This window comes from Lonchura striata, chromosome 5 (genome assembly GCF_046129695.1).
Source record: "Lonchura striata isolate bLonStr1 chromosome 5, bLonStr1.mat, whole genome shotgun sequence".
NCBI classification, from domain to species: domain Eukaryota; kingdom Metazoa; phylum Chordata; class Aves; order Passeriformes; family Estrildidae; genus Lonchura; species Lonchura striata.
The window spans coordinates 69,396,632-69,540,810 of NC_134607.1; the positions used below are offsets into that span (position 1 = coordinate 69,396,632).

General features: G+C 44.3%; 1 protein-coding gene across 2 annotated transcripts; it reads left to right on the top strand.

The window, feature by feature from the left end:
• The first annotated feature begins 16,480 nt into the window (after positions 1 to 16,480).
• PRKCQ (protein kinase C theta) lies at positions 16,481 to 69,933 on the top strand. Of its 2 annotated transcripts, XM_021530938.2 has the most exons (19): positions 16,481 to 16,593; positions 33,138 to 33,527; positions 34,694 to 34,819; positions 39,097 to 39,296; positions 40,508 to 40,568; positions 42,136 to 42,298; positions 43,199 to 43,230; positions 43,328 to 43,413; positions 44,574 to 44,703; positions 46,047 to 46,156; positions 46,312 to 46,429; positions 47,441 to 47,616; positions 50,620 to 50,793; positions 60,094 to 60,185; positions 61,676 to 61,738; positions 65,192 to 65,330; positions 68,087 to 68,275; positions 68,822 to 68,950; positions 69,573 to 69,933. In XM_021530938.2, exons 3-19 carry the CDS (start codon positions 34,702 to 34,704, stop codon positions 69,726 to 69,728), a joined length of 2,136 nt encoding a protein of 711 aa, XP_021386613.2. In that variant the 5' UTR covers positions 16,481 to 16,593; positions 33,138 to 33,527; positions 34,694 to 34,701; the 3' UTR covers positions 69,729 to 69,933. The 2 variants fall into 2 exon arrangements, with proteins under 2 accessions (XP_021386613.2, XP_021386611.2); XM_021530936.3 differs by lacking the exons at positions 16,481 to 16,593; positions 33,138 to 33,527 and having other exon boundaries at positions 34,164 to 34,819.
• The last annotated feature ends 74,246 nt before the right edge of the window (positions 69,934 to 144,179 follow it).

Below are 144,179 nucleotides of genomic sequence, written 5' to 3' on the forward strand. Positions count from 1 at the left end.
TGTTCATGATGCAGTTTATCCCATTCTGAAGTAAATGTCCACATTCAGTCAATTAAATTGCACTTTAAATTCCACTGACTATTGACTGGGTCTTCAGTGACAACCATGAAGCTCCAGAAACCTTACCTACAGAAAGATAACTAAAGTTAGAGGAGAAAAAATACCACTCTTTTGAGTCTACTCATGCAAAGCAAGACTGACAAACTTTCATCTTTAGCAATGCTAAACTGTAGAATAATTGGAAGCTACAAAAATGCCATGACAATGACTTGAGTCATTGCTACAGAGACCAGCTTTTCCTGTGTGTTCTTTGATGCCAGGCTCACAGCACCAGGTCAACTCCCATATATTTTGACTTTGCAAATTGTGCAGGGCTGAGCTCTGCTGGGTCATGGGGTGGAAGTGAAGCCCAGAAACTGAACTGTGGCAGGAAAAGATGGAATCCCTTGAGTTCCTTGCTCTCAGCCAAGCCTGTAACAGGTATTTTTCCCATTGAGAGCCCACTGCTGTGGCTCTGTCACCTTCCTTTCCCAAATCTCCAGACCTCAGGGGTCAACAGCTGACCTTCCCTCACAAGGGCAGGCATTGATTTTGGGTGGGCTTAGCTCACCCAAAATTATTTCCATGGTGGAAATGACTAAAAGATGACCTTGGCTTTGACAGGCACTGCCATCTCAGCCGTGCCACAGCCATGGAGATCAGCACCAAGGACTGATCTGGACTCCACAGCCCACATCCACACGAGTATTCAGGTGCCTAAATCAGGGCTACATTCACAGCAGCACAAAGGTAAATCCTCAGCAGTTCCATGTCCAAGGTCCTTCATGGAGCTGATTCCTCAGCCAGTGCCATCACAGTGGCTAATTCCATGCCAGCTGGTTAATTCAGCACCTTTCCACTCATTCCACATACATTTCATTACCCCTATGTCTAATTAGCCAGATCTAAAGAAATGCTAATGTTTTAATCTTTTTTTTTCTTTTTTTTTGGTGAATAATGGCCACTCTTAAATCTATGTACCATAATAATGCAAGTAATATGAGCAGCATTTAACAGCCATTGAGCTCAGCACAAGCCCAATTGACATGCAGGAGCCTTTTATATCCAGGTACTCTCTGCACTATCATCAATTATCTCCTAATTAAACAACAAAATTCCCTTGAAATGCCCTGGTTAGACATCATTACTAAACATTTTGCCATCACTTAGTGGATTAATGTGTCTAATTAAATAACTTGCAGTGTGGAGGCAGGATCATGGCATGATACTTGAAATGAGGTGTGCAAACCTCTATAAATTGTTTGAAGTCAAAACCTTCTTGGTTTGTATTGACAGAAAGGATTAGTTTAAAAATCAATAACTTTCTTCTGGTTTGTTTTTTGTTTTTTTTTTCCCATCTGGGTGAATAAAAACAAAGAAACTGCACACAAACTCCAATGACAAATTGCCACTGGAAAGGTTGGCTTTTCCATGCTCAGAGGAGAGACAGCTCATCTGCTCAATGTTTTCAGGGGTGGGACTCTGAGGATTTTACAGCAAGGATTTAATAAAATTTTCCAGATAATTTTCCATCAGTGATGAAATCTGAATCCTTTATACACCTTCTGGGATGTCACTCCATACTGGAGCCTAATTTCATCTGTAATAGGGAATTCTTGCATATAATCCTATGTACACCAGAAAGAATTTGATGATCATCTGGGAGTGACCAAACCCAGGCTACTACTGCTGTGATCCCAGGAATATTTCTTGATCCAATCTATTTCCAGGAAACTTGTGGGTTTGCAGGTCCAGCTTCAGCAGCTGCCAGCTTCCCAGTTAGTGATGCAGACTGTAAAAAAGCTCTTTTAGGATGAGATTCCTCTTTGGAGCTGGGGGCTATTCACATGTCACAGTGACCCTGATAACAGTGTTGACTCTCAGATCCATGACAGCAAAGGGCAAACCCAAATCACTCTTCCTCCATCCTAGGAAGCAATAAACCAACAGACTGTCAGTGAAAAAAAAAAAAATCTGAGAAAAACATGATTAGGTGGTAAGACATTCTCATGTCCTGAAGATGTACAGAGGGTTCAGATTTGTATTCAGATAAAGTGATCACAGTGAAACTGAAACTCCCTGCATGGTAACTACCTCTGAATAATGTCAAGGATGTTGCCTGAATTGTTATAATCTCTGAGGCACCTACCAGAAGCAAGTGTGTCCCAGATGCTGGTTGGTTCAATGGGGTCCTGAGCCCCCTGCTCTTGTGGAAGGTGTCCCTGCCCAAAGCAGAAAGCTGGAACCAGATGATCTTTAAGGTCCCTTCAAACCCAAAGCATTTTGTGACTGTGACAATGTTGTTGGCTGGCACTCCAAAAATACTGATGTCATGGCTGACACACTCTCCACCAGGAGACAGACATTAAGCTCCTTTATTTTGCAGTTGATGATCTTGAATTTTCACTTCATCTGCCCCGCTGGGTTGAGCAGAGGCTTTTCTGTTCTTCTCTTTGTGCCAAATTGAGAGCAGAAGGATTCAAAGTGAAAGTCACACACACACACACACTCACATACACATATGTAAATGATCCCTTTGGCTTTCCTGTGGTCTGCAGTTTGATCTCTGAGCTGCTTTGGAAGATTGGTTGGCACACCAATGCACGTCTGGCAGGTTGGACAGAGATATCCTGGTCATCCCTTGCTGTTCTGCTGTGGGTTTCAGTGTGCTCACTGCCCTAGGATGCTGCTGCCTGCCTGTCAGAATCTGTGCTATTGATGATTCCCAGATTGTAGAAAGTCTCTGTCTGTCAGCCCCGCTGCCAAAGCAGAAGCCATAATTGGTCTGTGCTGGTTCCAAGGTTGTTTATTCTGTTGATCTCTCACATGTTCTGCTGCCCTGCCCAGCTCTGTCCTGCACGGCAGCGTGTGGGGCTCTGCCCTCAGTGGGATGTGACAAACATTAAATACCAGAAACTCCCTGGGCTGGATTTACAAGAACGTGCCAATATCTGTCACCTACGTTGGACAGTGTGTCCCCAGCCTGAACCAACAGAAAAATGCCAACACCACAGTGACACATGGAGGGCATGAAGAAGGAGAAAAAGGACAAGGCACACCCAATTTCCTCCATCTTGTCCCCTTTGGACCCCTCATCTAGAATCCTAAAATTTTACTTTTGCACCCGTGCCACACTTAATTATGACTTCTATCAAACACTCAGAGCTGGTAATTCATCCTGTAAGATTGAAAACTCTTTTCCATGGCCAGAGATCACAGACAGTGTCTCTGGGGGCTCTGTCTAGGGGGGTTCCTGACCCCTGCCAGGGTCCCAGACCTGCCAGGGCAGCCTGAGGGAAGCCCTGGACTCCCAAACCTGCCCTCAGGCCAACGTGGTCATAGGTCACATGAGTTAGAATCAAACCCACTCATCTCCAAACAAGCACTTCCTGCCTTCCCTTCAGCCTCACATGTGTCATCATCTTCTGCTTATTATCCTGCCCAGTGCCCATCACAAGTCATCAGTTCCCCTTTCTGCCCTTGCACTGCAGATACCACACAAAGAGAAAACCAGAGCCCTGCCCAGAGGGGACAAACTGCTCACAGGGAGCTTGCATTTGATTTGGGCAAGCGGTAAAAGCTCTTGCTAGTGGGTTTAGTACAGCAGCCTGAGGAAAAGCAGGCAAACAAACCTGTGCAATAATCAAAGTGATGCCTCAAGGTTTGGGCTGGAGGAGGAAGGTCACATCCAGGCTGTGGCTGCTGAAAGGTGTGGCAGTGTAAGTCAGTGGCACAAATGTGCAGGTGACAGCCTTCTCTTCAGTCAGCTGGAGAGACAGTGCCACCTCAGCTGCAAGGAATGCAGAGAACAGGAGAGGGACTTTTGACAAGGACTTGCAGTGATAGAACAAGGCACAACTGAAAGCTTCAAACTGAAAAATTACAGGCTTAGACCTGATATTAGGAAGAAATTATTTACTTTGAGGTTGGTGAGGCTGTGGCACAGGTTTCCCAGAGAAGCTGTGGCTTCCCCATCCAGGCTGGACAGAGCTTGGAGCAATCTGGGATAGTAAAAGTTGTCCCTGCCCATGGCAGGGGGTTGGAACAGAATGGTGTTTAAGGTCCCTTCCAACCCAAACCACTCTCTGTCTGGGACACTTGGGCTGGTGAGACAAGAGCAGCCACCTCCTCCACAGCCTCACAGACCGCTGCAGGAACAGCAAAAGCAAAATTACATCAGCCCAGTTCAAGTGGGAAGAAAATAGCTCTGCGACTCCAACCTGAATTAAAGCTATAGCTGTTGGTCCTCTTCACCTCCTGCTCCACATCTTCTAGATTATCTCCTCAAAAGCAGACTCTCACCTTCTGAAATGTCTCCTGCATCATCTCTAGCAGCACATGGCTGTGCCCATCTCTGCATTTTTCCTCATTTTCCTTTGTGTCCACCAGATTCCTCAGCTGAGGGACTGGAGCTGACTCAGACACTGTGCTGAGACACTAGAGCAAGGACTACAGGTTTAAGCATGAAAAAGTCAGTCCATCACTTCCACAATTCTTTCACATTATAGAGGGGGGAAATGTCTGCACAGGAATAACAGCCTGGAACAGCTCCCCTGGCTCTGTGTCACTGCCATGGCACAGCACATCCCCCCTGGCTTTCAAAATCTGGGCAAATGCATTGAGAACTGTGGCAAGCACATTTCTCTCCCTCTCAGGGTTTTTCATAGAGATGCACAGAGAGAAATGAAAGAGAAAACAATTTCTATTTCTGCTCCTTGTTTTTCCCATGTGGAATGTGTTTGGAGAATTGTTTCCCTGGGGTGATTGCTTGGTTGGATTCTGGTGAGGATTGTTTGAGCTGATGGCCAATCCAACCCACCTGGGGCTGGACCCTCAGAGAGGGTCACGACTTGAGTTAAAGAAAGTACTATGTAGTTTTAGTATCCCCCTTTTATATAGTATATTGATGTATTTTTGCATAGTTATAATAAAGAAATAATTCAGCCTTCTGAATTGAGTCAGACAACATCATTTCTTCCCATTGGGTTCACCTGCATTTACAACAAGAACATTTGCAAAATTAACAGTGAGAGCAGTGGAGAATGCAAATAAACACATGCATGGGCAGATGGGGCACAAGACTGTTCTGTTCCTGCAATTCTCTTTTATCATCTGGACATCTCTAACTTGCTGTCACCTCCTGCTTGCCCTGCTGCTGCAGGTGACAAGGCTCTCTCCTTGGTTTTAGATGCAGACACCTGTGATCCTACCCTGAGTTGTCTAGGGGTGGACATCTGTAGGATCTTCTGATACCCTACATTGATTATGCCCTTGCTACATCCCTGCATTTAAACATTTCTGCAGAGTGCAGGGGGATGTGGTTTGGTAGTGTTAGGGTTACTGGACTTGATGATTTAAAAAGTGTTTCTCCAACCTAAGTGACTCTGTATATGAATATGGATTTGCATGTATAAATACCTTGGGGTTTGTTACTTGTATGCCTCTAGATTAATGCACAATGGTTTCAGTATTCAGTTTTCTGGCTGTTAAAAAGCATGGTTTTTACTCTTAAATTAAACTCTTGACCTAAACTCTTAAATTAAGATCTCATGCTTAAATTAAGCTCTTAACTTACTCTTCCAGCAAACCTCAAACACAAACCAGTCCATGTAACTTTTTGTTCCAGCACATTCTTTATGTCCCCAGTCTCAAACAAAATAAACCCTTCCAGTGGCACTGGAAAGTAAGCTCATACAAGTATTCCTCTTGATCCAGATTCTAAAATGACTGGAGATGTTCATGCTGTGGTTTAAATGAGCACAAACCTCCTCAAGTCAATGAATTTTCTCTGATTTACAAGCAGCTGCCTCTTTGACTTCACCTTCCTGACAAGATGGATCTGAATCTGACTGGCAGTTCTTCATGGAAGTGGAATTCTACATGAATTTCAGAAGGAAAAGATGTAACTCCTAAAGGCAATACATACTGCCTTAGGATCACAGTTATTATTTAGCATTCATATTTCACCAGCACCTTGGTTAAAATCCCTCATGCTAGGATGTGTCCAGCCCTGTAGAAGTGAAAATTGCTGCCCCAAAGAGCTCAGAGATCCAAATCAAAAGAACTGAGGGAAGAAAGGCACATCACTGGAATGAAATTACAAAAACAGATGCATAGTCTTCATACCCAGTGCTAAGTGTAGTGACATTACAAAAAGTCAAGGCCCTGTGCACCTCATGACCTTCCAATTGCAATACAGAGCTGATTCCCCATTACAGAACGTGCAAGGGCATAAGAAATAAAAGGAATTAGGAGTTTGTGCATTGACATTTTTAAACATTCACTGACTTTTAGGCAAAACCCACAATGAATATTAAACAAGACCCTGCCTTTCCTAGGGCTGGTGGATACGACCTGACTTTCTGAGTTATGTGAGGTGACCTTTCAAAATCATTTTTTGTGGCTGCACTGTTCCCCTGTTCCCCTGGCTCTGCAGCCTTATACACTCTGGGACATCAAGAGAATTAAGTCTCTTTCACTGTTAATAACTGGAGCCCTGCATTCCCTCACCTGGAAAAGGACTTTTGACAAATGCTACTGTGCACAGAAGAGTGCTCACAAATTATAAGAGCATTTGAGTGCAAAGCAGAGACAGCAATGTAAAGAATTGCTGGTTTCAATTGTTACATTTAGTGCTACAGCACCTTGATGCCTTACACAACACCCAGATTAAGTCCAAATCTGCAAGGCTGTACTGGAAGATAAAATACAAAGCCTTCTTATCACCAAAGTCCCACTCGAGCCTTCAAAATAGATTTCAGGTACAACTGGAGTGCTGCACTCAACTTCTGTGTGGGGAACCCTCTATAATCCAGTCATTTAATTTCAGGACATGTTTGAGCTTTTTCTTATGCCTCCTGAAGGAAATCATAGGATCAACCACTTGGGATCAGAAAGCAAGAAAACAGATTGTAGTTTTGTTTTTCCTCTCCATCTTTTGTTTCTCCTCTCATTAGCAGGCACTGCCAAGCAGGCTTTCAGCCACCTAATCCTCTCCGTGAGCTCTCTCGAAGAATCAGACAAAGCTGGAGGTTAAAAAATGATTCATACAAAGATGTGTCTGTCATTGTCTGGAAAGCAAAATGTTCACATCCACCAAGACAAAACAGCCTGAGCTGACACTGTCATGACCTACTTTTAATAATAAATGAAAGCTTCGGGACTGTGTGCTTGGGGTAAATGTGTGAGGCCCCTAGAGCACAGCTAGGAGATCTCCTATAGGAAGGATGCTCTGGGATATTTTCACCCTTCAGGTCCTGACCTTCTCCAGAAAGAGAAGATAATGCAGCAGTACCATGGTTTTCATTTGTTACCAACATACAACAGGAGCACTGAGGGACAGAGAATCATTAAGGCTGGAAATACCTCCAAGCCCATCAAGTCCAGCTTTCACTGAAGCAGCCCAGGATGTTTTTCATGCCAGGGGTCCAGAGTACTTGATAACCTAACTAGTTAGGTTATCCCAAAGCTGCATTTTCGTTGCTGTAGTGTCAAGGATGATACACAAAGATGGTGATGCAATGCACAGATACCAATGATCACCCAGCCCTTCCTCCAGATCTGTAGTGTCCCAGAGCAGCTCCCTGAGCTCCTTTCAGCTGAGCTCAGGTATTTCTGCACTGAACTGAGGGCAGCAGCACCAGCATCCCCGAAACCACCCTGAGTGAGGTGACATCCTCTGTGTTCACAGCTGCCCACGGCAGTGACCCCACTGTGTGCTGCCCCAAACCCTCACCTCCTGACAGGAGCTCTTTCTGTGCCTCCCTCACAGCCCTCTGCTCTTCCCATGGCTTACACGGGGTACTGGAGGCCACCTACAGCAATAATCTGTCCTTAATTCATTTCCCTTTTTTCCCCTGGTCTCCTAACGGGAATGTGGAGGTTCCAATGCTTCTGCCCATACTGCAATGTCCCTTGGCCAGAGTGGACATGAGTGTCACACCAAGCTATGTTTCAAAGGGGTTGATGGAATGGCCTCCAGCCATTTGTAGGAAAATAGAAACAGTGAGCACCACAGCCATGAAATGCCTGGAGACCTCCCATTTATTTTTACCTTTGCCAAAATCCCATTTCTACTGCAGCTAGCAATGCTGCAGACACTTGGGCACCTAGGTGGGTTACTAGTTGGCTGTGGACAGTGACAGAGTGAGAAGATCATTGCTTATTTTAACTTCAGGTATACCCTCCTAAAGCTGGAACTGCTCAGGACATTGCCCCAAGTGTCTCCTCCTGAGCCTGAGAATTCTGGAGCATCTACCTCTGAGGGCCCAGAGCTGGTTTGAGGGCACTTGGTTTTCAGAGGGAAGGTGACACATTTAACACATTTAACATCTGATTTTGTTCATTTCCATACTGCTGAAAATTGAGTCCGTTTCGTCTCTTTCTGTGTGTCCCAAAGCTGAGATCATTGATGGGAAAAGTCTCCTGGACACCCAGTGTCTTCCAGGGAACTGAGGTTACAGTGGCAAGTCATCATTTGGAGAATTTTACGGACATAATAGAAAGGATCACAGAACAACAGAACCACTTAGGTTGTAAAAGACCTCTGAGATAATCAAGTCCATCTTATGACCACCAATCACCACCTTGTCAACACAGAATCACAGAATCAATTAATGCAGGGTCACAGGATCGATTAAAATGTGTGGCAGTGATGTGACAATGGTTCCTTTAACCAGACCCTGATGTGTTTCCACCAGCCAGCCCTGATGGTAAATGCTCTCACATCAGACATTTTCATAGCACCGAGACAACATTCTGACCTTTCACCTTAACCACTAAGAAAAAGCAAGCCAGCAAACCCACTCCTCACCCAAAATATTCACCACAGAGGTCAGGTCTGAAAAGTTACCGTCAGCAGCCTCTGCTCACCCTGACTTACATTAACCCTGCAGCGGAGGGGGATGATTTCTGGGAAACCTCGGAGCGTGCAGACAACAGTACCCAACCAAATAAGCCATGATTAGCACAATTTCACTGGGAAACAAGACTGGCAATGCCTTCACTTCTTGTGAACAGGGCACTTCACAAGAATTAATGAGCTCATGTGAGAAACGCAGAGAGAATTCAGAGAAATAAAACCAGCACCCTCACCGATCATCTCTGGTGCTCAGCTGCCCGTGGTGGGTTACAGAGGAGAGGCAAAACTCGCAGGAAGGGCTGGGGTTGGCGTGGCTGGTCCTAGCTGGGGGGTGGCACTGGCAAAGCAGCAGAGGGGCCAGATCAAAGCTCATTTTGCAGCACACAGAGGGGGAGAGGGATGGGAGTGGGGCAAGGGGCTGCTCAGCACCCTGGGTTGGGGGGAGGCAGAATGGGCTGAGTCAGGGTTAGCACCTTTCAAACTCTGTCTCTGTTTCACAGACCCATTTCCTAAATTACTGATGACTTGTCTTAAAGCCTTTCTTGGAAAAAGCACTACTGAGAGTGCAAAAGCCTCTAAAGCACCTGATCCCATTTTGGTGAAGGGGCTGGTTTGGTGCTCACATCTTCATCAGTGCTGTGTGTACAGCTACCAGCTCCTACATCTCCCCAAGCTTTCCCCTTGCTGAATCAGCTCTTCATTTGCCCAAATCTTCACCATCTGCAGCAGTTTCCCTCATTCTTTAAGCAGAGGGTGTTGAGGCCCTGGCACAAGTTCCTAGAGAAGCTGCCCCATCCCTGAAAGTGTTCAAGGCCAGGCTTGATGGGGCTTGGAGCAACCTGGGATAGTGGAAGGTGTTCCTGCCCATGGCAGAGGGGTTTGGAAGATCTTTAAGGTCCTTTCCAACCCAACCCAAACCATTCTGGGATTCTGTCATTTACTTATGCAATAATCTGAGGAAAGACTCTCCAGTGGGACAAGTCTCCACATTTGTCCCATCAGGCCTGACCTGTCAGGTCTCACCACACATCTCACAGATGTGTCCAAATGCAAAAGGTACCTGGAAATAAAATGTCCTGGGACTTATAAGGTATGCCTGATTACCCAAGAGCCAGACACTGCCCTTCTGTGTCCCAGGCCTTTGATCCCTTGTCTATAAAAGAGGGAAGGGTGATCCTTTTCAGTAAAGAAAAATGCATTAAAAACTAGGAGATATTAATATAGTGGATGTGAAAACCTTTGGTCCTGCCTTAAACATCTTGTTGTCTCTGACTTTCCCCATCGAGACTTTTTGCTGTTAGAAGCAAACATCAATAGCAAAAAAAGGTCCCTTTTAGGACCCAGCACAAGAGGTTTCTGTATTGGACATTCAGCACTTCCCAGTTATGAGTGATAAACTGCTTTGATTTTCTATAGTGTATAGCCCAAAATCAAAGTTATCAGGCAAAACCTCCCACCTCCTCACATTACTTGAGATGTGCAGGCATCTAAGATCCAAATTTGGTGTCTTACTGCTCTTTCTGGAAAACTCTTTCAACTGTGTGTCAGCTGAAATTGTACAGATTAAACAAAAAAAAAAAAAAAAAAAAGTTGGATTCCTGGGAAGAGTTTTTAAACCTCTTGTGAGTGCACACTCACTACATCAAATGCAAGAGCCCTTAGCAGCTTTTAGTTTGAAGCAGGTGACTCCAAGAACCTCTGTCCCACCTCTGCAAGCATCAGCAGCATCTTCCAGCCATGATGTTCATTTCGGATTCCAGATTTATTTCAGATTTAGATGCTGCAGATTCAATCTGGGCACTTTGGTCATGAGAGAACCCCATGGCATGAGCTGTCAGCAGAAAGGAACAAATTTCAGACATCCAAATATAAAACTGAAAATTAAAAAAAAAAAAAAAATCAGCCTCACAGTCATTTTGCTTTTAGAGTACCCTCTAGAGTGGTAAAAAGGATAACAGAGATAAATGTAAGCATACTGGAAACCTTGCTGATCTCTTAACCTCTGTGACCTCCCTGGGCAATGCCTTCTACTGATTCCAAATGAAACCAACCAAAAGGTCTTTTAATTGACAAAACAGAGGATGTATAAACACATAACAAAAAGATCCCAATGTCATTCAGATGGATTCTCCATCCTTGGAAGCATTCAGAAGCTGCCTGGACATGGTGCTGGGCAATCAGATCTCTGTGGCCCTGCTTGAGCAAAGAGGTTGGACAAGGTCCCTTCCAGAGGTGCCTTCCCAGCTCAGACATTCTGTGTCTCTGTGATTTCTAAGCTGATTTTTATCTGTTGATTTTGCTTCAGATTTCCCTGTGTTATTAGTTAATGTCACCAAGAGAGACAGAAATGGTCCTGCAGCCCTCCAGGACCAGGCACTTTGTCTCCAGCTGTGGTCAGGAATAATGCTTGGAGTGGCTTTCCATGGTCCCCATTTCAGGGAGAATTTTTAGGGGTTGTGTCTCTGCAGGAATCAGAGCAGAGATGTTTTCACACCAACAGTGGGAGACTGTTCTCTGGGACAGGAGAGGAGCTTTCAATCACAAGTGACTTTGCATTTTTCCAGCAGTTCCAAAGCAGCTCACCCCTCATGCCATGTCACCTGGAGTGCTCACACACCCTGAACCTTTTAGAAATGGGGAAGTTTTCACCCACTCCCACCCCTCCAGCTTTTTCCCCCCATCACTCTGATCACTCAGCCCTTCATGTGGCCATTTCCTGTGAAAATGATGCCTCTTACAGGCAAAGGGCAACCCCATTTTTTTTTTGTTTTGTTTTCTTTTCATGGGGTGTTTTTTATTTTCTTTTTCAGTTTTGCTTTGCTTGTGTTTCTTACATTCAGGCTGTTGTGCTGCCGTGGCTGAGAGCATTGAGGTGATGGGTTGAGTCAGCAGAGTGAGGAGCCATAGCCTGAAGTGGGGAGGGAGGAGACAGGCAGAGTGTGGAAACCAGCAGGTGAAGGCAGGCAGAGGCTTTGCCTCCCTCAACCTGCGCCCTAAAATGCGTTTTATACACCTCCTTAAACCAATTAGTTTGAGTGCTGCTGACAAACCAGAGTACTGAGCCCAAAATGACAGATAAAAAGCTTCAAAACTTTCTAAAATCAGAGATGAGCAAACTTTTTAGCACCATTTGCTCAGCTGATCCTTGGCATGAGAATAACAACCTGAAGGATTTTTTTTAACACCAGCACCACAGTTGATTTATTTCTTTTTATAGCTTGAAAGGGACAACACATATCTCCAGTCAAGGACTTCCAAGGAAGTCAAGCCAGGCTGGACCCCGTAGGAAGATTTAGTCAACATTTTCTGGTGAAACCTGGCAGATGGGCATGGTCACACAGCATTTTGCAAGCAGATTGATTTGCTCACTTCATTTCCTGTCCTCTTCTGGGCAGGCCAGGGAACCCCCGAGCTGGAGTTGTGTAACCTCCAGCTGGGCAGACATCTCATGGGAACAGGGGGTTTGGGAAGTGCTGGATGACAAAAGGGATGAAGTGACCTCTCCGCTCCTTTCTAAGCAGTTTTTTTTAGTCACTGCTAGAAGAGACTGAAATGTGAATTAAACCTCATGGTAACATGCAGTGCACTCTTGTGGAAGAAGTAGAAACCTTTGAGGGTGAAAAGAAAAAAAAAAAATACAAAAATACAAAAACTCTGAAAATGACCTGCTATATTTTTTTCTTTATTTTTCAAACACATTAATTTATTCACTTCAATGAATTCAAAGTACACACCAAGAAGAATAATATATCTGCTTTCACAGCAGTTATTAACTATGTTCCCTTGTTCCACCTCCTTCTCTAAATTAACAATGAATTACAAACAACTACCCTTAAAAAAACAAACAACGGAGACCAAATATTTTGAGAATTAAACTCTTCAGAAAGGCCCACTGTCCAGGCGAAATGCTCTATCAGTTTTGGATTTTTTTTTTCTTTATCTTACTGAAAATGTGGGTGGTTTTCAAATACAGGAAAGAAAACACGATGGCTTGTGGTGATATTTTCCACCAGAAAGATGCAGCTTTAAGGGCTTTTGGTTTCCAGATACCTCCACCCACAGGAGTGGCCTCGTCTGTTGTAGAAGGTGGCACCTGATTTGTTGTGGAGTCAAGTTAAATGACAATAACAGTGCTCAGCAGTCGTTGTGTGCTTCCGTGGAAGCTCTGTGTCAGCTAGGTAATTATCCTGAGTCTGGGTAATTAATATGGCAGCTGCCTCCCAGACCACAGAGCTTTTAATTATGATAAAAAGCTGATGTGGAAAAAAAAAAAAAATAAAAAAGAAGTGGAAAGAAGTGAAGAATGTATTCTCTGAAACCCTTGTAGACAGGATGGAGTTGAAGACATCCCTGCTCATTGCAGGGGGTGTGGACTTGACAGCCTTAAAAAATCCTTTCCAGTCCAAACCATGCTCTGGTTCTGTGATCCCATAACAAGAAATGGGCTTCAATCCCAGCAAGGAAGGTTTAGGTTACACATCAATGTTGGAACCCAGGGCTTCCCTCTGGCTGCCCTGGAAGGTCTGGGACCCTGGCAGGGGTCAGGAACCCCCCTGGACAGAGCCCCCAGAGACACTGTCTGTGATCTCTGGCCATGGAAAAGAGTTTTCAATCTTACAGCATGAATTACAAGCTCTGAGTGTTTATCATAAGTAATAATTAAGTGTGGCACGGGTGCAAAAGGAAAATTTTAGGATTCTAGATGAGGGGTCCAAAGGGGACAAGATGGAGGAAATTGGGTGTGTCTTGTCCTTTTTCTCCTTCTCCATGCCCTCCATGTGTCACTGTGGTGTTGGCATTTTTCTGTTGGTTCAGGCTGGGGACACACTGTCCAACGTAGGTGACAGATATTGGCACGTTCTTGTAAATCCAGCCCAGGGAGTTTCTGGTATTGAATGTTTGTAACATCCCACTGAGGGCAGAGCCCCACACGCTGCCCTGCAGGACAGAGCTGGGCAGGGCAGCAGAACATGTGAGAGAGAAACAGAATAAACAACCTTGGAACCAGCACAGACCAATTATGGCTTCTGCTTTGGCAGCGGGGCTGAAAGACAGAGACTTTCTACAATCTGGGAATCATCAATAGCACAGATTCCAACACATGAAGGGCAGTGAAGGACAAGTTGGGGACAGGTTGTGGCAGGCAGGTTATGGACCTCACCAGAGGTCTGGAGTGACAAGATGGGTGAATGCTCCTTCAGAAAGGGCTCGTGCTGATTTATTTTCCCTTGCAGCAGATGTTGGAATCCTTGGCTTGACACACCAACAGTTTTCCCTGATCTGAGATCTTGCTGTTGCACAGTCAAATGTTTTGCTGGGGGAGGATGCAGGCTCAAACCTTCTGCCAGACTGGAGGAACGTGGCCTGGTGCACTGCTTTGTGTGTGATACATGGACAGTAACCCTGAGCCTAAATATTTGCACATCTGCCAAGTTCCTATAGGCAAAGTGATCCTCATGTGTGTCCTCCAAAGTGATCCACCTCCTGTGTCATGCTCTGACCCCCAGATCACAGAATCACAGAATTCTAGGATGGTTTGGGCTGGAAAGGCCCTTAAAAATCACCTCATTCCAACCCCCTGCCATGGTCAGGGACACCTTCTACTAGACCAGCTTACTCAGAGCCCCATCCAACCTTGTCTTCAGCATTTCCAGGGATGGGATCTGACCTGTGTGAGTGAAGCAATGGGGTCAGGGAATGGGGGGCAGACCATGGGGCTGCATCCCAGATGGGGATATGCCAGCACCCACCCAAAACTTGCACCTAGCCTAAGTGCAGGTAGATATGGTCCTCTAAACATCATGTTCCTGTGCAAATTTCAACAACAACATCAGCAAGCAGAAGAGTTGAAAACTGAAGCTTGGGATGGGAATACATGGAGTTTTAATTATCTACAGCTCGCCTTCAGCTGGGGTGAAAGAACCTATTCTTTTTATATACTTTTGGTATCAACAGCCTGGTATAATGGACTCTGATGCAGACAGGAAGGATGATGTGTAAGTTAATGGGGTGTGAGCAATTAAAATGCAAAGTCATCTGCCTCATTAAATGTCTTCTTGTCTCCTGACAGTGACAGGAATAGGTATTACACTCAGCCCTAATTGTCTCAGAAAATAGGAAAGAACCACTTTTTTAAAGCAATTCATTTCTCCCCATTTCCAAGATCCCAGCAGCCTTTCCCTTTCCCTTGCCTCCTTTTATTTTAATGCATAATTTGCATTTTAGAGATTAGCATCAAGGACAAAATAATCACAATAATATTCAAAGGGCCATCCCAGCCTGCTCAAAGTGAACACTTACTGGCCCTAAAATTTCTTAATACCTCATTTGGATGATCTCAAACAAAACATCTTTCACAGAACTGGCAGGTACCTGTTCTGTACATTGGCCTTTTAGAGAAATACTATTTGAGATTTTTCACTGGAGCTTTTGGAGCTACAGAAGGTGGCTGAACATGGCCTCATATTTTCTGTAGGTACACCAGGAAGCTGAAGGGCACCTTTAGGTCTCCTTGCTATAGCTGTGATCATATTGGTTTGTCTGTCAGCAAGGCCCACGAGCCTCACAGAGGTGATGTGGCCCTGGAAGATAGGGGAATTTCCCACTGTCTTCTCCAGCATCCCTTGCCACCACATTTCTGGGGTGACTTTTCCTTCTTGTGGCTCCTCTCCCATGTTCCTGGACCAGTTTCCTGCTCCAGATCCACCCATCCATGGCCTCCAGCATCACCCCTTTTCTGACAGCACAGGAGGAAACCATGATTCCTGTGGAGCTGAGAAGGTCTCCTGGGGAATATCCTGAGCAAAACTCACTTTTGACACCCTCATCCCCTGAAAGGGGTGCACCAAACAGGTACTGCCCATCCTTCTTCCACACAACAACCTAGATTGATGTTCCTAACACCTATGTCCAAGAACAAAACACAGTGAGGGGTGAATGAGGAAAGGACTTTGCAGACATCCCCCCTGCACCCCTCAGCATCCCCCCCTGCCAGCCACGACAACAAATCTTTGCAGCCTGGGCCGGGCTGTCCTATTTGAATGAAACAGGACGACAAAAACCAGGCTGTCCTGTTTCATTATTTTGGGAGAGTTTCACCGGAGCCAGCTTCCCTGTCGGCAGCGGGACCCAGCGCTGGGGCAGCTCCTGTGCAGGACGGGCACCGCAGCCCCCGGGCTCGGATGGGCGAGCGGAGAGGGCACCGGGGGCGGGGAGGGGGTGGTGCCGAGGAGGAGGAGGAGGAGGAGGAGGAGGAGGAGGAAGGGCGGCGAGGGCAGCCCCGGTGGTGGCTGCGGACGGCCCGGAGAGCGCTGCTTCCTTGCGGGGGCGGCGGGAGCGCTGAGCCGGGCTGGGCTGGGCTGGGCTGGGCTGGGCTGGGCTGGGCTGGGCTGGGCTGGGCTGTGCCGAGCCGGGCTGTGCCGGGCGGAGCTCAGCAGAGCCGGGCTGGGCTGGGCTGGGCTGTGCCGTGCCGAGCCGGGCTGTGCCGGGCGGAGCTCAGCAGAGCCGGGCTGGGCTGGGCTGTGCCGAGCCGGGCTGTGCCGAGCCGGGCTGAACCGAGCCAGGCAGAGCCGAGCCGAGCTGCGCCGGGCGGGACCGGGCTCAAGCCAAGCCGAGCTGAACTGAGCCGAACCGGACTGAGCCGAGCCGAGCTGAGCCGAAAGGGGCTGATCCGAGCCGAGCCGCCCTGCGCTGAGGTACCAGGATGCGCGGGGGATGCTCGGGGGATGCTCGGGGGATGCTCGGGGGATGCTCGGGATTGCTCGGGGATGCGCGGGCAGGGCTGGTCAGGGTGTCCCGCTGCAGGGAGATGTGTCAGGGGAGGGTGGCACCTCCGCTGGGAGAACCTGGGCAGCAGCACCGGGAAAGTTGGAGGCACTGTTTGGTGCATTTCAGTGTCGCTGGAGGCTCCGCTGCAGCCATCGGCGCTGCTGCGACGGGATTTTAAAGGTGGCAACTTTTGGCATTTGTCCGGAGAGTTTTGTTTGATTTATTTTATCTTTCTACCCTTAAATAAGAGGCTAAATTGTTTTCAGCTTCTCCACCTGATGTGTCTGGAGAGTGTTTGTGATCTCGCCATCACATTTTCCTGCCATTAAAAAAGAGCGTTGTTTTCTCCCGTGCATCTGCATGTAACAGGGAAAAGGGGAAAGTGAGAAACACAATGAAAACCGACTACAAACAGTTTTAGTCAACAGAGTGAGCAAACTGGGGAAGATATAGTGGGAAAACCCTTTATGCTGCTGGGCTCAGTGATGATTTGTAGGTTTTTCATGGTTACAGCCAGACAGAAGAGTCGTTTTAGATGCGATGCTGCGTCTATAACTTTGGGGTCGAGTTTGTAATGTTCTAGAAACAGGAGCTGCGATAAGTTTGAGGGCAGATTTGGGCAGTTAAAGGGGAATGAACGGCCTCCATCCCTCCTCCGCCCCGCACTGTTCGAGCTGCATTTCCTTTCGGAGGAGGGGACTCGAAGCCCCAGCCCGGCTGAGCTCTCTGCTACGCGTTGAACTCGAGCGCAGTTAAACCCTGGGGTGTAATCAGATCCTGTCTACAAGTAACCAACTTCTCGGCTGTTCTTTAATCTCCAGGAGTGTGATACTTTTCAGAAAGGAAAGCTTTTTACAAGTCTTTTTTTTTTTTTTTTTTTTTTTTTTTGCACCGATGAAAGAACAGTAGCAAAAAAAAAAAAAAAAAACTTCAGCTGCTGAAAGCCACTCAATTGAGTCATGCTAACAGCAGATTATTTAGTAGGGTCACTAGGGCAGGAAGAGATAAAGTTTCACTGAACTTGTTATTAAAAAAAAAAAAAAAGGCAGGGGGAGCAGCAGAACTTTTTGCAGTGAAAAGGGCAATGTTCGAACTTTTGTATTCTTGAACAGCCAAGTCCTTGTGGCCCTGCATGCGTGTTTGGATTTTTTTATTTCTCCTTTTATCCTTCTTTTTAATTGAAGAAAGGACTTCAGATGCCTGTTGAGGCCACCAGGCATTGTGAGTTTTTGGGGAATGAGCTTTTGGAGCAGAGTTTAGGGACCAGTGAGGAGCACCTGCTCCAAGGAGGTTCTTGTCCCACCTGGTTGAGGTGGAGCAGGGCTGCATTCAGCTGGAAGTACCAGGTGGCCTCCTAAGATGCTGCTTCCCTGGAGTTCCCCATGGAGCTGCCCTTGCTTGAGCACCTGACATCAGAGTTTGAATCCCAGTGTTGTTGCCTCTGTCTCTTTTTTGCTGTCTCAGCTGGACACCAGACTTTGGTGCCTGCCAGCCTTTACTTGCCAAGGCTCCCTGAGCCCTGCTGGACCCCTCGTTTTCCTCACATGACTCTTTACCCAAACCCTGGGTGGACATGAGGTGAATTAAGCAAGTGATGCTCAGCTTGTGGGGAGGTTTTGGCCTGGGAAGAATCCCTGCCTTAAAATGATGCCACAGTTGCACTGGCACAGGCAATGCAGAGTTTAGTTAGACTTTCCCCTCACTCTTACATAATCTAAACATCATCAACCAGTAGAGTCTTACATATTCTAAACTCCAGCAGCCATAAAGTCATATTTTATTATTTGTTTTTTAAAGCCCTATTGAAGATTCAGATCTTCCTCCTGAACCTCCACCCTGCAGCTCAACAGCCCCCTGTGCCCAGGCTGGTTTTGTACTCATGCTGCTGCACTGGGGAAACCTTTCCATTTTTTTCTTTTCCACCCCAAGGAGAGCTGTGAGGATTATTACACTGCCAGGGTGGAGCTAACTAAGCTTTTTTTTTCCTGCCTCAAATGTGTTTCCTCTCAAAAAATGTTACTTGGTTGACTCTCAGAGCTTTTCACAGAAGCAGCATGTGGCTCAGTATCCCATCAGAGGTGGAGAGCTCAAAGGAAAGAGGGAGACACAAGGAAGGAGGGATGGAGGGAACAAAAGAAGCAGTTTAGCTTTCCCAGCATGACAAGTTTTTATTTTTCTCTTGGCATCTTTTCCAGGTTAGTCTCTGTTTATCCTTCCACGTTGTTCTGAAGGAAGTGATATGGTGAATATAACTTTTGGTTTCTTCTCTTATTAACTGAATTTAATTGCAAAGAGCTCTGCAACAGCCTGGGAGGGAGGTGAAGTATGCAGCACCTTCCAGGGCTTTGCCAGGAGAGCTGTTCTGCTCTTGGCTTTTTTAATGCATATGTTTGTGGATCCAAGTTAAAACACTTGGCTGCAAGTTCTGCTGCTGCTTCTCATTTTGCTGAAGCCAGGATTTGTGTAAACAGAGTGTTGTTCTTTGCCCAAGCTTCGAGAAAGTGACTCTTAAAACAGAAAAGGAAGAGAAAGTCAACACAGGAGTATGAGCATCCAAAAGCTGTGTGTGTGAAACCATGGAAAGGATTAATCAGAGCCTTGAGCCTGTGCTCACAGGTACCAGGAGCTTTGCACAGCTCTCTCCCAGGGTTGCTCACGTGCCAGTTTTCACACAGAAACCTTCCCCAGATCATGCTGGTGACTGACATTGGAAGCAGCCTGCAAACACTCACTGGCACTTTGTTTCCATCCCGTGCTGTTGTTCTGTTTGCTTCCTTGCCTGGCATCCAGCTCCTGGTTGGGAGGAAAACATTGGCAAAGGCAGCCCAAACTGCAAACCCTTCTTTGTAGCCAATTGCACAGTGTTTTTATTGTATCATGGCTTGTTTGTATCCATTTTGTGATTTATCTGCATCGTTGCTTCCTTGTGTTAATATTGTTATTTATCAGGCCTGTTGGAGATTTTTCATCTCTCACCACCAGCCTGATCACATCCAGCAGCAGAGATAACATTTATTAACTGTGATGGTGAGAGTGGAAGGGACTCAAATTACTTTTCAAATCACACCCAGCTGCCTTAGCAGTGGATAATTCCTCTGGTTTGTATCGTACCTTTTAGTTACACCATCACTTCTGAGTGGTTTTCTGGGGCAGAGTGATGACACCCCTTTTGGGGGTATTTTTATTTCTACCTGTGTATAAGAACATGTGCTGTGTTTGCTCCTTTGGGGCAGAAATGCTGGGTGGAGTAAATGTACAGTTTTAAAGGATATACCCAGGCTGAGATGAAAAGAAGCTGGTGCAGCTTTCACTAAACTGTGCCCCATCTCTGTCACCACAGTGCCACGTGTAGTGAGAATGTAGGGCTCAATTATCTCCCAAGTGAATTCCCTGATATTTATCTGAGCTGTAAAAACCCATGAGATGCCCAGGGGATAAGCTCAACATAACATCTGTTTTCTTTCTTTTTTAAATGGACATTTCCACCTCACATTTGAGCCATTTTGGGCTGGATTGCTTCTCAGAAATCAACTGTCTCAATTGCTATGGCATTTCATTTGCTTGGCATTCATTGTCAAGCAGTGTATCCTCTTTTCCTGATCATCCCAATTATCCACAGGAAATAAAAATGGTCAGAGCATTGCGCAGGAAATACCAATGCTAAAAGACAAAAAAAGTTTCTGATTGATAAACAAGTGAGCAGAGGGAGGTGATGAATCTTGGGGCCATCCATGTACCATATTCAGCCTGATTCTGTTAGAATCAGAGATCACACAATGATTTGGGTCAGAAGGGATTTTAAGATTATCCAGTTCCACCCCCTGCCATGGGCAGGGACACCTTCCAGTAGACTAGGTTGTTCCAAGCCCTGTCCAACCTGGCCTCTGACATTTCCAGGGGTTCTTAGTGAGAAATCTTCATTCATTTACCAAAATATCACCTCCTGACATAGACAGGGAACCCAAAGTGATGAAAAAGATCAGTTTTCATCCAAGGTTACCAGACCATGGCCAGTTAAAGGAAAGTATTTGGCATAATGTCTAGAGGAGAAAGATAGAACATCCTCTATGTTACTTAAAGAAATACTAAAATTACATTAAAAAACTTTTTTACTTACCACATGATAATTATCAGCAAATATGTCAGTGGGAGGACTGTCTCCATAATTAAAACTTCCCTGACAGGAGAGGGGGATGAGACCACACATGAATCCATAAAAATAAGTTAATTCTACATACACATATGCATTCTTACCTACCATGTGTATGAGTGAAAGCAAACTTAGCAAAGGTAATGGTGCATATGGGAGTAGAAAAGGTGAAAGAAGGGAATGAAAAGAAGGGGAAGGTGTGTAGCAAGATTCCACCTGTTCCTGGGCACACTGACCTGCTCCCTGGTAAGGGGCAACAACAGCAGGATCTAAGCTGGAAGCAGCAGGGTTTACAGACTCAGATGGCTTTAGAGGACAAGAGAAATGAAGGTTTTCCTTCCCAAAACATGGAAGATGGTCAGGGTTTTTTTAAGTTCTTTAGTGGAAAATATTTTGATCCACAACAAAGATGTTTTGATTCTGAACTGTTATGGTGTCTTGTAGGAATTTAGTTAAAGATGATCTGTGCATTGCCATTCTGTTGTTTCCTGGGGCTTCCAAAGTGAAACATGACATCTTCATGTGGTGCAGAAAGGTGTTGGCTCCCTCTCCACTATCCATGGCAATACTGATAAGAGAAGATGTGGACCTGTGGATAAATCTGGCTGGCAGAAAGAATGAGGATATGTAGGAACCTTATGGACGAGTCATTATGATTAGTTTGCTTTATCAAAATACTTCAGACCCTATAGCAAAACCCATCACTTTGCTTCAGAATATATCCATATTTTTTAGTTGAAAGAAAGTGATTCTTTATGCTTGCTAGAATTTTCTATGGCAACAAAAAGCACTTCTCACCACCTGCTGCCTGTGGGTTTCATTATTTAGAAAGGCAGGAAAATGATGTTTGAAAATGATGTTTGATCCCAGACATAGGTAGCAACATCAGGGAGGGTGTGAGTGTGCCTGCAGAAGTGGACCCCTGAGCTGAGGAGGTGGTCTAGACATCAGATTCATCAGGACTGCAATCTGAGGCAGGAAAACACCTGAGTGAAAAAAAAAAAAAAACTAAGAGAAATATGGTAAGGAGATGGGTATAAGATAAGTCTATGGCGAGACGAGTGAGTGGGGCTGGAGCAGCTCATACAGACCTCCCTCCTGCAGAAGGATGAAGGTTTCAGGTACAGATTCGGCTGTGTTTAGGTCTGGCACGTGTTACTGAAGGGCTTTGGTGGTAAAGGCATGGCTGGTGGAGCAGTGGGGGATCAGTGCAATGTACAGGAGCAGCCTGGTCTCGTGGAAAGTGTCCCTGCCCATGGCAAGTGATCTTTTAGATCTTTCCCAACCCAAACCATTCTATGATTCTGTGACGTATGAGGCATTTGGAAGATCCAGGAAGAATACAGCAGACAGCTAAAACCCTGAAGAACAGCTCTAAGTCAAGCTCAGATTCCTCCTCTGTCATGGGAGGGTTTGTGATTTATCTTCAATAAAATACCCCAGTGGTATTTTATTAAATAAAATACCGCCCACCCAGGCCAGGAGTGCAATTCCTGCCTCAGATGTCATTGTACCACTGGATGAGCAAATAATCCCAACAAGCAGAAGGGCTGGCACACCACTGTAGGTGCACCCATTTGCTGAGAGTGTGGGTTTAGTGTAGCTCATCTCAGGGATGCAGGGATTGAGCGTGAAAGAGGATTCTCAAAGCAGACTGCTCGTAGGGCTTGGGCTGAGTTGTTTTGTGAAGTTATTCTGGGTTTTTTTTTTGTGAGTAAGGAACCCTTCTGACAAATGTACTCTTAGATCTGGGCTGACAGCAAGGTTTTTCTTGGGTTTAGTAGGGGAATATTTTATCTCTGTCTGTCCTCACTGATGCAGTAACTCATAACTTTGTACCCAGTTCTTTCCTTGGGATCAAACACACAATATCAGTTGCCTCATGTGGGCTAAATGACTGTTGGAGAGATCCGAATCTATACAAACTGCCCAGATATGTGGCCTTAATTTTATTTTTTAACAAAAAAAAAAAAAAAAAAAAAAAAAAAGAAAAAAAAAAAGAAGCCAGAGAGAATTGTTAGAGGGTGGAGGTAGAATTATCATGGAATCATTCATGGAATCATTGAATCACAGAATGGTTTGGGTTGGAAGGCTTCTTCAAGATTGTTCCAACCCCCCTGCCATGGTCAAGGACACCTTCCACTAAACCAGGTTGCTCAGATCCCGGCCTGGAGCCCTTCCAGGGTTGGGGAAGGAGATCACACACTCTCACATAAAACTGGAGTGACTTTCCTGAACCATGCAGGTGTGTCCCAGCTTTGCCTGGCTACAAGTGAAGCCCTGATTCAGCTTGGTCTTGAAATGACCCTGTGATTTTGTAAATAGCAGGTGACAATCCCCAGGGATACTCAGGGACAGGATGGCTGTCAGATTCCCATAGGGGCTAAAATTTGGGATCACCTGGTGCCATAAATCCACCGGAACCTGACTCCAGATTGTGCTGGGAGCAGAAACTTCTATTTTCTTTCAAATCTAGACTTACACATGATTAATTTTTCACTCGGATCCCAGCGTTTTCTTCCGAGGAGGTTTTGGTTTTGGTCATTTGACTTTGCTGTGCAGTTTCTGTGTGCTGGCGAGGCTGCTCCCCTTTCTCACCTAAATCAGCAGCAAAATCAGGGGCAGCTGAAGGGGGAGGAGAACCTGAGTGAGAGGGGAGGCATTTTGGGGCTGATATGTTGAGAAGAGAAAGAACAGCTGAGGCTTATGGAGATCTGCTCTGACTTGTGAATGGGATTTGAAAACGCTTATTCCCAAAAAACAAAGAGACAAGTGCAGTTGTGGGGGTCACTGGTGCTTGTCTTGAAGGACTATGCATGTGTTGAGGGCTGAATTTACCCAGGTTTTCCCCTCCCACCCTTACAGTAACACTTGCTATTTGTGTTTTGATTTACAGCACGGGTGAAATAGTAAAAAATGTGCATCCTCCAGCTTCCTTTTTCAGCTCCCCTGTTCCTCCTCCCCCCTCATGGCAGGGGAGGGTGTCAGGATAGCTACAGACATTGTTATTAGAACAATTAAAACACTGGTTATGTAAATAAAAACTCCTGTGAACAGCCCTTTTTCTCCCTGTCCCCCCCTCAATCGAAAAAAGGTGATTCTCTGCAAAGTATTTTGTAGTGAAATTGGAAAGGATGGCGTTTTTACCAAATCTCCTCATGAGAAAATTCAATTATAGAGCTCCTGTCAGTTTTCCCAGTTCCTAGTCATTAGCATTGTCCTTCTGCCTTATCTGTAGACCAGAATCACACCCATGGAAAGTAAATAAAGGTTTCAGTGCATTTTGATTCAGCCTGTTGTGCTTAGGAAGAGTTGTAAACCATCCTGTCCTCAGCTTTTATTTTTGTTTTTTTTATGTCTCTGCAATACCCGTGTTAGCTCCTGGGGGTCTCAATGCAGAACACACATCCATGAGCTGATCTCTGAATTTACTCAACTTCTGGCAGGTGAGAGCCATCCCCTCTTGTGTCAGCAGCTGGCATACCAAACACACACACCTCCACATGAACCAGGCTTCCCCCAGCCCTGGGGGAAGGAGGCATTTGGGGTCAGCAGCGTTATGTGCAGTAAATATAATTTGCGCCATTCCTTGTATGAAATATGTAATATTGGATACTTGTTAGATTATGCCTGTTTGTATTAGTTCCCCCCCCCCCCCCCCCCCCCCCCGCCACCTTGCAGGTGAGACTGGGTGTATATGGAAAACTGATTTACAAGTAAAAGGATGTGGCTCTGCCAGGAGATGGACCATGGCTGGACTCCAGGTGTTGATCATCAGTGCTGATCGTCGCATGAATGGCCCGAGGTGGATCTCATGGAAATCCTCAGACAGATCCATGTGAATGCAGCCTTCCCGTAAAATCTCATCAGGGATTCACCTACTCCAGACACTGAATTATTCCTCCTCATCACCAAAAAAGAGAAAATCTTATTAACCTGTAGACTCTGAATAGAAGAAAGGACTGATTGCTGAAATCTTGGCCTCAGGTGGAATTTTCCCTATAAAACCCGCTTGTGCCAGGATGTAGGTGTGTGGGCATAGGGGGAAACCTCTCCTGAGGCTGACTCCTTGTGGCACACCCAGGGCCGACCCCGGGCTCAGCACTGTCTTTTTCTGTGGCTGGCTAGATAGAATTTGACCGCTAATAAAATTATTTTTTTATTTTTAATCTGGCTGAATAAATCCTCATTTATAACAGCAGGAATTGGAGCCATTTCAGTCAGCCACATGGAGATAATGGAAGTTGAAAACCCAGCAGATCTCTTTCTTTCTGCTGCTTGTGAAGGGGCCTGGGGTGAACAGTCCACATGCAAATGTGTGTGGAGGAGGTAGGAGAGTGGATGAGAGTGGATGTCTAAAGCTGGGTGTCAGGAATTGGGTTTTTTGGGCGAAGAGGAGAGGGAAGGGGCCTTCAGTGTGTCCCAGTTTGGGATTTTGTGAGTGTACCTGGGCATCTGGGTGTGTGACTGAGCTTTTTTCTGGCCACAGTGGTCTGTGAGGAGGAGCAGCACATTCCCTGGGCTCTGAGCTGGGACAGTGATGCTGAGGTGAAGCAGATTTTGGCTGCATGCTCATGATTTAGCTTTTCTCACACTGTGTAGACGAACTCATGAAGGTTTGCTTAAGCATCCATATAGTGACATTAAAACAAAACAAAAAAAAAACCCAGAAACTAAATTAGAAACTAAAACAACAACAAAACATCCCAAAAACCTGATTCTTACCACATCGGTCTAAAATTAATTTTCTCTATGTTTTCTATTTCATTCTTCATACCACTGGTTGTGCTGTATCCCTCCCAGTCAGGGAGATAAGTAAGGGCAAAAGCACAGAAAGAAACTGGTGGATAAATGATGAAGTTGATGTGAGTTAAATGGCGAGTGGAGTGGGAAGATATGGAGAGCTGGAAAGTCTCCCAGGAACTGATCTGGAGCTCTGACACAGAACAGGACACCAGACTATAAATGGGAAGAGGACTTTCAGCATAACTGGAGCCAGAGCTGCTTTATTTAAGCAGAAGAGCAGTTTTAAATTGAGTATGACTGAAGGAGAGGAAATGCTATATCAGAGTTTATTTAAAGAGGTTGCTGGAGTCCAGAGGTGTTGGGAGTGGGAAAGAAACAGAAGGTGGAGTTGGGATGGTGCTGACAAAAGATGGAACAGATGTGGCACCTGAAATTGGTGGAAGCAACAACATCAACAACAAACTGGGGGTGATTGTGGGGAAGCCATGGCAGCAAAAATTGATGGAGCAGAGAATGAAGGCAGAAACTGTAGGTCTGCCAACATCTGCTGTGCAAAACAAAGATTGACTCCAATATATATTTATGTAATTATATTTAGCAGAATAAACACGAAGCTGCAAAGGTGTGGAAAAAGCTGAATTACCTGAGGTACCCCTGGTGCTGTTTGTTGTAAAACGGGAGCTGGGCCAGGTGCTCACAGGAGCAGAGATTACTGAAGACTTCTGGGAGGATTTTGGGCAAGGAGGAGGCAGCTGAGGGCTGTGGGCCAAAGCTGGGCTCATGGTGTTGGGGTGCCTAAAATGTATGTTCAGACATCTTTTTGCAGTTCCTGTCTGCTGAGCTTGTTAAAAAACCATCCAGTGCTGCAAAGGAGTGAGGAGGAAACAGTAATTCTCTTTAAATAATGGTGCAAGATCTGGAGAAACATGGGACAATCCAAGATCAAAATTATTTTAGGTCAAAATACACAGAATTATAGAATGGCTTGTGTTGGGAGGGACCTTAGGGATCATCTGATTCCAACCCCCTGCCATGGGCAGGGACACCTTCCACTGTCCCAGGTTGCTCCAAGCCCCATCCAGCCTGGCCAATATCTCCAAGGCCCATTTTGTCACACAGAAATCAGGTGTGCATGTCTGGTGTGGACTCCAGTTACCATCTGAGTCTCCTGTGACAAATTTTCCCATTTTTTGAGGAGTGTGTGATAACACCAAGCACAGAAGAAGCTTCACTGCTGACAGATGGCCAGACAGATACCTCAAGGATGAGGTAGACACAGTCTTCTGGGTGGCAGAAGGGTGAAATGCTCTTTTCCAGCCCAATATTTCTGTAATCCAGGGTCCAAATAACCTGAGGAGATTTCTGGATTAAGCAAAGAACTTAAATACCTCCTCTGCTGAATTAGGTTCATCACAGCATGAAACTGTGCCTGCACAAGGAAGGATGTTCATAACTCTCTACCCCTCTTCGGGATTTTTTTTCTTTCTTTTTAAGAGAAAGAAAATAGAAAATAGGTGCAGATGCTGGCACTGTCAGGAAGTCAGTGCATTAAAAAACATCCTGGTACACGATGGTGAAGTATTTAAGGAACACACCACCTGTGTCATTAAAAAAAGCACTAAAAAATACCAAAAAGGCCAGAGCAAGAAATCTGTGAACCAGTGCTAAAACCATGCAGAAATAGAGAAATTGCTGTGCTAATGAACAAGAGGCAAAAGGAAAGGACATCTTGTAGCTACATCTCAGCTTGGGATATTTGTATTTCCCACATTACATTGAAAAGCTCTTGAAAGAATTTTGTGTTCAGTGTTTTTTAAACAGTGCTCTGCCACTTCTGGTTTGGTCAGTGTTTGTTAGCAGACAATTAAAACCTGAAAATACAGTATTAAAAATTATAGGTAAGTACAATAGGGATAATAGATTTGAAAACTTTTCTTCTGAGCTTGTGTGGTCCAGGTAAAAATATTTTTTTACAGAAAAAATATTTTTTTTTTACAGAAATGAAGTGATATAGGAAAATAAATTAACCATAAGTTTTCCAAGAAAATAAGGAAACAAAATTGACAAGTTGCTCTTATTACACTGGACCCCAAAAATGCACAAAAAAAGAGAAAAGTTTCACAAAGGAGAGTAAACTAAATGGTTGGGCATTTTTCCAACAGTACAAGGGAGAAAGATTGCTTTGTTTCAGCACCACACGTGACAAAAATTCATTAAATGTAAGGAAAAAAAAAGGGATCTGACCTGGCTTCAGGGACAGGACCTAGAGGGGTTTAATCCAAATAAAGATTTGGTGGGTCTGCTCTGCTTCTATTTCCAGTTTGCACAAATAACAAGGGTTTCAGCTTTAAACACCCTGCCAAGGTAGATAAATTTCCATCGTCTGCTGGAAAACAAAAGGCGTGTCTGAGAGAGAGTCTTCTGGTGTAAGAATTTATATCCTATGTGAGCAAATTAAAAAGTGCTCAGGGCTGTTTCTGTGCACTGGACCCTTTTTCCATTTCTAAGCACATTCCAGAGTGGATGGTTTTGGTGTGGGGTCCTCACCCAGATGTTTTTCACTGTCATCTCTGTTAGACATGAACACATCAGCTCCTGGATCAATCCCTAAAATCTGTGTCCTTTTCACTGCACAGCTGAACATCAGTGCTGGGAGTGCCCTTGGCCATCTTTGTGTGATCATGGGGCAGAAACAGCAATTCCAGGATGGGTTTGGCTTTATTTGAAACACTCTCTTTGGGATGGGAAGATGCACCCCTACAAATGTTTGTATCTCTGTGCTGGGTGTTCTGGGAGCTGGGCTGGCAGCCCATATGTGCAGTGCAGTTGTCTCTGTACATTCCTCTGAATCCACCCTTAACCTCTTCACAGGCAGCCAGGCGACCATTTCCCAGCCTCTTTAGCCCAACCTAAAGGCAGTTGCTGCACACCACCCCCACACATCACCACCATCATCATCACCATCATCATCACCATCATCATCACTCCTCCTTAGGACAGGCTCCCACATCCCTGAAGGGTCAGTCAGAACAGGGGGTGGATGCAGCTGTAAAATCGCTGGTCAAGCAGAGAAAAGAGAGGTTGCTCTCAGAGAAATCTGCTCTAAAGAGACACCAGGCTGTGCTGGAGGAGATTGGGAAGCTGCAGCGTGACAGGGGGGAAAAAGCTGAACGAAATCCTTGGGCACAGCCTGTGTTTAGGTCAGGTTGAAGGAATTGTTGCATGGAGACCCAAGGGAATAGCACAGCACAAATTCCCTGGTTTTAAGGCCCAGCTATACGTGTGTCCCTAGAAATGTTGAGGATTCCATCCTAGAGTCCATGGATGGATGTAGTGACCATTGGCATTCCCAGCAACTCTTCCTGCAATTCCCCAGTGGGATGGACACCAACCTTTCTACAGCTGTAAATCTGTTCACCTGTGTTAACTGCACTGTGGCTTAATCATGCTTAAGGTCTGAAAATAGACCTGAGGCTCTGTTCTTGCCTTGTGCACCACAAATGCAACAAAGGAAAACTCCTGAGCTCATCAGAGTCCAGAGTTTGTAGGGTACATATGGGAGATAGGTCCTGTTAGCAATACACACCACTCACTCCAAACTCAGCTTCACAAGACAACCCAGAGGGTTTTAAAGAGAAATATCCATCCCTGTGCCTGACACTGGTCCTAGGAAAGCCTGCAAGCCTCATTTCCAGAGGGGAAAGAAATGCTTTGCCCGGGTCTTCTGCATCTGCAAGTGATGGGAAAGGGTTTGTGTGGGGAGCATCGCCTCTGTTTTGAAATCAAGTGGTTCCAGGAAGTTTTGGGAGGCTCTTCAGTTGCATGGAGTCTGGTGTTGTACCAGTCCCATCAGAGACAGCTCGTCCTGGCTTGTCTCACTCTCTCTCTCCAACACCTTTGTGAGATGTTGAAGATGGGGTGGCTGACTACAGAGAGAGGGAAAATCAAAGGGCTCTGCAACTTCCCCTCCTTTCCCTCCTCTGATTCACATCCTTGTCAAAAGATGTGTGAGAAATGTTGGATGGCATCCAGAGGGGTTCTGAACTTCCTCCTTCATGGGGTTTGATCTCCTTTGAAATAACAGCTGATGGGGGACCCAAAATGGGTCACTTGGGGGAGTTATTTAGATCCCCGTTCCCTCCTGTTTGGTCTGTGGGATATGAGCAGTCAGGAGATGGAGAAAGGGACTTCAGCCATCCCTACTGATGTTCAGTGTTGCTCTTGAAATCTTCAGGAAGGCTTTGAGGTGTGTAATGCTCATGTGCAGGTCTCCACCAACCTTACAAACAGATCTCTGCAGGGTCAGGACCTGCCTTTTTTGCTGGGAGATACCTTGGAAAAGAGGTGAAAGAATGTTCATACCCTCCAGCTATAACTCCTGGATCCTTTCCCTCTTAGTGATGCTGATCTGGAGATTATGAACTCGTTTTGAAAGCAGTTTTGCCTCAAAAAAAGGAGAGAGAGCTGGAAATGTTCCCTCTGACCTTGAGAAAATGACAGTTTGATGACATGAAAAAGTAGCATCTCAAATCCAGAAATACTTCCCTTTTCAGTTGGCCCTTGTTCAGTAAATTGCCATCTTTACTGTGTCACACATGCCTCCATTTTCAGTCAGTGAAAGGCAAAAGCAAAAATCCCATCACAGGCAGCTGTCCTCCAGCCAGATCTTCTGCTGACTGGGAGCGGGAACTCATTTCTTCCTCTCTACTTAATCACAATTGATTAGGGATGTTAAGGAGTTTTTTACTTCCTAATATCATCTGGGAATAATTTCCATATGTTGCATTATTCCCCAGAGTGGGCAGAGCTCCCTAAAGTGGGGAGCAAAGTGGGGTGCAGCATTGCTGAACCCCAATTATGCCGTGTTTAATGTTTCTCTGTAGGAGAGGTTGCAGGTGGCCTCTTACAGAAAGCTGCATTTCATCCTTGGTTCCCAGATATCTCACAGGATCCTTTCCACTGGGAAATTAAGCAGATACTCTCCATATCCAGTGCAGCTGTTTCTGGTGTTAAATTAAACTGCTGCTATTACAGCGAGCCGTGCTGGAGCTGAATTGTGTTGTTGCTTAATTGTTTATGGCCATGGATGCCAGCCAAGTAGCAGTCCTGTAGTGGCAAACGCTGGAAATCTGACCTGGAAAACAGATGTTTGGGCCAAAGCCAAGGTGGTTTCAGGAAACAGAGTGTGGGAGAGAAGAGAGAAAAGCAAGAAACTAGTTATCTGTCTGATTTATTGGGCAGGGTAAAGAAATCCACCCCAGAGCAGAGCACTCACACGAAGCTGGTGCAGCAGTAAACTCTGGTTTTAGCAAGCTTGAGCCAGCCTTTGCAAGGCTTAGAATAAGGGCAGCTGTTGGTTTATCAGTGCTGACTCTTCCTGTGCCAAACCCATGTGCTTTGCAGCTGGTGGAAAGTTTTCACCTGTTTGCTGGAGGCTGCAGAGCATCTCCTGCAGTAAACTGGTTTATGTGAAGTTCCAGCACAAGTCTCTCAGATTTGATACATTGAAGGCATCCATTGCAATTTTAATGGTTTGAGGAATCTGATCAAAACCAGATCTTGCGGTGAAAGTGCTTCCCAGGTATTCCCATTGACTCTCAAAGGAGGGAAATCTCACATTGGTGGTTCCAGATCTGAGGGCACCAACTTCCCTCTGTTCCTCTCTCAGGAGCTCAGGTGACTGCCTGACCTGGGGTTGCAGATGCTGCAGACATCTGGGTCTTGGTGAGATCTGTCCCACTGTGTCTTCACAGAACCACAGGCTGCTTGAGCTTTGAAGTGACCTCTTCTTGTCCCCCTCTCCTGCCCAAACAGGGACACCAGGAGCTGCCCTGGATCATGCCCAGATGGCTTTTGAATATGTCAAGAGTGAAGATTCCATGACATCTCTGGGATACCTGATCAGGAAGTGCTTGATTGCAGAGAGCCAAAATCTGGTGTTGCACTGGAGGGGAGGGAGGGAACATCCAGCATTTAAGATGAAGGAAAGTTTTAAATACCACTGCTCACGGAGCTGATCCAGACCTGAACTGGTGTCTCGTAGCACATCTAAGCTATGATTTTTGGAGCAGTGATAAGAGTATTTATCAGCACAAGATGCTTTCACAGTTCTACCTATGTTGTGAATACATTGATTTAATTGAAGTGTGATGAATTGCACCTCAAATATTTAGTCCTAATTTTATTTCTTTAGTACCTGAGGCAGTAGTGCCACCACATTTTATTGCTGATGAGCCATCAAAAGATCTTTGCAACACTCATGTTCTTAGATGCCCAACACACTGACTAATAATTTTAAGTGGCACTCTGAGCTTTTAAAGGTGAATTTGGAAAGTCCTGGTAAGGGAATGCTTAACCCCTTGCACTTCCCCTGTTTGGGGTACAACAGGTTCCTAAAGCCAGAGGTGTAGGAATTAGGGATTTGGAAGAAGATCATAATTTCCTCTTGCCCAGCAGTGACCAGAATTGGTGGAGTATGGTAGAGAGGACATTTCTGTTCACACACAGAAGTTCAATGAAGGTGTTTTGGCTGTTGGTTTTAGTATCTGCCAATCTTTAGCTTTCCACACTGATGCTACAGAATATACAGCTCCTTGAAATTCCCCTCTGCTTCCAGAAACCCTTTGATTTGTTTTTCCTTTTGTCTTTAGACTTCATGGGCTCTTGTTTTTTGAAACAAAGGAAATGTTTAATGTCTAATAATAAATATCTGCATTGCACAGAGAGGGAAAATATATATACATATATATACATATTTTTTTCCACTGAAGAGATTGTTCCCTTCTTAATTTGATCAGGTTTCTCTGCTTCTAAAAGTTGAGGTAGAACTTTTAGCCTTTTCTTGCCATGGAGCACTCAAAACCCACTCGCTGTACTTCTCTGCAGTGCCACAGGTCTAGCTGTGCTTGAGGATCTATCTAAATATAAGTGGCTCTCCAAAGCAGCTTCATCAGGCACTTGGCTAATGTGAAACATCCTTCAGAGATGATGCCCTCATCCAGAGGAGAACAGGATTGTTCTGATTGCCTGTATCCAGCCCCACCTGGTGCTTTGCCTTTCCCACCAGCTTTTGTGACTTTGCAGAAGCTCTGATGTTTTCCTGGTCGAGGGCAATGCCACATGCAGAGATCCATTACCTCTGCATTCCTAGAGATACACAACAGACATGAGTCACAGGACATTTTTTTTTTTCTCTGCCCCACGTTCCCTTTCCCAGAAACCTGGTGGTTTTCTTCTCTTTTGAGTGCAGTATCCAAGAGAGTTTGTGAGTTTTTTGCTGTTTTCCTGAAAACGCAGCCTGGTTGTTGGCTAACACACCCAGGAGCTCAAATGGGAACGAGAGTCTTCAGATGCTGTTTATTGTATAAATTGGCCTGATGTAGAGTAGATAATTTAGGGAAACCTTCTGGGAAGGCAAATTCTTTGTCAGAGAACACGGACAGTTGGCTTCATGAGCCATCTGTGTCGGAAAATGTTGGAATGTGAGTGCTCAGTGCTTATGAATACTCAGCCAGAAGATTTGGTTTTCCAGTCCCAGCAATAACTGCAGCAGTTTGTCTTTGTTTTATAAAACAGGAGGAAAGAGAAGATCTCATCAGACCCAGGATACAAGTGGAGCAGCAAGCTGCTGCAACCTGGCCATGCACTGAGGAAAAGTTGTTCTGGGTTTTGTAGCAGCCCCAGACTTTTCTACGAGGGGCTGATGGAAACTCATCACTCCACACTGCTGGGGAAGAGAGAAGACACTCAGGCAAAGGGTTACATCTTGGTTCCTCAAGTTTTTCTCTCTTGATGGTCTTGCCTCCTGTGTCCTTGAACAGAGAGGCAGGTTTTGAAGTCAGCCTGGCCAGAGGAGCAGTTATTCCTTCAGCTGAGAAAAGCCTTTCCATGTTGTCCACAACAGTGATGAAAAGAGAAGCCCCTCTCAGAGACTGAACTTATCTGTCAGGAAAATACCATTTGCAGGTAAGAAGATGTTATTCCCAACAAAAAACATGGAACTTCTTCCAAGTGAGGCTAGAGAAGCTTCCCTTCAGAAAGATCATTTTTATGTGTAAAATGCAGAAGAGACTTGGCTGCATCCCACACCACGAGTCATTCATCCTTTTGCTGTTGTGCTTGAACAATGTGTCGTTGTCAATATATTTGACAGATAGCAGCTGGTGATAGCACTGATGGCTTTTAACTCTGGTGGTCCAAGACAGACATCTGCAGCTGAGTTCAAAGTGCCTCTTGCTCCCCATTGACTGGAGAAGAAGCCAGGAATGACAAGCTCAGATGATGAGACAAAAGTTGGGTGGTAAATCCCAGTTTTGGGCCCAGATGGTGAAATGATGGGCATTAGCTACAACAGTTAATAATTTTTGGTTTCACTAAATCTTCTCTCTGAAGGCTTTGAAAGACCTTGTAGAGAAAGTCTTGTAGTGTTTCAACCCAAAGGCTTCGTAGTGTTTCCTGGCACCTTGATTGTATTTGTTTCTGTTTTCAGCTGCTCAAAATAAATCCTGAGGTGCCGTTTTTTCTGGTGGGGTATTTTGTTTCACTGTCTATACAGTGTGGTTCATATGAGCTGAGCTTTCTCTTTATAGCTTCACTTGTGAATATGGTTCAGCACCCAGGAATGCCTGAGCTCCTTTCCATGCCGTATATAAATAGTGCACAGCTATTTCACAGTTTCACGTTCAGCTTGCAGGCTTCCAACAGTATACCCAAACCCCTCTCTACTCCCTTAGCACTCAGCTTCTTGATGTGACTCAACATCAATTACAGCAGAGGTTTGTCCCAGGCCAAGAAAGCTTTGATTTGTGACTCCTGTGCATTGTCGCCCTCGTTCCCGACGGTCGGCGTGAAGTCAACAGCGCCCAGGGCTGCTCCTGTGGGTTTTCCCAGCCCTGTGATGAGTTCAGCTCCGTGGTTAAGCCGACAGCTGAGTTTCAGTACCTTGGGCACGTCCAGCAGCGCTGGCTCAGTCCGTGGAAGGAAGTCAGAGAGGCTCCAGCTGGATGGATAACTAGCAGAGTTGGTTTTTACGCTAACTCCGTCCCGCTGCCCGACGGAGATAAGGGGCTGGTCAAAACCAGGGCAATTTTTAGACTCTCTCCCAAGTGCTGCCTGTCTTTTGTTTGGCACAGGACTTGTCATGTCTCCCTTCCTGCGTATTGGTTTGTCCAACTATGACAGCGGCCCTTACCTGCCGTCCCAGGGGGAGGTGATTAACCCCTACTGCGCCGTGATGGTTAAAGAAGCCATGGAGTCAGGTAAGTGTGGGTGGGGGCTTCTGTAAGTCGTGTCTGTGCTTTTCTGTGTCATTTCCTGTCTGCAGGTAACTTGAATGAACCATAAAATTGGCTTGGAAGATACCTCAAAGATCATCCATTTCCAACCCCACTTCATAGAGATTTATGAAGCCCTTTGTCTGTCCCAGCACAGTGCAAGTTTGGGTTTGGCGTGGTCTGCAAGGCAATCTGATTTTAAGATGATGCCAAACAAATCTGTATCTTCAATTTGAGGATATTATCAGCTGCATTACAAGCCCCAGCATGTGACAGAGCAGATTAGCCGAGCTGTATTTGGTTTCACCCTTCCACGACCAGTTGTTGGTTCGTCAGTGGGATTCCAGACAGGTGAAATCTGAGTGAGCTAAAATATTCTGTCAGGGCCATCTTTGTTAATCACTTTTTGGGGGGAAACTGACAGACCCAGCCACTTCCATAATTAAAAATAAAAAAAAAAAAGACACTCAAACAGCCCAGTCTCTGCACAAATAGTTAATTTATCTGTGTAATTGCTGTGTTGTGTAAAAGATTTGAAAATGAAAACTCCTGAGAAGCTGTTTGCTGTGTCTGAATCTATGGATTGTTGCACATTTATCCTGATTGAACAATACTGATGAGTCCTTCTTCGAAAAACATTTATTATATGTCTTATGCATTAAAATAATTCCAGTGAAAGGATGAAAAGTTCTCCAGTTATGCTTTTGAAGAATCATGAAGAGCAAGACCTTCAGTGTTAGGAAGTTAGTCATATTGGCTGATATTTTTGATACATTTCTAATTTGACTGCTGTGATTCTTTGAAAAATAAAATCCACTCAGAAATCCCTACTTATTGAGAATCCCCATGACTGTAATCCCCAGAGGATGTTAAAATAGTTTTAAAAAATTAGAATTTTAAAATAGTTCATTATTTCACTGGGGTTCCTTTTTTTTTAAGAGTCAGCATTTATCACATTGAACTTTGTCTTGCTTTAAATGATACTTCAAATAATAATGGAAGATTTGGTGAATGGTAAATTCAATAGGAAAGAAAATACTGTATGACAAGATATCCCTAAGATCTCACTTTTATCAGAAAATACCTTCTATTTTAGCTCTGTGCAGAGCTTGGCTGTTTGCTTTAATGAGGCTTTTGAAAGCCATAACTCAAATTGAAATTTGTGTCAGTTCAAAAGTGAATAAAACCAACTTGGTCAGAACAGACCTGTGTTTATTTGTCTAACACAGAGCTGAAAGTGTTTTCTGGTATCCAACAAACACAAAAGTATTTTCTAACCTTTGTGCTCCTTGGAGTCAATAATCATTATAATAATTATATTTATTTTCATTATCACTGTAATAATTATAATTTAATTATTATAAAAAATACTCTACCAACAAGAAAAAAAAAATTGTCTTTGAGGGAACTTTTCTCCATTAGTGAGGGCTGAGCATAGGAAAGTGACTTTCTGCTATTAGGAGATTTCTGTTTGCTGGGATGTAATTTCATCTGGTGATGCCTCAGAGTGTGGTGGGACAGCCAGAGGGACTCATCTCGTCAGTGAACCTCCTGGGGCTGATTCACCTCAGACTCCCCTCCTGGGGTGGGCTGAAGCACCCGTGGGAGGTGTTGACATGATGGAAGGTGTTTAAATGTGTGGATGGACAACTTGACCTTAGGGGGACTGAGAAAAGAGAGGCCACCATGGAATTCATCGGCCCTGTAATTCCCAGATACTGATGTGTGAGCAATTCCAGCCTGAGGAGCACATCCATGCTGAGTGTGATGAATCACACCCTGGAAAAGCCCCATGCTCCCCTCGGACCAGACAGACCACTCAGACCACTGACGTGCAGGGAGATGAGCCCGACTCCAAATTCCAGGAATGCTCTCCATGACCATCCCAAGGAGCTGTCATGTTCTAACAGGCTTCAAGAAGGCTAAAGGTCTCCAGACACATTAACTAAATATATTTGAGGTAGAATCATGGAATCACTAAGATTGGGAAAGACCTCCAATAGTGACAAGTCCAGCTGTTAATCCAACACTGACAGTTCTACCCCTAAATTGTGTCTCATTCCTGCTTCATGATTATTTTTCTTTTGGTCATAATTTATTCTCCAGCTCCCTGGTTTGACAAAGCAATTGCTACTCAGTTATAATTGGATAAAAAAAAATTAAAAATTAAAAAGAACCAAACATATATATATATATCCTTGATATTCAAATTTTGGCTAAAATTTTGACATGACCAAGTAGGAGTGGACCAGCTGCACAGCTGGTGAGAGATGCAAATCATCCTGGCCTTCTGCTGTGACACTTGGCCATGGAGAAGTTCTGCAGGGCAGAAATGATTGTTGAGCAGGGCAGGACATACCTAAGTGGTCAAGGCAAAGGAGCAACCTGGTCTAGTAGAAGTTGTCCTGCCCATGTCAGGGGGATGGAACTGGATGGTGTTTGAGGTCCCTTCCAACCTAAACCATTCTGTGATCTATGTTTAGCACTGGCAAAGTGTGGGTTTTTTTGGTTTTGGTTTTGTTTGTTTGGTTGGCTGGGTTTTTGCAAACAGAACAGTGGTAGATGATAAATGTGTTTCCAAACACAGGGAGTTTGATTTTGGGTTCATGCCAAAGGCTGTCCCTTGTCCACCAGCATAACGAAAAGGTCACTGGTCCCCAGGGATCCGGGAGTGATGAGCATCCTCTGTGGGCACAGGGATGTCACAGCAAGACCACAGTGAAGAATTTCCAAAGTTCTGAATAGACCTTGGGCAGCCTTTTACATTTTTCTACTTGCTTATTTTGTAAAAGAGACTTTGTCACATTATAATAAAAAAAAAACCAAACCAAACCAAACCAAACCAAACCAAACAAAACAAAACAAAACAAAAGAAACAAAAAAAAACCAACAACAAAAAAAAACCCACCCTGAAAACCAAACCACGCCTTCATACATCTGGAGGTATTGCAGTAATTTATAACTGATGACAAAATATTGCAGAAATTCTATGTGTCTCTGAGATATAAAAAGAGTCTGCCCTTTAAAAGTGGTTTCTGCCTTCACAAGCCACCTGGCCGGGTGCCATTTTGCCACCTGCCTTGGTGACATTTCCTTCATGAAGGCTTCTGCTCTGTGTTTGAGCTCAGCAAAGCCTCCAGGAAAAGCTCCCCCAGCCACAGTGTAAGCTGCTCCCCGGGAAAGACAGTTGCAATTTTATTTTTCAGGAACCTGGGGTTAGATTAATCCCTGGCAGAATTCCACTGCTGTCAGCGGGGACGCACCAGGGGTGACTGGCTGCTCCCATATATCGGGCAGTTCATTCACATTCCAGGGTTTGTTTATTTAAGCCTGCTGTCCTGGAGTGCAACACAAATGAAAGCACTTGTTTTGCAAGTGCCTGTGTTTCACATCTGTGGCTTTTCCCCTGTTGCAGCAAAGAAATGATAGTACTTTACTGAGACTTCTGGTTTCCAGGATGCTGGAAAGTTTATGTTTTGTTGTTGTCTCGGATTTTTTTGTGTATTAGTCCTCTCATTTAGGGAAAAATTGTCTTCAGCGCATGTTACCTTCCAGCTGCACATTCTTTTCCATCTGGGATTATTGGAAATAGCACCAGGGTCTTTAGACAGGGGTCACAGGTCTGCTGCTTTTTTTCTCTTATTCCTTCAGCTTCAGCATTTGATGGGTTGAACATTTTCAGAGGCAAACTGTGGTATAAAATTTACCTTGTGTAAGCATCCAAGACTTTTACAGGGCTGTGTGAAGTAAAAGTGGCTCTGTGAGATAAATAAATCTGGCTGAGACTCTTTTCAGAGAGACCCGGTTAGAGAGAGCCCTCTGCAAACCTCAGATTTTTTTACCCATCACTGTATTAAGATGCTGTGAAGAAAGAGGAATTGAAGCATTAGGGAAAGTTTGCTTCTTTCAAAACTCTACATGCCTGTGGGATGGTTACAGGTCTGCAAGACAGTTCATGTTTTAATATCCCTTAGTTGTCTACTGGGCTGGACATTAATCCCAAAGTGCACCCAGCTTTTTTGGGGTTTGAAACAAGCCTGTCTCATTTTGCAGTGCCTTGGGACAGGTGATAAACAAGGTTATTGTCTGTGATGGGATTCACCTGATTAGAAGTGGGTGTTTATGATGTTGGAGTCAGCATTAGAGATCTCAACAGAACTGGTGGAGTCAAGTGTGGAAATTGCCTTTTTTTAGGGTAGAAGTCTGTATTTGGTCTCATGAACTGCCCTCACTGCATGGATTTGTGTTCTCCCTCTCGACAGAGAATGGCCAAGTGTATGTGCAGAAGAAGCCCACCATGTACCCACCCTGGAACAGCACTTTTGATGCCCACATCAACAATGGCCGGGTCATGCACATCGTGGTCAAGGACAAAAGTGCTGAAATGGTCTCAGAGACCACAGTGGAGCTCAAGGTGCTGGCAGAGAGGTGCAAAAAGAGCAATGGGAAGACAGAGATATGGGTGAGCATCACTCTCTCCTCCTGCAGGATGTGTTTGGGAGCTGCTGCAGGGTAAAGGGATGTGTCCTTGTGTCTGTGCCAGGCTGTGGCTCTCACCAGCAGCACGATGGGTGCTGGCTGGAATAATGTTTTGAGACTACTTGGGTGTGACTTGAGGGAGAGACTTGTCAGAAGAGAAGAGCTTGGCACTTTTATTTTAATTGAAACCTGCCCTGTGCTAGTGAGGATCCTGCTTCAGGTGAGCTGTGCCCACGTATTAATCTTTGCTGAGGAAACCCACTGGGAACAAATGTTATTATGATTGGCTGAATGTGAATTATTTTATGTTCTCTGGGAAACAGCTTTAAAAATTTTATCTAATATCAAGTAGCTGATTCACAGCTGCCCGAGTTCAGAGTTATGTCAGAGCAACTCCTTAAAAATCACTGAAGTTATGGTGAGGTAAATTTGTACAGTCTTCACAAGAATGCTAAATGTAAGGTTGTGTTCCCTGCCAGTCCAGGGAAGAAAAATCTTGTCAGAAATCTTAAAAATGCAGTATCCAACTTATACATTAGTCCAGTGGATTCAGATTTCCAAAGGCACTTATGGATGATGGGTCAGGTAGGTGGGAATTGCAAAGTTCAAGGGGGAAGGCCCCAAAAAATGCCTGAATCACACAGAAAGAAGAGGTTGGAAGAGACCTTCAGGATCATCGAGTCCAACCCAGCCCCAACACCTCAACTAGACCATGGCACCACAATAATAAACTTGTAGCATCCCTCAGGCTGACGGTAAAGAAGTTAGACTTGCAGAACTGAGTGCCTAAAAGATTTTAGCATCACCTGTCTGAAGCTGGCTGGGGTTTTGGAACTGCTCCCACCTTCCCCTTGCAAGATCTATTGGGAACAAGTTTTCTGTATAGATAGTGGTGGTCCTAATTCGGTGTCTAAAAAGCTGCCTGCATCTTCTGTGGTTTAATCCCATTCATCTCTCTTATCATGCTGCTGAGTGTTTGATGTGAGGTGATCAACCCTCTTCTCTCTGCAGTTGCTCCTGCCCTATCTTGTTGCCTCACGTGGGTATGAGCAACCTGAAAATCAGCATTCATTGCTGTTCATCAGTTCCCTCTGGGAAAAGGAGATCGCTTGAAAGTCATCTGAAAAGATTTTTCCTTCTTTGAATGGCTGTTTAATGGACTTTTTTTTCTTGTTTTTCACTTATCTCAACCAGCTAGAACTGAAGCCTCAAGGGCGAATGCTGATGAATGCGAGATACTTCTTGGAAATCAGTGGCAAGTGATTCTGTTTGTTAATTTATAGCTGTGATTTCTGGGCTGTGGGGCACACATGGTGTCATCACTAAAAGCAGTGCCAACGTTATTACTGACTGATCCATAACAACAAACATAACTGCTTGAAACAAAACCTCCAGAAAAGTAATTTTTATTGTGCGGTGACTATTCTTCTGTGATTTGCAAGGCAGATTTTTTGGCTGGTTTACCACTAAATGGCAGATATTCCCATTAGGCTGAACAAGACAGAACAGATACATAAGAAGCCAGCTCCTTCTGAAATCATTCTGCTTTATGTACTACAAGAAATACATTGAGGGGCTGGAGCGTGTCCAGAGAAGGGAATGGAGCTGAGGAAAGATCTGGAGAACCAGGAGAGGCTGAGGGAGCTGGGAAGGGGCTCAGCCTGGAGAAAAGGAGGCTCAGAGGGGACCTTGTGGCTCTGCACAAGTCCCTGCCAGGAGGGGACAGCCGGGGGGGTCGGGCTGTGCTCCAGGGAACAGGGTTGGATATTAGGAAAATTTCTTGTAGAAAAGTCTGCATTCTACTTTGTTGAAGGAAATGGATTTAATTCAAATGCTTGGTCTTGTCCTCCCATCTTTGTTGCCAAAATTCTCATATCCTCAGGTGTAGGGTGAAGCTGTGAGGTGCAGATATCTGGAAGATGCTTCCATTTATAGAAACAGAGAAGCACTGCAAGCAGCCATGGCCATGCTGATGTTTTCTTAACCATCCCTGCCTTTAATATAGATTGGACTGCTGTTTGTGTGTTAAAAGGTGTTAGGGAGGCCGAAGCATAGAAAATGCAAGTTGTGTTTCTATAACAAATATCAAGATCAGAGCACAAAGGGAGCAAGTTCCCACAGGTCACCTGTGATTCACTGAGCAGTGCAGGAGTGAAACAAAAAATGAGATTGATTTTCTGTGTGAATATCAGATTTCTAGGCACAAGCGTGTGTAGAAGTGCATGTGAAGGTGGAATTGGTTTGTTTGCTGTCCCAAAAAGTTTAAATAACTGTGAATTTCAGCAAGGGCACGGCAAATAGCAAAGCAAGTGTTGGCATGGAAAAATAACAAGAAGAATATCTTCTTATATAAATATCTGCTTACTGACACGTATATGCACGCAGAAAGGATTCTGTTAAATACCTATAAATATATACATATATATACATATACATGTGTGTTTGTGTCTATATATCAGTAATTATTATTTTTTTATGTAATTTCATCTTTTTTAGGGTGTACTTCTTCAGTGCTGTACAATGTCAGGGTTTTATGATTAAATTACCTCTCCTTGGGAAATTTTTTTTCTAGATTTCAAGAGCTGTGTTATGAATAGTCAAGAGAGCTCTGTGTTCCAAGTCTCAAGTCATTTTAGTGTAGGAATGGTAGATAAAAACCATCCAAATGAGACTTTTGTCAATTTCATAAAATTATATTTCTTTGAGTATTCATTACCATGAGTGAATCATCAGCTTCAGTCATGTAGTATTTGGGCAACTGAATTTTTTGAAGGCACCTAATCAGGACAGGGTTCACTTAATTACCTTTCCTCTCCTCCCAGATGCAAAGGACCTGGCTGACTGTGAGACTGAAGGCTTCTTCTCCTTGCACCAGCGCAGGGGAGCCATCAAACAGGCCAAAATCCACAACGTCAAATGCCACGAGTTCACAGCCACCTTCTTTCCACAGCCCACCTTCTGCTCCGTGTGCCACGAGTTTGTATGGTAAATGGAAAAGGATCTGTGCTTCTTCTCCTTTTATCCCCAGGGACCAGTTCTGGTGTCCCTATGGCACTTGGGAACGTGGCTTAGTGTTGGATGTGGCAGATCTGGGTTAATGGTCGGACTGGATGATTTTAAAGGTATTTTCCAACCTAAAAGATGTCACTGTCAAGGCAGGATGGGCATGAAGAGACTCTGATCAGAAGGCTGTGAGAGTAAAATTCCGGTTTATTCAAAATACCCTGCTCTTTTATATAGAGCTTTGTGAGGACCAACTCCATTGGTCCTGAAGTGAAAACAGCCCACAGCATTGGTGTAAACTGCTTGACACACAGTGATAGAACGTGACTATAAACAATGTGAATAACAAGAGAGATAAAGAATTATTTACATTCTTTTCCAACTCTTTCCCGGGCTTCTGCCTGGATAGAAACTCCTGTTTCTCTCTTTGACTGAATCTAAGACCCACAAAAAGATTCTTTGACTGAATCTAAGACCCACAAAAAGATTCCATGATTCCCTGTTGAATACCTGTGCTCCTCCTTTAAGACCCTTGGCATCTTACATGTATTGTGTCACTTTAAGGACGTGGTTTGCAGTTGTAATTCCAACTGTGAAAAATTCCCCTTTTTAATTTATTTGTTTACAAATATTTTTGGGTTTGGTGAAATGCACAGGCATTTCTCATTGGTCCACTTTGATGTTTGGACATCATGAAATTCAGGATGCGAATTTGTGCTGAAAAGGCTGATTAGATTAAATGAAGATAATTAAATGAAATAATCTCTACAAAGGGTGATAAAAAGCAAAGCAATTTTATTCTTCTTTGATAATTATTGCTCTCCTTTCTTCTGCTGAGGCTTTTAGACATCTCAGGGTTAACCATTGTTCTGTTCATTTCAGGGGTCTGAATAAACAAGGCTATCAATGCAGACGTAAGAAACTTTATTTTTGTTTTCTTATTGTCATTATTTACTTAATCTTTTCTTAAAGGATTTCTTTATTAACACCATGACATACTTGCTGTTGCAGAATGTAACGCTGCCATTCATAAGAAGTGCATTGATAAAGTAATAGCCAAGTGTACAGGATCAGCAATCAATAGCAGAGAAACAATGGTAGGTTGTATTACTATTATTATTATTGCTATTGTTATTATTATTTTATTTTATTTTGTATGTTATATTTTATTTTATTTTATTTTATTTTATTTTATTTTATTTTATTTTATTTTATTTTATTTTATTTTATTTTATTTTATTTTATTTTTGTGTTTCCTTTTAAAAAATCTTCAGTGTCATTCAGATCTCTCCTACATCATTGCAAAGCAACTTCTGATGAAGCAAAAGGACTTTCTGGGGCTAAGGACTCTGTGATCTGATCTCTGCCCTTTGCTTTTTATGTTCCTAGTGATTTCATTACTCCAACTTAAGATTTACTCAAATGCAGCTGCAGAATAAGCAGTTGGTGAATCAGAACTGACATTTTTCTAATGCATGAAGTATAACTCAGAAAGAAGTCATGGACACAAAGTGAAGATTTACTGGAGAAAACTCTTCACTATTCAGTGTTAGACTGGATATCAGGCTGAATTTTCAGATTTGTGCTTGAATAAATCTGTGCTTGTGTTATCTGAAACAGTCAGTGGGAGATCTGATATCTCCACTGTTACTTGCTTTATTTTTCTCATGTCAGTTTATTCTAAAATTTTCTTTTTGGTAGGCAAAACCAGATCTTAAACTCTGGATAGGACTACTCCCTTTACCTTGTGTCCTACAACTTCTGTTTATTCTCAGTCCCACGCTGTTCTCCTGCTATGATTTTTATAGATGAGATTGCTCTCACTTCTCTTCTGACATCTCCAGGGTAGATGTAACCAACTTTGTCATCACCTTTCATACTAAAAGAATTATAACAGGCTCTTCCAAGGAGTGATTCATGACAACAAATGTACACATCTATTTCAGGATGAGGTGAATAATTTTTAAAAGGACCAATGTTTTCCCACTGAGTATTAGGGGGGAGCCTGGGGATTTTAATGAGGCACAAGCAGTCCTTTGGTCAAGGCCAGGGAAGAAATGACCCAATTCCCTCTGAATTGCAGTCACTATGTATCAAAATTTGGATTTGTGTGCCTGATAAATAATTTCTGCTTGGCAGTCATACCCGAGGATAAAAGGGCAGTAGAGAAACCAACTTCTGTGGTTCACATTTGGTTTCCACACGGAGCTGAGGTGGAAATGAGGAGTGGATTTTCAGCCTGGCTTTTGTCTTGCAGTTCCACAAGGAAAGGTTCAAGATCGACATGCCCCACCGCTTCAAAGTGTACAACTACAAGAGCCCCACCTTCTGTGAGCACTGTGGCACCCTCCTCTGGGGCCTGGCACGGCAGGGGCTGAAGTGTGACGGTGAGTCCCTGGCGAAGGAGGCACCAGCTGAGCATGGGAGGGGTCGTCGTCTTTGGAGGGTGGCAGTCTGAAAATCCAAATCTCATTTATCATCCTTCTCTGAAAAAACACTATGAGGTGGCACCCAGGAGGGTGAAGGAATGGTTGCAGGACTGTCCTTCAAGGAGGATCATTCTTCAAGAATGAAGACAGCTTCCATGCACTGAGAGAAATTTGATCTAGCAGTGTGAGAGCCCCGGGCTTGGTCTGGGGTCTCATGTGCTGGTAAAGTCTCTCCTCCAACCCGAACTTCCAAAGAAAAACTCCGCAGCCTCTTGTTGTTCGGTCTCAAGGCAGTTTATTGTGAGTTATCTAAAAGATTTTCTTCTTGGGCTGCGGCTGTTTGATCAGCAGCCAAGGCAGAGGCACACACACACCCTGACACCTTCACTGTCTGGTGTCTTCTTCTCTCCCACCACCCAGGGCTGCTGCTATCTTTTATATATTACGTATTATATGTTTACAGTTTTTCCCCAATACCTACTACCTATATTACAAAGTGCTTTTCTACTCTAAACCAATCTGTGAGTGCCAACATCACCAAGAACATGGAGGCAAGGAAGAAGAAGGAGGAAAAACAGGATCAGCCCATTTTCCTCCATCTTAGAACTTCTGACCCCCATGTACAAAGTAAAACCCCCCTGTACATGTGCTAAAACCCCATTGTACAATACTAAAAAATTTTCCCCTCTACTTTGTAACTACATTTACTATACTATCTAACCCTTTGTGACTGCTTGTTCCGCCTTCAAAGTTGCTAAGTCATTCCATGGCTCAAACTCAAAATCACAGCTGTTTCCAGCTGCCTGCCGGGGTCTAAAATGCTTCTGACCTAGGAATGGAACCTCTAAAAATGTCTGAGAGACATTTTGAGTTCCAACACAGCAGGATGATGAGTTGCTACCCAGAGAGACAGAAAGCATCACAGTGGCACTCTTCATCTCCCCAAATTACCCCCAGTATGAACTTGCAAGCTCTATTTCCACTGTCAGACCCAAGACATTTCACTGTCTTCATCATTCCAAACCAATGGGAGGATCCTTTTCTGTGATTACAGTTTATCTCTGAGATAATGGCTTGTAGTTTTAGTAGCCTGAACCTGCAAAGGTTGATGGATGTGGAGTGCAATGTCTGGCCAGAAGAAAATATAAAAGTATAGTCTCCATAGAGAACCAAAAACTAGCTGAGTGCCATCTCAAGAACTCTTTAGGTGGCTGATCTCTGCTCCTGGGCAGCAGCAGCACTTGCCCCTGCCCAACCTTTACATCCTTCCTTGTCCTGACACCTCGTGTTCTTTCTTTCAGCTTGTGGCATGAATGTCCACCACAAGTGCCAGGCAAAAGTAGCAAATCTCTGTGGAGTGAACCAGAAACTGATGGCTGAAGCTCTGGCAATGATAGAGAGCACTCAGCAGGTAAATATTTTAAGCATTTTTAGATGCTCTTCTCATAAGCAAAGAGCTCTTTCTAGATTTTGGCTTTTGTGAGTCACACTCAAGAAGTCATGGAGTTGTTCATTACCTCAGGGCGTGACTTTTGGCTCAAAAATTTGCTGGTTTCTGTGCCCCAGGCTCGCTGCCAGCGCGACAGTGAACAGATCTCCAGGGATGGACCTCTGGAGATTGGCTTCCCTGTTCCTGTGAAGGATGTGACACCACTTCAGGCCTTGCCAGGCTCAGGAAAAAAAGGTAATTCCTCCTGGTGACACAGGACAGAGCTTTGTTCTTGTTTGGTTGGTACTTGGTTAGTTGGAGGTGACACGAGTGGGGAATTTTTTGCCAAGCTCTAAACAGGATATTTGAAATCCTTCTGATCACCATGGTAAATTTTCTTTCTGATTTCATATTTTTGGGTGGAGGTTGACTTCTGGTAGGTTTGAAGACCAGTGATAGACCTCCACTCACCCAGGAGCTGATCTAGGTGTCACAGCCCTCTGTGGTACAAGAACAGATGTTTAGGAGAGTAAATGAGAGACTGTGCCCTTTGGGCCCCAAGGAGAAATAAATGATGTCCCTATCTCTGTTTATTTTTGTTCTGTTCTACAAGTAGAACTGGCTGTGCTGATGTGAAACAGTAAAGTCTCAGGTGGGTTCACATCTGCTTCACACATGGGTCTGTTTGCCTGCTGAGTAGTGTTCAGTGGTTTAGAACAGTTACAGCAACAGGATAAATCCAGTGAGGGGAAAAATCTCTTACGAAATCTTATAAATCCAGGTTAGTGGAGTATTGAAAAAACTCAGAGTGATTCCAGTCCAGGCTGGCTGGAATGGCTGATCTGGAATGCTTCACATCCAGAGCAGGGGCACAGTATGAAATTGCCATCCCCCCTTTTCTTCTAGCTTTGCCTAGGGTTTTGAAAAGACCTTGAAAAAATGAAACCATGTCATAATGGCAAGCACCAAGAAGGGCTGGAGAAGACAGGTGGCCAGAAATTAAGGATTTGGTGCCACAAAACAGAAAGCCAGATGAAGGAGTTTGTAACGTGGTTTGTAAATTTAAAAAAAAGCTACTGAAGAAGATGCAGTTTCTTCTGGAGAGAAAGCAGTGTGGGAGCAGAGCCAATCCATTCAGAAATGGCCACCCCACTTCCATGTGTCTAAAATACCCTTTTAAACCTCTAAGCAGAATACTTGTGAGTGTTCTGGGGATTTTCTGCTCCTGCCCAGGGGTTTATTTAAGTACTCTGATGTGTGTTGCAGAGCCACAAGGCATCTCCTGGGAGACTCCAGTGGAAGGCACAGTGAAGGGAGAGTCTCTCATAGAGTCAGACTTGGGAGAACAGTCTCAGGAACAGCAGGAGCACCAAGTGCAGTTAAAACTGACCATTGAAGATTTTGTCCTGCACAAGATGCTGGGGAAAGGCAGTTTTGGCAAGGTAAGCATTGGGGCTGGGACACCACTGTGTGCATTTGCATGTCACTTTGTGTGGCACTAAATAATATCTGGTTTGAAGGGACACTTAGGAAAAAAACATGTAATCATTTAGGTTGGAAAAGACCTCTAAGGTTTTTGTATCCAACTGTTAACCCAGCACTGCCAAGTCCACCACTAACTGTGTCCCCAAGTGCCACATCCACATGTTTTTGGAACACTTTCAGGGATGGTGACTTCACCACTTCTCTGGGCAGCCCCTTCCAATGCCTGACTAGTGAAGAAATTTTTTTTAATATCCCATCTCAACCTCCCCTGGTGTAACTTGAGGCTGTTTCTCTCCTCCTGTCCCTGTTCCCTGGAGCACAGCCTGACCCCCTGGCTGTCCCCTCCTGGCAGGGACTTGTGCAGAGCCACAAGGTCCCCCTGAGCCTCCTTGGCTCCAGGCTCAGCCCCTTCCCAGCTCCCTCAGCCTCTCCTGGTGCTTCAGCTCCTTCCTCAGCTCCATTCCTTTCCCTGGACACACTCCAGCACCTCAGTGTCATTCTTGTAGTGATGGACCCAAAACTGAAAACAGGATTTGAGGTGTGGTCTCATCAGTGCCCTGTGCAGGTCACTGCCCTGGTCCTGCTGCCACACCATGGCTGATAAATCTCCAAGTCTTCAAAGAATCCATCCTGTGGCATGGCTGAATCCTGAACTCCATCTTCTCCTCACCTTGTCCTTCTCCCTGTCACATTAGTTGCTCTCCCATGACAGGACAGGGATGCCCCAGGTAGGGTTTCAACTTGCCCTTCTGTGCAGATTGATGGATCCAGGATATCCCCAGAGAGTTGGTGGGAAAGGTCTCTGTGCTCTCCCTCCTCACAGGGAGGTGGAAGCACGAGCTGAGAAGCTGAGTGTGGATCAACTCTGCTCTCCAGAGCAGCAAATCCCAGCTGGGAACAGGAACTGCTCTTTCCAGCTCTGATCTGTGCTGGAACCCAAAGCAAATTTTGCAGCAGCCAAGAATTTGTGCTTTTGAAACAAGAACCACCTGTTTTCAGCGGATTCATTAATCCTGATGAACTGTGGATTGTTCTTCCCCCTTGCAGATATCCCCTGGGAGGGGACTCATGTTACTCAGTGCCAGCACAAAGCTGAGAGAAGCAATTTCAGAGGGACTCCCCATTGTGTTTTCACAGCCAGTAAGGAGAAGGAGTGTGGATCACATTTCCCACATCCCACATCTTTCCAAGGGGGAAAGTAGACCTTGACAAAGGGCTGCTTTTTGCCTGCTAAATGATCTAGGGCAATTGCTGCAGCCAGTTCTTCAACTGGTGAAATATTTCCTGTATTTGCCTTTCACACCTGAAAGAAATAAAATCATAGAATGGTTTGGGTTGAAAAGGACCTTAAAGACCATCCAATTCCAGCTCAATGGACAGGGAAATTTTCCACTAGAAAGTGTTGTCATGTCCACAGTTTGCATGGGAGCCAGAGCTGAGGACTGTCACAGCTAAAACCAGAGTATCCCAAATCAACATTTCAGACTAACCTGAAATCAAGAGCATAGATATGATGGAAACATTTTTATTGGAAGGAAAATATTTCTGGAGGTCTTCTTACCTAAACCATTCCTCAAAAAAGGTCAATGAAATGAGGTTTCTCAGGTGTTCATCAGTTCAAGTCTTGAATGCCTCCATTGAATCACATTCTGTACCTTGTTTTAGCCCTCATGCTGACATGGACTCTCCAAGCTTCTGCATCTCTCTGAAGTGCACAGTGTGGGTGTGGAGAGGATGGGCCATTTCGTGCCTTTCTGCAACAAAAACTCACCCACGAGTTTCCTGTGCTGGTGTCGCTCCCGGTGCCCTCATTTGCTTGGAGCAAGATTCACTTCCCCATAGAGGGGAGAGGGTGTGCAGATCTCAGTGCCCGAGGGGTCTCTCCAGTTCTGTGTGATCCTGGGAGGTTGAGGGGCAGATATCTCCCACCACCACCTCTGGTTGTGGTCTGGCATTGCCTTCCTGCTCCTTGGAAGTCACAGCACAGGTCACAAATGCAGCAAATTCATTCCCCAGTTCAGTGCCCAGCACAAACATGAGGGTATAAAGGGTGCCTGCAGCATCAGCACTGTGAGCATTTCTGGTCATTCAGCACAGAGACAGAGGGAGGCTCTAGGCTCTACTCTCTGTCTGGTGCTACAAAGTGAAATGCAGCAGTAGCCAAAAGGGTAAATAAAACTTTTGTCAGGGCTAAAACATGTCCCAGCTTACTCAGTAAATAGCGTCTGGCAGAGAACTTCAAAGACCTCTGTGATGAATCTTACACATTTATTCAGTCTATGGAAACAGGGTCAGCAGGCTGTTAGTGTGAAGATCAGGACTGCCACTGCCTTCCTGGAGAGACTTCTTTGTTCTGTGGTCTCTAGAAAACCATTCTCTGCTGCTCTGGGTTTTATTTTTCCTGCCTATAAAAATAGAGGTTGTAACTCCTCTGGGACGTGTTTTCCCATTCTCAGAGAGGTCCTGCAAAAGCAGCCCATGTGCTCAGACCTGAAAACTGAGAGGAAGGAAAGACATCTGATATAAATCCAGTCTAACTACTGGTGGACATCATTTTCCACCTGCTGAAGATCTGGTGCAGGGTATTTGCATTTCGAAATGCTGATGAAGCAATATTGTGTGTTTTATTGTTTGAAGTCAGAAAACAGGAAATGTACCTCAGGAGCATTTGCATGAGGGTGGTTTCTGGTATCAGAGGTGTTTGGCTCTCTGGCATGTCCTGTCCATCCATCCTGCTCCTCTAATTGCCAAGAACTTCACATCCTTCTCCAGGGCTCAAGTTCATAAAACTATTCTGGGTGTGGGGAGCAAACTCAAAGTCTTTAATGGCAGAATGGAGCCTTAAACATCAAGGTTTTTAAGGTGTACCCCAGTGAATTCCCAGGAGCTCAGCTCCCACCCTCACATGGCTGCTCTGAGAGGAGATAATCCCTCATTCTGAGCAGCTGTTTCCATTTTAGGTATTCCTGGCTGAGCTGAAGAGCACAGACCAGTATTTTGCTGTGAAAGCCCTGAAGAAGGACGTGGTGCTGATGGATGACGACGTGGAGTGTACGATGGTGGAGAAGAGAGTCCTCTCCTTGGCTTGGGAGCACCCATTCCTCACTCATGTCTTCTGCACGTTCCAGACCAAGGTAAGACAAGGATCTGCCACCTTCTTCCACAGGCTGAGAATGCTGTACTGAAATGCAGAATGCTTCACTGAAATACAGATGCTTGGTGAAGGGCTTCAGCCTGCTGGGGTCCACTTGGGACATGAAGTGGTGCTCAGGGAAGGGATCTTCAGATTAAGCACTCAGGAAATAGCTCCATAAATTTAATCTACTTTCCTCACATCAATCTGGGGATGGAATGGTGTATTTGAGGATTATGGCATCAAAGACTAATTGAGGGACAATCTGCTGTTAAAACCTGCATCCTGCTACCCTGGGCCAAGGATGTGCCAAGGCCACACCCACACCAGGATAAGGATGTGCCCACGCTGATGTTTTATCTGAACCTCTTGGCCCATGGAGCATTGTGCTGCAGCTAGCCTGGATCAAAGCCAACTCAAGAAACCCTGGTTTTGGAGGATAAACATGCTGTCATTCACTTCTTAGCCCCTGTTACTATTAAATGGTATCAGACACTGGTGGTCCTGCAGTCCAGAGCACCTCCTGAAATCTTGCTTGTGACTCCAAACCAAAACTGAAGTGACATTTAACTAATACACATATTTTCATGATCCTACGTGCCAACAACTGCTCAGCTTCCCAGAGCCACAGCCAATAGCCTTAACACCAAAGCACACACAAGGTAAAGAAAGAAGCAATGGAAGTTTGAGAGTTTTTCTTCTCTGTCCAACCTACTCAAACCATTCCTGAGAGATGATTGATATCTCTTAGCTCAAATTCAGAGCAGCACTGTCTCATGGCTGCTTGTTCAGGGTTTTGTTTGGATGCTCCCAGTCCCTGCTCAGCTCCAGGATTTGGTGGCACAAGGCACTGCTCAGTGGAAGGTTAGGACCTGCTCAGGAGGAGGCTCTTCTGCAGGGTCAGGAGAAACAAATACAAGCTCTGTGGCACATCCCAGTCATCTGTGGGATGTGGCACCTGTTTAAAGACAGGTTAAATTTATAACAGGGAATGCCTGGGAACTGCTGTAGGTGATGTGACACTGAGCCCAGGCATTCCTGTTTAACCCTTTTGGGACTGACAGTGGGGATAATGTGTGCTGGGAACTTATCCTTGCCTGGCAAGGAAAGGAATTAACTCCCTGCTTGAGGGGAGCTGGCTTTCAGAGGAAAATATAAATGCCACAACTCCAACTATAAATGCCACAAATGCCACGCTCTACAAAAGCAAAGGAGATAAAGGTTTAATTGAAGAGATAAAACATTCAAAACAGTCACAGCTCTATGAGGGAGGTTTTACTCCAGGGATTGCTGCTTGTATCTCCAGAGGGATGCTGGCTGAAGCCAGCAGCAGAGCCAGGCTGTGCTGCAGCCTGGTCTGGGAGCTGCAGCTCAGGTTCAGGATGGTACAGCAGGGACAGTCTGGAGCTCTGGGTTCAGGCAGTGCAGACATGCAAGTGTCCCCTTCCCTCATGAGACCACGGCAAAAAGAGGAGAGACCAAATGCAGTCGTGTCAGGATCCAGGTGGGATTTACCAACTGTTTAAGGGGAAATACTGAAGGATGGAAAAGCAATGAGTGCCTGAAAAATTCAGGGTGCCAGGCTCGAAAAGCCAGATGATTTCTTTTCTACATTTCTGGGCAGCAGCACAGGATTGCCCTCCTGTCATGGAGAAAGAAATCAATCCATCTCATCCCAAGCCATCACTGCTGCTCTAAAGCTGTGTGACCTCCCCTTCTTGGCTTCACAGAGAGAGGAGCTGGAATGGGGCTGCCCAGAACAAAGCTGCTCTGGGCTCTGGTGCATTTTCACCTCCTGATTTTTCTCCTCTAACCTTTCAAGCCAGCAGGGATCACTCAGAGCAGGAAAGTCACTCAGAGTTGGGAGCTGTGACAACCTTGGATGGTCTTCCAGGGCTCAAAGGGCAGTGTGGTTGTCAGAATGTCTTTTATGGCAATCATTTTAGGCTCATGGAATGGTTTGGGTTGGAAAGAACCTTAAAGATCACCTATTTCCAACCCCCCCTGCCATGGGCAGAAGCCACAGCACCGCTGTGTAGAGTCTCTCTATGGATTTTAATATTGAAAATATGACATTTTTTTTGTTTCTTGAAGTTTCAGTGGATTTCTGAATCCCTTGTGCTTTGGCTTAGCTGAGCTGCTCCAGGTGCTGAGTGTCTCTGCAAAGGACAGTAAAACCAGGAATATTCCTACACCAAAACAAGGACCTCAATAGTCCACATGTTTCCAGAGGGGGGAAAAAACTCCTTTAGTCTGTTGACAGCTCTCTGAGCTCTGGGATGAGTTTCTTCCTCACCTCCAGCCAGGAAATGAGTGGCTGCTCAATTATATAAATCTGGAGAGCTCTTCAGACAGGTTTAGATGGCACCAGGCACTTAATGCCCCTCTCTATTCCAATGGAGCCTGAATGATCAGTGCCTTCAAACTTCAGAATATTTTTCTTGTTTTATTGCATGAGAATAAATGCAAGCCCATAGTGTTTGGTGGGGTTTTTTTAGTCCAATCTCTTCGGGAATTTTTCTGTTTTATTTTACTGCAGTCATCTTTGTATCCAGATATTCAACTGACATAATTACATACCCTGAATTTTAACAAGCTCAAAGAGCTGTTCTGCTATTTTGCTGTATTAGATTTAAAGGGATGCTGTTATGTTAAAGAGGAGGAAAAATATGTTTATAATTCTGTGAAATCCCAAAATCAGTAATGCCAAAACAGTGACTAGCATCCCAGAGCTTATGTTTTATTCTTTTTTGCATTTCACTGATTTTCTGCCATAAAAATAGGCTTTCCCTTTTTGAAAGTCACTTTTATTTCTGTTTCTTTACTTCATTGACCAAGTTTTATTAACACCCTTTACCTAAATGCAAATTAAATCTTGAGGCATTTTGACTTGCAGCACAAAATAGCAACAGAGAAGATTATCTCAACCCAAAAGAGAAGTAAGCGTTATTGCCATTTAAAAGAAAATATTACAGAAATGTTTATTTTCTGCTTTACTGTTGTATTTTATGTTTTCTCCTGGTGGTGAGCCTTTTTCACATGCTCTGTTGCCCTTGTGTCCTTAATACTGACTGAAAAATCTCTTACACTGGCAAGAAGGAGAAAAGAATCATAAAATGGGAGTGGGCTCCTAATTTTAAAATTCTTTGTCTCTGTTTTCCAAGGGTATTTTGAGATTGCTCATTAAAATATCTCCTCAGATGTTACTTCAATTTCTGAAATTATTTTTCTTTCCATGCACAATTTCAGTTTTCTTCTCTTTCTGACTTGCTCTTGAGGGGCAGGGCTGATTTCTTTGCCCTGAATCAGAGCACGGGGTTGGCACGTGGGCATTTCACAAACCCTTTGGATGTTCAGCTCCTCTGCCTGGTGGTGCCATGGACCTCCTGAACAGCCCTAGCTCCATCCTCCTACTTTTTCTTGGAAATATTTGTCCATCCATGTAGTATTCTGAGTACTCTGAGCTTGGAAAAAATCTGCTTCCAGGCCAAATTTGAAGCAGCTGATGGGAAATTTTAGGAAAGCTTTGAGGATTTTTCCTCTTGCAACCAACAGGCAGGAAAACTGGCAAGGTCTCATTCAATCCTGGCCAAAATTTCAACGTGGTTTAGCAGAAATTGAAGCATCTCAGCAGAGCTTTGGGATTTCTACAAGGTTGTGCCAGAGAAGGTGTGAGCAGCTGTAATTGTAACATCTAATATATGAAGTTTTTGCAAGCCACTTCTAGATGTCAGCCCATGTGGTGTGAACTGGGGGAAGGCATTGGCCAGGAAAAGAGGAGGACAGTTCACCAGTGGGGTTTTTTTAAGTAAAAGTTGATTTCCATATTCAATACACATATTATCATTGCCTCCCCATTGTACAATCTGAGGAAAATCAGCCCAAAATGCATTTAGCTTTGCCTGAAATTTCTAAAAATATGCAGTCTAGCTGCGCTTTGTCCCGAAAAAAAAATAGCTTCCTAAAATAAAAACATTTAATATTTTTTTTCTGTTTTTCAACTACTAAAATATTTCTGTTTCATGGATTTGGCTTCTTTTTGTTTCATTTTTGGTCTGGTGATTTTTTTTTGTTTTTAATTCAAAAACTTCAGGTAAATCTTTCTCTAGCCTTGAGAAAATTAGTCTCTCTCCAAGATTCTGCTGGACACTGATAGGGAAAACCACTTCCACTTGCAAGACATGGACTGATAGTGCCTCAGTTTACCAGTGAGTGATGGACTCTGTCTGCTCTGAGTGTGAGTGAAGGTCTTGGGATCTCAAAGCTCAAGTGGAAGCCAAGTCTGCACATTTATCACTGCAAATGTGTTTTATTTATGTGTATAAATGTATTTCTGCGCTTTGTACCAAGCAGATGGGCACACCACGCTGAGCATCCCAAATGAGCAGCTCCACACGCAGCTGGAAATGCTGACAGTGCAAGGATGAGAACAAGGAATAAACAGTGAGAGCAGGGGCTGGACTGGATGATTGGGCAGCTGTAAGAAATGCTGCCATCTCCAGAAGATAGGCTGATATTGCACAGAGCAAGGGGAAAAGTCTTTAAATCTTTAAAGTCTTTAAATCTTTAAAGTCTTTAAATTAAAGCTTGCAAAGCTGCAAATTCCAGTGCAGGTAAATCATGGAATCACAGAATAATGAGGTTGGAAGAGACCTCTAAGATCATCAAGTCCAACCTATGCCCCAACACCACAACTAGTCTATAGCACCAATGCCACATCTGGTCTTTCTTAAACATATCCAGAAATGGTGATTCCACCACCTCCCTAGGAAGGCAATTCCAGTATTTTATTATTCTTTCAGTGAAATTTTTTTCCTAATATCCAACCTAAACCTTCCCTGACATACCTTGAGGCTGTGTCCTCTTGTTCTGTCAGTGCTGCCTGGTGGAAGAGACCGACCCCAGCTGTGCACAGCCTCCCTTCAGGAAGCTGTAGAGGACAATAAGGTCACCTCTGAGCCTCCTCTTCTCCAGGCTGAACAACCCCAACTCCCTGTAGCCACCTCCTAGGAAGGAGTAACCCTGTGCTAACTGTTCCTTGTGACAGTGGACACAGTGAGGACTGCACTTCCCTCTTTCCCACTGGATGGGATGCTCCGATGGGATTGCAGCACTGAGCGCTGTGGTGGAAAAGGCTTGAGAGGCTTTTGGCTGCCAACTATGCCATGAAATAAAACAGATCCAAGGTGTGGATCGGCACCCAGACTGTGCTGAGCTGCATGAAAAGGTGAGACCAGAAGCAGCTGCAGGGATTGCATCATGTCCAGTTTTTCTCTTGGCCAGGGACAGCCTAGCTCAGTGGGAATGCAGCAGGATTAGGTCACTTGATCTGGAGCCTTCTCCACGTGGAGACATTTGTTAGGGTAACTGATCTAAACCCAGGTAAAGCCACACTGTCCTGCAGTATTAATTATTCTGACATTCACCCTTCTGGAAGCCCTGGGAAGAAGAATTTTTGCTCCTCAGTAAATGGTGATAAATTGTGTATCTGTATGTATGCAAGCGCTTTCAAAATGCAAAGAAAACAAAATCTGAAAATCTCTGCAATAAAGTGCTCTGGAGGGCTTCCAGCTGGTTAAAGGATTTTAAGAGCCTGTTAAAGGATGTACCTTCAAAAGATCAATTTAAATGCTGCCTGCTTTATACTCGTTGTTTATAAAGTTGAAAGCATCTCTGATAGTGACTATTCATTCTCACAGCAGTCGCAGCAGAGCAGGAGCAGGTTGGTTTAACTCCATCCCTGCCATGTCCTGGAGAGGCAGAGGGAGCAGGTGGCTCTGTGGGGAGCAGCTCAGCTCAGCACAGGCACTGAGGGATCGAAAGGGCAGGAGACTGAGTTCCTGCAGTTATCCAGGCTTTCAGCACCCGGCTGGGAACTGTAATTTTGTGTGCAGGAGCTGTGTTATTTTGTGCAGGACACTGCTGCCATGTCTGTGTGCTGTACAGCCTCATGTTGTAGGGCTCTGTCTGCTGCAGGAGCAGCACTTCACCCTCCCACAGAAGGGTTTGTCCTGTTCCTGGTGCTGCAATGGAGAAAACCCCTGGGAGATGGCCTAGAAGTAGGGAATGGCTGATACATGGATGTTCTTAAGACAACTGGTGTTAAATACATCAGGAAATGTTTGGACAATGCTCCCAAGCACACGGTGTGATTCTCAGGGTTGTCCTGTGCAGGGCCAGGAGCTGGACTTTGATGATCCTTGTTGGTCCCTTCCAACTCAGAATTTCTATGATTTTATAACTATCCTGGTGCAGTGTCCATCCTTGAGTGCAGGAAGGGCCTTTACAATTTTCCTTGAACTTTGTGGTCACAAACGATGGCCCTGAGGTCTGCCATGAGACCAAACTTCTTCACTTGTGTGAGTCCAGAACCATGACCAAAAGTCTGGCTTGAGCATTTGCTACCCAGGGATGCTCCCACAGTTGGTCAGCAAGTTTTCTGTCACCTGCCTGCAGGGCAGAGGGGCAGGGCATTCTTTCCAAGCCTGCTGCAGAGCTGTGTGGGTCTCACCACTGAGGAACAACATTCCTGCTTGTTTGCTCAACATCCACAGGCAGGACCCCTGCAGGGGATAAGGGCATGGCAGAGCCTTGAGCATCAGAGAATGGTTTGGGTTAGAAAAGACCTTTAAAGGTCATCTAGTCCAGCTGTTCTGCAGTGAGCAGGGACATTTTCAACCAGATAAAACCTCCAAGTGCTGACAGGCTCCAGCAGCAGGCAGGAGCCATCAGCTGCCTTTCCCAGGACAAGAGGAAGCGAAGCTGGAGCCTGTGTGCAAGAACATCCTCTGTGCCACTCTGACCCTTTGACCTCCAGCACTCCCTTGAATTTTCGGTGCTTTCAAGAATGGGGTTTGCTACTTCCCATATTTCATGTCTTCTGTGGCTCTGTAGATCTCGGGGTAGGAAGCTGACTCCAGTGAGTTGTTGCACTTTGCCTTTCTTGGTTACACCTCAGCACTCATAGTGACGTAGAGCTGATGTCAACCAGTTCTCCTCCACAAGCTATGCCAGGCATTGGCACTTCTTAAGAAGCAAGGGGAACTTCCAAGCCCCAGAGCAGCAAAGTCAGAGTGATCCTGTCTGTCTTTTCAATAGGGTTTATGTACCACTCTATAGCACCTGATATAAACCTCAATACTAAACATTCCAAAGTAAATTTGTATTCTCCAGCTCCATAGCTTAAGGCAGTTAAGCAACAGCGTTTGTATATGTGGATGTAAATTAATCTGAGGGGTTGTCCACCTTTTCTTCCCTCAAGGATGCTGCAAGCATCCCCAGTTTCAAGTCAGAGTCCCTGGGTTCAGTTAAGCAGGTACATTAGATGGTTGCTCAAGTCCATGAACAAGCAGAGTGTGACTGCTCATTCTACTGGATTATTTACAGTTAGAGATGTGTGATGAGGTGTAGCCAAAATCAGTGGGCTTTACAGGGGAACTGAGGGGTTTTCTCCTTCCCAGCCCACTAAAGCTGAGTCTGGCCCATTTCAAGACCCCTGAGGTTTCTTCAGTCCCAGCAGGACACACGTGGTTGCTGGTGTGTTGTTGGCTAAACCCCATCACCTCCCTGTGTACCTTCCCAAAGAGCATCTGTTCAAGTACTTTCCTGAATGGGCTCCTGAGCTCACGTTGCTTCCAAGATTTATACATTTCTTCTCTAAATTTCCCACCTTCCTTTGGCCTTTTTACTTGCTGGAACTCATTTACATGCACAGCCCCCTGCAGATGCAAGAAACACTGAAAACCTGCACCCATTTAGTTTAGTGATGGAATTTGTATTCTTTCCCCAGGAGGCCAGATCTGGCTTTGAGCTTGTTGGATGACAGGTGGGGTTTCCAGTGAGTCCATTTAAATAAGAGTGCTGTAATTAAGAGGATCTGGCTAAAGAAATTGCACAAATTAGAGCAGACAGCTGTTGTTTGAAAGGAACAAGCACTTTTGTGGTTTTTTAACATAGCCAGCTCTTGGCTTCCTGCCAGAGAAACTTACATGAGATCTTACGGATAAAAATCTTCAACTGTTAAAAATATAAGTGAAAATAACTCTATTTCCCCCCCAGAAAAAAATGTAATGGGCAATAGGCAACAAAAGGAAGATACTCAAACTTTATAGCATAGCCTAGAGATGACTGACTTCAGGTGTGTACAGAACAGAGAGGGGCTTTTGAGGGGAAAAAATTCCACATCCACTTTGTTTTATTCCTGCTTTTATGCACAAAAGGTGAGATTCCCAAAACAGAAGTTTAAACTGGGACCATAGCTCAGTGTGCAGATCCTTTTCCTTCATAAAAATGTGTCCTTTCTGCTTTCTAGAGACAATTCAGTGTGGAAGGGATCAACCCAAACCAGCTTCTGCAGGGTTCTGGTGATGAGTTTTGGCTGATGAGGCTGTGACAGGATCAGTGTTGTGTACATGAGCAACCTGGTCTAGTGGGAGGCATCCCTGCCCATGGCAGGGAGTTGGAAATTTAGGGGTCTTTAAGGTCTCTTCCAACCCAAACCATTCAGTGATTCCATGATTCTGCATCAAGGATTGGAAGAGAAACCTCAGTGATCAGTTCTGCTCATTATACATAAAGAGATTCCATCATTTCTATGTACCAGGAGGAGAGTTTTTCACTGCCTTGGTTAAACAATTGATGGTTCATGAAACTGGAGACCAGAACTTGACTTTTTCCAGGCTTCTCTCTGTATCTAGAAAAATTATTAATTCATTGCTTTCCCCACTAGCAAATTACATAGAGAAGCTTTCAGGCTTAAAATCAAGTGTGTGCTTAAAACAAATTGCTGTGTCTGGTTGGTGTCTCTGATAACTTGAAAAAGTCAGACCCAGGTGCCTCCACAGAAGCTCTGCAGGAATGCAGGTGACACCAGCTTGAAGTCACACCTCTGGATGGGTCCTGTACTGGGATGGGGACCAGAGGAGATCTGGGAGTCACTTTTGCCTTTTCCAGTACTCCCCTGAGAAGCCTGTCCATCTGTCCTTCTGCTGTCCATCTGTCCCCTTTCTGTGAGCCTGGAGCTCTGCTGGTAAAAATCCACAGCCCCAGCTGGTTATGACGTGTGGCTTTGCAGTGTTTGTTAGTGGTGTTTATAGAACACAGAGCAGGGAGTGTGAATATGGGCTTAGGGAACCAAAAGGAGAAATGAGGAATGTAAAAAAGAGCTGCTTTCTTTCCAAAACCCTCAGTAATACTCTCCTTCCGCTTTCTGAGCGGTTTGGTTTTTTTTTTTTTTAATAGTTAAACTTTTACCTTGCTTTTCACCACCCCTTATTTATTGTCACCTTGTCTCCTTCTCTAGGAAAACCTCTTTTTTGTGATGGAATACCTCAATGGAGGAGACCTCATGTTCCACATCCAGAGCTGCCATAAGTTCGACCTTCCCAGAGCAACGTAAGACATTTATCATTGTATTTTTCATTGCCTTTGGGCCTGACTTGATTTTATTCCCAGCTCTGCTACTGCCTTGTAGAGGGAATCTTGGGCAGATTATTTTACCTCTCTTCACCTTGCCCAGCTGAAAAGTGGGGAGGATGCTTGTGCTGGAAGCCAAGTCCCCTCTCTATCCCAGCTGTCTCCAAACTCAACAAAACCATACAGGCCATCCTCCCAGCTCAGTGAAGGACTGGAGTGAGTCACTCCCCATCCTCTTTTCCCTCCCACAGAAGAATTTTAGACTCCATCCACACAGTTGGTTTCACTCAGACGTGACCTTGCTTCTTTACAACACTCTGTAGCCAAGCTGCAGGACCTGCTTGAGCTGAGGTTCCCAGCCCAGTGGTCAGAAGTGAAGCTGTTGTTTGTTAGAAGTAATGGGATTTTCTCTTTTTTCCCCTTAAAGTTCAAGGGGGTGGGGTGAAAACCTATCAAAAGCACAAAAGGTAAATTTAAACAAAGAATTAATATACCAGCAGAGAATTAAAAATGTATTTAGCTTTGATTAAAGTAAATGGAAGAATTAGAATAAATGAAAGGTGCTTTTGATCCTTCTGCAAGCAAAAGGTATTTTGAAAGTCAATATTGAAACCACTATAGGAATCACTTTTATTAAATAATTTAATAACTACAACCCCACACTGTCTTTTAAATAAGCATCTGATGATATTTTTTAAATGCATTTGAATGTCCAGAATTAAGGGCCAATGCGTTGAAGACTGAAGGAGCAGATCTGTGCCACACTGGAGGGGAATATGATCCTCTGGTTTCATTCCCTTCTGGGACAGCACTTTTCATTCTTCACACTGATGCTGCTTCTGCAGCAGGATGTGGTGGTGTCCTTTGGGTAAAAATATGCTGAGAACAACAACTTCAGGCTCAAAAAAACTCCAGAGAAAGGCCACCAGCCTGCTGGATAGCCCATATTATGGATAAGCTTTCAAAATCAGAAAGAAATTTCTTCACTGCAAGTGTGGTCATTCATTGGAACAGGCTGCCCAGGGAAGTGGTGGAATCACTGTCCCTGGAAGTGTTCAAGAAGTGTGGATGTGGCACGTGAGGACATGGTTTAGTGGTGGTTTTGGCAGTGCTGGGTTAATGTTTGGACTTAACCAAGCACTTTGGCAGTGCTTGGTTAATGCTAGAGGGGTTTTCTAGTAAAAATAATTCCAGAATTCCAGAATTCTTTTAATAGAAAGTCATAAAACAGGGCAGGGAAGAGGGCAGGGAGTCTGTCTGTGCTCCCCATCTCAGATTCTTCCCTACTTTTGGGAATCTCACATCACCCATCAGTAAAACACAGTCACCACAAGCCTTCTGGAGACACTCCAAACCTGGGAACCTAATGAAATTTTGGCTTTTGTGGGGACAAGGTTTCCATCTTTTTGGTTCTAGTTGAAAAAATCTTCGGGAAGCTCCTGTTCTGACTTGTGCCTTCCGTTATTCAGGTTTTATGCTGCTGAAATAATTTGTGGGCTCCAGTTCCTTCATTCCAAGGGCATAATATACAGGTAACTTAACTCTTGAATGTAATTAATCTGCTAAATGCTAAACCTTTTCTGCTTTTCCCTGCAAGCATCAATGACAGCAGAGAGGCTGTTTCTTGGCTGTACTTACTGGTACTGCAAATCTCTGCAGATTTCCCTTTTTACATAGTTTGGGTGTTTTATTTTGAAGAAAGAGTGTAGAAAAGGCAGTTTTGATCCTTCTGTCAGAACCCAGTTCTGTTTCAGTTAGCATTAAAACAAACCCCTGGATGCATTTGCACAGAGCCATTCACACAGCACACAGTGTAGACACCTTGCTTAAGCTTTCAACATATCAAGGTATATTAAGGTCAAGTCAGACACAAGAAATTTGTTACATCTGCTGTGCTGGTTACCTTGGGACAGTGGTGACAAGCTCAATTCAAGTAACAAAAGCAGGGAGACAGTGATGTATCTTAATTTTGGATTAATTTTGTGCACAATGGTCAGATGGGATTCATGTCACCATCATGAATCTGAGTTGTTAAGTTCTTCTTGTAGTAAGCAGAGAGCACAGGACATTTTGAGGTTCATCAAACCTGTGTTAAAATGTGTGTGGGAAGTGCCCATTAGGCCACAGTCTGATTTCCCATTGCCAAAAGGAGGAACTGAATTTCTGGGGAGCTCTGATTAAGCTCAGCTTCATGGCAAAATTCAGTTACTACATTGCAGCCTTCTTTAAAAGCAGAAAACAAATAACTTGTCACAAATAAATGAGAAAGCTCCCTACAGCAACGATGTTTGCTGAAACCAAAATGAGCTTATTTCAGTGTTTGTCATGTAGCATGAACATTAGAGCAAATGCTGAAAGTGGATGGCTTGCTCACAATCCATTCTGCCTTTAAAACACGAGCTTTGATTTTTATTAGTACTCATGTGGGAGCCATTTATAGTCTTTATTGACCAGTGATGGTGATTGCATAAACATGAGATCAATATCAGTGGCATTAAGCTAAGATGATCTCTGGGGCCTCTGCAACTTTTCTGACTTTAATTATTGTTCTCCATGAGTGAAGGGAAAAATTTTCTGGTGCCCAAATCACTTGACCATGTCTGCTATTTTTTAGTCAGTCTTCTCAGAAAATCTGATTAAAATATCTGCAGGACATGGTGACTTTATGGCAGGGCTGCTAATGCTGGCATTTTATTTATAATTCACATTTTTAGTTGGAATCACTGTGCCAGTGCTGTGTTGGGACTTGGGACTCATTTCCTCCTGAGAGGAGAGGGGTATTTAGAATCTGGAGCCTTGGGAATTGAGGGAAAATTGGGACATCTGGGCATTGGGTGGCATAGGAAGAAATACTTCATTCCCAGGAGTTGGTGATATTGCTTTGGGTATCAAGCGTTGAGAGAAAAGGTTTAACCAGTCCTACTGTCTTTTCCCTTTTTCACTGAAGACAATGACAATGGGGTCAGCTGAGAACACAGAGTCATCAGTATCTCTGTCAGAGCAAACTAAGCACTTAGGAAAGTGAATAGAAATCTTTTTTGAAACGACATCTCTTGCGATGCCGTAAGAATAATGAATCCAGCTGTTCTGTCTCATGCACCCACGTTTGGAAACATTGGCTTAAATTTGAACGAATGAGCCGAGGTATTTTTTGGCAGAAACTCCAGTCCCTGGAGCCAATGAGTTTGAGACTCATCAAAATAATGAAAGCAAACTGTAGGTGATGGGTTTTGTTTTTTTTTGTTTCGCTTCGATCTACCAGATGAATAAAAGCAGTGCTGGCAGCCTGAGATTGATCTCAAAGTTGTAACTAAAATAAGCAATTCCAGCTGGAAATTGTGACAACATGAGTGTCTGCTGCTTGGAAGGCAAATGTCTCAGTTTTCTCTGTATTTCTCTTTGATTGATGACTCCCATTTTGTCTTGGGCCATATTCTTGCAGCAGCGAACAATTGCCCCGTGACAACAATTTAGTGTGTAAATATTGCAATGTCCCCCACCCTGATGGGGACCTGGCCCAAGCAAGACAAGGAGAGAGAGACTGAAGAATCATCTTCCCTGCAATTGGGGGTCATTATCTAGGAGCATCAAGCATTAGAAATTACCTTTTTTTGAGGAAAATTTCTGAAAAAAACCCACATTGTAAAGCAGTTGTCAGCAGGAGGGTGTCCCTGCAGTAGCCTTGTTGTTAGGCTCTGGTCTGAGATGTGGAAAATCACAGATTCACTGAGTGGTTTGGGTTGGACGGAACCCTAAAGATCACCAGCCCCCTCGCCATAGGCAGGGATGCATCCACAGGATCAGGCTCCATCCAACTTGGCCTCTTGGCCAAAATATGTGTAGGCTGTGAATTAGTGTAAAAAAATTACACCCTCAGGTGTGGGTACAAGCAAATGTTTTTGGGTGTTTTGGGAGTCCTGAGAAGGAGCAGTGATTGATAGCAGTGCAGAAATGTGTGTGCTCACAGACCAGGTGACCCAAATTCTACCCACATCCTCACTTAAGTGCAGCATCACTGATCCAAACATTTTACCTTATTATCTCAAATAAAAACAAAATCTTTAGGTAAGATTTAAGAAAATTAACATAGAAAGCATGCCAGCCTTCCTGTCTGCCTTTTCTATTTTACAAGCTTTTGTCTCCTTTCAAAGTTACTTCCCACTTGAGGACCTCTTTGCTCACCACCAATAGTCATGATTCATCAGCTCATTTGCTTTTATTTCCTTCTCTGTGCATTTCTGGTTTCTTCCTCTCTCTGTGCTCTTTGTTTCCCAGAGTAGCTCAGAGCCTGAAAACTCAGTCAGCAGCCTGGCAGCTGAGAGTGAAAGGCTTTGTAAATCCTGGGGTTCAGATGGTGCAGCCCAGCAGTGGTGGGGGTTCTGCTGATGTCAGGGATTATTCTGACCCTCTGCAGGGCTTGTGGGTCCTTACCTCTTGTGACATTTGTAGAAGGAGATCTGGCAGCAGCTTCAGAGAGAATATTGAGATTCCCAGTGAGGATTCTGCTCTCATTCTCCAGGTTGTGTTAGGGCAGGAGCACCAGCTGGCAAAAAGCCCTTCTTAGCTTCACTACTATGCATCCTTGAAGGAAACAGCTTCTAAAAGCTGTTTTGGGTGATATGATCCCTGGAAGTGTTCAAGGCCAAGCTGGATGTGGCTTGGAGCAACCTGGCCTAGTGGGAGGTGTCCCTGCCCAGGGCAGGGGATTGGAACTGGGTGATCTTTAAGGTCCCTCCCAAGTCAAACCATTCTGTAATTCCATGATTCTGTGTCTTCTCCAGCAGATAAATCAGTGCTGCAACAAGAGAAATGTGGAAGAGGGATGCTGAGGCCCAAGAGAGCAGTTCCTCATTTATCCCTCAGCCTTCCTTTGTATTTCCAGCATGTAGGCCCTACAGAGAACAAGTGTAATAAATATAACCTGCTAAAATAACTTGGTGTGCTTTACACTTTGAAGAACGGGATTTTCTTCTCTTCCTCCACAGAGACTTGAAGCTGGACAATGTCCTCCTGGACAATGAGGGGCACATCAAAATTGCTGACTTTGGGATGTGCAAGGAGAACATGTTTGGAGATGCAAAGACAAGCACTTTCTGTGGGACTCCTGACTATATTGCCCCTGAGGTAGGAAAATATTAAATATATAATACCAGTTTAACTCAGTCTAGGTTTTAGTTTTTGAGTTCAAAACGGGAAAGACACAAAGTAGTAAAACTCATCTTCATGTAGTAACATGAATTTGGAATTTTTCAAGAACAAATAATGCCCCTGTGTGGGGCACAGGGAGGTTAGCAAGTGCTGTGGGACAGGAAACACATCTCCAGACAAAACTGCTGTGCATTGCTGGAGGTTGCAAAGAGGAATAACCTGGTTTGGAGCAGTTCCAGGCCAGAAACTGGATTTCAGCATGGCTCGGAGTCTGTGTTGCTGTTTGACATTGCTTATTTTGTGGTTAATTAATTTTTTTTGGTGCAAATGGAACTTAGTTTAAACCAAGAAAAGAATTCTTAATGGAAATTATTTTTGAGCCATGGCAGAAGAAACTCCAAGAGGTCCTACAATTGAGTGACAGACAGCCTGAGGAATAGTGACTGTGCCCTTTCCCTTATTTCTTTCAATTTTTAACCAGACATAAACTTGTTCTTTTCTTTTCTTAGAAAATTTACATGTTTTGAACTAGATCCCTACAGAAAAGAGAAAGTTTCCTTAACCTGATGACTTCACACAATGATAGATCTTACTATGGAGAGGCTTTGACTAATTAGGTGGCCAAAGAAAGCATTTTTTAGCTCAGAGAAAAACATACAAGTCATCCATGCCTCATGTCTGACATCAGTCTGAAATCCATTTATTTACCTTTCAAGATTCCATTTTGTAATTTTAGTGTTTTCATGATGGATATTGGTATTTTCCAAAGAGTTGTCAAAGCCTTTAGGGTTTTTTTCCCCCTCTACTGTAATTCCTTGGTCCTTCACTGTGCACTAAGGGCTCAAGTCTGGCTGAGGTTACACCGCTGCAGGCTCAAGGATCTCTTCAAATCAATTGGATTTCTATTGCCTAAGAATGGGTGTAAGTGCTCTGCAATCAAGCTGCAATTGTCTTTTATTCCACTTCTGTATGCCTTAATATAAGGGTAAATAAAAAGCTATATTTTGCTCCTAAAAAAAATATAGCCAAGTTTTGACCCATTTTCTGTGATTTTATTTTATAGAAAAGAGAAAAACTGAAATAGCTCAGAGTTTTATTTCTACACCATGTTTATTTTAGGGATTCAACGAGTGCATATAAAACATTTTATCTCTAAATTGAAAGCACTTCTGGAGTTTATGGATCATCTCTCCTGCCACAGGCAGGAGCACTGGACTCTGTCAGTATTTCACTGCAGCTGCTGCCACTGTAATTTGTTACAGACCCACCACCTTAGCCACAGCCATGCAAATAAGGGAGGTTTGGGTCAGTAAACAAGCAATTATTTTTTCATTTCAAAAAATACCTGACAAGTAAAAAACAGCCTGAAATGAAATTACTGAGTTTATTTTTGTCCCAGAGAATTTAAAACAAAATAAACCTTTATTTTCTGACTGCCATAAAAGCACTTCAATTTCAATTTTGAGATACTTTAGACTTTTAAAGATAAAGCCTTATAAAAATAATTTCTTTTTTCAGAAGGAAAGGTTGGGATGATTTTGTTTGTAAGTGATCCAGAAAAAATATATTAAGGGGTCTTGCTGATTTTTTTTTCTTTTGGCTCTGAGTGGAACTCATTCTATATATTACAACATATATTCAAATATCTTTTTTGTACTTTTGGCATCTCTTCTTCTGGAGAGGGATGTAGTATAGAGCATCTCATTGCAATGAAAATGTGGGCTCAAGAGTAAAGATTGTGCCTCAAAATTAAATTTTTCCCTCTAAAATTCTGATAAGAATCCTATACACCACAGTCATCATGTGAACCTTTAGGTATCTCCAATGTAAAAATCTATGTATGAGCAAGTTTTTGAGGCTCCTTGAGAACCAAAGGAGACAAACAGGTGTTGTGTTTTACAAGCAGGTTGATATTTATTGGGATGTTTAAAACTGGGCAAATTCCCTTCCTTGGCTATAAAAGGAGATAGTGATAAGTGGTTCAGCTCTAGATATCTCCACAACAGACATCTAAAGGCAGGTGAGATTAATTTTGCCTCTCCAGAAAGGAAGTTTGAGAACTTGGTGATGGTCCTTTAGGCCCTGGTGAGGTCGTCATTCCAGCTGGATGTCACTTTATAGGTGACACTGAAAGGTACAAACCAAGGGACTGACTGAGGACAAATTTCCATTCCTCCATCTAAAACCCAGTTGGTCTCAAGAGGACACATCAGCAACCCATTTCATGTTTTTCCTGGGGAAGATTTTCCTGAGGTAAAGACATTTTAAGTGACTGATAGTCCTAAACTACCTTGATGCTGCCACATTTGGAATTTTAAAACTCAGCTTGTATCACTGGAGTCAATCCCAAGATGCTGATATCTGACCATTTGTCTTCTTGGACTTCACAAGCCTGATCTGAACCCTTGGAGAGCAGGCTAAACATGACTTGTCTCATCTCTTATAGTTGAGATCTCTGGTAGCCAAGGATTTGTTCAAGTCACGTAAGAATTACATGCAGCCTGTTTTCTGTAGTGCCAGGGACTGTTTTGGCACCCAGGTGTGGCTGTGCCTCGTTGCTCCAGGAGCCACATGCCCTGCCCCACTGGCAGATTTCTGGCTCCTGCTGCAGGCAGGGGGAAGCACCTCTGATAGAACCAGCTGTTGCAAGGCCACAGTCTGGCCACCCTCCTGAAGTTGAAAAACTCATATCAGACATTTTACTCCTGCCTTTGTGGCTTCTTTCTGGGCAGATATTGCTGGGGCAGAAGTACAACACCTCTGTTGACTGGTGGTCCTTTGGTGTCCTCCTGTATGAGATGCTCATTGGGCAATCCCCTTTCCATGGCCAAGATGAGGAGGAGCTTTTCCAGTCCATCCGTATGGATAACCCCTTCTACCCTCGCTGGTTGGACAAGGATGCAAAGGACATTTTGGTGAAGGTAAGAATCAGCACCTATCAAATCAATGTCTTTCTGCCAGAATTACTGTCTTCAATTTGTTTCTCTTCAGCTGTTGTAGAGAGGAACAGATGTAGTTTAGTCACTGTCTTTCCTGTGAGCATCAAACCACACATCTCCCATAAGGAACTTGTATATCTTCTTTCTCCTGATTCATGATGGTGGCTCCTCACAGACACCAGCAGAGATCAGTTTCTTTGCAGAGCAGTCCTTAAGGTGCAAGGCTTGTTAACTCCTGGAAAAAATACTTCAAACTAAGTGTTACATCAGATTGAGATGCTGAACATCTCTTTTTGGGGCACATGCTGCCATCTTTCTGTCCAAACAGCCATTACTTCTGTCAGGATTAGAGGTAGTAATCATTTTAATACCAATCAGTAAACTTCCTTGTTTAGGAAAAAAAATATTCCAACATTTTCTCCATTATGGCCTCTTCTAATTGCACTGACTATGGATAATTACATGTTCCAACCTGCCTTATGACTGTATTATCATCAGAGAATTTAACCTATGGGATCAACATTCCAGCTTTTTGTAAGAGAACCTGAGAGGAGACTGGGAGCGAGAGGGAACATCCGCCAGCACGCCTTTTTCCAGGAAATCAACTGGGAAGCTTTAGAAGAGAGAAGAATGGAGCCTCCTTTCAAACCAAGAGTGGTAAGGATGGATCTTCTTTCAGTTCCACCCATCTCAGGTCTTCTAAACTGTGCATTTCTACTGGGTGCCTGACCTGATCCTCACAATATTGCTTCGTGGTGGCTGCAAGCCCAGGTCTGGCACACCCACACCTGAGAAATCATAAATTACTCATTGTTTCCTCAGTTACTGCAGCAGGGTAACACCTTCCCTTCAGCACAGAACTGCAGCCCATTCTGAAGGCATTATCTTTCATTGCACTGCAGAAGATAAAACAGTTCAGAAACCAATTGTTTGGCTACATCAGAATAATTATTAAAGCCCTGTTAATATTATTATTATTATTATTATTATTAATAATAATAATAATAATAATAATAATAATAATAATAATAATAGTAGTAGTAGAACTTAACTGTTACACAATTGGTGACTTCAGTCTGCCACGTTACAATGCTGTAACCTCCCTGTCTGGCAGATTTCCTGGATCACAGGCTCAGCGCCTCCTTTATAATATTTATATTTACTGGCTCCCAACTGAAGGTTGAACTGAACCCATAGGAAGCAGCCTGATAGGATCAGTACCATGGTAATAAAGATCTGATTAGTGGTTTGACATAATTTTTTTTTCCTTTTCTTGAAGAAATCTCCAAGTGACTGTAGCAACTTCGACAAGGAATTCCTAAATGAAAAACCCAGACTGTCCTGTGCTGACAGAGCACTGATTAACAGCATGGACCAAAATATGTTCAGCAACTTCTCTTTTGTGAACCCTAAAATGGAGAAAATATTTTCCTGAGATCTGCCTTACTGAAGGAATTCTCTGTAATGATTTGAGTAGCACTTTGTCAACTGAAGACTGTGCATGGTTGTTTTTATCAAGAACCCTCCAGAAAGAAAGCACCTCAGTGAAAGTTTGTACCATCCCTGGAGGCTTCTGGCTTTTTCCAGTCCATAGCAGATGCCAGCCCACTCTTCATTGATGATAAAGTTTCTTTGTGGTATCTTTTGGTCTCTCTTCTCTCTCTTCCCAATGTTCTTGAAGTTGAAAACATCTGAAAATGAAGAGATGCCAAAACCTGTTCCCCAGTATTTGTGCACAGAGCCAACAGGTTTCTCTGTAAGGAAAAATAGGTATATTTGAGCTTCTGGTGATGTCAGTGCCCATTTCAGCAACTCTGACCCAGACCTACCTTCTTCTGAAGGAAAAGTGGTTTGCTCAAGGCCTGAGGGTGTCAGGGAAGACTCAGGTTGGATGCTTTGGTAACCTCCACTTGTAGATGTGCAGAACTGCCAAAGTGTGCACAGCTTTGAAGAAGAAATTTACTCCCTACTCCCTTTAAAAATGCTGTTCACAGGTGTTAGGACTCAGTTTTTCTTGATGGGACAGAGACTTTTTTCAGGTGCCCATTCCACCCTCGGCACATCTCAATGGATCGTTACCAAAGGGAGTGCCAAGATTGGTACAGAAAACCAGAGGTTTACACTTAGTGCCTGAACGGGAAGGATGGCAAGTTGCAAAATGCTTCAAGAACCCTGTTCTAAAGCTTTAAGTGTGTTCTGACACACCAAACTCAGGACAAGTTCTCAATCAGGCTTTCTGACATTTTAACCTAAAACTACATCAGGAAAATGCAACGTGTTTCCCCAAACCATTGTTTAAACATTGTAAAAGTGGCCTTCCAGTCACAGAATTGGGGTGATTCACTTGAAAGGTACTAACTGGTCTTGCAAAGGCTGATTTACTTTCTGTTTCTCTAAATGATGTCCCAGCTCTTGGGCACAGGTCAGCGAGCTGCACACGATGGTCACAGGGCAGGAGGCACATCAGGTGAGGGTGTGTTTTGCTGTGTGCTCTGTCCCTTTGCAGTCTGTGGGAATGTGGGTGGGTTTAAAAAAAAAATACTTTCTCTGATCCTTTCATCATGGGATTCTTTTAAATAAAGGTGCACTGTTTCTGAGGTTGGAGATTTGTGAAACCACCCAGTTACTGCTTGTCACTGAGATACTCGTGCAAAGCTGGGTCAAAATCGAGTCAGAGCCTAAAAAGAAGATTTTGTAAAAATTTAGGCTTAGGCAGTCACTCAAGCTGGTGTTGGGATCTGTCTGAAGAATGTAAATTTGGAGTTTTGTTGCATCAGCCTCCTGTCCATGGAGAAGAAAAGCTCTAGCAGGTGAGTTATCCCAAAATCAGGTTCCCTTCAAATGTGCCTTCCTGGTTCTGCTGGGCCAGGCTGTCAATTTGGACCTCCCAACAGGATGGATGCAGCCTTGCAGGCAGTGCTGGGATATCACTGGCAGTGACTGCAGGCACAGAATCCAGCAGGAGCAAGGGCTGAAGTGCCTGAAGTCAAGAAGAAGAGCTGAGGAAGGTTTCAGTGCAGTGACTCTGATGAAATCTTTGTTTGTGCTGTATGAAATGCAGGAGGGGGCAGCTGTGCTCGCAGTTTGTGGAGCTGGTCATCGTGTTTAATTAGAATGGTTAACATTAATTTTTTTAAAGGCCAGTGCTGTTTGTACAGTTTAATAAAATGTTGTGTATAATTGGGAAATGGGCATTGAAGTGATTTAATAGGTACAAAGAACAGGGATGCTTAGAAAGCTATTAAAATGGCTCTGTGATGTCTGGGGAACATTCTCCAGGGAATTTTGACCCGTAAATACACAGCAGCAGCAAGCACTTGAACAACTACTACTCCACAGGGCAATATCTAAACCAAGGATTTGCTGCTGTGCAAAGGTACCCAGGAAGAGAGTGAAATGTTCCTTTTTACTACCAGAAGCTGACACAGCTCTGAATGGGGTCTGGTATCACAGAGGGGTTGCAGAGGAGATGTGCAAAAGTTTTTATTAAAAGAGAGTGAATTAGGACATCTTCCTTTGACACCCAAATGAGGGTCAGTCAAAGTCCTGTGAGGGCCTGAGTGTGTCCATGACTCTGATGGAGCCTGGCCAGCCTGGTCCAGACTAGAGACTGCATTTCTAAGCATTTGAAGTCTGGCAGTGTCCCTGGAGGACTGCTAGGGACGTTCTCTCTGCTGCAGCACAGCAGTTTGGTCTTGACACCAATGCAGGGACAACCCAAGAGCATAGACTAAGGAAGGAGGGTGCTGGTTCACCTCTTGTGGTTAAGTCACTGAAGATAAACAGGTTTTAACACCTCTCCGATCAGGAGGAGGGCTCTCTGCACTCCAGTGACGTTCCCCCCCTTGCACAGCCTCTAAAATATCTTAGGCTAGTTCAGAGGTAAGCAGGCTGTGGGGGGAAGAATATTAGGAGATGGCAAAGATTTCTAAAAGAGGCTCTTACCCCAATATATGTTGGTGCATCTCTCTATTCTGTGATGTCCATGTGGAGAACGGGGCAAAAGAGGACGAACAGGGAATGTCAGGGGTCTGTACTGACTTTGGACGGGGTGGGCTTCTCTGGCTCTCTGCCAACCTCGTTGGGGCAGGATGGAGGGGTCCAGGGATATTTTGATTAGAGTTACAAGGTCTTGGGGAAGGGGAAATAGAGTGCCCATGAGCTCACTGTAACACTCCAGCTGTGGTCCCACAGAACCACAAGCACGACTTGTGAAGGAACTCGTTGAGTAACTGCTAGAGCAGGCTCAGCATTAGGATTAGTGTGAAGCTTTTGATGCCAACCACAAGAAGAAGCACTCGCTTCTCTCTGCCAGGCACCTTCAGCTTGAAAACCCAATAAACCCATTGAGGATGGGGGCAGGTGGGTAGGAGCCACCACAAACGTGCTGGCTGCGTGTCCCAGCTGTGCCTGTGGGGCGTGAAGGGTGACGTGGGAAGCAGCAAATGCTTTCCTGTGGTGACAGTGATTGAGAGATATCAGCCAGGGAGGGCTGAGAGCCAAACACCCACGCAGAAATGAGCAGGAGCCCAGGTACCCACAGAGATGCTCCTTTGTCTTAGCTGAACCTGGCATCTCCATTTCTTTTTTATTTCTCTTTCTTTCTCTCCCCTCCTCCATAAAATATTCATTTTATGGCAGAGTAGATGGGACTTGAGAGGTTTGGTTATTTGCTTGCTGAAGGCTCAGTCCTGTTCTGGAGCCCTGTGGGATCACAGCATTACTGCAGGACCATGGCAACAGCAAACATCAGGGTCTGACCTCCAGCACCACCTGCTTCAACTCAAGTTTTGGGAGTCCCCAACACCCAAGTGCTCCTTTCTGAGTCTTGCTGCCTCACCTGATGGATGTATGAATTCCTACTTGCTGGCATCCACCAAATCAGGATGAGTGGGAGTCACCTGTAAATGACAGCCTTGATTTCAGCACTCCTGCAAAGACTTCCAAGAGGAGGTGAGCTGGTCTCACAGCTCCTCAGCATTCAGAAGAGAAAACCAAGCTCTGTCCTGCACCCCACCATGCTCTTTGCAGCCTGTGCTGAAAAGAAAGATGACTTTGCCCAGTTGTTACAAGACACTCTTGCAGTTTAGAGGTGTCACCAAAAGTCCCTGTGTGACAACACAACTCCAAAGAGTGGGTCCTGGCAGTTGAAATGCTCCTCCCTTTGTAATTGCATTTGTACCTTAGACATGTAAACCCACATTAGAGATCCCAGCTGGGACCTTACCAGCTCCCTCACTCCAGGGATGCCACATTACCTGCAGCCACCAGATCATCTTGAGTGTGCGGCTCAAAGAGTGTCTTGTGGTGTGAAGCCAGCAGAGGTTTCAGTGCAGAACTTAGGAAGCTTTTCTACCTTCCTTATTTACACAGGAATTTTATCTCTGGTACCTCACAGCACAAGCAGAGCTGGTGAAATACAGGAAGTGTATTTTTAGCTCTTCTGTAAGTGGCTTGGGTGCAGCCCAGTGACTGTACCTGCTGTACTGGGGTCCATTCCGCCGTTGGTAACAGGAACTTTGGAGTCCTTTATCTTCTACATCATCTCAATGTTTATGTACACAAATAATTGAAAAATAGATGAGATGTGAAACAAAGGGAAAAAACAGCATCGAGTTGTGGAAGGTGAAGCGAGTGCAGAAAAGACAAGTAAGGAGGAAAAGAGGGATACAAGTTGGTGTAATGTTATGTAACACTTCCCTTCATCCATTGGTTTCAATTAGAACTCTGCTGTTTTCCTTCAAAGCCATCAGTACCATCCTAGAGTTGCTTTTGTAGCCAAAGCACAGAACTTTTGGATATTTTAGAGGATGGGACAGCCTGGGACCAGAATGGCTCTGATCTGGCTTCCCAGGTAGCACAGAGTTGCCATTCCTGCTCTGACATGTCCCCTAAAAATCCAAATAGTTTTGCTTTGAATATGGATTCAGGTCCCAGTTAAAGTATTTTAATTAGGCTGTCCATAGCAGAGGAATGCAGTTTAACTGCTTGCTTTAGTCAGGTAGCACCCCTGAGACACCTTGGGTTATCCTGGAGGACTTTTGCTAAATATGGGTCTGTCCTACAACCTGTGACTTATCCCACAGCCTTGTTTCCCCCAGATACCCCCAACAGCCACAGACACCTCTCTGTAAGCAGTGGAATCAGGCCTAGAGTTCACCCTCCAGCAGGTACCTGCATTCAACCAGTCAAGTCTTCCAAGAAGAAACATCAAAAATGAGTTATCAACATGTTTTCTGCATTTGCTAAAGAAACTGCAAGAAGGAAATCCTCCATCCTCCTGGTACATGCTCATTCAGGGAGACCAGAGGGGACTGCATTCCCATGTTCAGTGGCAAGCATATTCCCCTCTCCCATGAGAGAGACACCAAGATCAGCAATTATGGTGTCCTTGCTCTTGAAGGGGAGCACTTTTAAGCTAAAAGAAGGTAGGTTTAGATCAGATGTTAAGTTGGGGTTTTTTGGGGTTTTTTTGTTTGGTTTTTTTTTTACTCAGACAATAGTGAGCTCCTGGCACAGGGTGCCCAGAGCAGCTGTGGCTGCCCCTGGATCCCTGGAAGTGTCCAAGGCCAGGTTGGACAGGACTTTGAGCACCCTGGGATAGTGGAAGGCGTCCTTGCCCATGGCAGAGGGTGGAATAAAATGAGCTGTAAGGTTCAATCACAGGAGATAGATCATAGGAGATGCTCAGTCACAATTAAGCTCAAGGGCATCAGCTCTTTCTCATTCTGCATTTTCACATGTTGAATAAAAAAAAAAAAACAAAAACAAAAAAAAAAAAAACAAACAAACAAAAAAAAAAACAACCCTTATTCTCTGTTCCAAAAGTCAACTGGATTCTGCTTGTCTGGGACCCAGCAATCTCCCAACTCCTGCTGCTCCTCTGCCTAAACAAAAACCTGTCAGTACACAGCAGCTGGGGAGGTAAATCATTATTTTAATATTCACCTAGAGGAAAACATGCTGCTTGAGTGGAGAGAAAATAAAAATTAAGTATCACATTTAATTTATGATGTGGCCTTTTATTTTAAAGGAACATAAACTGAAAATATTCAGACATCAAAGGAAGAATCTCAGCTTTCACTTCTAAATTCTATTTTATTATTGTTGTTAGCCTCCCAGTAGCAAAGGAAATGAGTTCTTTGGTAATCATTTCCATTTAATTTTCGGCTCCCTTCTGTTGATAGCATCATGTGTAACCTTTTTTCTAACAGTTACTTTAAATTGTGTATTTTGATATTCCATTCAGCTGGTGGAGAAAGAAAAATCAGTTCTAAAAAAGCCATTTTATCTCTGCTGTACATGAGCTCATCAGGATAATGTGATATCTCAGTGAGCATATTTATTTTAAGTTATTGGTATTTTCCACCAGGGTGAAATTGTTCAAAATATAGCCATTCATTGCCTCCCCTCTTCCTGCCCAAAAAATGTCACAGGGGCAAAGCATTGGAGAAAAAGGGACTAAATAGCAACGCTCATTGAAAAGGAACAATAATCCACCCAGCAAATCAACTCAGTTCTGGTCGTTCTGGGCAGAATGAAAAGAGTGAAAAAACCTGACAAAATGGGGGAAATGGAGCACACAATTATCATAGGGATAATAAATCCCTGGGCACAGTTTTTGAGATAGTGAGGGAGAGGTCAGCAGTGCCACCGAGCGACCTTTCTCATAAAGATGTTAAAGCTTAATAAAGTGGTTTGGTTCTTCAGGAGATCCGGTGACACTGGAATTCAGATGGGAAGAGGAATGCTGCTTTTCCTTTGTGCTGGCCTGTCTCCACACCAAATCACAAACTTGCTTCTTTTTCTTGGGGCATACTGAAAAGAAAGGAATAAATAGAAAACCTCCAAAAAAGGTCACAGCAGCTTTGGCTGAAAAACAGCCAACACCAGGGCTTGAACCTTCTGAAATTAGGACAAAGTGCATTAATATTTCAATTAAATACCTTGTTGAGAATCAGCAACGCTCTCACAGACTTATGTGGAATAATCACTGAAGAGGGACAGCCCAAACTACTGCTTTTAGCAGCAGCAACCACCTTGCAGCACTTCCCATGTTCCAAATGAAGAGTCTCCAATGGAGCTCTAGGGAGCTGTGATGTGGTTCCTTATCAGCACAGGAGCATATGGGAGATTAAGATCTCATGCTTCCAAAGTCTTACAAAATTTTATGTCTAGACATAGTTGAGAAGGTGACAAGGAAAATTCAAGGTTGGGGCTGCAGATGGCCACTGCAGGAGAAAATGTGGTGGGTTTTTTTTTCCTCTTGGTATAAAGAAATAATAAAGATTGGTTGCTGTGGAGTCACTCTCTGAAATGCACAATTCTTACTCACCATCAGTGCTCAGCCAAACTCTGACACTGGAGTGGTGAAACCATGACCAAGCTCCTCATCTTCAGAGGAAATAAGTCAGCACTGAGGTGGAGGCAGCTTTCCACCATGACTTCCCTGGCACAATGCCTGATTTACACCAGGGAATCAGCCCCAAACATCTGCCTGTTCATTTGATTAAAGATTTTGGATTAACCTTGTGCTTCTGTTGCTGCTACAGAGGAGAGGTCTGGAAAGTGTTTTTATTTGAGTGTGGGTCTGCAAATGACATAAACCTTGCTTAATGTGGTAAGGATCCCTTTTCTTCGCAGTCTGTAGACTGGAGTTGGATTTTAAGTTTGGAATCTGTTTTCCATGATAGGACAAGCCTTATTTTCTTCATCTGACTTTAGCTATAGGGATCATGGAATCATAGGAATGTTTAGACTGAAAAAACCTCTAATTCCATGGATTCCAGCCATTAATCCAACACTGCCTGGTATTCCAAGGCTCCAGCTCAACAGAACAGGGAGTTTTCCCACAGGATCAGCAGAGACACATGGAGAGGAAGGGTGATCCCATCCCAAAAAGGGGATCAACAAAAATTCCAATGAAACACTCTCCAGCTGCCTGGAAGACCAGCACCAGGCCTGAGCCAATATTGTGTCTGTGACACATTTGCAGCCCAGGTGACATTAAAGTGCTGTGGAAATCAAGTCTGTGATTTATACCTGTACTAGAATGTGTGGAGTGCAGGTGTTTGTCCCTGACTAAGCACAACCTCAGCTCCCTCTACAGTCACTAAGGACTAATTATTACTGCCAAAGAAACTTATAACCCTCTTACAGCTTGCCCATGGAGTGCTAATGGTTTATTACCTTGATAGCAAGCATCAAAAATGCTGTGAAGTGTTGGAATCAGAAATGAAGGGAATTTTTAGAACTTTGGGCCTGTAAGCCAAAGCTTAGAACTAAACACAGGATTTGATTTGAGACCTTGGAAAAGGCTTCCAAACTAAAGTACTAGAGAAAGAATGTGGATTTATAGTTTAAAGCAGAAACGTGTTATGTTAAGAAGAAAGTTTAGAGTTTTAGAGTTTAAGATATATAAAGAACAAAAGTAATTACAAAGATAAACAAGAAGCTTAGAATACAGTACTGTAAGTTTGTGTATAATGACATGACTGACTAAGAAAACTTACACTGCAATATGAGTCTATAATACAAGTCTATAGTTTAACTATAGTTATACTATAGTATAACTATAGTCTACATTTAAGGATTGGATCAAAAACATAAATATCCTTATTAGCAATGTTTAATTAGTCAATAAATTCTTAAAAGGTCTTATACCTAAGAGTCTTGTGACCTTCTGAACTATACAGTAAAGATATGAACCGAACTTCCCCTTCCTGTCTGTAGAAGATAAGAAAAATAAATCACATCATCTAAAAAACTCAGAGATCCCATCTCTAACCCATTCAAAAATCCCCATAGTGAAGTAAACCTAGGTGTCATCTCTGTGATATCCTGGCTAAGTTCCTGATGAGAATGCCAACAGGATGAAGATATTGCCCTGATCTCTTTCTTCCTAGACCTGCCATCTCCAAATAAGGAGAAGTCAGCCCATGCTGAAGTGACCTCATCCAAAAAATTCAGTGTTATTACTCCAGATTTACACCACTGTAAAACACTCCAGGTATCTCCTGAGTCCTTGGCAATGGCAGGGCAGCAAAGGGCTGAGACCTCTCCCCTTTGGATCAACCCTCTGCTCCTCTGCACCCCTCTGCATGTGCAGATGTTCATCCTTCTCTCATTTTCAGAGGGGGCATTTAATATCTCCAGAATTATTTCAGAAGTTGCTTTGTACCAGTCATGCACTCTGAAATGCCTGGATGAAGCCTCTGGGTCTGTTCCAGGGCAAAGTAAAGAAAAATCCAGAAGCCTCAACAAATTAACTTGAAATAAAATTTACTCTAGTAGCTTTAATGAATATCAAAATATCCTCCCTGTGAGGGAAAGAAACCACTTTTATCTACTCTGAATCCTAGCATCTTCTTTCAATGCTCTCAGCAGTACTTCCATACCCCTCAGTCATCACCTCTAAGAGTTTTGCTATTTGGATCCAGGTGGCCCAGCTATTTTGCAGGTATTTAGGTTTTGCAAGCATTTACCTGTGAGCCAGGATAAAAATGCATTAAAAAAATTAACCAAATCTCATGATGAGTCCTTAGCAAGCTGAGGACTTGGATCCACAATTCCTGCATATCTGGCCATCTTTGGACATGGAGATTTAGTTCATCTCAGTCTCTCTCAGGCTCTTTTTCTCTCATTCACTCACTGTGTTTAAATTATTCCTTCCTTTTTACTGGCTCAGCAGAGAACTGAAATTTGCTGATGTCAGGATCTCGGAACAGATGGGAGAGCAGTATTGATTAGGCAGTTGAGAAGAGGACATAAATAACTTGTTAAAAGTAAATAATAATACTTTAAATGGTGTGTACAAACCTTTATAAAACCTAGTGAAGCAAATCGAATAATCCTTTCAGAAATCTGAGTTTTTTAGCAAGGTGATGAAATTCAAGAGCCTTTTTTCCCTCACTTATGTTAGTGCTGATGTAAGAACTGATTGAATCAACAGTCTGGAACTGCCAGAGATGAGCCTGCCTTCAGCATCCCAGCCAAATGAGATGTTTGCAGCTGATGTGTAAAAGGGAAAAGAGAATTGATGAGGGGGAGAGAGCAGGAGGACAGGAGCTGCAGAGTGTGAGCCAGTTTTGTTCAGAGCGAGGAGGGAAATTTATTTTTCATCATAAATTCAGAATCTGGGCCCAAACTCACTGCTGTGTGTGACATCCAAATTGGGGTCTAAGGCAGGGCATGGTATAAAGCCATGGGTGAGATGTATCCTTATTGATTTTGGTTCAGGTTTGATATGTACAAAGTCCTTCAGAATTGAGAGCTTTGTGAAGTCCGTGCTTAAAATCCATCTGTTCCTCCATCCACAAACCACACAGTGCCCAGCTGCTTGTGACTCCCAGTTATCATGGTAGATATGAAAAAGCAGATTTAAATTCTAAGGTTATGTATCAAAGAGGAGATCTGGAGAACGAAAATTAATTTTGAGCTTGAGCTGCTGTTCTCCCTCATATAAATGCCATGTTTCCCTGATCCATGTCTCTCTGCTGATCAATCAGAATCTGCACAGAGTCTGCAGCAGAGACTGAGTCACTTTAGGAGAAGCATTCAAAATTATGATAATAGCTCAGGATGAGGGACAGGATGTTAAATAAAAAAAAAAAAAAAAAAAAGAGGGGACAAGAAAGGGGGAAAAAAAACTCTTGCAAGTCATTTATTAGGGAGAGAAGAGGATTTTCCTCTGGACCCATTCCCTGTTGCTGAACATTGACCTATTTCACCCAAGAAGGTGCACAAGGACGTAGTGCACCCGCACTGATGGCAGGGCTGGCCCCTGGCATGCTGGAGATGCCTCCTCTGGAAGGACATTGCTTCCCTCAAGTGTTCATCAGTGCTGCTGCAGATGGAAATGCTGGAATTTCACTGCCTGCATCTCCTGAGCCCTGAATTTCACCCACAATGGGTTGGGCACCATGAAGTGGATCCCTGCCTTCTTCCCAGCCTGGGACAATGGGCCAGGAGGAAACTTTCTCCTTTGCACCTAAGAATTGTTCAAGGTTTCCAGTAGTTGATTTCAGAAAAATTGAAATGCCCTGAACAGATTCCATTGGGATGTTTTCAGGTGAAATTTCTTACAGATTCAAGGAAAACTCCCTCGTCCTGGCTTGTAAGATAAGCATGTATTCTATTTGCTATCTATTGGAGGTCGGGCAGTTTTCCTATCTCTCCCAAGAACAATGTCTCCCTCCAAGGAGATATCTTCTTTTCATGGACCATTGAATGATTCACTGCATGGCTGGTGAAGTTCCATCATCCCATGGTGAGATGCTCCACCCAGAGGGAGGAGCCAAGCATTCCTACCTGCATAAAATCAGCACTTTTTGAGACACTGGGCAGCCCCTTCACTGGATTCCCAGAGGAGCAGCTTCTTCTCTGCTGGATTCCCAGAGGAAGACCAGACCCAAATAATACCAGACCTTCAGAGAAAACTCCACCCTTCTATAGATCACCTCTTCAGCAGCATTTCATCTGCCACTCCAGGAGGAGCAGCCACCATTTAACTGGACTATTCCCAACACCCTGACTCCTCAGGGTGTCAGGTTTCTGACTCCATCACTAGTTTCATTTGTACTAATTACATTTTTTTATTATTGTTATTTTTATTTAGGGTTTTTTTTCCCAGTAAAGAACTGTTATTCCCAATCCCATATCTTTGCCTGAGAGCCTTTTTTTAAATTGTGGTAATTCAGAGGGAGGGGGTTTACCTTTTCCATTTCACAGGAGGCTTTTGCCTTCCTTCACAGACTCCTGTCTTTTCAAACCAAGACATCCCCATTTAAAGAAAAAGTGAGAGATCCCAACAACTTTTAAAGCAGATTCTCCCTCTCAGCGTAGAGAAAAATTAAATATCTGGCCCCAGGACTTTCAGCAGAAGTGACAGCCTAGGAATTTGAGATATGGGCACATTGGAATACACAGCACTGCAGGGAAGCAAAATTTTTTACACAGCCTCATAACCAAAAAGACAAATCAATTAAAGATTTTGAAACAGCTACATGCAATGAATAATTAACTTGTGGAAATTGCTGCTGAAGGATAATGTGGAATTTAACAGCACATCAAATGTTTTAGTAATCTTGAACAAATACACTTGCGGAATAGGAAGAGAATAAAAAAAGAAAGTCACAGCTGGGTCAGATCAGCAGAACTCATGGTCCACAATCAGCACCCCAACCATGGTGAGAAGTCCTTGTGCAGGGAAATCTAAGAGAAAAAGGATCCTCTTAAATTTCCCTCTCTTTCAGCTCCAAATTTAATGTAAAGAAGGAATAGAATATCAACAGAAAAAATAAGTTTGTGGAAATGGCAATACAGAAGAGATTTGGGTGCAATCCCATTTTCCAGATTTGCCTTTAGCAAAGGGCAAATATTACCTCTGCACACCTCCTTTCCTATGAAAAAGAGATTACCAATCTTCCTTAAAAATCAGTGTGGTATAGAACCAGAGAACTTTGGAGATTATCTCCTGATATGATTATGGAAAACCACAGATACTAGATAAAAAGACCAATAAAGGAAAAGTTGTTCATGTTATTCCTGATTCACATGAAGAAAAGAAAATTCCCACCATGAAGAATTTTCCTGATGAGCAGAAGGTTGCTGTGTAACAACACTAGGGCATCACAGCAACATTAAAGAGAATTGCTGCTATAAACAAGTTATTTGATATATTGAGAATGTTTTGTTTGCCTTAATTATTCACAAACAGGTGGTATTTTTGCTAATTTGTCCTCTGTTCAAAATAGTTGGTTTAAACATATTTTTGTCTCTCTGATAGCACATCAGCAGTGTTCTCATTAGTCCTTCTTGACTATTTGTGTCACAGTTGGATATTAAATCACACATCAGAAATTATGGTTTTGCCACTACAGCCTCAGCTGCCTCTCAAAAAAAAAAAAAAAAAAAAAAAAAAAGGGAAAAAAAAGGGGAAGAAACAGAAACATCGTTTCCTTTTTTTAATTTTTTTTTGTTGGCAAATTATCTGCAAAAAGCTCAACATTGTTTGAATAATAAAAAAAGCTTTTACAGATGGCCGCAAAAGTGTTTGAAATGAGAGTATTCTCATGAATATTTATTCTCACCAATTCTCCTGACAACTTAACTTTCTGCAGACATTCTTGCAAGTAAACATTCAGTCTCCAAAAAGCAAATAAAAAGGTTTTGCACATAAACACAAGAAAATTCACAGATCCTTTATTTTGCAGAGGTACCTTGAAATCTCACCCGGAAGAAAAGCCCTCTTGTGTTCAATTCTGTAGAGGCACAGATGAGAAATTACCTCCTTAGTGGAGAATTTGGTTTAAGTGCACATAAAAAAATGATCCAATACTGTCCTCATTTCCCAGACATGGTGCTGTTGCTGACCACAGCAGAGATTTCTCCTAATTTACACAGCAAATAGAAAAAATTAGCCTCTGCTCTCACTGAATATCCAGCCTTGCACAAGGTTTAGATCTAGGTGCTTTTTGCCAGGCAGTGATTTAGGGCCATTTTAGTGTGTAGATTTTTGGCCTTTCACTCTTTGGTAATCCAAACAATGTACTACCCCATAAAGGGTTCCCTATGAAAAATCTTGGAGTCATGTTGGAAAGGACCCTGAGGACCATTTTGTTCCACCCCTTGCCATGGGCAGGGACACCTTCCACCAGCCCAGGGTGTTCCAAGTCCCATCCAGCCTGGCCCTGGGCACTTCCAGGGATCCAGGGGCAGCCACAGCTTCTCTGGGCAACCTGTGCCAAGGCCTCACCACCCTCACAATAAAGAATTTCTTTCTAATATCCAATGTAAACCCATTCTATTTTAATGTAAAACCATTCCCTGTGTCCTGTCCCTCCATGCTTTGTCCCCAGTCCCTCTCCAGCTCTCCTGGAGCCCCTTTAAGCACTGCCAGGGGCTCTGAGCTCTCCCTGGAGCCTTCTTTTCTCCAGGTGAGCACCTCAGCTCTCCCAGCTTAGCTCCAGCCCTTGGAGCATTTTCATGACCTCCTCTGGTCTCACTCCAACATCTCCTGGTCCTTCCAGGGCTGGGGGCTCCAGCTCTGGAAGCAACACTGAGGGTGGAGCAGGGCAGGGCAGAGGGGCAGAATCCCCTCCCATGACCTGCTGGTCACACTTGAGATGCAGCCCAGGATGTGGCAGAGCTTTCAGGCTGTGGGTGCACCTTGCCCAGACATTCTGAGCTTCTCATCCACTATCAGTTTCTCGAGGTTGGGATTGAAGGCACTTGAGACAGTATTCCATGTTCGGACTCCAGTGTTTGTTGTTTCTTCTCAGTGAAACAGCCTCACAACCCTGAGTTTGGCAGCTTTTCATTAGCAAGGCATAAAAAGGCTAACAATCTCTTGTTACGAGGTCTTTTAAGACTAAACTCTCCAATTAAGAAATGACACCTAGATTATTTTCCCTTTTAACCCAATAGCTGATCCCTCAAAGCCCGCAATGTGGACTTCTCTGTCCAATTACAAAACATCACCCAAACCCATGAAGAAGAAGAAAGAAAAAGGTGAAGAAGAAGGAAGAAGAAGGTGAAGAAGAGCAGACTGCCTCTGCCCTAAAACCTCCATCTTGCTTCATATTTATTTCTATATTCTAAAACCCCAAACTCTAAGTTTTCCACCCTGTGATGTTACACACTTCTAACCACCTACACACCCATAATCCCAGTGCTGTTAATAAATTTTTAGTTTTCTCCACAGCCTCAGGTCAAATGCAGTGCTCTCTTGTGGGTCTGTGCCTTTCAGCACAGAAAGTTTAAAATTCCCAGCATCCAGGAGTCCAAAAATCCACAAACACCCTGAGTGCTCCTCCTCAGGGCTGCTCTCAATCCGTTCTCCCCCCAGCCTGTGTTTGTGCTTGGGATTGCCTCCACCCAGGGCAGGACCTTGCACTTGGCCTTTTTGAACTTCACCAGGTTTGCAGAGAGCCACCTCTGCAGCCTGTCCTGGATCCCATCCCCTGAGTAAGCACTTTGTAGTGAGTATCAGTACACTCCACATCCTAGCAGAGGCAAGAATTGGAATTATCCACTTTAGCGAGCACGGGCTCGTTTTGCCTCAGCCAAATCCCGCGTCCATTGCACAGTTTTTGAAACAAAGGCAGAATCCTTTCATGGATTGCCATAGTGAGCAGCATGTGAATGGCACAGGAGCATGTCCAGAGGCTGGAGGTATGGAGGGTGACGTATTCAGCTGGAATACTTTCCCCCACATGGATCATTTGCAGGAGTTGAATCCTTGCAGATTACGCCTGGCTGAAAGGAAACAGTATATTCTGTGGTGTTTAAAGATGTCACACTCATCGCAGAGCTTTTGCAAACCAGTGAGTCAGCAGGAGGAGCACAATGCTGGTTCCAGCTATTAGGCAGTTATTTAAAACAAAACAAACAGAAACAAAAAAAAAAAAAAAAAAAAAAGCCACTTGTGAATTCAACAGATGCAGTGAATTCCCTGCTTTGCAAAGGCTAAAGTGTTTGCACAGAGGAAAGGGGCACTTTTATTAACATAAAGGTCACTGCAGTTCAATTCTTCCTTTGAATGAATTATTCAGTATTTCCTTTTAATCTCGTTAAATGTGGATGTCTATAAACAAATTCTGAAGATGCAGAGAAAATCAGACTAGCAAAAAGCATGTGCAGCAATGGAAAAGAAACAGAACTGACAACTTTTGGGTGCACAAGGAGCACAGCTAGATTTTAGCTCAATGAAGGAATCACATGTGAGAGCTCAAAATGCCACCTGACTTCTTCAACCCTTCTCATACGTGTCTTGCCTTCCCCATGTATGGATGGCTTGTTGCAGATGTTTGTCCAGCGGTGATTAAAGAATGGAAGGGCCTATGATCCACAAAACCCATCACTGAACCTTCTAGATATCCAGGGCCCCAGGTAAAATAGGATTAAATTTACTCAAAATGGGATTAGACAGCACAAATTCTCCTAAATCCATGTGGTCTGTGTTTCCTCGTGGTGTTTCAAAGCCTTCAGAGATGCTGTCTACTTAGAAAGACTGGTTACATGTAATTAAGTATAATTTCAATATCAGCTGTAACTAACTGCTTTATATTTTCAGAATATTGAGATGCTTAACTTCCTTCAAGAAACTGGAAAATGAAGTCACCATAGATGACATGGCACAATGTAATTACACCAAGCTCTCTGGCACAGATCTACTCTCTCCCTTTCTGTGCATCTATAAAATCTCAGAATAGATTTGGATGGACTCCCTAGACATAACAGGAATTTAAGAAATAATGTTTTCCACTTTTCCATGCACAGTAATTAGTATGTGCAAAGACAGAAGCTCCAGAGCTGTACATCCAGCATCTGGATGTTGGAGCTCTGGAGCCAGCTAAAAATCAAAATAGAGGAAAGGAAAAAAAAAAAACAACAAAATCACAGCATCTTCTGATTAAGAATTGTCTGTTCACAGACTTTTAATTTTTCATTTTAATTTTAATGACCAACTCATTTGTCAGTCACAGCTATTTGAGGAGTGCTTTGAGCAGCCATCTCATCACTGATCTTTGTAGCTTATTCTTTTGCAACATCTGTATTTATTTGCATTTAATGAGCCTGGCTGGGAAATGGTCTCACTGTAAATCTTCCACTTTGTTTGCTAGTTCTGGGTCTAAAACACTCTTTACTTTTAGGCAGCTCTATTTAGCCAAAACCTGGAACTAACATCTCTTCTGGTTAAAGGGAAAACTGTATTTCCAGGAATAACTACATGCTTTGTTTTCATCTAATGAATTCCTGGTGTTCAGTTACTAAAGCCCTTGGGTTTTATTTGCAGCCCTGCCTGAGCACAGAGATAAATCTAAATCCAAGATTCATGTCCACTGTAAGCTTCTCCTGGTGGATAGTGATTTAGGTTTGGTACTTTAATCTGTGGGTTTTATATCTCCTGAATTGGTTTTCCTCAGATTGAGAACAGGGTGAAATCAATTTTTTAAAAGTATAAAACAAGATAAAATTGCAGAGATTTGCTCACTGCCAGTCTGAGCTTGTTAGCAAAGGAAGGTATTGCAGAAAACTTATGAACTTTTTAGTTCTTGTGAGCCAGAGAAATGTCCCATTTTCTCAGAACCCCTCTTCCTTGTAACTACAACTTATTCCCATGTCAATGAGTATAAGAAAGGCACCAGCCTTTTCTTTTTTTCATACTTCACAGGACTTTTTTTTTTCTCTGAAACAGAAAACCACATTGCAAGTTGATTACCCTTGTGTATACTTGAGTCAGATTCAAAAATAAAGAACAGGCAAGTTCAAACCCAAACAATGGCATGAAAGAAGGCTCTCCAAGACAGAGCTGGCTCATAATCAACCAATTTCCAGTCACATTTCAGAGAAAGACTTCAAGGAGACTCTCAACCATATTTGGTGCTACTGTACTGGCTTTAAACTGTTCTCTCCTTAAACTCTTTGCATGGGAAAGGACAAATCCAGCAGTATCCATGGATAGTAGTGTTGTCACCTTTTTCTCCTCAAATCACTCTTGTGTCAGTGCTTTCCTGACAAAGGAAAGAAGAAATGTCAGAGACCAGCCAGGAGAGGGGTGGAACTCTGAAGTTAGGCCCAGGATCAGGCTGGTGAGTCAATCACGTGGATAATGACCTTTCTCACCAAGTTAAACTCTTACTAGGTCAACATGGCTATTTAATACCTCCAGAAAGTGATTATGGCCACCTAAAACACAAGTCTAACAGATTCTGCCATCATGTACAGTCAAGAGGGAAAAGCAATTGAAGTTCAAGCACCTGAGCTGAATTTAGGATATAACCCAGACTTAAGAAGCAGACTTCATGTAATGCAGTGCACCCCTAAAAATACCACCCTGGACACTGCATTGAAACCAGTTTCAGTAAAGAAAATATTTCAGGTTTTTTTTTCCTCTTCTTTTCTAGTTAAATAAGACTTAACACTCCTGTTCTCTGATTTCTTCTTTGCTTTTGTTTTTTTGTTGTGCTTCATTCAGCTTCTGGATCTACTGAAAATAAAATTAATAAGCAGAAAAAGGAGAGTGCCTACAAGGAAAGTCACCATAGTGAGGACTCTTTCTGTGGCTCTGAAGTCCTAGACAACAACCTGATCATATCCATCAAGTGCAAGTCTTTCACCTTCAAGAAAGGTCTCATCAAAACTGACTTTCTAATTGCCCTTTGACCCATGCTAAGTTTTGGATGGTGGAAGTTGTCTGGAAGAACCTCAGGCAGCAAGAGGTTAGTTTTTCTTTTTTTTTTTTTTTTTTAATCATTCTATTAACTGAGCCACTGCAGTCCAGGTCTTGTGCAATTTCTTGCTATGGACGTGTGATTTAAATGTGCCCATTTGTGGCAAGTCAAGAACCATCTTTGTACTGCCAGATTACTCCACATTTCTGCTTTTGAGCCATCAGAGACTCAAAGGTTCACAGAATCCTGAAGGGGGAAGAGAAGAGCTTCTCTGAAAGAAGCTGTTCCTTTCCAAACTCTAAAGTGCTCTAACTCTAACTCTAAAGTGGAGTTACTAACTCCAAACTCTAACTCTGCTTTAAAGTAGAGGACAGTACAAGCTACACAGAAAATGCATGGCCAGTAATTTAAAATAGCTTCTTTTCCTCTTTTCCCTTGTTTTTTGAACCAGCAGATGGGGATTTTCCTTCAGACTTGAATCCCAGCTGATGGTCAGGCATTGCCCAATTCCCTTGAATTATTTGTAATTCATCCACAAGCAACACTTCCCTGGCAAAAATCCAGTCTAACTGTGGACCACATTAATTGGGGTCTGATGCCCTTGAGTTGAAATTAGCTCTAAGACCATGACCTTCTGCTGAAGCTTTTTAGCAAAGATTTTTCCTGAGAAAACAAGGAATTAAAGAAGATATTTTGTAGCTCTGGGTGTCCATGCCCATCCTTGTGAGATCTGTGAGCCCCACCAAGGTCACTCACAGCATTTTTATTGTGCCCACCTGGGCGAGTGTTGCACTTAGAGCACATTTCCAGCATGCCTGTTTGATTCTTGTAAATTTGAAATCTGCTCTCCAAATGAGTTGCTTTAATTAGCTGTTTGAGTGGAGTTTTCTGCCAGCAAACTCATTTGCTAAAATATGCATAGAAGGTAAATGCAGAAGAATATCTATCAGTTGTGAGCGTGTCTAGAAATTAGAGTGAATATCCACTGCACTGATTTGACAGTAATTACTATGATGCATTAAATCTGGTGCACTTTTATGCCTGGAACCATGATTCCTGAGTACTGAAGTTGTCTGAGTCTGTTCTATACATCCACTTCACTTGTACAGCTGCTGTACCCAGTTGAGGTTGGGTATGAAAGGCAGTCATTTTTATCTGACAGCCATTTGTTGGTAACAATAAAATCAGCTGGCAATCACAACTCATTTTCTGCTGCTGAGAGGCCTCACCAGTAATTCCCAACCCTCACACAATTCCCTGCAGAGAAGCCTCAGGATGGATGAGCAAAGTTGATTTGATCTCAGATCCACAGGGTGGGAATCGTGCATCATCCCAGGCTCCCTCTGAGCTCAGAGGGAGCAAAAGCTGCCAGCCCTGCTCAGGGCAACAGAACAGGGCACTCACACCCCCCTGACCTGTTCCATGACTCAATGGTTGGACTCAGTGAGGTCTTGTTTAGCCTAAATGATCCTAGGATTCCATGATAATGCACTCAGGCAGGGCCACAATTGACATTTTCTCTCTGAACCTCCTGTGTGCTGCTGTGCAAGAGCTGCATGGCTGGCAATATGACCATTTATATCACAGATATATCACTTATACCTTTCCAAACTCTTTAACCCTCTCCTTGAGTTGCCTGTGTCATGAAACACAGTGCCCAAACCCTGTGCCTGGAAAGGAAAGGGGAGACTATTCCAAAAGTTCTCCAGCTGTATTATCTTTTCCCACACTGATGTGGCTTGGTGGGCAGCAGGGCAGGAAGTTCCACTGAAAATCTGCCCACTTATGGTATTTGTTTGCATTTTTCCTGTGCCTGTATCAAGCTCTCCTCTCCTGTTTTCCACTTGGATTATAAAACTTCCCATCTTTCCAGTGCACTGGGGTTAAAACTGTTCACACTGAGTGAAATAAATGTGCCAGGGGATGCTTCCATGTACTGGGGCCACCTTGAATGTCATGGCTTGACTCTGTGGCACTGACCCAGCAGCCAGAGCAAGGCTGTGAGCAAACTGCCAGCTGGGAATGGTCCCTGGACTGGATTGATTCCCAAATGTGGGAATGGTTTGGAGGCAACTTAGTAGAAATAAGCCAAACTTGTGTCAGGGAACGTTCTAATATTTCACAAACATTGACAGTGGCCAATAATATTTCCAGCACCCTTGACCAGTTTTATCTGCATAATTATACATGGGGTATATACCTGTACTGATGTGCTTGTGTCCAGGGAGACCTGGTCCACAGTGGGAATTCCTAATTATCCCTCAAAGGAGGTCACATAAATGAGTAGATGATGGTCAGTCTCATCCCTCCTTCAGATCCATGGTCTCTGATCCCACAGTTTTCCCAAAAAAGCAGTTATGGCACACACGTATTTTGCAACCAGCAGCAAATCTGTCACTGCTTCAAATCTGGCCAAAAGTCACCTGGCTTCTCTTGCAAATATCTAGTGCAGGTCTAGGTCAAAAACTGGGCACTGAGGTGACAATGTGGTAGGAATTAGACAGAATGACAAATACAAATGTTGCTGTGAGCAAATTTTTTGTACATGTAGGTTGACTGGGCAAGATTTAATCTGGCAGTGCCCTGCTTTTTGAAAAGAGGCCAAAACTGTATTTAAAAGTATTTCAAGAGCTTTTTCTGGGATGGAATTGCTGTCTGGAATTAATAACACAATAATCAAGGGCAGATATAGCCCATCAGACTAGATAATGCAAAGTCTACATGAACTGAAAACTTTACAGGGTGGGAAAAATAATCAGATGTCTGGGTTTAAAGGGTGGTTGTAGGATTTGTCAGACCATTTATGATAGGAGTGAGCATAAAGCTGAAGCACCTCCTGGGATATGAGTGTCACACACCTTTAATGAACTATGATGTGCAAAAAAAAAAAAAATAAAAGTGCTACCTGGAGACCCTAGGTGGGATGGAGATGGAGCCTGGCCTAGATGGCTTTGTGCCTCTGTCTTGTGTTGATCCAGTGTTTGCCAGTAGTTATTATTTTTTTCAGGAAATCTGCCAATGAGATGGAGAATCCGTAGCCTGTTCAGTGAAGAAAAAAGACTCTGTCCCTTCTCCAGAAGTGAACACAAGATGGTGCTGCCATCCACCAGCTGCCAGCCTTGCTTGTAACCTTACACTGCTTCTGATTCTTGAGGTGTTTAAAATGAGAGTTATGAGCACGGTCATATAGAAATTAGGCTTCCCCCCCCTGCACAAATGTGGTGGGATCAATAACCCAAATGAAGTACATCTAAACTCTGTGCTTCAAATTACACCAGAGGAGGTTAAGACTGGACATTAGGAAAAAACTCCATCACTGAAAGGCTTGCCAAGCATTGGAATGGGTTGCTCAGGGCAGTTGTGGTGTCATCACCCCTGAAGGATTTAAAAGATGTGTAGATGTGTAGATGTAGCACTTAGGGACATGGATTAGTGTCAGACTTGGCAGTGCTGCATTAATGGTTGGATTTGATGACGTTAGAGACCTTTTCCAAACTAAATGTTGCTCTGATTCTATGAAAATCCTCATTAGTCCAGGCAGAAAGTGCCAGATGGCAGATACATCACAGGCTGAGCAAAAACTAGCAACAAAAAAATGCACTATCCAGGATTATACTGTAACCAAATTCAGAGCTGCTGTGTCTGCAGCGTTCCCACCCCAGTCAGCATTTGGGAAAGACTTCTCAGTCCACTGTGGATGCAATGCAAATTCCCAGCTCTTTGCCCCTCTCAAAGGAAAAGCTCTGACTGATGTGTGTGAGACTTGAGCCACTGGACCAGACTGAGCCAACAGCAAAAAGGACTCGAGGAAAAGAAGCATCAGCTCCCAGGACGATGGAGCAGATGGGAACTCACTGCTCCAGGAGTCACGTGAGGATGTGAGGCTTGCTCCGGAAAAGATGTGCCAGACTGGCAAATTTTAATTAAAACGAGGAAAACCAATTCCTCACAACATCAAAACACTTCCTCTCTTGGCTTTTGTGGCTAAACCCTGTAGGCACATGACTGAAACATCCATGAGTCACATTTCTGTTTATTGTTCTTGCACAGGGCCTTTTGTGCCCAGTGACTTTGTCTGCCCCTCATTAGAGGCTCTCAGAAAGATTATTCTTTCCACCCAGCCCCATGCTTGCAAAATCCATGGGCATGTCAGTTCCTGGGAGTCACCTCCCTCTCTCCTGGCTGAGATTGGAACCAGCCAAGTGGTTCAATGGTTTTTGGTAGAACCCACAGCACTGAGGAAGTCTCCTTCCAAAGGAAATGAACCTAGAGGGAGATTTCTTACTTTCCCACACATTAAGAACCTAACGCAGATGTTCTTTCCATGAGGAGGGAGACAACAGCTCTGTGGTTTTGGACTCTAAGTGTCCTGTCCCACCCCTCATTTCTTGGCTTCCCAGTCCACAGTAGAACATTTGGATCTGTGTCTTTCCCATCTTCATGGTGCTGTGGCAGGACCAGGGGCTGTGGTTTCTACAGATGTGGCTTTAACATTTTCACAGGTGATTTTTTTCCCCATCAAAATCCAAATGGTTTCCCCCTCACACAACCATGCCACTGGATCTTGGAATATTCTGAATATCCTGAGTGAGAAGGGACCCACAAGGACCACCAGCTCCTGTGGAGCTATCTTGAGTTGCCATCCTGGTATCATCCAAATTGTAGCTCGTGTGGGTTTCTATTGCAGATGTAGGTGAACTTGCTGGGAAGAACTTGCTGACTCTAGTTCAGAAGGCTGATTTTTTTTTTATTATTACTATACTATAATATATTAATATACTATTTAAAGGAGATACTAAAACGACATACTTTTTCTAACTACCATATCTAACGCACTCACAACCTGTGACTTTCTCTCAAGAGTTTAGATACAGGTGGATTGGATTGGCCATCAGGCTCAAACAATCATCACCAGAATCTAATTAAGCAATCACCCCAGGTAAACAATTCTCTAAATATATTCTATATAGGAAAACAAGAAGTAGAAATAGAAATTGTTTTCTCTTTATTTCTTCTGTGCTCTTCTATGAAAAAATCTTGAGAGAGAGAAGAATGTGCCTGCCACAGGTTTCAGTGACACAGGGGAAACCCACAAACAGTTATTGATATTTCTAACCCTGAACCAAGCCAACCTTCTCCTCTCAGACCCCTCAAACTGGTTTGAAGTCATTCCTAGAGGACTCCACTCCAGGTTTCCTCCTCCAAGGCATAGACACACATTACCAAAAGCCAATTCTCCTTTATGCGTGCCTGTAAATTTTCAGCCTGCAATTTTTCAGTCTGGGCTCTGAGATTTGCCTGAGATTTAGCTGAGTGGTCAGAGGTGAATAAACCAAGCAGTAGAAAACTGCAGGATGGCTCAGATGTTCAGTGGGTGGGTGTTGAATCCCGTGATCAAACCCTAATTCTTCTTTAGATTCCCACTTAGCCATCACTTCCCTGCAATTATTGTAGTAACCAATCTATTTCTTTGTGCTGATTTATCTTCAGGATCATTTGTTTGGAGAGAAATGCCCCTCTGGAAATGCCTTTCTGCTGTCACACGAGCATCCTCCTTTCTGTCCCTATTTCTGTGGCATCCTATACTTTAAAAATAAATAAGGTATGCATGGGGATGTGCTGGGGAAAATCACTCACACACAGACTCACACACAGCTCACTAGTCCAAACCTCTGGATTGTTTTTGAGACAGATAGATGACACCAGCAAGGGTAAATACTGGATGGGATGGAAAATAAGTGGGAAAAGTACTCATGTGAACTTTCAAGTGCCAAAAAAGCAATTCCAGGCAAAAAGCCTGGATGTGATTCCTCTCAACACCACAACTGTACATCATGTCCTACCACTGTGTCCAACCCTTCCCAGTGAGGAGGATGAGCAGGCAACAAACCCAACGGAATTATCTGATGATTCTACAAAACAGAGCTGAATCAGAGAAGTTCTCAGGGCAGGGAAAAGTGAGGATCAACACACAGAGAATCAGGGCAGGGGTCCAGTACACACCTAGAATGCCAGAGCTCACCCTGGGTCAGGGGTGGCTCCGTGTGGTGGAAAAGTCTCTCCTCCAACCTGAGCTTCCAAAGAAAGGCTCAGCAGTCTCTGTTGTTGGTCTCAAGGCAGTTTATTGCAAGTTATCGAAAAGATTTTCTTCTGGGGCTGCTGTGGTTTGCTCACAGCTCAGGCAGAGGCACACACACACCCTGACATCCTCTCTGACCCCGACTGCTTCTTCTCTCCCCGCCCAGGGCTGCTGCTGTCTTTTATATGGTACATTACGTGTTACATGGTTACAGTTTATCCCAATGCCTATTTCCTATATTAAATGGTGATTTTCTATCTTTTATATGGTACATTACGTGTGACATGGTTACAGTTTTCCCCAATGCCCATTACCTATATTAAATGGTGATTTTCTATCTTTTATATGGTACATTACGTGTTACATGTTTACATTTTCCCCAGTGCCTATTACCTATATTAAATGGTGATTTTCTATCTTTTATATGGTACATTACGTGTTACATGGTTACAGTTTTCCCCAATGCCTATTACCTATATTAAATGGTGCCTTTCCACTCTAAACCAATCTGTGAGTGCCAACATCACCAAGAACATGGAGGTGAGGAAGGAGAAAGAGGGAGGACAGGACAGGCCCAAATCCCAAATCCATCTTAAACCTCTGACCCCCATGTACAAAACCAAAACCCCCTGTACAGCACTCACAAATTCTTCCCTCTACCTTGTGACTACTTCTACTCTAATATCTAAACTTTTGTGACTTCCTGTTCTTCCTGCAAGGTTGGTAAATCGTTCCATGGTTCAAACCCAAAATCCCAGCTGTTTCCAGCTGCCTGCCAGGGTCTCAAATGCTTCTGACCTGGGCCCGGAACATCCAAAAATGTCTGAGGGACATTTTGAGTTCTGACACTAGAACTGCAAGGATGTACACATAGCTCAGGTTCTACCTGTTGGAGTGGAGACAGACAGCAACAGGGATTGTCCAGGAGGAGACACAGCTATCAACATGGATTGGTCAGGAATTCAGGTCCTTTCAGCTGCTCATTTATTCTGTTTATCATCAGAGGCTGAGCAGGAATATGTTGTCCAGACCACATCAGTGGTCAGACAAATGAGTGGAGGCATCTTTCTTCAAAGGCCAAGCACTTCTGTGCTCCCTGTCAGCAGGTACCACACACCTGGGAATGCTGCCAGCAGCAAAATGATGCACTCACGAGTCCTAAAGGAAGGCACAGAAGGCTGGCCTTGCAATGATATGGACATTTTCTGTTCAGGACCATGCCAAGAACTGTCAAACTCATTCATCAGCTGCCTCTGTACAAAGGGCAGCAGCATTCAGTGGCCAGAAGCTTGGCAGGGCTTCAGAGCACTGACCTAGAAGTTAAAGGCTCTTTGTTTATTACTAATCCCTGGAGCTATACAGTCCCAAAGCCATTCCCTTTCTGTGCAACACAAGACCAGCTTTCACAGCCCCCAGCCTGAGCCCAGTGAAGCCAATAGAAAGGCTGCCATTGTCTCTGGTGACCAGTGCACTGGCCCTGGATTCTGTAAAACGAGACTGGCTCCTGCTTTTGTTGAAATCAATGCAAGTATTACCAGTGGCCACAGCTGAATCCAAACGGGGCCGCAGCGCGTGTCCCTCAGGAGCCTGAAATCCATCACCTTTTTCTGAATGTTTCAGAGAATGCAGGGTAAAGGCTTAGATTTTCAGCAAAAATATTATTTTTTTTAATATTTTACGTGCCTTTTATTCCCAGAAGGACTTCTTACATCATGTACTCCTTTGTCCTACTCCCACATAACCCTTTTGAAAGTTTTACCTCTCCTAGAAGCTCTTCTGATGTGATGTGAAAGCACTATCTGGGTATAGCAACACCTTTCCTAGTGCAAAAACTGAGCTGGGAGATGGGAGATCCAGCAAATAAACATCAGCTAATTGTTTGGAACCCGTTTTCATGTTAAAAGTAAAACCCCTGGGTTATATCCTCAAGCAAGGCTCGTCCTGGACTAATGAGATCTCCTCTGCTCCCACTGTCTTTGTCATTAATAAAATATCTGCTATTAATTGGTCCTTGATAAAGATCAGAATGATTCTCAGATTTGGGGAGAAAATAATAAAAATTAAAAAATAAAGCCAAGAAATCCTGAGCCAGGCATCCAAGAGGAGAATGAGTTGCCCTCTGGAATTATCCTCTTCTCCTTATTGCCCACAAAGAGAACCAAACCAGTATTTTACACTTGCACTTTCACTGACAGAAACCAGAGGAAAACTGACCCACAGAAAGCAAACCCATCCCACTGACCATGGCAAGCACAAGGCTAAGCCACAGTGTTTCAGGCCCAATTTTCCAGAGCTTTTTTCAATTTTGGATAATTATTGTGGGTCTAGGCACCAAAAAAAAATCTGCATATTGTTATTTTCTACGTTAAAACAATTGGATTTCTGAATGTTGAGAAATGACAATTTTCATCCTATTGAGTCAGGTTATTTTTATTAGAAAAAAAAGTTGAGTGGAACATTTTTATGCTGAGTTCACTTTGTTTAATGCACCTGCAGAGGGGCCCAAGACAAATGCTGGTGGAGGACTGACATTTCCCTTTGGGGCACTAGATGGAGCTACATCCTCAATAATGTTCTTTTCCAGCTGGGAGAGCCCAGAAAAGGAGTTGTGCTCATCACTTCTCCCAAAATTTCATCCAGAAGGGGATTGGGTGGACAGAGGGGTGGAAAGAATGAAGAAATTTCCAGGACGGGGATCATTACCCCCTTTTCCAAGGGCTTTATTTACCAAACATTTACAATGGGAACTGTAACCCCTCTTCACTCCTCACTGTGCTAGAAGAAAATCCCCTGGGTGACATCCCTGAGCAAGACTTCTTGTGGACAACTGGAAATTCCTCTGCTCTTGGTGTCTGTGTGTCATTAATAACATCACTGTTATCTATTAGTCCTTGATAAAGATTAAGAATGATTCTTAAATAGGGAAGAGGGGGGAATCATCATCATCATCATCAAAAAAAAATCCAAAAAACAACTAAACAAAAAATAAATAAAAACCAAGGCCAAAGAACTTGTTTCTTGCACATCCAAGTGTTTCCTTTCTCCACAACCTGGATGCATTAACCTTCAGACCATCACTCTTCTCCCAGAGCTCTTTTACTCCCTCCTGTAGAATGGAAGAGCTGGGGTTCTTCATTAAATTCCAGGAATTAATCATTTAATTGCCTTAAATTACTTCATTAGCCTGTGCCTTCAATGTCCAGATCTGGAAGACCATCTCCTGCCAGGGACCCTGAGCTCTTGGCTTCTTCTCCTTTCCCATGCAAGAATTTAAGTCCTTCAGATCTTTTTAATTTATGTGGATTAAATCTTCTTTTGGCATACGTTCATGCTTCATCTTCAGGACTCCATAAATTCCTTTAACATTCTCCTCCAGACCTGCTCCTCCCAATTTTTCATGTATTCTCTCCAAATGAAGAATAGAGACTACTTTTTCTCCCCCACACTGACAGAAGCCATAATTTTGAATATGATTTCCTTGAAGTGGTCGAAAAGTGAATCATTGTGTAAGCACAACACCTTGTTATTCATGGGCAGGCAAATCACAGAAAGACATTTTAATAATACCATGTTTATCATCAAAAAAACTTCAGCAATGTTTCCACAAGACTGAGCAGCTGCAGCCCAGAGCCTTCAGGTTATTGTGAAAGGCATCCACGAGAATGTAAAATCATCTCAGGCTCTAGCAGAGCCTATGCCGGGTGGGGCAGGAGGGAAAGTTTATTTATTATTTCTAAATCCATTTTATTCTAACCAGGGCTAAACAATCTGTTCTTGGATGACAGAGCCTGCCTGGATTTGTTGTTTGTAAGCTCGTGATTGGATTTTCAATGACTGTGAGCTTCCAGTGGGGCTTTCCCTCTACCTTTTAAAAATTTTTAAAGGTAGAATAATTTAAATTTAAATTAAATTAATTTAATTTAAAATAATTAAAATTAAAATTACCTAATTTTAATTTTAATTCTTTGGTGCCTTATAAGGAATGATTATATGGCACAGACCTTCCTTCAGTGGAGGAATTGATATATTCTCTGTCTTCCTTCGGGCTACCTGCTTTCATTAAACTCCTTGGAATCAGTACTTTTGCAGCCTTTTTCTCTCTGCCAGGTTCACTTTAAACAGTCTGTAGCATCCCAAAGCTATTGGGATGGAAGGACTCACCTCAGAATCCTCATAGCTAGAAACTGGAGATGCAGCTGGAAAAATATGGGCTTTTGACATGCTTCGAAAAAGAGGCTGTTCCCATGAATGTGTCAGTGGCACCAGCCTCAAAAATTCCAGAAAAAAAAAAAAAATTAGATTTCCTGGGATAAGAGCTGCAAGTGTTGCCTGAGTGTCTGCTTCAGCTTGCATACCTGAGATGTTTCTGATTTGTGGACAGGGAGACGCTGGCAGAGAGAATTGCCATTCTCTGGTGTATTCCTCCCTCTCTTCCCTTGCCCCTGCCAAGAAAGCAGGAGTGGAGTGACCACTCCCTGGGAATCAACCCACATCTCTGCATCAAAAAGGCAGCAGCAGGCTTCTGTAGCTTTTCATCTGACCTGAAACATGTTGGGACGGGGCCGAGGGAACTGAGCTTCGCTGCGCTCGTGGGGGAAGCTGGCAGGTGTGTGCTTTACCCTGTTATCTGCAAACGTGGAGACAAGTTTGAAGGAGCTACAAGCCTGAAAAACACCCAGGCATTTCCAGCTGGGAGGTTTTTCAGTGCTCTACACAAGGTTTTGGGTGCTGGTGGAGAGAGGAGCCAGGTAAGAGAGGGAAAGCGCCGGAGTTGTTCAATCCACCCACCGTGGAGCGAGGCAAGAGCCAGGAACAGATCTCACAGCACCTCTGATTTTTCCCCCTCTGCAAGAAAGAGCTCTGAGCTGTGGCTCTCACACTCAGATAAGATCACAGGGTGATCAGTCAGAGGGGAGGCACTGACTGGAATTACTGTAACTCGCTCCAAGGCTCCTCGGTCCCAGGTAGGAGCCATGTGAGAATCCCACACGCCATGGGAATCCAGGCAGGAGTGGCACTGGGGCTGGATCTTGTTTATTGTTCTTGCCTGAGCGCAGCCTGGAAGGCGAGGGGGAGCTCAGGAGGACACAATGTACCCTGCTCCCTTCCTGTGTCCACCCAAAGGCAATTTATTCTCAAACTGAGCCATGGCCCCAAAGCAAAATAAATTCCAGTGTTTGGCTCCAAACACAGAGTACACTGCAGCTAGGGAAACCTTCAGTGTAAAATGCTTCCCATAAAGGAAATGCTGATAGAAGACTATGGACAAGGGCTTGTCCCACGTTATTGGCACTCCTGGCTGTCACTGAGAGATTTCAATAGGGTTCATACCCTTGTCTCACCTTCAATCCTCCTTTTGGGTTTCCCAACTTCAACCCAACTTTTGGGTTTCCCAACTTCAACCCAACTTCTGGGTTCCCACAAAACTCCCTCTGTCCTGGAAAGATTCTGGATAGTTTAAGAAGGTAATGAGAAGGACTGGGAAGGATCCTTGGCTGTAGGGATGGGCTGTGTGCCCCATAGTCCTGGTTCTCCTGTTGTCCAGGCCAGGACTCATGCTCTTGGCATCATACTGAACCTCAAGTCCAAACAGGAAACAAAGGTGAGTTGGTGGTGACCAGGGCTCCAAGCAAACCATGAATGGTACTGAACACCATCCTGTTTCTACAGGACCTGGGTCTTACTCATGTTGGATCAGGTCTGTGGTTTAGTCTCTTCTGGAAATGAACATAAACCACAGGAATTCATAAAACTAATTGAAAATGGAGCACTGACAAAGAAGATTTCCCCACTCAAACTCACTTTGTCTCTTAAAAATATTATCTGTGGATGTTCAAAATCCATTTTTTCCCCTTGGATTTAGAGGAAGGGGAAGCAGGTGATAGCTATCCCTAATTATCTAAGCAGCAGAATGAAGATGAAACTCTTGCTGTCATAATCTGAAGAGAGGGACAAGTCTGTCCTGCACATGTGTCAAAGTAATGCAATGGAGGTTGTTTGCTCCTGTCACCTCCTTAGTGTGATGAGCTCATCAAACCAATGTCTCTCAGATGTCTTCTGCAAAAATCCCACTAGAGTTAGACTCCCTCCACAGCCAGGGAACACTTGTAGCACACAATTTATCTGCTACACATCTGTGTTTGGAAAACTGAATCGAACATCGCAGTCGATAATCTGGGATGTGACGTAACTCACTCTGTGTTAGGCACCTGCATGTGACTGGCTGGATCCCTGCCCAGATTCTGTTGGCTATCTAAATCTCCTTTGGGCTCCTAAAATCACAAGTGGACACCTCTGGGTGCATGCAGTTGGTGCCTGTGTCAGTAAGAAGGATCTGATCTCTGTGTTGGCTTTGCTTGTGAGGTGGGAAGAGCAGCATGGAACACCCCTGTGGTCTCTGATCCCCACTGAAAGGGAGGAAAGAAAAGGTAAATGGAAATTTCTCCTACCTTGCCACTTGCTGGTCTGTCAGTGTGCTGTGAACACAACTGGTGGGTTCATCACCACTGCAAAAATAGAAGCTGTTTTTAGACTAGATTAGATTACCTTTATGGCAGGTTGTGTTATACTATTCCAACATGATTGTGCTAGTAGCCATCTCCTTCCTTGAAACGGCAGCACAGAGCAAAATACCTTGATATTCTCTTACTTGAAAATAGGTGGAGGTGAGTCTGGAGAGGTGAAACTACATAGAATCACTGAATGTCCTGAGCTGGAAGGGACCCATGAGGATCATTGGGTCCAACTCCTGGCTCTGCACAGGACAGCCCCAAGAACGACACACTGAGCCTGAGAACAGAGCTACACTTCTCCCAAGGGACAGCCAGTTTGCTGGAAATGGTCATTTGGTTTATAAACAGGCAATGAAGACCAGGCTGGTGCTCCAGGTATCCCAGGTTGTGGATACCCATGGAAACTGCTGTCAGATCACACCATAACTTGTATCTGAAGAAAAAGAGCCTGTACTTCATCCCTAGCTGCACACCCTACCCTGAGCTGATCTCCTTCACCTGAAAAATGTTGGTGGGCCGCTGGGTTTCGATATGTTCAAGTGGCAGAGTTACAGTGCACCAGCCCTTGGGTACCAGCTATTGAAAAGCTGTTTATCTGATCCAGTTCTTACCAAGACTGCAACTCCTCCTTCTCAACAGGATGGAATTTGTTGGCAGCACTGCCAGCCTATTCCATCTTTTCAATAATTGCCATGACCGTGCAGCGTCCCAGGGTGTTGGCAGATGCTCTTGAGAGGAGGAGGGCATTGCTCTGCATGCCTTTGCTTTCATTTAAAAAAATTCCCCAGAATTATTATATTAGCCCCTATTCCCAAAACATGTCTAGACAGACTTATTTAAGGTGGGCTGTATTACAGAGCCCTGCCACAAAGAGCTAAACAACTGTTCATGGTTTGTTTATTGAGATTATTGCAGTCAGAGATCCCTGTCTCCCTACCTGCTAGTCAAGTAGAAAGAAAACACTTGAAATACAGATATTCATCACCTAAAGCATGTACAGCCTGAAAAAGATTAAATAAATAAAGAGAGAAAAGAGACCAGTGTGTAAGAGTGCAAAATAATTTAGGTTTTAAAGACCTTGAGGCTAGCACAGAGAAATTCAAGGGCAGAACTTTGACAGTTTTACCTGTTTTTTCTCAACCCAAAATGTTAGGAATTGGTTTTCAGGCAGATCTTTAGCAAGAGGGAGTGGAGAAAAGTATGAGGATTGTTTAGGTTTTGTGAATCTTTTGAACTTTCAAATTCAGAACAAAGCATAGCCGGATTTGAAATTAGGGGTATCACAAAACATTCCTGCATGCAACTTAAGACATTGTTTGTACAAGTGAGATGCCCGGATTGATTTCTTTGACTTGAAACTGAATGCAAGACTGTGTTATGCAATCTTTAATTATTCTTATTTGGAAACAATTTTCTCTTTTACTTTCAGGGTTCTTTAGGGAATAGGAGGCAGCTCAAAACAGCAGAATTTGCCAAAGCCAAAGCTAAGAAATTCATCCAAAAAGTTTCACTCTGTTCTGAGTCTGTGTTGTAGCAATTCTGATAAACTTTAATTTTGGCAGAAGAATGTGTCCTTTCCTAATCTTCTCTTGGGTACCAAATATTATCCCAGCACCATTGCTTCAAAGAAAAACTCTTTGGAGTTTAGTACACATGAACACTTCAGGGTCTGAGTTTCAAGAGAATAACACCAAGTTCACTGAGATTGGAGAATCAAATTTATTAACCTCAGGGTTTACACATTTTACAAGAAAAAAACAAAAAAGTAAAAAATGTCAGGCTGGCTGGAAATTCAACTAGAGTTGAATCCTCGTTTAAGCCACTGCACCAAGGACTTGTCTGCAGTAGAATTCTAGTTGAAATGACATTCTGCCACAGCCATATTGATTTTAGTACATGAAGCAGTTCTGTATATGGTCAGAAACATTTATTCCAAATGTCATGAAGATATGTCCCTGAGAAAGTAGAATCATGAGTATTTAGTCTTTCCACTTTGAACTGTATAATTCAGATGGAATTATGCCATCCTACAGCTGTGGGACAGGTTATCCTTCAAGATCAATAGGTAGGGAGTTGATATTTTTAATTTGAAAGTCTCACTCCAGATCCCACTTCAGACCCAAATTAGTATCTTTACAGGCAATGTGGGGTTTTTTGTTCAGGATGAAAGTAAACTCGTCTGAGCCTTCAGGTTGTTTCCACGTTGGGTTTTTGGTTTGCTTTTTTTTCTATAGTGAAATTCATAGAATCACAGAGTGGCCTCAGTTGGAAGGGATCTTAAAGGGATTTCTGTTCCATGGTCTTAAGTCTGTGCACAGCCTTGCAATCAGTCCCACCCCTCTTGTAGTCTGCTCCTAATGGCATGGGTGCAATTTTCTGAGAAAAGCTATGGCAAATGGGAGCACTGGGAATGTCCTATAGGTTAATCTGGTTGACTTGTATCAATCTCCATCTTGTCTACCTGACCACTGTTGCATGTCTGGGCAATGTACCTGGAGGATCTGTCTCTGCACCACTGGGAGGGACTGACAGCTCCCAGTATGGACTGGGACAGACATAGCCTGCTATGGAACCTGATGTGTGATGGAGCCTGAATGTCCTGACAAGATTTTGCAGTTTCTCAGGGTCTGTGGTGTCAGGATGATGCCAGGATTGTAAAAGTCCTTGTTTCCCAGCCCGTGTAGCCAAAGAAAGAGTCAGAATTCATAGGATCAGCTTCTCAATATTGTTTATTTTTCCTTATCGATAGCATTCTTTCTCTGACCTGCTAAGTTCTGTCTAGCAAGGAGGCCATGGCATTCTGTGTGTCCTCTTGGGCAGTGTTTACATTTTATATAAAAAATTACATGTATTTACAATAATGTGCCAATATCTATCATTTATGTTAGACAGTGTGTCTCTACCTTAAACCAATAGAAAAGTGTCACCAGCACAGCACGACATAGGAGAAGGAGAAGGAGAAGGAGAAGGAGAAGGAGAAGGAGAAGGAGAAGGAGAAGGAGAAAGAAGGAGAAGGAGAAGGAGAAGGAGGAGGAGAAGGAGAAAGAGGAGGAGGAGGAGGAGGAGGAGGAGGAGGAGGAGGAGGAGGAGGAGGAGGAGGAGGAGGAGAAGGAGGAGGAGGAGGAGGAGGAGGAGGAGGAAGAGGAGGAGGAGGAGGAGGAGGAGGAGGAGGAGGAGGAGGAGGAGGCAGCCAGGAGATGCCCAAATCCCTCCATCTTGTACCCCCTCAACTCCATTCTAAAAACCCCAAAATTCTACTTTTTCACCCTATGTTAATTCAACTACCACACCACTCAAACCCTTGTGGCTTGTAATTCCTCATACAAAGTTGGCAGTGTTTTCCACAGGTGTTTTTGACTTCATGCCAAGGACCCCAAGCCCCCTGCCAGGGTCTGGAGACAGCCAGGACAGCCAGAGGGATGTCCTGGACTCCGACAGTAGTTGAGTTCTTCATTTCTTTCCCATTTTCACAGCAAAAAATCAACTCTTCCTTATCCAAATTTTGGACATTTCCTACATGCTGCATATGATTGGGCACACCCAGCCAAGGGAAGACAGGGAGCAACCTGGTCTAGAGAAAGGTGTTCCTGCCTATGGCAGGGGTTTGGAACTAGATGATCTTTAGGGTCCTTTCCAATACAAACCATTCTGTGATTCCATGGTACTTTGATCCTGTGATTCTAGGAACAGGGTCAGGTGTTCTGAAGTTAATTTTGTCCAAGGTGCTTCTTGTAGCCCCATCCCACACATCCACTCTGTGCTTTGCAAAGGACACTACATTCATCCCCTTCATGCCCCTACCCACCCACAGCTGCAGCACCAGGAAATTTTGGACCAGACCAAGGAGGGACAGTCATTTCCATGCTGTCCCGTGCCAGGAAGCATTTCCCAAGGTTTTTCTGAGATCATGAGCCTTTCCATCCCTGGCATTGTTGTCTTGTGCCTTGAGGGTCTGGAGCACAGGTCTTATGAGAAGCAGCTGGGGAAACTGGGATTATTTAGTCTGAAGAAAAGGAGGCTCAGGAGGAATCTTATCACACTCTACAACTCCCTAAAAGGAGGTTGTAGACAGGTGGGACTCAGGCTTTTTTCACAAGTAACAAATGATAGGTCAGGAGGAAACAGCTTCAAGTTGTGCCAGGCAGGATTTATACTAAATATTAGGGAAAACTTCTTCACCACAAGAGCTGTCAAGGACTGGATCAGGTTTTCCAGGGAAGTGGTGGGGTCACCATTCCTAGAGGGATTTTAAAGATGTGTAGATGTGGCACCCAGTTAGTGTTGGGTTAATGGTTGGACTCAATGATATAAGAGGTCTCCTCCAATTTTAATTATTCTGTATTTCTATGAGCACATCCCCTCAGAAAGCTGTCACTTTGGGAACAACCCTCACCCTCTAGCCTTACCCCTCTGCCTCCCCTGTGAGATGACATCACTGCAGACAATTTACTGCTAATCAATAGGATTTAACAGAGGCAGACACAGCCCCGACAGAAGCCGCTGACGCAGCTGAACCCCGCCAGCAGCGAACGCCTCCACGCGAGCAGAAGCGTGGTCTGCCTTTGTTGGCATTTTCTGCTTTGTCTCTCACCAGCGTTTGCATCTCCTAATTAAATAAGTACAGGCAACTGTATAAATATATATACAGCATTGCATTAAAGCCCTGGGATCTGTCTGACAGCCCAGCATGATGCAGCAGCATTAGCAATGTTCACTGTACCGTTTCAAATGACCTCATTTGGAGGGGAATTGCAGCCAGTCTAACCCAGACAGTTGCAGGCACATGGGTTTTAGTAGAAATACAGTCACTGAATTTCGTTTGGCTGTCCTTTTCTTTGTAAAGGCCATGAGTGCTCTTAGTGAAGTTAATCTGTGCCTGCACGACTGTGGATTACATTCTGATGTGTTCCAGCAGATAAGTGAGCTGTCAAGCTGTGATGGCAAACTGTTGGAAGCTGACAGATGATTGATGCTTGGGAAACTGAATTTGACCTCCTCACACATCAGGACTAGGTTCTTTAGCTTCTTCTCCCCCAAAATGTCTTTCTCCTTCACACACAGGATGAGCAGCTCTTCAAGGATAGGTTAGTGTTCCATTGTGGGAGGAAGAACTGGGATGAAGTAAAAGTGATAGGAGCAACTACTTGCTTTGCAGGGTGGCCTTCCCCTACTAGCATTATCTTTGAGGAAGATGACCTAATCAGTTCTACAAAGTTTTATGTTTTATTTCTATATCACCTTTTTCATTGCAACTCCAGGCTCATTTACACACAGATCACTTTCGTGCAGGCCAGTGTCATGTGCAGCCCAGGCTGGAAATGCTGTTTCACTGACATCAAGAATTGAATTTGGTCCAGAGGTGACTTTTCAATCTCAGGAGTCATCCCTCCTCTCCACTGAACGTGGCCTCCATTGTTCACTGAACAGCATGCCCCATGTCAGCTCTTGCTCAGCAGAAAACAAAGAGGGAAGGGATGATTTAGATTTCTTGGGTTACCTACAAGCTGGTTCTTAGAGCATCAGTGAGGTAACAATTAACCCTGCTCTCCCAGCTGTCAGTGTTTAAATATGTTTCTCAGTCCTCCAAGCAGGAAGCAGGATGATCAGTTAGATTATCTCCTCATTATCTGCAGGAAGGAGGCCAGCTGGGTCAGTGCAACGCTGCTTAGCATGACAGTGTATAAATAGGATCAGGACTTACAGATGGTGACCAAGGTTAAAAGAATAACTAGTGTATAAAAATACTGTGATCATGCTCAGATTCTGCCTGTATTTCCTGTGCAGGGGGCTGAGCATGACGAGCATTCATAAACAACCTTGTTATGAGCATCAGGGGATCTCTGAAGGCACCACAGGCAGACAGGAGAGGGATGGGCACTTGCCAGCTGGGCAGGGTGGATCTGTGCTCCTCATCAACTCCCCAGGAAATGATGGGAATTGGAAATCAGCTTTCCCCTCCCCCTGACCTGGGACAGACACAGCATAGGACTGTCATGAGGACCAATTAGTTAATAAGATGCCAATGTCCCCAGGCAGGCAGAAAAGTGCACACATGGACGACGCAGGGATGCTGTCTGCGGAGGCTGGAGTGCTGGCATGGATCTGGAAGGTTTTCTCTGGGTTCATGCTTCAGTGAAAGCCAAACTAAAGTGTCTTCTAGGGTTCACAGCACCATTCACACAGCACAGGAACCTGCTTGAGTAACTGACAGGGCTGAGGAGATCAAGAGGGATGGAAGGGGAGGCTCAGGCTGCTCCCTGCCAAGGAACGGACCTTGCTCCTCTACACTCAGTTGGCAAACACAGGGAATAAGGCTCAAAACTCTCCCTAGTGGCTTCAAGAGGCTTTTAGGCAGTTGAACAAGGTGACAAAGAGCTCAGCCGAGCCCACAGTCTGCACAGGCACTGTGCCTTGGAAGGCCAAGGATCATGTTTTCTCTTCTAAAATCCATGGACACTTAGTGCTTGTTGCCACAGAAGTCTCAAGTTTGTGCATTTCCTGAGATGCCTCTCTGCCTTAGCAGTGACCTGCAGCTGATGAGAGCAGCCGTAGCTTTTGAGGGTGATTTTCCATCCTTTACTTCCCTCCCCTCCAAAAAAATTATATAACCCCATCCATTTTTAGAAACACAGACCCAGGGCTCAGCAGATCAGGCTAATATTGATTATTCCAGCCTTTGTGAATTCACAAAGCCAAAGACTCCACGGGGTAGGACAGGGCAGGGGAGTGAGAATAGAGCACCTAGGGGGTATGGGCAGCATTTTCTGTGTTGCAGCCATGTGCCCTGGTGGAACAGAGGATGTGTTATCCTGCTTGCACAGCATCTTCTGACCTGCTTTTGACCCGAGAAGCATTTGCATTCATAAATACTGGAGCTGTACCCCTGGGAGGTGAAGGAATAAAAGGGAAGGAAAAGAGTAGGCTTATCAAATCTGGGATCGCTACAGGGCCTGAAAAAACTTTCTTCCTCTCTCTTCCAACTGTAAGCCATTCTGCATCTAAGAGGGATGCTTTATTAGCCCTTAGATTGGACAGTTTTCACCATGACAGCTCCCTAGTCAGTGGCCTTTGGTTGAGAGCTCAGAAAAATATTCACAAGATCATCCTGCTCTCCTCCAAGCCTCCAGGAAGGTGTTGACTGAATAACTTAATTCTGGAAGACTTTGCTCAGTGCTGCTGTTCTTTTGGACAGAAAATGGCCTGAGAAGGTTCCCTATATCAGAAAATACTCACCTCTCCACTTTGCCATGTGAGAACCCAGAGAGACACAGGAGAAGTTTCGGGACAGCTCAAAGTGGGTAGTGAAGAAGGACATTGGAATAATGGGAATGAAAGCCAGCATGTAACTGGAAAGGGGAGGGTACCACAAATACCCAAATCTGCAATATGGAGCACAGTACTTGCTCTCCAAACAAAGACAAGTAAAACTGGAAGAGATACAGGGAGGAGCAAGAGGATGGCCGAGATACAGATCTGACTTTGCATTTCAAGAAAGAAAGCATTTCAGCTGGAAATGGGGTGTTGTGAGTGGAATAAAATGCCTAGAAGACCATGAGTGGCCTGAAAGACAAAAACTCAGAGGGAACACCAATCCCACCTCCAGCTCCTGAGCCCTGGCTGTGCCATTCTGGCTGACAAAGCTGGCAGTCCCTAATCCGTGTGTCCTGACAAGTGGTTTTTCTTCACAAGGGATTGCACTTGCTAAGTCAAGCAGGCATAGCTGAAAGATAATGGTTTTCTCCTGCTGAAAATTATTTTATGCCTGCAAGAGCAGTCAAGGCACGCTATGAAAAACCAACCAGAGAGCCCTAAGGATGCACCTAAAGGACATCTATTCACAAATTTAAAATCTTTAGGAACTTGCTCTTGCTGTAGAGGTTCTGTGGCTTTTGTTTAGGGTTTATTTAAGATAAGGCAGCTCCGTGGAAAGAAGAGATGTAAGTTCAATTCCCTACACTCTTTGGTGGTTATTTCCTCCAGTATTTTCATTACATCTCTCTGTGCACCTCAATTTTCTCAGAAATAACTTTAACTACCTGCCTGAAGAGTTGGGGGAGACACAATAAAGGCTGTAAAGAGCTGAGATAATGTTGTAACAGGAGCTGTAGAAATACCTACAGAAAATAGAGATCCCTTTACATCACCACTGGAGCTGATATGTGATGCAGCTTGTGGAAAAGGCACATGGCTGCTGTGGTGTCTTGGGCTCATTGTGGGAATCCAGTTACACTCAGCACTAAAATCACATTGTGCTGTTTCCCAGCCTCTGGCAGAGCAGCCAAATGTTTGCACACAACTTCCAATTTCACTTCAGACACTGTCTGAAAGCTCACCCCGTGCTCACCCCAGGGAAGCAGCTCACACCTGAACCCACAGTCCTTTGTTTTGTTGCTGGTGGTAATTTTAAGGGAGTTTTGGGGGTTTATAAAAAAGAGGGAAAGAGTCTTCTTATACAGGCAGTGATAAGATAGAAGGGAATAATTTTAAACTAAAAGAGAAGATATTTAAGTTAGAAATTATTAAGAAATTATTCTCTGTGAGGTTGGGGAGGCCCTGGCACAGGGTGCCCAGAGAAGCTGTGGCTGTCCCATCCCTGGAAGTGTCCAAGGCCAGGCTGGATGGAGTTTGGAGCAATCTGACTGTGGCAGGAGGGATGGAACTGGATGGTCTTTAAGGTCACTTACAGCCCAAAGCTATTCAATGATTTTGTTACTTTTTTTCATTGAGGTAACCACATTGCAAAGTGAATTTTGCTTACACAAAAGCAAGTCATATGCATGAGGGTGAGGGAAAACCTGATTTATCACCACCAAAATATTTTCTTCCCCTCTTTGAAGCTCTATCTGAGATGATGGGCTCCACTGAAGGACACATTCCTCAATACCAGATTGTGTGCTGGGAACATGGAAAGGAGCAAGAAACACAATCCTCTTTCACTTACAGGCATTTCATCCTGCCAGAATTTGATTTTTTTCCCCCCAAGGAATTTTGTGCACGAGTGATTTACCACGAGGGAATGTGCCTTAAAGCCTGGTTGTGAAAGAGAGCTGTCCCAAGCCAGATAGAACCGAAAAAACATCACCAGCAGTCAGTCACCTGAGGAAGAGGAGAGGATGATGCAGCCTTGGGGACAGCCACTAGATGGGGGCACGAACACACATGTCCACAGGGCACCAGCTGAACCCCAGAGCCATGTCACCAGGAGGTGACACATCCCTGATCTTCCCTGCCCCTTGGCACCGAGCAGGATTCTCCAGGGACGTGGATCTGCTGGCCACCAAATTCTCCCCAGTGAGCCGTGCACTCACTGGGGTAAGAGGAATTGACTGTGTTGTGGCTTTGGGGACCCCAGGCTGGGCCATTGACAGCAGCTGGACACCCCATGTGGCTTCCACTCCAGAGCTTTATGGAGCCACAGAACTCTGGTCTTAGAATCTGCTCCAAAAGGTTTCTTTATTCGATATTTCCAGCCAGCAGATTCTCCCTCACACTACAGAAAATGCCTGGCCCACTTCTCTGGAGGCCTCAGCTCTTCTAGCCCATCACTGGAACAGCCTGTGGGTGCTTTCTGCTGCCTGCCTTTTGACAGGCTGTCCCACAAATTGACTCTGACTGAGCACAGCGCTGCTTTCACAGAGCCTGGAGGGATCAGAGCATGTGAAACCTCCTCCTGACCCGACACATCCGACGTGTCCTCTTGGTGAAGGACCAAGTTCAAGAGGCTGCCAAATGCATCAGCCCTGGAGCCTGAGCAAATCTGTCATGAACTGCAGTTTATACACTCACAAATATATTCCCTCCTCCAAAAGTGGAGGGAGGGGGAAATTTTACCCTTCTGGGAATGCTAAGCCCTGTTTGTAGAAACATGAAGAGGCCTAAACAGTTTCCACTAATGATGTGTCATCAATTAAGCAGTTTTGTGAGGGAAGAAGATTTGGCCAATGCACAGTCCTGATGACACATCCATGGAAAGGCTCCTTGAGCAGGCGCCACTTCGTCCTCATCCTTCAGATGATGAACAAGCCAGTGAAACTGGCAGCCACTTGGCTTCTTGACCCAATGGTGAGGCAAAACAGTGGAGAGCAGCTCCCCTCCTTGGGTTCTCAAGGATGCTCATAGCAGTTTTTCCAGGAGCCCTTGGATGGGAGCCTACACAGCCAGCCTGTCTCTTGAAATGAGTTTTCTCACCCCTAAAACAGAAAGGTACCCATCATTTACTGTGTCCCTGCTGACTGACACTGGTCCAGCAGGTTTTCCCTCTGCTCTGAGGTAGAGAATCCCTGCCATTCACTTTGAAAACCTCTGGGAATTCAGTAGCATATGGCAAGATCATATGTCACAGAGAGGTTACAATAAATCCACATTCCTTCTCATCCTCCAGCACCTCATGGCCACCACAGTTTAGACACACTTGATCTGAGATCTCGGAGTTGCAAATAATTCTGTCCAGACACTTCCCAACCAGCCTGACCCTCGATAGCCTCTGCCAGCCAAGGAAACAGAGAGGTTTTCAGATTATACTGTTTTCTCCCTGTAACTGAGGCTCCTTGTTCAATACAAGAAGAAAACAGCTCATTGTCAAGCCTGTCTTTGCCACTGACATGTGACCAAAATATCAGTTTCTCCTTTTTGCTAAGGCCCAGTTGCTCCTTTGCTGGTTGAAGGGAAATCCCTGGAAACAGAGAGCAAAGTCAATGCCACGCAGGCTGTACCCTGTGAGTCAGCATGGCAAAGTTCTCCTCACTCCCCCTCTGCCAGCCCAAAGCTGCTGGGAAGATGTTGTTGTTGCTGGTTTTGTTGTTGGTTTTGTTGTTGTTGTTGTTGCTGTTCTTGGGTGGATTTGGTTTGGTTTTTTGTTGTTTTTTTTTAATCTCAGTGTTTTCTGGAGTAGGGCGCCTGACCCTGACTTCTTCAGTTATGGTTGTGGTGTCTTCACGTGCAAGCACTGAGCAGCTCTGGGTCTACTTAGCATCTGAATTCCAAGAGAAAGCTGGTTTCAACCCTACATGGCAAAGCACCAAGGAGTCTGAGTTCTTCAAGGTTACATTTTACTTCGGGGTGAACTTAGCAGCAACTTCTCCTCCAAGACCTTCCCTTGCCCTGAAACACCCTTTTCTCTTTCTCCCATTTTTGTTTTTTGCTTTTTTTTCTCTTTTGTATTGAGACAAAATCTTTACTGTGGCAATGACAGCTGAGGATGGCAACTTCTGTTGAAATTTTGGCTTCACTCCCCTTTTTGAGGGATTCAAAGGTCTTAGCTCTGCATGCTTGGTAAGTCTTTCACCAATAGCTGGGCGCTCCAGGAGGGCTGGCTGGGCTTTGTGCCCTGAGATGGACAAAGATTTTCTCCTTGATCCAAGACTTCCAGGAGAGTGGAATGGGTTTGTTTGGCCAAGGTCACCGGCCTCTTTATTTTCTTGTTTACAGGCTGGCAGAAGGAAAATGCTGATTCAGCAGGCACGGGAGAAAATATCAATGGGGGAAATGCACGAGGGATGTCCTGGCTGCACTTCTGCCAGTTATTTCTCCCCTTTTTTCAGCCTAATTTCCTTGTTTCCTGCACTCAACAGATAAATTTGACAAAGTCAGGTTTTCAAAACCAGGAATACTCCACTTTATCAAATTTAGAGATTGCCTATCCCTAACCACAAAGGAGGTTGGTAACTGTGCCTAGAGTCAAACTCAAACAGAGCCAGTATTTCTCAGAAATTTGAGCAAAGTCACAATGCAACCAAACAGAGACAAAAATTGGTGACAGTTGTTTCTGTGAAGGATTTTATGGTCTGGGGCTCTTTGGGAGTGAGTTTCTCTTGATCCTCCTAGGTAGGACACAGACAATAGTGATTAAAAAGAGAGGCTGTATCCACACATCCTCCTGCAAATCCTGAGCTGATTTTCACAGACCCATTTAGTGCTGCAGCTCCGGGTGTCCCAGTGACCCACTCCTGGCCCTGCCTCTTGCAGACTGCCCGTCTTGGCTTGTTGCTTGTATTCATTTCCAAAAACAACTCAGTGTGAGCTGTCACATGCTCAGGGCAATTGTCCATCTGAAAGACTTCATTAAACATTTCTGGTAAAAATGTGTGTGTCACTAAATGGCTCTAAGATGAGACTTTCAAATGAGTCTATGTCTTTCATCAGGTCTTTGCTCCTGAAGTAAGCATAAATATTTTTTTCTCATATAAATAAACTCAGATATTTAGGCTGGAAGTGAGATTCAAGGAGTTCAGTCAGGTCAGTGGGATTTGGATAACCTCCTCTCTTCAGGTTTTGATGAAATAGGTCTTTACTAGAAGTAGCACAGCCAAAGCATCAGCTGCAGGAAACCTTCAGGGTGAACTTGAGAAGACTTTTACTTTTCTATGCTTCTGTTTTACCCTCTGCAAAATGAGGATCTGGTTCTTCACCCCTTGCTTTTTAAAGATCTTTGAGTTCAGGGGCTGCAAATTCTGCATAAAACCTTGACAACATTATTATTTACCAACTCAAACAAGGGGGCTTGGTTCTGCAAAGACATCATTTTGTTTTAAGTCATTCCCTAGTTCTTCAGGAAAACAGTCTGTGAACGGGCACAGAATTAGTGACACAAGGAAAACAAGCTGTTGGGCAAGTTTTGCTTTTTTATCTCCACCTGCTACCCAAGTTTCAGTTGTTTCTCCTGGGGAAACATTGTCAGCCACTATTGCTGCTGTTGGAGAATCATGGAATCCTTAAGGTTAGAAAAGAACTCTACACAGTGCATGGGAGACTGTGAGAGCTGCCTTGCTTTTGTTTCAAAACATAACAAATTAGAGTTTCCACTTGTTTCAGGCCAAAGAGGAAAAAGGAAAACACTCCAGAAAATACTCAGAAATAACTGACATCCTTTTGGATATTACTGTAGGCAGCAGAGGTGCCTTGTGTGTGCATTAAATGTTTATCTTTGCATTACTTTCTATTGCTTTATAACCACACATTTCTTTTGCCTTCTCCTCTTGCCTTGTGGCTGCCTGTGCTGGGCATGCACCTTCTGCATGGCTTCTGCCTGCACAGCTGGGCAATTAAACTGAGACTGTCTTCTGTCACCCGTGGCATTTGGAGCCACAGAACCATGCTGCAGGGTTTGGAGAAAGCAAAGGGCAAAGACAGCCAGGCAGAACTTTATGGGCCCATTAGAAAATTGCCCGTTATTAATCCTGCTGAGAGTAAAACCAGCCTGGTGTATAAAACAGCCCAGCAACAACCCTTCCAACCAATCATGTTGATTTATTCCAGTGGGTTGTCGGGGCCAAACTCAATCATAGTCAGCATTGCTGGACCCTTAGATACCAGGTGCCAATCTGCCATGTGTGAAACATCATCAGCTCGAAACCTGAGATTTAACTGAAGCAAGAAAAATCTGCCTGAAGCTTAAACCACTTGAACTACCAAATCTAATCTGAGGGGGAGCAGGCAGCAAGGAAGATGACAGGGGATGCAATGCTCCATGGCACTTCTTCAGAAGCTTTTTCACACCCATATGAATATTTGTCAAACCAAACCATAAATCAGACCCTGCTGAAAAATTTTATGTGCTTTTGGCTTCAGGCATCTGTTAGAAAGGACCCCTTGAGTCTATGCTATGTACATCTTGTGAAATTCGCAGCGGTTTTGTTCAGAATCAGGCTACAATACACAATTCACCCTTTTTGTGTGTGTGTGTTTGTGTGTGTGTGCATTATCAGCCTGCAAGAAAGGGAATAAATTAACAAAACACTGTGAGGTCATTCATAGCACCCTCATTCACTAAAAAAATTTATCACTGCAGCCTGACCCGGCCAAGGAACTCCAGCACAGCTGTGTGACAGCCACTCCAGGGCAGTGCCAGAGCTGCAGGGCAAAGGCAGGAGGGGATTTCATCCCTTGTAGCCCAGGGCAGAGCTACCAGCCCTGCAGAGCCAGCAGCCCCACCAGCCGGAGCACACTGGGGATTGTTGACTTTGCTGCAGACAGTCAGGCTGGGGCAGACTCAGACAGCAACAAACCCTTTATGAAATCAGCTGGGAAAGAGAATCAAAGACTTCCAGTAACCACCAGTTCCTGCTGGGCATATTTAACCCGTTCAGCATTCCCAAACAGCCAGTTTTCCTGATTGGCACTTGCTCGCTTCTTGCCTCCGCTCAATTAAACACCTAAATTCAATGTCTCCAGAAACATGAAGCCACACAAAGTCCATCCCATAATCCAATCCCCACCTTAAGTTCCTCTTTTTAAAAGCTGGTGTGTGCCAGGATAATTTTCCCCATTCCCCAGGCTAGCTGAGGAGCTGTCACAGAACTCCCTGTCCTGGTGAGTAGGACGCATCCTTAGCCCTAAGGTCTTATGGATGAAAAAGCACCTGGGAGAACACTGGGGCTAAGGTTCCATGCTGCTTGTTCTCTTCAAGCCATGATTGCCACAGAAACTGTGAGCCAGGGTGGCCCCAGCTGCAGGTGACACCAGTGAGTCAGAAGGATTGGAGAAGAGAGTAGGAAATTAAATCAGAGCAGAGCTGAGGGAAGAGGCAGAGCTGCCTTCAGCCTTGGAGACCATCTGCTTGGACCTTTGGCTTCTTCCACAGTGCTATGGATGTCCATATTGGCTCTCAGGAAGACAAAAGACGACACAGTTTATTCTGAGCTGGGGTAACTCAGTGAGTGCAGAACCAGCATACGGGTGGACAGAAGGTGACATCCCAGACAAAGCCTGACACTCCCACAGAGCTCCCCTGGGAGGGACACGGGTCTGCATTAGGGTGACAACATGCTTGTGCCCATCTGCTGCAGATGGCACCGTGCCACTCCACAGCTTCATTTCACCAAGGGATGCTGGACTGGGGCAGCAGCTTGCTCAGCCCTGCCAGGGTTTCTGTCCCAGGGGCAGGTGGTGACCTCTGAGCAGGCAGCAAACCAAGCAAAACCAAGGGGGAAGTGTGGTGGGGTTGGCCAGTGCAATCACAGTGAGATGCTGGAGGACAGCCTATCCTTGGGGACAGCAGTGCTTGTTTCCCTCAGTCCCTCGTGAGGGACACCAAACCCAAGTTTGTACATGGATTTTTGCCAGTGCCAAAAGCCTGGGAATGTTCTCCTAATCTATGTAGGTTATAGTTTATCTCTCCAATTTTATTATGTCTGTAGTAGCTCCTTGCCACTAGGGCCTCTAAGAGTGCACACAAGCCCTTTTGTACTCTCTGTCTACTCTCTACTGGGGAAAGGTTGTCTTTATTGCTGCACCTACTGAAAGTTGTAAAAAACTGATGTTCCTCTGTGTCAGGTCCTCATTTTAAGTTTCAGTGCAGTGCTTCCTCTTCCTTAAAAAGGGCATGAGATGAAGATGGAGATGAGATGATGATAATAGATGAGTAGATGGAGATGAATGAGATAATAGATAGAGATATAATGAGAGATGAGATTTTGAGATATGAGATTAGGATATTGAGAGTATGAGAATATGAGATAGAGAATAGAGATATGAGATATGTGTAAGATGTGGATGCTTCGTTTCTTGGGTCATACCAGACATCAGTCTGCAGGAACCACTTATATAAAACACAAGTTTTATTAGGAATCCAGTGCTTTGAACTCAATCTACTGAATCAGGGAATAAAATATTATTCTGACTTTACAGATTGATCAGAAATGAAATACATTACCAGATTTTAACCACAATCAGATGTATTTTTATATATACACCCATGCAGAGAGTGTGTGTAAATATCTGTCTATCTATTTATATATCTATCTGTATATATATGTGTGTCCATGGACATCTCACTGTTTTTCAGGAGACTTGACTTATTTATATCAAGGAGATTCTAACTGGGGTTTACTGTAACACTTTGCCTAGGAGCCTTTAGGGGATTTCAACATTCATCTTTCCATTTTCCTGCAGAATATACAAAAAAAAAAAAAAAAACAAAAAAAAATAGTTATTTAATACTTGTACCTCTACTTAGGAGATGCCATGTACTGAAAAGCAATTTTCTGAAAAGCTCATACTGTGATCTCAGGTGTACTAACATTGATAAATGCAATTATAAGAAGATTCGATGCTCTTGGAGGTCTTTTCCACCCTTAATGATCCCAGGAGAGAACCCCTGGCCATATCACAGAAATCCAGGTGTGTCCTGGTCATTTTGGCACAGGAAAGGTCAGCATGGATGTGTCCCTCAAGGGCAGCAAAGTCCCCCCTGCTCGTGGGATCTCCACCTCCAGAGGACTCCCAGGACAGCTGGACTCACACACTTGGAGAGGAATTCTGACTGGAATTATTTACCCTTCCCACCTTCTTTCCAGTAAAACTTGGAGACTCCACTGGCTGTCTGACAGCCACAGGAGGGTTTTGTTTAAAGGCACTGGAATTAATCTGTCTGATCAGTGTGAGCTGCATTAATGGCCAGGGCAGGAGGCAGCAGTTATTTGGATATTCTTTGGCTCTGGGAGAGGTTAAGTGAGGACAGTGCTGAGAGCTGCATTGAGATTTGGCAGCCCCAAAGGGGAAGCCTGTCTCAGAAGCAACCGCCTGTTTTTCAGCTGAAAATATATTTCCTCAGCTGTCTCTGAAAGTAAAGGTTAAGCTTAATTTAAAGCGGAGCTTTAGCAGCCTGGAAAATTAAAGTAGCATGAAAAAAAATCTTGTTTCTCTTTTCTGCTGCTCTTAATGTCATTTCCTCTATCATTGTCTTCTCTTCTGTCATTGTAACCACTCTCCTTATTGCCTAAGAAAGATTTTTTTTTTTAAGTCTCAACAAACAAGTCATGCAGCATTTCTTCCAGCTACCACGAAGAACTTCCCAATTTCCTAACTAAATTTGGGACAACAATTCACCTGAGTACCCCTTGAGCTTCCCTGTTGCCCCTGCACACTGCCTTCTTATGCAGAGCAATAACCATCCCCATCTGATTGGGTTGTTGTTGGAAAAAACAATGGAAATGCAAAAGAGTATGTGGGAATTGCAGCTTGTGGTAACTGGAAACTTGTCAGCAACAGTGATAAACAAGATTTGAGCTGGGATGAATTAAAATTTTGTGTTTTAGTGGTCAGGGTCACACCTGCACCAAAGTATGGAGCTGAACCCATCTGGAATGGCCAGGAAAAGGGGAAAGAGAGGGACAAGTAAGGAAAGGAGATGGCAGGTTTTGGTTTGACCTTATGCTAGAGTATGTAACATCAGGCACTGTCAGATCTAGGACATGATGCAAGAGGAAGATAAATCCAACAGCTTTTGATGGAGCCTGCACTGATGGTGGTTATGGACACAATTAGTACCATCAAACACCCAGCAGTGCAGATAAGAGAAGAAAAAGAGGTTTTTTAAAGGAATCTCCTAATGCAGAAAAACTGACAGCAAAACTAAAATAACCACATATAAGCACACACATGCAAAAAGGTAAAAATCTTAGAATTTGAAGTTTCCCCCTCTCCCTGTAGAAACATGTACAGTAAATCTAACAGAGCAGGGACAAATGAAGAGGGATCTTGCCACTGCTGGTCAGATCACTCAGCTCTGCCATTATTGAGTGTAACTTGGACTCAGGGTGGATGAGATGCAGGACGACAACTGACCTTTGAGAGCCAAAGAAAGCATCCCTGGATCTCATTAAAAAACCGAGCTTGCTGCTCAGCAGTGATTATTCACAAAGGTTGGAGCCTGAAGGGGGTCATTGTGATCATCTCATGAGCCTGGTAGTGACTCAGCTCTGCTGTCCTGATAGACCTGGACACTCTGTAGGAAAATATCCTGCTTGGTTTAAGGTGTAGGGATGGGACTCCACAGCTCCAACACAGATCTATCAACATCTGAGCCAGTTGTTTCCCCTGTCAATAAAGAGAAACTGTCTGGATTGAGGGTTATTGAACCTCAGTAGGGCAAATGAATCACACTTCCAAGTGCCTGATGTCTCCCAGGGGTTCAGAAGGAAGCTGTCAGTGGTTAACTCAAGGTGACATCTGCACAGCAGACACTGCAAGTGCAATTTAACACTAAACTGCTGTCTGGGGATAACAAGTCAAGTAAATGTTGTCTCTCTCCATTTTCACACATCATTTCCTGGGTGTGTGTAGTTTCCTGGGGGTGCAGAAGAGTCAAGTTCTTACCACAAGTGAGCCCCTGGAAGGAAGCAAAGGTTGGAGATGGACAGCTGGGTTCCAGGCACTGTCCTGTTGGATTCCCACAGATCCACAGATTTTGGAAAGCAGGCCCAATTTGTCCTCACCTCCAGCCAGCCCCCCACATTCCTTGGCTTCCCTCCCAATGTGAGTAAAATCAACAGGTGTGGTCAGCACTGGCTTCTCAGTGGGGATCCCTCTGCTTGGGATGGGACAGGATGCAGTGGGATTGGGAGAGAAGGAAAAGAAAACCTCTGACTCTTTACTTCAGCTTTTGTGTCCCAAATTCCTTCTCACCTCCTGGGATGGGGAATATACCAGGTTAGGGGTCAGGACAAGCCTTCAAATCTCTTCTCTGGTCCTTCCATGCCTGGAGAGAGAGAACTTTCCTCTTCTAAGCCATAGGTTCAACTGCAATTCCAAGGAATGCTGATTTAAGACCATCCTTCAGGGCTGAAAACACAGGATGGAGCCATGTGTCTTCTGACAGGTGTGAAGGCCAGATTATATTAACATGGTGCTCCTTTCTGGCTTACAAAGTTGTGACTGTTTAAAAACCAGCATTCCAAGTGGAGTCAGAGAGCCCACACTGACAGGTTGGTCTTTCAGTGCTGAAGTGCAGACACATCTTAGCCTCTGCTATTTCCCCTGACCTCCAGAATATCAGTTATAGCAACAAAAACTAAACCATTGCTTTACTTTGATCTAAGGGAGGTGACTGTATTCACAGCATCGTGCCCAGAACCTGCCCAATGGTTTTAGGCACTGAAAATGCTTGGATTGAGAAGGGAGACAATAAATCCTGGCAGTCACTGGTGTGTTGGATGTGGCCAATAATCTGATAGAGGGCAGGTTTGGATTAGGCGTTAGGAATAAATTCTGCAGTGTGAGGGTGCTGAGGCCCTGGCATGGCTTTTCCAGAGAACCTGTGATTGCCTCAACCCTGGAAGTGTCCAAGGCCAGGTTGGATGGGGCTTGCAGCAACCTGGGGTAGTGGAAGATGTCCCTGCTCATGGCAGGGGGTTGGAACTAAATGATTTTTGAGGTCACCTCTATCCCAAACCATTCTCTGATTTTGTTTGCCTTGCAGCAAGGCCAAGGTCCACAACACCAGAGGGAATTCATGTCTGTGAGTCCTGGGAAGGCGTCAGTCCCCTCCATCCAGCCCAGAGCAGGGTCTGTATGATCATGCCATGCTGTCAGTGTGAGCTACACCCACCACAGTGGGGCAAAAGGGATGAAAACTTCATTAGCATTGTGCATCCCTCTTCATCTGCTCAGTAAATCCTACCCAAAACATCATAGGGAGAGAAGCTGATTTGTCTTTGTGTCCATCCCCTCCCATTTCTTCCTTCAACCTCTTAGATTCCCCTCTCCCTCTTCACTGCTGTGCTTGGCCCTCCATATTCCCACCTGTCTAGGAGGTTATTGTTGATGTAATTTTATTTCTACTAATTGCATTCCAGGTTGCAAGGGAGGCTGGCAATCCGCTCGTCTTCCTGGATAAAGAGGCTTTTTAATTTTTTGAATTTTCATTAATTTCTCTGGAATGCTGATGAAACCAAGCATGTCTGCAAAATCCTATCATTGCATCAGCCTGAGGATTTTCTACCCATTTCTGTGCATTAGGTTAATGGAAAACAGTCTCTGTATAGCTGGCATTTCATATAATTTGCCAGCAAATTTGAATTCCCACATGTACACACAGTTTTACTCTTTTCCCCTGGGGAAAATGAAAACAAACCACTTCATTTCTGCTTAAAATCACTTGAACTCTTTTGTTTTGTTAAGCAGAAATGAAGCATTTTGCTTGGGTCATGCTGACCTCATGTTCTGCCTATTTTCAGGGACTTCATAAAAAGTGCTTTACGGTTTCTTCAACCTTTTTAGTCAGCTGGGAGGCAACATTCCAGGATGGACAACATTTTCCTTGGTACGCCCTAGACCTTGACTTGCACTGTGTCCATGTTCCTCCAGTAAAAAAGGGGAATGCAGAGCCTGGCTGGGGGTAGAGGAGAGCCTGATATCATTAAACCCAAACACAGCTGGTTTCTGACAGCTCGGAAAGATTCAGGTTGTTATGAAAATATACTCCACAAAAAATAACAATAACCCACAACAACAAAATAATAATTTTTTAAAAATCAAAAAACAAGCCAAACCCAAACAAACAGAAATATTATTAAATCCAGGAATTTGAAAATATTTCCTTTGGACTAGAAATACCAAAATAAGGTCTTTACAGAGACATGTTTTAAAAGAGGGACAGCTGTTCTGGAAATGAGAATATTTCAGACTGGTTTTGACTAATTTGGCAAAAAAATAATGGCATTTTACTCATCCCAGACCTCTTGTTTCAACTGCCTGTGATGCAGCCCCACACCCAGCATCTCCAGACCTGGGAACTGGGCAATCCACACCTTTCATGAGAAACACAGTTTGCCCAGGCTCTTTGGAGGTTGACTCCTATCCTGGTGGGTGCAAGAAGAGATGGAGCAAGTTTGATGAAAGCACTGCAAGAAAAATGGGGAAACAGGATCAGTGGAGAGCTTGTAGAGCCAAAAGATGAAATCATGAGAGTGGACTTGTCTCTGTCTAAAAGGAGGAGGCTCAAGCTGAAATTAGAGAGCCCAGCTGAAGCCTGCACCAAGGATTCCCTTTCCAGGATCACATGAGAGGCACGAGTCACACGCTGTCCCCATCCCTACCTTGGAGAGATGAAGCGCAGCATCACAGTTTGCAGTGCACTCGCCTGGAAATAATCTCTTTAGGACAAAAGGGCCTTTTTGGAAGCACTGCCATTTCCAAATGCCAGCATTTGGAAGCGTGCAAAGAATGACAGTCACAGGAACTGGGATTTGAACAGGAAAAGCAGTGCCAAGTGCTATATTTGGGCATGATTATTGCTGTGTTTGTTATTATTATTATTATTATCACCACTCGAATTATAGTTCTGGTTGGAGACCGTGCTTGAGATCAGACCTCCTTTTAGCAAGGGCTGTCTGCAAATATTGTGAGAAATGGTCTCTTCTCCCAGGGCAAAAATAAACAAAAATGTTAAAAAATATTCCTTTTCAGTCACAGCAAGGTTGCCCTGTGTACAAGGAGAGGGGACTTCAGGATATGCAACAAAGCTCTGATAAGTGCAGCCCAAACTGTCTATCTGAGAGATAGCTCCTTTTACCGAGGAGTTTTATCTCCTAGTAGATAAGAAAGAGTGAAGTACTGCTATCTCCTTCTGAGGCATGGGGAGATGAAGCAACTCACCCCAAAACCTATCAGATCTCCCTAAGCTCAGCCTTCCTAGTTCAGGGGAGCAGAAATCTGGTTTCTTTTAAACTGGCAGTTTGGTCACAGTGGTTTTGATGACTGATGTCACCGCCTGGACCACCTGACCCAGGAGAACTCACCTCTTAGATTCAAGGAGACTCACTGAGGGCATCTGGTTGGGCTGGTCTCCTTAGGGATTCCATACCAATCACAGCCCAGCTGGTGTTTTTAGGGACTACTTTAAAACAGGCATCTGTTTTCTAGGGTACTAGAGTATTGGGGTGTACAGGAGACCCATAGTGCCTAAGGTGACACAGGGACAAGGCTCAGCTGAGTAAATTTTTGTGTGTCATTCTTTGCACACCACAGCTTCCTAGCAGCTCTCCAGCTGCTTCTCCTCAAAGCATGGATCCCTCCCTGACCTCTGTCATACCTGCCTGCCCCATGTGGGGACATCTCAAGTGACAACAGACACCTGTGTTTAAGCAGATCCTTCTCTACGTGCAGGTGTTTCCCAACCTTCTGCTATCAAGGAGACACTTCCTGCTACCTACCTCCACCAAGAGCCAGGTGAGGTGTTCTGGCTTTCCTGAAACATCTAAGCAGCACTAATACAAAAGACATAAGAACTTGAGGAAAAGTATTCCCTTTTGGAGTGGCAGTTGGAAGGTGAGAGGTCCTCACATATGGCACAGAACATTTCTGCTGGGAAGATGTTCACATCCTCTGAGAGAAATCCCTTCCACTCAGTGCATCCTTCCCTTTTGGCTCTTAAAAATCTCTCATCATCTTTCTTATGAGCTCAGCTGTTCTTGTGACTGTTTTCCAGCAGCATCCCAAATGACTTTCCACAGGAAAAGGATCTGTTTCATGGGTGAGGGAAGTGTGGCACGGAGAGGGGAGCTGAGATGCCTGTGGTCATCCAGAAGGCAGAGCTGGGAACGAAGCCCAGCTCTCTTGCCCATCAATCCAGGCCCTGTAACCACGAGGTGCAGCACTGCATCCCAGCCTCTGATCCTCAGATCCAGCACAGGACTCAGTGCACTCCAGCTGCTGGCTGAAGGCTGCTTTTTCCCGTAACCAGAGGTTGAAAAGTAGTGAAGTTTCCAACATTCATTTTATCTAAACCCCTAAGCCTCACTCCTGAAGTGACTGGAGGACAGGTGTCCATCCCATTTACATTTTGGGACTCTCAAAGAAAGGTTTGAAGCACATGACTACATCCCAGTGCTTTGATGCACTCGGAATTCCCACTCCCATTTGCTGGTGGCCACTGAAATTTTGAAAATTCCCTCTGCCAGTTCCCCCTCCAGGCTGTGTGCATTGATATTCTCCACCACCCAGTGCACTGATGTGACTCTGTGCACTGAATTTCAATTACTGGGAAGGGGGTACAGTCGTCATGCAGAAATCCATTAGAAGCTGCTTGTTATTGAAGGGCAGTGAGCAGATAAATGTGATTGTCTATGAGTCTGAAAACAAAGGGAATGTGCTGTGATTTTACTGGAAGAAAGGTACTGTCTGTGGAAATGGTTCAATATGAAAACTGCTCTCGGCTGCTGCACTGAAAAGTCTGAGAAAATTGATAGGAATAAGGAAAGCAATTTAGCTAGGAGGGGGTAAAAAGGAGGGGAAAAAAGGAACTTTATTAAATTACAGCTGTGGCTTTCTTTCTTTTTTTTTTAATTCGTGGGATGGTTGAGACAAAGGTCAGGAGCCTCATTCTTCAAAGCCAATGTTCAAGCCCCACACACAGCAGAGCTTGCCTTTTCACACTTTGTTCCTGATGTGCCAGACATCCCTGGGGCTTCCTGGGCAGCTTCCTAAGAAATTTCTGACAGACTCTCTCAGCTTTAGCTGGAGCAGCCACATTCCCTGGGTGTAAGTGGGTCAAATAAAACCTCCATAAAGACCTGAGGGCTGCTGAGGGCTAAAGGAGGCACCATACCTCATCATCCCTGTGGATCCAGCCCTTAAAATTCCACTTTTACCAGGCTTATGGCGGGGAAGTCTCTTGAAGAGGACACCCAGTGTCAACCAACACGAGCTGGCTGGCTTCTAGATGCCAACCCCTAAGGCAGCCTTGTGGTCCTGTAGGTCCTGGGTCACATCCACCAGCTCCATGTGGATGTCTCATACCTGGGGTGAGTTTGAGTCATGAATCAAGGCCCTGAAGTGGGGTGAGATTATAGCCAACCCCATCCCTAAACAATTGGGCAATTCACCTGGAGCTGGGGAGTGCAAAAGTAAGGCAAAAGCCTTGCCAGCAGCAACCCCCACAAGCTGTGCTGGCATTTTCCCCTGCAGGTCCTCAAAAAGGTGTAGTATTAATTTAGTTTTAATTCTTCATCATGCATATCAGTGATGGAAAAGCCCAATTCTCAGCCAGGGCAGGAATAAGCTACAAACTAACTGAGACTCATCTCTGCTTCAACTTCCTGTGCCCTCCAAATGTGAGATTTCAAATTTCTGCCCTGCAGGCTCCATTTCCCAGCCTTCAAGCAACAGCATCAGCACAACATATCTGTCTCTAAGTGTCACAGCTATAATTTACACTTTAGTGCAACCCTCCAGGATTTTACAGAACTCCTAAATAGTAAGGATGACTCTTTAAAGCAGGGAAGGTGCCCATTGATGGTGTTTTCTGCACTCTGACCTCCTTTGACTTCTTCATAGACTGGCAGGAAGGAAGTTTGTCATTCCAATACAAACTTTATGCACAAAACACAGTTTTCTGCATGGTCCATGATGGTATCAGCACCAGTGCTTGAAACAGGAAAGAGGTGAAATGAGGAAGGAATCACAGAACGAGTGTAGAGAACTGCTTGAACTGCCAGAGCACTTCCCTCCTGCCCTTTATTTCTGCTCACCCAGAGCCGTGGTACAGCACAGCTGCCTTGAGGCTCTCAGACACAAAAATCCCATTTATGGTCCCTTCTGCCTTGTGGAGTTTGGGATCAAATCCAGGAGTTTGTTGCAGTTGGTTGTTCCAACAGCACAGAGGCAGCCAGGGACATTAGAGACACCCATGAGTAAGAGAAACATCTGCAAAGGACTTGCAGAGGTGACAATTCATCTGTGGGAGGTCAGGAGCAGATGAAGAAGTTGGGAAGTCCCATGTTGGAGAAAATATCTGTAAAAATTCAGAATCCTACACTAAAAGATACAAATAGTTCTAAAGTAGACACGTAAGTCCTAGACATCAGAATGAAAATAGTGTGAATCCCTATTGCTCTTCCTGCCTGTTCCCCCAGATTTCTCCATCCAAAACACATCAGATGGTGTCCATTGTCCCTTGACTTTTAAGCTTCCATTCACCTTCTGCATCACGTTCACATTATCCCTTCCAATCAGGACAGGATTACACATCTGCTCTCATTTCTTACTCTTCCCCAGCCACACAGCTTTTTCTGCAGGAATAAAGCTACTCCACTCCTCCATCCACATCCCAATTCCTCCTTCAGGACTCCCTGTTCCCTGCCTGGCAGGTCTTCACTCAAACACCTCCTTAAAGCAGACACTGGAGTGTCAGTTTTGGGCTGACACATCCTATAATGGCAACAAACAAGGGGAAAAGTTCAACAGAAACTAAATTTGGATTCGTTGTCTCACCACTTAAAGACCTGAAGACCTGGTGGAGCTAAAGCTCAGCCTTCAGTGGGTTTGTTGTTTTGGGTTATTTTTGTTTGTTTGTTTTTTTTTCTTGTTTTTGCAGACAGCATGATTTTATGGGTGCTGATTTTACTTCAAAAATCATGTGGTAAGAAATATATATGAGTGTCCTGCATGCTAAATAAAAGCACTGAGGAACCCCTTGTGTGTGGCTGATCCTTTCAGAAGGACAGATGAGCAGCTGTGACCAGTCAGGTCCTGCTTTCACCTTCCCACCACATATCAATACAGGGTGTGTCACATTTTTAGGCTCTTTACTAGAGAGAGAACAACCACAAATGTTGTGGTTGTTGCTCTCTCCCATGGCTCTTTTTTTTTCAACTAAGTTACAGCAATGAGAGGTAAAACTGGTATTGCAGGGTGGCCAAAATATTGGAGCAATATGAAGTCATTAATGCACCAGAGAGCTTAATGCTAAACTTTTCCTTTAATCATTAATCATCTTGTAAATAGCATTAATCTGAGTCTCAAAGGAATTACTCTGCAAAAGGCTTTGATCCCAGCCTTTTTGGGGAATAAAGTCCTTTGGGGAGATTTTAAAATCACTTTCATTCTATCAAATATGATGAATTGAAGAGAACCAGCACCACCAGTTGTTTTCGCTGTGCTTTAAAACAGGACAGAGATTTCTTCAGAGTTAGCCAAAAAAGGGGAAATTGAAAACACCTGAATTCTCCTGATTTTATTCAAAGTTTTTATTTCCAGACATACTTACAAGAGATTACGCCAACCTTCACTGCCTTATCCAGAGTCAGCTGTTCCAGCTTCCCAGAGCATATCACAAGTTGGCATGAGGCAGAGATAAGCCTGGCAGGAGGTCAGAAAGAGTTCAAAAGAGCAGAACGGGGACAAAAGGCAAGAAGCATCCACGATAACAAAATGCAAATGGATGAGGCTGAGCAGAGGGGCACATGAAGTGCAGCTGTATCCTCTGACTCCGAGCCCGTGGAAGGGCAGGTTTGTCCAGGCTGTGCAGCTGCAGGACTCAGGGAGGGATGGAGCCACGAGGGATGGAGCAGCAGGAGAGCAAAGGGAAGCGTGGTCTGCTAACAACCCCTGCAATTCCCATCTGCCTCAACCCACTGACACCCAGAGAGTTCAGCTTAAAAGAGATGCAACCAAGGCACAGCAACAACTTTGGGATTTCTGAGAGGATGGAGATTAGAAAAAGCTTCTCTCAGTAACTTTGAGAAACTGGAGAAAAGGTTCATGATTTCTGGTGCAGGCTAATCTCATTGGGACATCCCTCTTAAATTTGTTCACACACCACTCCATCACCTCTATACTGCACACACACATACCTCAGAGGCAAGAGGTATTCTTCCTGGCTAAAGCGTTTTATTTTAGACAAAAAAAAAAAAAAAAAAACTTTTAAAAATGTGGCAAAGATGGGCACTAAATGAGTCATGCTGTGAAAGGAAGCATCTGAAAGGAAACTTAAAGCAGCAGCTTTCTCCTGCAGCGTGCAGGCTGCAGCGTGCTGCCACATACAAGGGGTGGAGAGAAAAGTGGGAATGTGGCCTTTCTGCTCCATGGCCAGGCACATCCAGTGTTGGAACCAAAGTCCTGGGCTCTCCCTGTGATCACACTCCATTTCCCCAGCCAGGGCTGCAGTTGCATCAGTGAAATCAGATTAAATTCTGCCCTGCTTCAGCACAGGCAAGCGAAAGCTTTGTATCAAAAAATACATGATGCTGCAAGTGATGGCAAACTCAGACCACAGGCAAAGTTCCCACAGAGAAGTGAAACTCAGATTTCGTCACCAGATCAAGCAGAAACACACCAGGTTTACCTGAAGTCATCAGACAGACATTTTCTCTTCACTGATACAAAAGACGACAAATCTTTTCTTCCCTTGTCTTCTGCTTGTCTATACAAAGCCCTGCACCCCTGTAACTAAGATGACCTCATGAGGGAAAACTGGAATTTAAAATAAGAGAAAAGTTAAAAAAAATAGCCTTGGGGTTTTGTTCATGGTTTGGTTCTGTGGGTTTTCTTCAGCTTTTTTCAGAAGCCACAGTCTGCCTTTCAGACACTCCACTGAGCCACCTGGAACAGGGGCAGCCCAGTCTGAATTTATAGTTAGTGCACATCATCAGGGTCTCATGGGTCCTTGGTTTCTCTTCTCACCCCAAGATTGTCCCCTTTCTTCTATTTATCTAGTGACAAACACCTCCCACCAATACAGTGGGTAAAAATGAGGAATTAAAATTAAAACTGCATGGATTTTAGAAGGCGGTTATTAAAAATAATATTATTATATTAAAAGATGCCTGCATCCCAGATTTAAAAAAAAACATGTTTCCAAAATCTTCTTCACCTGTGATCATTTGCTGAGTTCATGCAGAATCCACAGCAAGCTTCTGCCCATCTAAAGCTCTGATTCATGCCAAGACCACCCTCTCAGCCCAGGTCCTGAGCCTTTAAAGTCACTGGGACACCAAAGTCCAGTCCAGCCCACAAATTGCAAGGCTGGGTCTGCTAGGAAAATGAGAGATGGAAATGGGTTCCCCATCCCCCCACGGAGGCACTGATTGCTTTCTCAATTAGCTGAAGTGGTGAAGGAAAAGGACAGTTTACAGTACAGGGCCTTGGGTCACATAGGAGCATGTTGCCTCCCTTTTCCTTTACTTCCTTAGGGAATCATCACAGGGAAATAGTTTGCCTTAATTTGCCAACCAAGCTGAATATTGACATTTCACCCAAGGCCACAGCTTCTTTTGAGCACTGTCCAGCTTCCCACAGCTTACTACAGGAAGCTGCCACCAGCTTCTAACATCTTTCACCTTAATATTTACTCCTTTTCCTTCCGCTGACATTTCCTGGCTCTGCACCTTCCACATGACTCAGAGACTTCCCGGACCCCAACTCGGTGGTGACATCAGAGCTGAAGTTTATAAACATTATGTCAAACTGCAATTATGGGGGAGGCAGGGGCAGAGGTTGTTCGGCCTTTTTTTCGAGTGAGGATGCTGAGTTTCCTCTAAAACCACATTTAGACCTGAGCTGCAGCGTGCCTGCTGTAAGGAATCGCTGGGATTTTAATGACCAAAGGACAGAAAGGGGATCACAGGGCTTTGTTTTGCTCCTGGGTGTCTCAGGAGACAGAAGTATGTGTAAAGCAAACTGTGCTGCAGAACACCTGGTACAGACATAAGGCAAAAGTCCAGCAGAGCTTCGAGGTGATTTCCATGTCCTGAAGTCACCTCTGAGAGTGACTTCATCTCCAAGAGACTCGGTGACTCAAAAAAAACCCAAACCAAAACAAAGCAGTGAAGATATTTCAGACATGCCCAGCATCTGCCGGCTCAGGCAAACATCAGTAACTCTATAAATACATCTGCTTTCCCTGCTTGATGCTGTACATTCACTTTTTTACTTTAAAAAGAAGTAAATATCTCGTCCTACATGGGCAAGGTGAAGCTATGCTGGGGCATCATGTGAATGTCAGAGAATCACAGAAAAGTTTGGGTTGGAAGGGACCCTAAAAATCACCCAGTTGCAACCCCCTGCCATGGATGCCACCCACTAAATCAGCTTCCTCAGGGCACTAACCCTCCTGGCCCTGAACAATTCCATGGAAAGTTGTAATATTTGTGCTGTTTATAGTGGGTTTCAGCACAGCAAATTTTGCAGCACCTTAACCACAAGCCACCTAAAATCCTTCATCATTTTAGACATTCCGCATTTCCACCGAGATTTCCTTGAAATCACAGCTCTTCTGCATTTTTTAATATTATTTTTGTATTTTTATAAAAAAAAGTTTGCAGGGTTCTTAGGTTCACTTCCCTGATATCTCAGTTCTTCAGCAGGCATTCAAACAGAGCCGCTTGCAACCACATCACCTTTTCTTTCCAGGACAAGGTGACACACCTGCAAGCACCACCTGGGGCTGTGACTCAGCTGTGTCACGAGCCCAGGGACCTGCCAGGCCACAGGTAACACGTGTGCACACAGGGGCTGAGTTCTGGCCTGCCACAAGAACAAGGCGTGAACCTGTTGGAAATTCACCCCAGCCATCTCCTGTCTGCACAGGAACCAACGAGATTATTGCAGAGCTGGGGAGGTTCCTGCAGGACTTCCAGGCTGCAACAGGTGACTTTTAATCTGGTTTATCAGCAGGTCATATAAATTTCAGCAAAGTCATTGAATTTACTTCACCCCTTCAAAAAAAAAAAAAAAATCAGACTTCATAACATAAGCAAGATGTTATGAGAAACGCCCTGGTGTACTGGTAGAGATATTTGTTTTTTCAGCCTGGATTTCTTCTTTTTTTTACTTTTTCTTTTTTTCTTTTTCCTTTTTGGGTGTGTTTTTTAATCTTTTAATAACTCTGTCTGGAATTATTTCTCTGTGAAAACTGCCACCCTGCTCATAAAAGGTAGAAATAATGTTCTAAGCAAATGCAAACAGGCACTTTTTCAATGTCTAAACTTTCTGGGGAATTTGGGGTTGAGGGATCAGAGCAGACATGTCCAGGTAGGGAAATCTTGCACAGTGTTTCAAGGGGAGATTTTGGCAAATATCAAACTTTCAGGGCAGGGATTTTGGGCTGGATTTTCTTCCAGGACTGGTGGTTTATATGGCAAAAATGGGTCAGCAGCACCTCTGCCCCTCTGTCATGGATGCAGGCTGAAGAACCTCCCCCAGATGCTTCCCACATTTCTGGACCTGGGCTTGAAGATGGCCAAACACCTCTTCACTGCTTGCAGAGGTGAACCTGTCCTCTACCCTGAGACCTCTCAGCCATCCCAATTTATCCTCTCCAGTGTCTCACAATCACCTGTTGCTCACAATCCCACAGGTTCCCATGAATTTCTGCACATTTTCCTTGCTGATGTTTAAGCTCAGACCTTCACACTGAACAGCTGAGACCTGGTGTGGAAGAAACAGGATTCAGAACAGCCAGCAGCTACGTCCAGAGCTGATGAACCTCACTTTCCATGCTGCTCAGACCAAGACTTTCCCTCCAGCCTCAGCCTCTCCTGTGAGTATTGTGTGGCTCACAGCCACAGGTCACTGCAAGGCTGTCCTAGGAGCAGGTTCCCATTTTCTGCTCAGTCACTGCTGGCAGTGCTTCATGTGGACCATCAGTGTGATCCTGCACAGCTGCTCTCATGCTCATCCTGTCCTGTGTGTTTGTTTCCTTTAATTTGAGGGATGACACCGGCCTGATCCTCTCTCATCCCACTCTTGTGCTCATCCTGTGCACTGTGGGCTGGAATCAGAGAGTACAAACACAAGTCTCGTACTTATTTGTAGAAAACAACATTAAAATGACCAGTCAGGGGCCATCTAGCCCAGAATTTTGGTTTACAGCAGTGATTTAAGGGAAAATATGACAAGATAAACACATGGTCACATTTTTCCTGAATGCTGTCCCAGTGAATTTGTGCAAATAACTTTCAAAACCCTGCAAGCAGCAGGACTCTGTCCATGGCATATTTGGTGATGGAAAATATGTCCCTAGCAATGGAGAACATCTGTGGATATACAGAGCTCTGCTTTTCCTGTGCTTTAAAAAGACTGAGGTGAAGGTGCTGCAGCTCCAAGAGCAGCACCAGGAGAGGGGTGAAGGTCCCAGGGACACAGGAGAGCAGCACACAGCCCAGAAAAGCCTCAGTGCTAACACTGTTCCTTTTCTACAGTCAGATTTGGGTTATTTGGGGATGTCTAATGTAACCACTGCTACTGAATAAATAGGATTTTGCCTGAGCTGTGTTACTGGAATAACTCTGTGAAGGATAGTCCTGCTGCATGAGCAGCAAAGGGTGAATCCAGATGTTTAATGTGCTGGATAAGAAATTCTTAATGTCCCCAGAAGTTGTCACATCTATGTTGTACATCTTCATGGGCAGACCTCATATTTTGCTGCCAGGTATGTTGGTTGTTTTAGAGTTTGGCTGCAAATATCCCAGAAGAGAGGCTACAATATGGCTGTGACTCTTGGAAACGAAACAAAAAAAAAACAAACAAACAAAAAAAAAAATCTGAGACTTAAAAGCAACCAAATAATTTTGGAAATTAAATGGTGTTGGAAAAAATCTTGAGGAAGTGTGAAAAAGAATCTGGGACAGGCTCCCCAGGGAAGTGGTGAAGTCACCATCCCTGTCAGTGTTCAAAAAACTTTGTAGATGTGGCATTTCTCAATATGGCTTAGTAGGCATGGTGGCATTTGGTTGAAAGTTGGACTTAATGATCATGGAGGTCTTTTCTGACCTTAATGATATTATGACACAGGTATACACAGATATTCTATGATATTATATATATATAATATATATGCACAGGTATTCTATGATATTACAGGATGAAATAACTCTTCTTAAAAAACTTAAAAACTACAGGAAAAATTACTTTAAAAGACTGAAACTGTCAGTGCAATGTCAAGATTTGGTTGAGATCTGGTTGCAAGAACAGAACACTGCCAGCCTGTGTGGTGAATATCTGTTTCTCAGACAAGCTGCTGCTTGAACTGAGCCTGCTGAAGCAAAATAGGTCCCCTCACACCATTTCACTGGAATAATCCTGCAGAGGAACCATTTTTGCCTGCCTTCCAGCAGAGAAGCAAACGATTCCGTGGATATATGAAAAGCATCACTTGGAAGACCTCAGTGTGTTGAAAGTTTGGTTTTTGGCACAATCGTGGAAGCAAAACTCCCTTGGCAATGTCTTGGTCCCTGGAGCCCCATCACTGACCCTGTGGGCGCTTCCTTTTGTCTGTACCCAGCAGCCTGGAAAGGTGAAGCCAATGACAGCGGGAGTAATCTGACATAGAGGAGGGAGCCTTCAAAGACTCTGACCCATTAACCCTAATCTCATAATTACCCTGCCACTGATCAGGAAGTGTGCGCTAATTAGCAGAGCAGAAATTCGCACCCAAGGCGTGAGTCACGAGCCTAATTATCACCACCTCCTCCCAGGCCTCTCAAAGGCTGGGACTGCAGCAGGTGATATTATTGTGGCCCTCTCCTTTTGGGCAGAAATAGCTCACAAGAACATGAGAAAATAAGTCTTGTCACTCGTCTGTCTTGCACCATCTTGTCTTTGTCAGCTGCTTTAGTGGCAACCTGGTCCCAAAAGAATTTATGTGACAGAAATGTCATTATAGAACCACAGAATGGTTTTGTTGGAAAGGAACCTTAAAGATCATCCCATTCCAACCCCCTGCCCTGAGCAGACACCTTCCACTGAACCAGGGTGCTCCAAGCCCTGTGCAACCTGGCCTTGGGCACTTCCAGGGATGGGGCAGCCACAGCTTCTCTGGGCAACCTTTGCTCTCAAAGTGAAGAATTTATTCTTAATATCCAATTCAAACCTATTCTATCAGTTTGAAACCATCCCTCCTTATCCTATCACTGCACATCTTCGCAAAAAAGTCCCTCTCCAGCCTTCAGGGTCAGCCAAGCAGAGTCCAGCCCTCTTTTTTGGGTGATACTAAATCAAAACCAAAACCTGGGAGACTAATTCTCGTTTATGTTGTCTCATTTTCTTATGCAAAGTAATCTGTGCCCCTGCACAGAGTAAAGCAGCTGTGTAGCAATAACTTAAGACCACCAGGCTGCAGAATCCACTTTGGATTCATGTCTCACCTGCTTTCTCCAGCCTTCCCCTTGTTCTGCAGGGCTGTAAGTCCTCATGGCCCTTTGTAGTTGATCCTTGAAGAGATCGTCCACTGAATTTCTCTAGGTGACAAGTTTGCTCCTCCTCAGAAGCTATATGGGCTTCATCCAGCCACATGTTCACCTGGAGGGGTCCTTGTTGGAATTTGTGGTATTGATGATTTTGAAATTGTAAAAAGTTTCTCTTTCTGCCTTGTTGTTAAAGAAGAAGTTATAATTTGTTTGTGCTGGTTTCTAAGGTTGTTTATTTTTGCTTATTTATAACATGTTCTGCTGCCCTGCCGCAGCTCTGTCCTGCAGGGCAGCGTGTGGGGCTCTGCCCTCAGTGGGATGTTACAAACATTCAATACCAGAAACTCCCTGGGCTGGATTTACAAGAACGTGCCAATATCTGTCACCTACATTGGACAGTGTGTCCCCAGCCTGAACCAACAGAAAAATGCCAACACCACAGTGAAACATGGAGGGCATGAAGAAGGAGAAAAAGGACAAGACACACCCAGTTTCCTCCAGCTTGTCCCCTTTGGACCCCTCATCTAGAATCCTAAAATTTTACTTTTGCACCCGTGCCACACTTAATAATTACTTCTATCAAACACTCAGAGCTTGTAATTCATGCTGTAAGATTGAAAACTCTTTTCCATGGACAGAGATCACAGACAGTGTCTCTGGGGCTCTGTCCAGGGGGTTCCTGACCCCTGCCAGGGTCCCAGACCTGCCAGGGCAGCCAGAGGGAAGCTCTGGATTCCCACAGGTCCCTAGGGAGTTTTTGGGGAGGGGGATTGAAATGTTTCACCAGGAAGGACCAGATCTATCCCCAGTGCTGTTCTCACCAAGATAATGGGAGCTTTTGGGAAGGAAAAGCCTTCCTCCTGAGCTCTGCTGGGCCCAAGGGAATGGCAGGTCCATGGGAAGATCACCCTGCTGTTGCTGTACAGTCACACCTGGGTTTTATTTCAGGAGTTCTTAGAAGACTTCTTTTGGCAGGCACAAGGTGCAGGTAGAGGCATCACCCTTCCCTGTGTTGGTTATTTCCAGGGGGAGCTGACCCTTCCTACCACGCTGAAATTCAGGCCCAGGAGATCTCACAGAGCCTGGGGAGCTGGGCCAGCTCCAGAGCTCTGATGGGGGACAGCACAGAGGAGAAAGGAGCTTTGGGCTTTGCAAACTCTCACTTCTCACTGCACACTTCAGTGCACTCAGCACAGTGGTGCCTGAGACCAAATACCCTGATTTTATTTTTTTTAAGGTCTCCTGCAGTGCTCAAGAGGAAGAGCCGGAGGCAAAAGCCATTCTGTTTGACATCAGTATTCCTACTGAAGATAAAGCATTTCTGGCCAATGGGCCAAGATAAGGCATTAAAAAAGAAATTTGTTAGTTAATTTTCCAGCCAGAGGCAATTGCAATGTGGGATTGGAGCACTTTTCAGCCAAGGTCTCCAGTAGTCCTCAGGTCCAGGCAATGAGCTCCAAAATGCAGCCCACGTGGAGCCATTCCTTGCTCCATGACCATGGCTCAGGAACAGGTACACATAGCTCCTTATTTGCCAAATGCAGTTTTACTTTCAGTGTTTTTTCTTCAAATTCCTGATGTGGAAGGAAAAGAAAGCAAAAACAACAAATGGAAACCACCCAGGAAATACATTATTTTGCCAATAATGCCTAGGTGAGAATAAAATTTTCCAGTATTCCAGGAGCTGTCTAAGTCCAGGTCAGCTCCCACACCAAGAGATTAATTTGCTAACAACAGTGTTGTTCTGCCTTGTGTCTTTGAGAATATCTCAGAATTAAATGTCAGTGTTTTTATACTGGGCTAGCAAATTATCTGCTTGCTTTAAAACTCCATTTTCAAGTCTTGTAAGCCACTTGTGACTGGAAATGTTGTCTGAGGTACAATGTCCATATAGCAGCTCACTCTGCAGCAAGGATCAAGATCCACTGCTGCATGTGGTATGCAGCTCTCTTTTGCCCTGACCTTGGGATCTTGATACTTCATATGCCTGGAAAGCATAATTTAAATGGATAATAAGGGTAATAACTGATAATAGTTGCCCTTATAGTCTGTTTTTCTTCCAAGAATGTTCAGGTGCTTTAGAACTCCTGGGAGGCTCTGGCCAAGTTCAACATCCCTTGTCTCCCTGAACTGTTTTTGTTCACTATTGTTTCAATCATCACCATGTTAGCAGGCTCTAAACAAGAAAGAGTGGTGAGAATAATGGAAACTCTTTGTGTGGGAGAGCCTTGTACTACATGTGTGAGTCATCTTTATTCCCTGTTTATCTTTCATCTTTATTCCCTATGATTTTGGTGGGGTTTCCCTCAGCACTGTAAATCACCACAATTTCATTCAACCCATGTGTAAAGTGACACTGAAAAGGCAATTCTGCTCCAAGTCAGCCTTGAGGATGGGTGAAAGACATGGCAAACTGTGTCCCTCAGGAGTTTTTGTTACTCTTACAAAAATATGCTTTGTATGTCTTCCACAGACAACTCAGAGTAGACAAGAACCTGAAAAAATAAAATGCAAAGGAAATAAAGGAAAAAAATTTGATAGAGCAGTACTGACAGCAAAGGATGATGGGCAGGTGTGAGAGATGATCCTGTGATTGATGAGAGTGAACATCTCCCTTTTCTTCCACTGGGAAAAATTTTGCTGGTTTAAACTCTTTACATGGAAAAGTTTATCTCTGTAAGTCTGTAAATAGACACATCTCAGAGAAGGTGGCCTGGTTGTCATCTGACTAATTTAACCTGTCTTGGAGTAAAAGAGAAGCAAATTCTCAGTGGAGAAATTCCCTGTGGACACCACCCATGGGTAGAGCCAATATGACAGGCAGCCTTAGCTCAGACCAGAGCCCACATCAGCAGAATTTGATTGCTGTAGCTACTCATGAAGAGTCACTTGTTCATCAAAGCTTTAAAAATCTCTGTTATTGTGTGTTTGGAACAGAATCACAGAATGGTTTGGGTTGGAAGGGATGTAAGAATGGTCACCTAGACCAACCCCCTTGCCACAGGCAGGGACACCTTCCACTAGACCAGGTGAAAAGCCCCATCCAGCCTGGCCTTGAATAAGGCAGAGTAATCCAGAATAATCCAAGCTTTTACTTCCCCCCCTGATTTTGGAGCATCTTCTACCAGAGGTGTGGATCCCTTTGCTCCTGTTGTCAGAACCCAAACTTGCCATCACAGACCACTCCAGATCATGGAGTGGCTGCTGAGGTCACACACTGAAGGTGCAAACTGAAAATGATAAGGACCTTTGCATTCCCTGGCACTCAAGGCTTCTCCAGCCCAGCTGCAGACAGTGAGGAGTTCATCCCTCCTGCAGAGCTGTCATTGCTCCTCCTTTTAACACACAGGTAAGGTGAGCCACAGATGTGTTTGAACATCCTGGTCAAGGTCTTGGAGGAGTCTCAGCCACAGATTCAGAAACAGGGCTCAGATGTCTCCTCTCCAAATCCTGCTGATGGAGCACTGTCAAAAAAGCTCCTTGTCCCATTACCTCAGGTAGATTCCTTTGTGCTGAATCACTGGGAGCAAAATGAATAGAATAATTAGAATAATTAACTCCTACATAAGCAAGCATGATGGAGTTTGCAGAGATCTCCAAGAATTCCTTATCAGTAATTCGCATCTACGTAAATGGAAGAACTGGAAAGTCAAATCACTCAACCAACCCCAGGCCTGTCCTTTTCAGCCAGAGGCAGGTCAGGGATCAGAGAGGTCACTGTGAACTCCTGAAACCCAGCTCTCCTCATTCCAAGGTGCCAAAGGGGGATGCACACCCAAAGGGACACCAAAGGTGGGTGAGAACACCAGTTAATCTTATCACATGCCTACAAGCCATCCCAGAAAGGCTGCTTGCAACACCTCATCCTTGAAGCATCCAGCATGTGATCAAGGTCACATTTTGCATGTCAAATTTCCCAGCTGGAGACCTGGGCAATGCCCATGAGGAATTTGGGTGTGTTTGCATAAGTGTACCTTTATCAGACATTCAGCATGCCAGGAGGAGCAGCACGAGCAGGTCAGCTAGAAGAGAAGCTACTCAGGATTCAGTAAAAAACCTGGTTTTTTTGGGAAGTTATGCATGATTGAGAGGAGTCTGCATTTCTCATGTCCTTTTAGACCTGGTCTTCAGGACTGGTCTTTGGAAAAGTGACAAAGCCAACGTTTCAACTGGAGTTCCATTCCTGCAGAAACTACAGAGAATTTTTTTTTGTTTGTTTTCCTTGGAAATAGCCTACAGGTTGCTATGCACAGCATTCCTAATTTACCCAGCCATCTGCAGCAGAAGGCTGGTGGTGAATCAACACCAGCTGGAGCTCAGCAGAAACTTTTAGGTTGCAATTATGCCGGGCTATGTTCTGAACCTTCATTAATGGGAGCCTCCCAGCAGTTTCTAATATCTACTGATGTCCTGATTGATCAGATCCTCACCAAAAGAGCAAGCAAGAGGTCCTGACATGGTATATAACTCCTAGAAGATTGTTGGTGTCACTAAGCAAACAAATTATCTCCAATTTGCAGTTCATCCTCCAAAATCTACCCTCCTTTTGGGCTACAAGTTCTTCAAAAGCTGCCTCCTTCAATTTTCCAGAGGATCTGATAGCATATGAGATCTTGGGGAAAGCAAAGTGTTTGGTTTTTGGTGTAGGAGCATGCTGAGTTCAGCTCCCAGATCTCTAGACCACAATGTTATATGAAGTCCAGGCCACCTGTAGGATTCCCTGCCCTGTTCATGAATCACAGGAGAAGAATATAAAGTTAAATGTGTACATTTTGTCAAAACTCTGACTTGGTGTCATCCTACAGACCTTCCCATTTGGTCAAACTGATCCAAGAGCCTAATAATGGTTTCCCTAAGCAGGAGAATTAAGTGCAAACAAATGTATGTGACTTTGACCTGTCTGGTTAGTGGAAGTGTCCCTGCCCAAGGCAGGGGTTTGGAACTACGTGACCTTTATGGTCCTTTCCAACACAAACCATCCTAGAATTCTCTGCTCTTGGCTATTGGCAAACACAAGAATATAAAATCAGTCATTGGCTGAGTCAATGAGTTGAAATCTCTCATTTTTATGCCTGAAAGGCTTTGTACTCCATAAATAAGGGCAAGTTCAACTAGAAATTATTGATGTTTTCTCTGGAGGCCCAAACATCTTTGCTCACACAAGAGGAGACCTGAGTGCTGCCCATTTCCATTATGTTGAAACCCCTTCAATACTCTCTCATGGTTTTATAGATGATTCACACTTCATCTTCCCCTTTGCCTTGAGTGTGGACTGAGGTGCCAAAGCTTCTGCACAGCCTTTGGCTTCATCTACAGGAGCAGGAGTTTTGAACAGAATCATTTTTGGGTCTTTATTTCATAAAATGAATAACAACATTCTTAAGCAGGGGGAGAGGAATGTGTATATTTTGAATCCTTGCTACACCTGAGAGTGAAAGGCAGAAACATACCCACAAAATGTCTTGGAACAATTCCAGCTCCTAAATAGTGGAAGAGATGGATTTTGGGTCTGGCTGTCAGGGCTCTGGTCACAAGGATTAAATCCTGGGACACAACAGAAATTACGTATTGCCTTGCTCCATAAATTTGATCTTTCCTAGGCCTGGAACAGTTTTGAACCTCTAGGGTTTTTGTCCTGGGAAGAGCAGAAGTTCCCTTCTTAATAGAGGAGCTGGAAATTCAATATATCTTTACTGATTTCAATTTATTTGATTCAAGCTGATTAAGATTTGAACATGACATAGAGACAGACCCATTGCTTCAGCTGCACACGTCCTGTCACATGTCCCTCTAACATTTCTTCACTGTTTAATGCGAGGGATGTTTTTATCTGCTCACAGGTAATTCATTGAACCATATTTGATAACCTCTCAATGGAAGGGTTTTGTTGGAAGAGCCTTTTAAGATCATCCAGCTCCAACTCTCTGCCATGGGCAGGGATACTTTCCACTATCCCAGGTTACTCCAAGCCCTGTCCAAACTGGCCTTGGACACTTCCAGGGATCCAGGGGCAGTTACAGGTTCTCTGGGAAACATACATTTTTTTCCCTCTGACCTTCACTGAAGGATCTGCTCAATCTTCACAAGTTTATGCTGACAGTGGAGAACATCCTATAGGCAGACACAGATCAGAAAGAACAGCACTGTAGCTCCCAGTCACTATCTTTTGCCTGGAGCTTGCTCATGCTCAAATAACAGTCCTTAGGTATTTTCTTTTTCCTTTCCTACAAATTTTGAAGGGAAATTGTACCAGGTTTTTGTCTTCAGAAACTGGATTTTTTTTTTTTTTAATTTGCAGTCAGCCCATAAAAATAGGATCTAGCTACTAATTATTCAATCCAATGATCGTGGAAGTATCCTCTAAACCCACTCCTGGAGGGATGACAAGGAGCCAAGACGTGGCATGGCAGTAGATGGCGCTGAAGGTCTTGGAGCCCATCAAGAAGCCCTGATCAACCCACTCCCACCTTGTAGGGCTTCCCAAAAAACCTTCCCCCACTCTGTTCCCCTCCTACAGCAGAACACAGGGAGTCCTTGCCACTGAAACCTGGGACGTTCTGAGACCACATGCTGTGGATGATGTTCAGAGGGTCTAACTGGGAGGAAGAAAATGGCAACGAGCCAGGGACCACAGAAGATCCCTGGTTTTAGACAGCAGCCCTGTGTAATGCCTCTTCTATTTGGAAAGGTACCAGTTTATTTGGAGGGTTCCACACGGCCACAAAGCAGCTGATGGCTCCTTGCCCTGATCTCAGTAATCTCTCCAGAGGCAATTTACATTTATAGATTCAGAAGTGTGTCTCCAATTATAGAAGTGCTGCAAGGTGGCTTCAAGGCACCTTCTGCCACTGGCACCGTGAGACCCGTGGGGATTTGACATCTCCCATGGGTCAGGAGCCATCCTGCTTCCTCTCATCTGATAGAACAGCCTGTATCTTAGCTAGAACTTGACACATGATTAAAAAAAAACCTGCTGTGACCTCCCAGACATCCCTGCCTGTTCTTCTGATGGTTTCAAGAAAAAAAAAACAAAAAAAAAACCAAAAAAACCAGAGGAAAGTATTCCTTTGGCCTGCTCTGTAGGTGATATACACATGGTGGTGTGGCTGGAGGAGGCTGTACCTCATGGTGACTCAGACCTGGGACCACAAAGGTTTCTTAGCTGAAAAAAATGCAAATTTGTGTCTATTCCACTGGTGGGTGGAAGAAATGCACATTTCCAGGTTCCCACAGCAAGGAGCAGTGGAAGGATGACTTCAGGTGGAGCATGTGTCGTATCGAAGCACCTTCAGGCGTGACTAAGATGAGTTGTGCCTTCTGTACCTCAGAGAGAGCAGAGGAGATGGGCAGCTCTGCCTGATCCTGGCTCCCTGCCCAATAATTGAGTCAAAGGCACATGGACATTTTGTCACCTAAACCTAAACTGGACATCACACCCTGCTGCTTTCTCTGGGAGCTGGGCATCACCCACATTTCCCTTGGAGTTAAACTGTAATATGGGCACTGCTGGGGCACCTCAGTTAAGTACTGTTTGTTCCTGGGGAATTGGTGTCATAAAGGCTATAAAAGTAGATAAGGATAAAATATGTCCTTAATTGCTTGTGAGGACGGGAGCAACCAGACTTGGGCCAGACAAGAATCTCCACTTTACCCTTAATGTTTCTTTGAGTTCAAACCGGTTCAAATCCAGGAGCCTCACCCGGGCAGTGGAGAAATGCCCTGAAGATGACATCAGAATAAACCCCATCTCCATAAAATACTTAATAAAGCTGAGAACTTCCCTCTTCATTGGGAAAAAACCTTCCCCTGGGGCCAGTTCCCTGACCTCCAGCAGCCCATGATTGCTCATCCATCGCAGCTCATTGTGACCATTTTTAGAGGGAAATTAAGCTTCTCTTAAACACCCCTTATCTAATCTCCCTGGTCAGTATTTCCACCTTGCTTGCACTAAAGACATTTCCCTGTAACATCCATAAAGCTGGGACAGATAAAAGGACAGTTATCATGGGGATGTGTGTGCTCAGTGAGGGGGAAGCTTTTCTCACAGCTGCAACACCTCCAGGTTTTATCTGCAGCCTCATTAAATCAGAGCTTGGATGGAAAATCTTCAGTGGTCCTGTGATCAAGCCAGAAATTTACCTAGAATTTAGTCACATAAGGTAATTTCATTCTTCTCATAGCAGTTACCTTGAGATGATGCCTGCACTAGATCCATATTGAGTCTGCAAAGTGTAACAGGTGCATGATTTTTAATTTTTTTTTTTTTTTTAATGAACAGGAACAAGGACATGTGGTAACAGGTCAAGGGGGAATGGCTTTTAAGTGAAAGAGAGTAGGTTAGATTGGATATTACAAATAAATTCTCCACTGTGAGGGTGGTAATGCCCTGGCATAGGTGGCCCAGAGAAGCTGTGGCTGTCCCATCCCTGGAAGTGTCCAAGGCCAGGCTGGGTGGGGTTTGGAGCAACCTGGGATAGTGGAAGGTGTCCCTGCCCATGGAAATGGGGTTGGAATGAGATGGAATTTAAGTTCCTTTTCAACCCAGACTATTCTGTAACTTTCAATTAATTGCTCCTGCTGAGGTTTACTCTGGCTGGGATAACCAGTGCTGTGTGCTAATTTAATTCATCCCAGAAACACTCCCATAAAAGTCCATGCTGGTGTTAAGCACACCTAAATGTTCATAACTAGACAGATGGAGAAAAGATGAACATGTGCGTGTGTGCCAAGACTGAAATGGCATCATCTGTCATGCATTCACTCTTGCAAACATCTGATTTATGCATTATTAATGCCAAGGCACCCAGATTATCATTTCCAGAGCTGTGTACTCATACGTAGGTGAACGTGGGTGGATAGAGATACGTGGCTTTTAAATGCTTCAGCATACACACATGAATATGTGAGTATCCTAATCTGAGTGCAAGATTAGAAATGGATAGACAAATGTGTGGTACAGAGAAGTTCAGCTATCCAAAAAGAAATCTTATGCGCCTAGGTGTCAAATTGCTAGAAATCCCAACATATTTATAACAAATCTTGCCAGCTCCTTTCCTCCCCCACCTTAGCAGATGAAAGTGTGCCCAGGTTTGCTGGGATCAAAGGAATCCATCATCCACGAATGAGTGTGTGCCCCCGTGACACAGAAAACAAATATTTGGATGCTGACTGGCAGTAAATAAATACCTGCCAGTGTTTATTCCACACCCCAGGGTGGGGCTGGCACTCAGGCTGATCAAGTGAGTCCCTTTTGTGTTTGTTTTGTCGGTCTCCGGGGGGCTTTTCCTGTCCTTTCCCAGCCCTCTGGTGGGGCAGGGTCTGACAGTGCTGCTCTGTGTGACAGGAAAAGCTGCGGAGGTGGGCTGGGGACCGGCTCATCAGGGAGCTTTAATGAGCAGTGTGGAGAAAGGAGAAGCATCTCCCTAAATACAGAGTGAGTCAAGCTCACCTCTGGCAAAAGGAGAAGAAGACCTGGAGCAGAGGAGGCGTTGACAAGGCACCGTATGTGCTCTCAGTCACATCCTCTGCTGTTTACTCCAGCTGCAGGGATGTGAGCAGAAGTAAAACCTGATTTAGGTCACATATGCCTTTCTCTTTGCTCAATGCTGGAGTCAAAACATCCCGTGGGCAAGGGGAGGAGGAGATGAGGACCGAGTGCATTGTCTGGAAGATGAGACAGGACTTGATGCACAGTTCTGGACCACGAACCAGGCCTTTTCTCCCAGCAGAGAGTTGGTTTTGCTTCCCTCTAAAACCTTCTTTTCTGTTGTTGATTCATGACAGGTAAGTTTGACTTATCTGAGACTTTATTTTCATAATCAAGAAGCTTTGCATACCTAATGAATTCTGTTCCCAGGTTGTTGTGTAAAGCAAAGTCTAGATGGCAAGGAATTTGTTAGATTTATGCACCTAAACAATAGGTATTGTTTGCTTCCTTATCTCCTGGCCACCCACCCAGCCTGTCCAGTGCAGCCTCTGGACTCTGCATAAAACCATGTGCCCTTGGAGTCAGGAGTCAGTCTGGGACCTCTGACATCCACCTGCTGAGCAAAGGCAGAAGGAGCTGTGCCAGGAGCCCACTCCAGGTAACCCAAAGCACCTGCCCCCATCTCATGTAATTTAGGTGTGGGGCAGTGGTAGGGCCATCACTTCCAGAGATGGGGCAGCAACATCTTATTTGGACAACCTGTGTCATCTTACCACCTTCTCAGCCAATAATTTCTTCATTTTATCTAATCTAAATCTCCCCTCTTTTAGTTTAAAACCCCTCCTCCTTGTCCTATCACCATCTGCCTATGTAAAAATTCACCCTCCTTTTTATAAACCCCCCTTCAGGTACTGGGAGGTGTTTTAAGGAATCCTTGGAGCCTTTTCTTCCTCAGCTTTCCCTGGGCTCCTGTCTCCAGAGCAGAGGGGCTCCAGCCCTTGGAGCATCTCTATGGCCTCCTCTGGACTATCATCTCCAGCAGCTCCACATCCTTCTGCTGTTGGGCTCCCAGAGCTGGAGGCAGCTCTGCAGGTGAGGTCTCACTGCAATAGGGCAGAGAGGGAGAATCTCCTCCCTCTACCTGCTGCCCACACTTCCTGTGATGCAGCCCAGGATGCCCTTCAGCCACAACTCCAGTGAGTAAACTGGAAGGAACCCTCTCAACACACGTAGGGAGGAATCACAAGACCAGCGCTGCTGGTTGTCTCTGCTCTCCCAGCAGCAGAGAAGGAAAAGGAGCCTTCAAGCCCTGTGACCAAGCAGTGGGAGAGCTCTCCACCATCTGCCTGCTGGTAAATTAAACATGAGCTTTGCCAATTACTGGAAAAGGCTGCCTGTGACACGTGGTGACATCCTCCCCCTCGCTTCCTCTCTGCCCCCGTGTGAACGCAGCCGTGACTCCGGAGCAGCTGAGCCAGCGCCAGGCAAAAGAAAATGCAAATCTCAGTCACTTCTTCCACTCACCATGTGTGACTGCACCCACCAGAGAAATAACCACTCACAGCCCCTGGCTGCTCCAGGGAGGAGCCAACCTGCCTGCCTCCTGCAGCCTCTGCGGAAATGGATGGGCAGAATGCACCTCAAGTCCTGCAGTTTTATGGCTCAGGCTGGTTGCTCTTAACCTTCTCCAACCTGGTGGAGAGTTAGGAGTACAACAATCAACACCTGGCTGTCAACTACAAATTTTTTGCCAGTGGCAGCACCTGCCAGGCAAGGCACAGGTTTTAAATCAAAGCATCAACACTAATAAATGCAATATCAAGAAGCTAAAGGGAGTAAATGTCCAGTTTGGACATCAGTTAGAGGTTCTCCTTTGCTTTATGACTCCTCTGCTCCATCAGCAGATAGTGATAGGACAAGGAGGAATAGCTTCAAACTAAAAGAGGAGAGATTTGGATTAGATGTTATGAAGAAATTCCTTACTCAAGGACTAGTAAAGTACTGGAATAAAT

Excerpts from the sequence above, each read along its gene's own strand:
- PRKCQ (XM_021530938.2), top strand. The coding sequence starts at position 34,702 with ATGTCTCCCTTCCTGCGTATTGGTTTGTCCAACTATGACAGCGGCCCT. Across the intron at positions 43,414-44,573 it reads TCAATAGCAGAGAAACAATG|TTCCACAAGGAAAGGTTCAA; the intron begins GTAGGTTGTATT and ends TTTGTCTTGCAG. Across the intron at positions 46,430-47,440 it reads GCCAGGCTCAGGAAAAAAAG|AGCCACAAGGCATCTCCTGG; the intron begins GTAATTCCTCCT and ends TGTGTGTTGCAG.